The 135,114-nt window shown below is 43.9% G+C and overlaps 2 protein-coding genes across 2 annotated transcripts; both read right to left on the reverse strand.

Moving 5' to 3' along the window:
• Positions 1–6,561: 6,561 nt before the first annotated feature.
• ECHDC1 (ethylmalonyl-CoA decarboxylase 1) lies at positions 6,562–50,737 on the reverse strand. The gene is made up of 6 exons (XM_030196864.1): positions 50,644–50,737; positions 45,036–45,260; positions 31,139–31,281; positions 20,590–20,642; positions 11,581–11,661; positions 6,562–7,101 (listed from the first exon to the last, which is right to left on the reverse strand). Exons 2-6 carry the CDS (start codon positions 45,256–45,258, stop codon positions 6,699–6,701), a joined length of 903 nt encoding a protein of 300 aa, XP_030052724.1. The 5' UTR covers positions 45,259–45,260; positions 50,644–50,737; the 3' UTR covers positions 6,562–6,698.
• A 15,950-nt stretch (positions 50,738–66,687) lies between these two features.
• LOC115465961 (ethylmalonyl-CoA decarboxylase-like) lies at positions 66,688–97,196 on the reverse strand. The gene is made up of 6 exons (XM_030196865.1): positions 97,120–97,196; positions 92,751–92,976; positions 92,025–92,167; positions 89,080–89,132; positions 73,480–73,560; positions 66,688–67,764 (listed from the first exon to the last, which is right to left on the reverse strand). The coding sequence occupies exons 2-6, from the start codon at positions 92,932–92,934 to the stop codon at positions 67,362–67,364; spliced, it is 864 nt and encodes a 287-aa protein (XP_030052725.1). The 5' UTR covers positions 92,935–92,976; positions 97,120–97,196; the 3' UTR covers positions 66,688–67,361.
• Between the last annotated feature and the right edge of the window lie 37,918 nt (positions 97,197–135,114).

A 135,114-nucleotide genomic window follows, 5' to 3' on the forward strand; every position in this document is an offset into this window, starting at 1 on the left:
GCCACCAATCTCTTGGCCCTGGCTTCGCAGACCAGAGCGTCTCAGCAGATCACGGCTCGGCAGATGTTGAGACTTCTGGGTCATATGGCCTCCACAGTTCATGTGACTCCCATGGCTCGTCTTCACATGAGATCTGCTCAATGGACCCTAGCTTCCCAGTGGTTCCAAGCCACCGGGAATCTAGAGGATGTCATCCGCCTCTCCACCAGTTGCCGCACTTCACTGCTCTGGTGGACCATACGGACCAATTTGACCCTGGGACGTCCATTCCAAATTCCGCAGCCCACGAAAGTGCTGACAACGGATGCATCTCGCCTGGGGTGGGGAGCCCATGTCGATGGGCTTCACACCCAGGGTATGTGGTCCCTCCAGGAAAAGGATCTGCAGATCAACCTCCTGGAGCTCCGAGCGATCTGGAACGCACTGAAGGCTTTCAGAGATCGGCTGTCCTGCCAAATTATCCAAATTCGGACAGACAATCAGGTTGCAATGTATTACGTCAACAAGCAGGGGGGCACCGGATCTCGCCCCCTGTGTCAGGAAGCCGTCGGGATGTGGCGCTGGGCATGCCGGCACAGCATGCTTCTCCAAGCCACGTACCTGGCAGGCGTAAACAACAGTCTGGCCGACAGACTGAGCAGAGTCATGCAACCGCACGAGTGGTCGCTCCATTCCAGAGTGGTACGCAAGATCTTCCGAGAGTGGGGCACCCCCTCGGTGGATCTTTTTGCCTCTCAGACCAACCACAAGCTGCCTCTGTTCTGTTCCAGACTTCAGACACACGGCAGGCTAGCGTCAGATGCCTTTCTCCTTCATTGGGGGACCGGCCTCCTGTATGCTTATCCTCCCATACCTTTGGTGGGGAAGACCTTACTGAAGCTCAAGCAAGACCGAGGCACCATGATTCTGATAGCGCCCTTTTGGCCCCGTCAGATCTGGTTCCCTCTTCTTCTGGAGTTGTCCTCCGAAGAACCGTGGAGATTGGAGTGTTTTCCGACTCTCATTTCGCAGAACGACGGAGCGTTGCTGCACCCCAACCTTCAGTCTCTGGCTCTCACGGCCTGGATGTTGAGGGCGTAGACTTCGCTGCGTTGGGTCTGTCTGAGGGTGTCTCCCGGGTCTTGCTTGCCTCTAGGAAGGATTCCACTAAAAAGAGTTACTTTTTCAAGTGGAGGAGGTTTGTCGTCTGGTGTGAGAGCAAGGCCCTAGAACCTCGTTCTTGCCCTGCACAGAACCTGCTTGAATACCTTCTGCACTTATCGGAGTCTGGCCTCAAGACCAACTCAGTAAGGAATCACCTTAGTGCGATTAGTGCTTACCATTATCGTGTGGAAGGTAAAGCCATCTCTGGAGAGCCTTTAGTCGTTCGATTCATGAGAGGTTTGCTTTTGTCAAAGCCCCCTATCAAGCCTCCTACTGTGTCATGGGATCTCAACGTCGTCCTCACCCAGCTGATGAAACCTCCTTTTGAGCCACTGAATACCTGCCATCTGAAGTACTTGACCTGGAAGGTCATTTTCTTGGTGGCAGTTACTTCAGCTCGTAGGGTCAGTGAGCTTCAAGCCCTGGTAGCTCATGCTCCATATACCAAATTTCATCACAACAGAGTAGTGCTCCGCACCCACCCAAAGTTCCTGCCGAAGGTGGTGTCGGAGTTCCATCTTAACCAGTCAATTGTCTTGCCAACTTTCTTCCCCAGGCCGCATACCCGCCCTGCTGAACGTCAGTTGCACACATTGGACTGCAAGAGAGCATTGGCCTTCTACTTGGAGCGGACACAGCCCAACAGACAGTCCGCCCAATTGTTTATTTCCTTCGACCCTAACAGGCTAGGGGTCGCTGTCGGGAAACGCACCATCTCTAATTGGCTAGCAGATTGCATTTCCTTCACTTACGCCCAGGCTGGGCTGACTCTTGAGGGTCATGTCATGGCTCATAGTGTCAGAGCCATGGCAGCGTCGGTGGCCCACTTGAAGTCAGCCACTATTGAAGAGATCTGCAAGGCTGCGACGTGGTCATCTGTCCACACATTCACATCTCATTACTGCCTCCAGCAGGATACCCGACGCGACAGTCGGTTCGGGCAGTCGGTGCTGCAGAATCTGTTTGGGGTGTAAATCCAACTCCACCCTCCAGGACCCGAATTTATTCTGGTCAGGCTGCACTCTCAGTTAGTTGTTCTTCGTAGGTCAATTTCTGTTGTACCCTCGCCGTTGCGAGGTTCAATTGACCTGGGTTATTGTTTTGAGTGAGCCTGAGAGCTAGGGATACCCCAGTCGTGAGAACAAGCAGCCTGCTTGTCCTCGGAGAAAGGGTATGATACATACCTGTAGCAGTTGTTCTCCGAGGACAGCAGGCTGATTGTTCTCACCTACCCTCCCTCCTCCCCTTTGGAGTTGTGTTTCATACTTTATTGCTTGTCATTCAACTGGCGGGAGCGGTCGCGCACGGGCGGGAAGACGGCCGCGCATGCGCGGTGGGCGTGCCCTGCGTGCCGACCGTCCCGCGAAGCTTCTTCCGGTTGGTGGGGGCTGCCGCGGACGTCACCCAGTCGTGAGAACAATCAGCCTGCTGTCCTCGGAGAACAACTGCTACAGGTATGTATCATACCCTTTACTGCAGCATTTTTATTTTTTTTTTCCTTACACAATGAAGTGTTGGGCATTACAATTATCAACTTAGATGACTTACAAATTTTGGTTGTTATCTATTGTCGTCATGTGAACATTAAGGCAACATACAAAAAAAAATTACATAAATTAACGCAGATGTATACATTTACATGTGTAACTGCAACTTTTTTTGCAACTGGGTAGTCTAACCCCTATTTTTAATCTTACACCCCTCAGGGTGGTTTTCTAAAATTTGTTTTTTTAATTTTTCATTTTCGATGCTTTGTTTCTTACCATACCCCCTTCCTGGCCCCCATTTATACCCACGACCTGCCTTGTAACCCCTTGTCTGAAATAGGCTCGTTTTCTAATTCTTGTATTTACACAATGGTTCTTCATGACGCCTCCTAACATTATGACTTCTTTCAATACATTTACTACATAAATTACACTACTGGTCTGTTTAAGTTTTACCTTTCCCCAGATGAATACAGGAATCCCGTTGACGTCCCTCCCCGAGGAGACGACTGCTAGCAAAGAAGAGCTACCCGATAATATATCTGATCTGAAAGCTATGTTGCAGCAAAGAATCGCTAGATTAAAAGGCAGATGCACAGACCCCAACATTACCTGGTTTGAGATACGAGACATTATTGAGCGTGAGTTTCAACAGATGCATCAATTGGTCCATCAGCAAAAGAGACAGGCTCTCCACTTACTGCAGTTACAAGAAGCTTTGGCCTCTACCCTTGTTCCTGAATCATCTAGCTCATAAGTCCTGCTGGCCTCCTGCAGCTGAGGGCCCAACCCTTGGTGAATGGTAGTCATTGCAGGTGAAGAATCCATACCTACTGGCCATAGATTGCAACGCATTATCCGTGCCTTTTGCCTATTTTTGTTCACCATATTTTGACCCTCCGTACATCAATAACTCGAACAATCAATTTTTATTGTTAGTTTTTGTACTCTTTTCTTTTGTTCCATATACTTAACCACTGTTATTTGATCATGTCTTCGTAATAATTACCAATCTGTCTTGCACATTATGCAAGCCAGAAGTGGGGATATATTATGCAGATCCCAATTCCTAGTATTAAGAGGGTTGCAGTTGAAGCTCTGACCCCTACCAATCAGGAGATATAATTTCATATATACTATTGCTATTTATGTAAATTGGTTTTTCATTATTGAACCCTTATGGTTTAGCTTTTGCTTTTGCACTTAATTAGCACTGTTTTCTCCATGTTTACATTGTCTTTCACGTCTCTTGACATCTACATATAGCAATGTATCATTCAGGTAATGCCCATGACCATGGCCTTCTGTCTATGAGGATCTAGGTGAATCCTTGGCCATTTGTGTTCCTACATATATTATGAGTCCTTAAATTACTGCAAAGAGTGTGTATTATTTGTATGTGGCTTAGTTTGTAGTATAAATGACAGGTGGAGAGTACTTGAAAATAGAGACAGAGATAGATTTCAGAAAGAAGGCTTTAATCTTACCAAGTTTTCAATCAAGTACAGACATCAAACAGATTCTGGGTTCAATTGCACAGCGCTCTGCCGTCCGAGAAGTGTTGGGGAAGGACTCCAACTCTCTCTCAGAATCTTATCTCTTTTATAGCCCCTGGTCCCTATTCAAGTCAATTGTGAGGTACCTTTTTTCTAATATTTCTCAATTTCTGAGATCATACTTTCCTATCCGGCCAGGTGCTTCCGTTCTAGCTATTGCAAGTTATTGTGCAATTTCCTCTTTTGTCAACATGTTTTTCTCTTCTGCCAGAACATCTTATTTTTAGCATATCAGTTTCACTTCCTCTTTTTTTATCATCTTATGATCTCAGTTTCATCTTATAGAAAGACAAACTCCATTTTAATAAGTGCTACATTCAATTTGTACCTGATTTTGTTAAGACTCATCTATAAGGCCATTAGTAGGTTATCAGGCCCAGTCAGTGCTTTTCAGCTGTACAAAGCTATGTAGCTTGGCCCACCACTATTCCAGTGGATAGATCTTAAACTAGAACGCATATTAACTTGCAGGAAAAGCAAGTCCTTGCTCAGCCAGTCATAGATTTTTAAACCTAGCTGGTATTTTTACAGCCTGAGTCCTAAAATCTGGCCTTCCACCCTTCCGGTGGGCATCCAGTGAGGGCCTCTTGCTGTACTATAATTATACAGCCCGATTTTATAAAGCTGTCTAAAATGGCAGTATGTCCCTATGGTAAAGGGGCATGGTCTGGACATCAAACTTAAATTTCAGAAGGAAAAGGGACGTCTATGTCCAAAAGATGGAAGTTGGCGTGGTACCCAGCCTACATAGGTTACAGAAAGGTGTTCCGATTGAGAAGTTCTCCACAGGAGGGACTAAGGGAAATAACAGTAGGTATATTTCTGTCCTTGGAAAGCTCACAATTTTACGAAAAAAAAAAAGTCACATTGGGATATGAATCAGGGTCCTCTAGTTCTCAACTTGCTACTATTATGCTACTTCTCCCACATGGACATCTATGTGGCTATTTTATAAGATAGATGTCATTGTGGAAGCATAGAAACGTCCAAGTCCTTTGTTCTGCCATATTCATAGTTTGGATGTTTCAGTTTGTAAAATGGATTTAACCAGCAAACAGACATCCACTATACAGCCTGTCCTGAAATATATGAGAAATGGACATCCATATGTGACACACTGACTTAGACATCCTTATACGGAGTTGGATGTCCTTTCTAAAAAGCTGTTCCACATGTATATTCAGTGCTGATGATTATGTGTATTTAACTGCCGCCACCAATGTCCAAATTAATAAGTTCACCGCACTGACTGAATACTGAACCCTATAATTCCTAAGACAGCAATTCGTTGTTGCATTTTTCATTTTACTTATGCTGGTTAAAAAAAAAGGCAGAGTCAAACAGTATATGCCTACTTGTCTTTATAAAATAACATGCCTACTTAATCTCTTAATCCATAGACACTGGGGGCCTGCCCCCAAATTTGGATTTAGGACCACAAAGTCTGTTGGTATAACTGGCAAGGGTCCCCAAGCCCCACCAGAAGCATTTCCCCAGCGATGTTTGCCACCACGTTGCCTGCCTTACATCCCTCTCTCGCACATGGATATGGGGGGAGGGCACAGGGCAGGCAGCATGGCAGTGAACAACGCTGGAGGAAGGCTTCTGCTGGTGGGGTTTGGGGACCCCCACTAGCCCAAGTATGTGGGGATTGTGTTGGGGGTAGAGCAAAATGTGCTCCTCCATTACAGGCTCAGCCCCCCGAAACAAACAAACAAACAAAAATTAGGTCTGGCTATGCATCTGCTTAGTAATGACATCTATCAAACTGCTCCCATCCTTTCATCTAATAAAAAGAATTGGAAAAGGTACAGCGAAGGGCGACGAAAATGATAGTGGGGATGGGACGACTTTCCTATGAAGAGAGGCTGAGAAGGCTAGGGCTTTTCAGCTTGGAGAAGAGACGGCTGAGGGGAGATATGATAGAAGTGTATAAAATAATGAGTGGAATGGATCGGGTGGATGTGAAGCGACTGTTCACGCTATCCAAAAATACTAGGACTAGAGGGCATGAGTTGAAGCTACAGTGTGGTAAATTTAAAACGAATCGGAGAAAATGTTTCTTCACCCAACGTGTAATTAGACTCTGGAATTCGTTGCCGGAGAACGTGGTACGGGCGGTTAGCTTGACGGAGTTTAAAAAGGGGTTAGATAGATTCCTAAAGGACAAGTCCATAGACCGCTATTAAATGGACTTGGAAAAATTCCGCATTTTTAGGTATAACTTGTCTGGAATGTTTTTACGTTTGGGGAGCGTGCCAGGTGCCCTTGACCTGGATTGGCCACTGTCGGTGACAGGATGCTGGGCTAGATGGACCTTTGGTCTTTCCCAGTATGGCACTACTTATGTACTTATGTAAATCCATCTGTGCCTCATCTGTGCCTCACATCCAGTACTACAACTTCTCTTTGGAATTTCAAGTGAACATTCTCAGTACAATACATTAATGGCTTTTGGAGGTTTTGCTTCCAAAAAGTCAATATCATCATTCCTGCTGGTACTGATGGTCAATTATTTGTGTTTAGCTCCTCGAGCCAATGCCTGTAAATTGGCAGGCCCACCCCAGAGTGTTCCAAAAATGTCCTTTTCACTCTTCAAGGCCTCCTCCAGTGGTAATTCCCTTCCTGCTATGACTACCTTTTTCAGACTTCGGATTACTTCAGCTGGGGCCTTTGTATATTGGGATAACCAATGTTGTGCCTCTTCTAAAGCTCTGTCTTCATCTGGCGGTAAAATGTCATCTATAAGTCCTGCATTTAATGCTTTCACAGGATCCATTCTGAGAGCACCACTCAGCAGTTTAAGGGATTGCTGGCCACCAACGATTTGAACTAGTCTTGCACCTCCTCCCCAGCCAGGGACTAAGCCCATGTGCTTTTGGACAAAACAGATCTCGCTTCCTGGAGTCATTAACCTGTGGGATAAAAGCAATAACAGTGCTGAACAAATATATTAGCACTGACAACTGAGATAGTTTCAACATAAAATACATCTTCTTATATGCTTTCACTGCCATGAAAGGGTTGCTAACTGTCAAGATAGCTACTGACAGTAGGGGGGGGGGGGGAGGGGAGAAGACTGAAAAAGACTTGAGGACTCTGACCCCTAGTCCAAAATTGCCTTGTAATGTTATTTATCATTTTTGTAACACTGTTCAGTGGTGATAAAATTTCAGGTACAATATGTTCTTGTCCCAAACAGCATACAATGGAAGGTAAAGTGACTTGCCCAATGTTACAAGAATGTCAAAGGCAGAATCTGAATCCTGTAGTAAGCAGGTATATATTTCCCTGTTTTCAGCTCATTGCTACAATCACTAGGCCACTTCCTCTCTGGGTGCAGTTTCCCTTGGAGGCTCGTTCCAATTAAACTGGACCTCCGCAGATATAGAAAGAACTGCTGGGCATCAACAACAAAAATCCCTCTGGTAGATCATTCTTATTTCACCTGTGTCTCTGGACAGTGCAACTTTTATGCTGCTGGAAGAAAAGGAACTAGCTGTCGCCTTAAGGGTGAAAAAGACCAAGATTTCAGCAGGGGCTCCACTCCACTGCAAAGGCCCATCAGCCTTCAAATAAAGAATTAACAGAAACTGCAAAGGACCAGCAAAGACAAAGGATCAGTAAGGGCAATGAGGATTCCTCAGAACTTTGATGCTAAAGTTACCTTGGACTATGGAAGACACGAATGCCAACCTAATGTAAAGCTCTTCTTTATGTGAGAATCCCCTTTCTGGAAATCATGGCTGCTGGAGGTTTGTTGCTCTAGCTCTGGGATTTATCTCATTAAGAGTGTGACCCCAGCCTCTGTTGATGCTGTGGTGAGTGCTGGCTCTCACGGAGATGCTACTAAATGACACTTGCTATTAGTGGTGAAGACAGCTCTAACTCAGGGGCTGATGCAGAAAGGCTTGCAGTAGAGCTATGCATGGATGAGTGCATGGCTTCTACCATTAGCATAATACCATGCCACGCAGAAAGTTAAATATATACAGACATTGTGCGTGGAAAACTTGCAGCTAATGGGTGTATGTGTATGTGCAAGACACATGCACTCAGACGTTTAGCAGTAAGTGTGGCTTTCGTACACATGTATGAACAAAATAGAAGTGCGAGCAGCAGTACTGGCATCTGTTTTCTGCATGTAAATATGAGCCTTGCAAAAATTTATGGGCAGGAAATTTTTGTGAGGCTCATATTTAGGTGCAGAAGTACACGTGCACGTCTGTTACCTCCCATCTGGCTTTGAAACTTGCAGACACTTTCTTCTGGTTACAAAAGAGACAAAACTGGCAGTTACAGGGCCAGTCAGGCAGGGGCGGTTGCACACGGCCTCGTGCTCTCAGGGGCCCCGCGGCAGCCTTGGCATGTCCCTCCCGCTCCCTGCTTCAGCTGTCATTGCCGTCTCCTGTTTAGAGAGCTGCACGGAAGCGGGGATGGCGGCATCCACGTTGTCTTTCTTTATTGTTGGTGGAATTTTTATTTAATCTCACTTAGATTTTCAAACATGCCAGCTTGTGCATAGAGATTGTACACAGAGGAAGTATAACAACAGAATAAGGTTTTATAGGTAGAGTAGTAATTTGTTATAAATCGTAATCTGTATGTCATTTGGAAGGGCTGGTTAAAGGGACATCCTAGAACTGTTATATTCGTGCAGATGTTTTTCTCCTGCTAAAGGGCCACTAAGCACATATGTTATGAGAATCACGTGCTCAACATTCAGAGTTTCTATCTATCTAGTTACTTATTTATGGCATTTATATTCCACAATATACATGAATTAGGTTGAAACCTGGCAGCATTTAAAAAATTTTTTTTCCTATGCCTTCATCAAAAAAAAAAAAAAAAAAAGATGGCATATGGGAGCTTGCTCCTTTTGCTTTATGGGCAGTGGTATACTATAAGAATGCACTTGCCTTTTATTTATTACTACTGTTTCACATAGAAGATATTGAATAATGAGGGAAGGGTTTCCTTTGTGCAGAATGGTAGAGGCGGTAGAACTAGAGGACATGAATTGAGGTTGGTGGGGGCAGACTCAGGAATAATGTCAGAAAGTATTTTTTCACGGAAAGAGTGGTAGATACATGGAATGCCCTCCTGTGGGAGGTGGTGGAGATGAAAACGGTAATGGAATTCAAACATACGTGGGATAAACACAAAGGAATCCTGTTTAGAAGGAATGGATCCATGGAATCTTAGCAGAGATTGGGTGGCAACATCGGTAATTGGGAAGCAAAACCAGTGCTGGGCAGACTTCTACGGTCTATGCCCTGATCGTGACTGAATAGATATGAAATTTTAAGGGGCTTCAACATTAATTAGCTTCAGAAGTTTTAGTACAAGAACAGTGCTGGGCAGACGGTCTGTGCCCTGAAAATGGCAAGGACAAATCAAACTCGGGTATACACATAAAGTATTGCATACCATGTAAAATGAGTTTATCTTGTTGGGCAGACTGGTTGGACTGTACAGGTCTTTATACATAGTAGATGACGGCAGAAAAAGACCTGCACGGTCCATCCAGTCTGCCCAACAAGATAAACTCATATGTGCTACTTTTTGTGTATACCCTACTTTGATTTGTACCTGTCCTCTTTAGGGCACAGACCGTATAAGTCTGCCCAGCAGTATCCCCGCCTCCCAACACTGGCTCTGGCACAGACCGTATAAGTCTGCCCAGCACTATCCCCGCCTCCCAACCACCATCCCGCCTCCCACCACTGGCTCTGGCACCCAATCTCGGCTAAGCTCCTGAGGATCCATTCCTTCTGAACAGGATTCCTTTATGTTTATCCCACGCATGTTTGAATTCCGTTACCGTTTTCATTTCCACCACCTCCTGCAGGAGGGCATTCCAAGCATCCACTACTCTCTCCGTGAAAAAATACTTCCTGACATTTTTCTTGAGTCTGCCCCCCTTCAATCTCATTTCATGTCCTCTCGTTCTACCGCCTTCATTATCTGCCGTCATTTACTATGCTACTATGTTAGAACTGTCCAGAGTCAGTCTAAATGTGCCAACACTGTCCAGTTCAGCACACTATTAGCTGCCAAGTTCATACAACATTAATTATGCACAGTGAAAAATAAATCTGTTGGCCTTGGCTGCATGCTATGTGAATATTCAATCACTGTTTCATTATTGCTACCAAGTACTACATATTAAGGGCATTTGTTTTAATTCATTTATCCAGTCCTTACATGCACATGGTTTTGTTTTTAAACCCAAAGGTTTCCTATGACAGTATTGTGCTTATTTCAATTAGCTTTTCTGTACAAGTTTTGCTTGATTTGTCTTTATTTGAAATAAAAAATAAAAATAGGGTCTCCCTGCAGCAGACTCCAAGAGCTCGGCCAAAGAGAGACCCAGAGCATCCAAAACTGAATTAAGGCGGGAAAGATCTTCCTGCTGAAAAAGCTCTATAACTCGGGAATGTTCCTGCTCTGAATCTGAGAGGCCTGTACAGAAAGCCCTGCAGTACAGCCAACATTCTACTGTGAAATTACCACAAAAAAATACTGCTATATTCAATGAGCATGCACATTATTGCTGTGTTAAAATCATGGCAGTAATCCACAGCTCATTGCGGAATGTCATCTTTCCTGTCAGTGCCTGAGCAGCGATTAGCTCAGGCACTGCAAGAAAGGTTGAGGAGAAAAAAAAAAAAAACTAAAAAAAAACCCCAAAAACTGATGGCACCCCAACCCAGCTTTCTGCATGGCTCCTATTCCCTGGTAGTCTAGCAGCCTCCCTCCCTTCACCCTCCCATCCCCCAACAGTAAAAAATAAAATATCTGTTGGTCCAGAAGGTGCCCAATCCACACTCCCAGCCCCTGCCCCTAACATTAACAAAATTCCCTGGTAGCCTAGTGGGCCCTCACCCAGGACTGTAAAATAAATAAACCTCCCTGATGTCTAGTGGTTTCCCATAATCCCTGATCTTCTTTTTCAAGACTTCACCTGTTTCCACCCCTCCCCCCAGTACCTGAAGGTAGAAGCTATTCCCACTCACTCCTGCCTCCGATGCCATCACTTTCAAAATGGAGGTGCATTCTGGGATACACCAGGTTGGGCCAGTTTACCATGTAAGGGAGAAATTCCAAGCCAAGAGCCTCACCAAAGTTATTGCCCATGGGCAATGACTTGTGGTTGCAGAGCCACATTTGGCCTGCACAGCTGGGAATTAGGCCAGGGACCAGGAGCACCAACCTGAACAATCTGCCATCTGCTGAAGGTATAGAAAATACTGGAGTTTTCCCACAGAGCATTAATTATCTAGTGATGTCACTGGGAAAAGTCAGGTTCTCTACTTCCTCTGCTGATAGGTGGAGAATACACCCCACTAATCAGGATGATGCAGCTTGGACGCTAAGGAACACACTCTTACCTGAAATCACAGGCAGTGGTGAGTTCTGCTGCTCCACCCAGTGCCTTTCCTTGCACAAGCGCCACACTGATCAAAGGTAACCTACACAAGAGAGCAACAAATAAGACCCTGTTCTGAAAGCTTTTGGGTTTACAAACAGAGCAAGTCAGTGCTGCATAAATATTAGAAAAGTGTCTTGCAGCTGGTGTGTCACATCATCCTTATCCCACTCCCTCTGAATGGCAGGCACGTGTGTCACATAATGTTACATCTGCTTCCTCCATCGGCTGAGTTCACTCTGAAATCCAAACTCACAGGGCTTTGTAATTTTCTGGGTTCTGCTGGCACCACATAGTAAAATCTCACAGATATGTTTGCTGATAGAGAAGGCAGATGCAGGTAGGGAGTGCTCCTCTCCTCCTAGAGGTAGAGGGAGGGAGGGAGGGAGGGAGGGAGGGAGGGGGAGAGGATCCTGCAGATGATAGTGAAAAGGAAAGAGAAAAGTACACATGGAGGGAGGAAGATGTAAAGAAGAGGATCAAACAGTGGGGATAGGGGCAAAGAAGAGATCACAATGAAAACCACAATGAAGTTTTGAAGGGAAGAAGGATAAGGGCTATGAGAGACATGCCCTGTAATTAAAATACATCATTGTAAAATGTAATTTGATGTTTGAGGATGGAGCAAACTCATGTGACATGAACCCTTCTGCCTGCCTTACTGCTAGATCCCAGACCTGCTCCACCTCTTTAAATGTTTGTCCCACCAAATCCTTCCTCTATTTCTACCAGTTCTTCAATCCAGTCACGTACCAAGCTCCAGGAAGCATACTCTCATTACCCCTCTCTTAAAGAAGCCTTCACTTGACCCTTCAGACCCAGTTAACTTTATTTATTTATAGTTAATTTGTATCCCACATTTTCCCACACATGCAGGCACAATGTGGCTTACAGAAGAATTTAGCAAAAAAATTACAAATTGTGAAGATACAGATAACGTGAACAAAGGATATACAAGGGGAGCAATAACTAACAGCAGAAAACTAGGCAAGAGGAGGAATGCATTGGGGAATATTAGACAGCAGAGTAACTAGGCGAGTACGTTTTAACAAAGAGGTATGTTTTCAGCATTTTCTTGAAGAGGGTGTGGTCCATTTGCATTTTGATGTGCTTCGGCAAAGCGTTCCACAATTTTGGGCAACAGCAGCGGAAAGAGGAGGAAAAAAATCATCTTATATTTGACGCCCTTGCAGTTTGGGAAGTGCAGTTGAAGATATGACCGTGCAGCAGGCACAGAATTTCTTAGTGGAAGATCAATCAAGTTGAGCATATAGTCCGGGGCAAGTCCATAGATAATTTTGTGGGTTAAAGCACAGATTTTAAAAGAGATACGTTCCTGTACAGGTAGCCAATGAAGGTGGTAGCGCAGAGGCTGTGCATGTGTGTATCGTTGTTTACCCATAATCAGTCTCACAGCAATGTTCTGGACGGTCTGGAACTTTTTCAATAGTGAGGCTTTGCATCCCGCATAAATCCACTGCAGTAATCAAGATGGGACAGGACTAACCAGTGCACAAGGGTACAGAACAACTCTCTGGGAAGGAAATGTCTAATGCGCCGCAGCCTCCACATAGCATTAAACATTCTTTTGGAGACCATACCTCACTGGGCTATTAATACTCTTTAGTAGGACCACAATTATTTTGCCCTGGTGAATTTTTGACTACTAATATGAGCTGTGTTCCAGTGGATTTTCTTTTATCATCATCTCTTTTTTTTAAAAGTGCTGCCTCATAAGTGGATATCAAAGATTAGTTGCCATCAGAACTGATATCAGGATGAAGCAGTCTCTCTCAACAATACTTGGAGAAGATTAGCTCCCAGATGTCTTGTTATGAAGCAGCAGCCCTTCTCCTATAAATATGTCAAGATTTTCCTGCTGCTTTGGAAAATACCCCTATTATTGTATCGGATATGGACTGATTAGCTCAGACTGTGGTACCATTCAAAAGGGAAAATTAGGTTCTTACCTTGGTAATTTTCTTTCCTTTAGTCATAGCAGATGAAGCCATTACGTATGGGTTATGTCCATCAACCAGCAGGGGAGATAGAGAGAACTGAAACTTTCACAGTGCCCTCTAGGCCAGCTAGCTCCACTGCCTCTTCAGTATTTGAAGCTTCCAACGCAGAATGGCAAACCACAATGGGAATCACAAGAGCTTTCCTCACAGCGAACGATGGCCCATCACAAGGGCATGAACTCATAAAGGAGGGAATGCACATCCTCCTGGAGGGAATAAACTCATCCTCCTTATTGTATAAGTGGAGGGGAACACACGCGCCTCCTGGAGGGAATCACACATCCTCCCAACACACTGGAGGGAATGAACTCATCCTCCTATTTATAGAACTGGAGGGGAACACACGCGCCTCCTGGAGAGAATCAACACATTCTCCAAAAAAAACATGCTGGAGGGAATGAACACATCCTCCTAAATTTAAACTGAACATGAATCCTGAAGATTGTTTTCCAACTTTCTCCAAAGGAAGGAATTTCAGGAAATTAGAACAGAACCTGAAAAACAGATTCACAGCATACAGACAATCATACAGGGAGGGCTCATGGCTTCATCTGCTATGACTAAAGGAAAGAAAATTACCAAGGTAAGAACCTAATTTTCCCTTCCTTGTCATCAAGCAGATGAAGCCATTACGTATGGGATGTAACAAAGCAATCCCTAGATAGGGTGGGAACAAGCCATACCACGCGCTAGCACTTGTGCACCAAAACGCGCATCCCTCCTGGCAGCCACATCCAGCCTGTAATGTCGGGCAAAGGAGAGCTTAGAAGCCCATGTTGCTACACTGCATATCTCTTGAAGAGAGAGTGCTCCAGTTTCAGCCCAAGAGGAAGAAATCGCTCTAGTAGAATGTGCCTTAAAGGCTACAGGCGGAACCCTGCCGGCCAGCAGATAAGCTGAAAAGATAGTTTCTTTGAGCCAGCGGGCAATAGTGGCTTTAGACGCTGGAGACCCTCTGCGAGAACCGGATAGCAAAACAAACAGATGATCAGAAGTCCTGAAAGAGTTAGTAACTCGCAGATACTGCAGCAGAGTCCTGCGCACATCCAAAAGGTGCAGCTGCCCAAAAGATTCTGGAAACTCTTCCTCTGAAAAAGAGGGCAAGAAAATAGGCTGGTTTAAGTGAAAGGCTGAAACCACCTTAGGCATAAAGGAAGGCACGGTCCAAACCGTGACTCCGGACTCTGAAAATTGCAGAAATGGGTCTCTACAGGACAGCGCCTGGAGCTCTGACACCCGTCTCGCCGAGGTAATGGCCACCAGAAAAACGGCCTTCAGTGTCAAGTCTTTCTCCGATGCTCGCCGAAGCGGCTCAAAAGGAGATGCCTGCAGGGTTTTCAAAACTAGCCCCAGGTTCCAAGCTGGACAGGGTGCTCGCACTGGAGGTCGGAGCTGAAGCACCCCTCTAAGAAACCGTGCCACATCTGGGTGAGCAGCCAAAGACACGCCTTCCACCTTACCACGCAGGGAGGCCAACGCTGCCACCTGCACCCGCAGGGAATTATAGGCCAAGACTTTTTGTACACCTTCCTGCAAAAAGTCCAGAATCGGCGAGACAGGAACCCGCATTGGAACAATGGCTCTGGAAGCACACCAAGACTCAAACAGGCACCAAATCCTGGCATAAGCCACGGAAGTGGACCGCTTGCGGGCTTGCAGGAGAGTGGAAATAACTTTATTGGAATAACCTTTATCCCTCAATTGCGCCCTCTCAATAGCCATGCCGTAAGACCAAAGCGGCCGGCATCCTCCATGGCTACCGGTCCCTGAGTCAACAGGTTCGGTACCAGAGGTAACGGCAGAGGAGCCTCCAGGAGCATCTGTCGGAGGTCTGCATACCAAGGTCTCCTTGGCCAATCCGGGGCGATGAGGACCACTTCTCCTGGGTGCAGCCGAATCCGCAAGAGCAGGCGCCCTATCAAGGGCCATGGGGGAAACACATAAAGTAGACCCGGAGGCCAGGGTTGAGCCAAGGCAACCAACCCCGCCGAGCGAGGATCTCTCCATCTGCTGAAGAAGCAAGGGACTTTGGTATTGGCACTTGTCGCCATTAGATCCATCACGGGCTTGCCCCATTTGGCACAGATCTGCAGGAATACTTCGTCTGCCAGATTCCATTCTGCTGGATCGATCTGATGCCTGCTCAGATAATCGGCCTGCACATTGCTCTGACCTGCAATATGAGCTGCCGACAGACACTGAAGATGCAGCTCGGCCCAGTGGCAAATCAGTTCGGCCTGCGCGGCTAGTGCTCTGCACCTTGTTCCGCCTTGTCGATTTATATAGGCCACCGTTGTCGTGTTGTCCGACATCACTCTGACAGCCAATCCTTCCAGGGTCACTTGAAAGGCCAGAAGCGCCTGAAACACCGCTTTCAACTCTAGGCGGTTGATAGACCACTCCGACTCCTCGGGTGTCCACAGACCCTGGGCATGCTTCCCCTTGCAGTGTGCGCCCCAGCCCTTCAGGCTGGCATCTGTTACCACTAGGCACCAAACGGGGAGCGTCAGCGGCATTCCTCGCCGCAGCATGCTGTCCGAGAGCCACCACTCCATGCTGAGACGGGCCGCAGGGAGCCAAGTAAGTCTGCATTGGTAATCCTGAGAAATAGGAGACCATCTCCGGAGTAGGGAATACTGTAGAGGTCTCAGGTGCGCTCTCGCCCAGGGTACCACTTCCATCGTGGCTGTCATCGATCCCAGCAGCTGGACAATGTCCCAAGCTCGCGGGCGGGGCATCCTCAGGAGCAGACGGACCTGATTCTGAAGCTTGCACCGCCTTGGCTCGGGTAGGAACACATAGCCCGAGACTGTGTCGAACCTGGCCCCCAAAAACTCTAGAGATTGTGAAGGGGACAGGTGACTTTTGGCCATATTGACGACCCAGCCTAGAGACTGCAGTACTGAGACCACTCTGGCTGTAGCTTGTAAGCTCTCTGTTGCAGAGTCTGCTCTGATGAGCCAGTCGTCTAGGTACGGGTGAACCCTGATACCTTCTCGCCTGAGAAAAGCAGCTACTACCACCATTACCTTTGAAAAGGTTCGGGGAGCTGTGGCGAGGCCAAAAGGCAAGGCCCTGAACTGGAAATGTTTTCCCAACACCGCAAACCTCAGAAACTTCTGGTGCGGGGGCCAAATCGGTATGTGCAAGTAAGCTTCTTTCAGGTCTAGAGACGTGAGAAACTCTCCTGGCTGAACCGCCGCAATGACGGAGCGCAGGGATTCCATGTGGAAATGCCGCACTCTCAGGGACTTGTTCACTTCTTTTAAGTCCAGAATAGGGCGAAAGGACCCACCTTTCGCGGCACCACAAAGTAGATGGAGTATCGGCCGCAGCCTTGCTCGGCGGGAGGCACCGGGGTCACTGCCCCTAACTGAATCAGACCTTGTAAAGTCTCCTCCACCGCCGCCCGTTTGACGGCAGAACCGCATCGGGACTCCACAAACACGTCTCTTACTGGGGCGTTGAATTCTATTCTGTATCCATTTCTGATCAGGTCCAGAACCCACTGATCTGAGGAAATCTTGGCCCACTCCTCGACAAAGAGGGAAAGCCGTCCTCCGATGACAGGCATCGAGGAGAGGGCTGGCGCACCATCATTGAGAGGGTCGCCCCTGAACTCCTGGTCTTGAGCTACCGGCTGCGGAACGCTTGTCCGAGCGAAAGGAGTTCCTCTGCTGACCACGGGCACGTGAAGTGAACCCAGCAGAACGCCCCGGGCGGTACCTTCTAGCTTCACAGAAGCGAGGTCTGTACGAGGAGTGGACCGCCTGGCCCTTAGAGGAAGGCCTCTGCCTATCTTCGGGCAAGTGCTGGGGTTTTGGATCACCCAGGTCTTTCACAATTTTCTCTAACTCCTCACCAAATAGGAGAAGTCCTTGAAAAGGCAACTTCACCAACCTTTGCTTAGAGGCCATGTCCGCTGCCCAGTGTCGTAGCCACAGACGATGGCGAGCCGCCACTGCTACTGCCATTTGTTTAGCCGAAGCTCTGACAAGGTCATAAAGGGCATCAGCCAGAAAGGACAAGGCCACCTCCATCCGCGGAGCCACATCCAAGAAGGGCTCCGCTCCATCTCCGGCCTGAGCCACTGCCTGTTGCAGCCAAGCTAGGCAGGCTCTCACAGCATAACAGCTGCATGCAGATGCCCGAACAGTGAGACCTGCAATTTCAAAGGACCGTTTCAACGCTGTTTCCAGCCTACGGTCTTGAACATCCTTCAGGGCAACACCTCCTTCAACAGGGAGGGTAGTTCTCTTTGTCACCGCAGTGACTAGGGCATCCACTGTAGGCATTTGAAAACGAGCCATATGTCCCTCACGCAGAGGGTATAACTGCCCCATAGCCCTGGAAACTCTCAAAGGTCCCTCGGGGTCAGCCCACTGAGCCGAAACAAGCTCTAGAATGGAGTCATGCAAAGGGAAGGCCCGAGCAGCTTTCTTGGTACTAGCCATCCTGGGATTACCCAAGGAGGCCATGCCACTGTCAGGATCTTCAATCGAGAGGGCCTGCAGGGTATCTGAAATAAGCGCTGGCAGCTCATCACGGTGGAAAATCCTCACCGCGGAGGGATCATCCAGATCCTGTGGTAAATCCGCACCTGACTCTGGTTCCTCAGACCAAGAACGTCTGTCAGAGTTCTCCGAATCCTCACACCCTGACCACGGGGGGGAAAAAGGTGCACCACAATCTGAAGGGGAATTAACCCTTCTGCGCTTATCTTTAGGCCAAGCATCCGGGGAAAAAAAACCTCACTGGGCAGTCCCAGGCCAGAATCCATCGGGGGGGGGGGGGGGCAATCAGAGGAGCCTCAGGCGACCCTTGAGGAAGGGCTCTTTTCATCATGTATGCTTTATGCAGCAAAAGCACAAAATCCGGGGAGAAAATCTCACCCTGGGCACCCAAATCCTGTCCGGTGCTAGCCACTCCTGAAATAACCTCATCTCGAGGTGCCCCACCCGGCTCAGGTCTCTCCGTGTGCACGGAGGCCGCGCCATGCGGTGTAAGCAAAATGGCGCCCACTGCCAGCTCAGAGCGGGAAGAAACATCGCTCGCCATGCTCGGGCCGGCTCCTACGCCAATACAGCACGATTTACAGAGCCCTGCTGCTGATTTGCGCTTGCCACAAGTGGAACAGCGCTTTACATTGTCCGCAGCCATCGCCGAAAAACGGCGGTAAAATCCAAAATGGCGGTTTCGCGCCAAAATCGCCCCGAACGCGGGCCCACCCCGGAGGAGTTGGAAAACACTCTTACCTCAAAGGATCTAGTGTACAACTACGATCCTGCTGAAAATCAGGTCAAAAACCTCTGTTCCAGCGTCTCTGCGTTTAAAAACGCGACGCGACTTTTTTTTTTTTTTTAAGCTGTGAGGAAAACAGAGGTATTGAAGACTCCGGAGGCTCAGATGAGTGGGAAAGGCAGGGAAAGGGCGAACCTATATGCCTGCATCCACTGTTGGTGGGTAAGGACAGGGAAAGCAAGGCAATATGTCCACATCCACAGAGGTATGGGTAAGGCAGGGAAAGGGCTAACCTATGTGCCTTTAAAGTGAAGCTGCTATAGCCTCCAACACCCCGGTTAACAACTGGCAAGCCAGGAACCACCTCCTGGCAGATTTTTCTGGAGCTCGAACAAGCTGCAGCCACCCTGCTAAGGGAGATAGAGAATACTGAAGAGGCAGTGGAGCTAGCTGGCCAAGAGGGCACTGTGAAAGTTTGAGTGCTCTCTATCTCCCCTGCTGGTTGATGGACATAACCCATACGTAATGGCTTCATCTGCTTGATGACAAGGAAAGCATATGTGACATATGCCATTAAAGGGGTAAGGAGAGATTTAAAGTGAAACAAGTAATGATTCTGTCTTCTCAGCCTGTTGCAGTGTGCTTTCTGAAACATCCTGACAGGACATCTCTGGATTATAAACTGGCATTTATGTGCAAGTGCTTCCAGATATGAAATCTACCACCATTCATTCATTCTTTCACAGTTTTCACATGAAAATCTATCCCAACCTCTCTAACAACATAGGTGCCAACATTTCAAAATGACTGCAGGTGAGCGCACGATAAAAATTACCTCTCCCTGGACACAACAAAGGAGCTTGCTCAATATTGGGGGCGTTCAGCACCCCCTGGCACCCAGAGAGCTGGCTCCAAAGACTAGCAAGATTTTAACAAGTGTTATTACCGTTTAGCAAAATTTGATACATCTCTGGGAAGAGAGACAGTAGAAGTGACTCGCTAAACCCTTTTACAAAGTGAGTTAATTACGGGTTCTTCTGGCATGTACTGACTGTCTGCTCCATATAAAATTCAATGAAAAATGCAGACTGGGAGCCATATATTTCAATGTACTGGCTTTTTAAAAGGGATATTTTAAAACACACACATTTGATAAAGCCTACTTTTTTTTGTGTTGCTGATTGACTCATGCATTTTTGTTAAGCAGAAGGGGAAAAAACCTCTTTTAGGTTATAAAAGAAAAAGACTATGAAAGTTAAAAAAAAAAAAAAAGAGACTAAGAAAGCTTTAACAAAACAACAAAAAAAAACGCTAAAATAATAGATAAGACTTGTGTCATGGCCTGGGCAGGGACATGTTATTACTTCACAAACAGAAGTATAATTTAAAAATACACTGAATTAGTATTCAACTGAATAAAATAAACAGAAGATAAAAGTAGTAGCTTAACACAAATCAGCTGAGTAAATAAGGACAAATGGCAAGTTTTGGAGTAGATTGGCAAAGTGGTACAAATTCACTTCATCTCCAACAGCTTATGTTGGGACAAGAGGTGGTAAAACACAAATGTACTGCAAGTTCCCTGCTATAAAGCTAGGGCCTTTTATATTAACATTATGAGCCTGAACATTGACCTGAAATGTCAGTTTCTGTTTACACCACGCACACACATCATGGCTTTCCTAGGAAAGGAGAAAGGTTAACAGTACCTCTTGAGTCTTGTTAAGGTGTTTTGCATGAACATACACATCTTCATCCCCTCCTACACATGCAAAGGAAAGAAAAGACAACCTTTATAATTCTGATTTTGAATAAGGAGGCCACATAGAATAGCTTCTGTGTGGAAAATGTTACTCAATATACCTCAACATGCTTTACTGATTACCAGGAAAGACAAACAGTCTGGGGTCTTAAGTACTAACCTGCAATATCTGTTGATTCTGACATGGAATATCTATATATATAAAACTCACCCTCAACGTTCTATTTGCACTGACGTCACTGAAGCCAGGTTCGTAAGTTCGAAGCTCTGAAGCCACACAAAATCACAGTCTGTGGGCCCCGCCCTCGCGTCAAACGTTATGACTGAGGGCGGAGCACATTCTCAGCTCCAACGTTGTACTGCACTGTAGCTCTGCTCCGCCCTCGCGTCAAAACGCGATGACGTCGAGGGCGGAGCACACGTTACTCTATTGGTTCCTACTGCAGGGGCATTCACATGACGCTGAAATCTTCTGTTTCGGCAGGTCAGTGGGGTGGGGGTCCTTCGGAGAGGGGGGAGCGCCGGCAGCGACGACATCGGTGGGGGTGGAAGGGGGTGCACTGGCAACACACACATCGGGGGGCAACGGAACGGTCACGGACGCTGGGGGGCGTGCCAAAAGGGCCAGGGTCACAGCACATTCACACGGAGGCTGCATGGGGGCCGGCAACACACAGAGACACAAAGGGACGGAGGGGAGCCTTGCTAGCGCCCGTTTCATTGCGATTTGAAACGGGCCTTCATTACTAGTACAACATAAATATGATGTACAGTGCAATGATATTAAAATGGCCAATTTACAGAGAAGTACTCCCACACCCACAGGCCCACTGTGAAAGGACAGATTAGCACCAAGAGCCTCACTACTTCCTCCTCAAGAAGTGGTCTTTAGATCAAAGTATTACTTCTCTAATATTGAGATTAGTGGAAGCCTCTCTACCCACCCTCCTCCTCAAGACACTGTTGGCCTCCTCTCTCTCTGAGGCTGAAAGCAGAGCTGTTTACTTGTTTCTCACTTGGCCTCTCACCTCGGAATGACACTATATGTGGTGCATGCAACGTGAGATTCAAAATCTGACATGCCATTATGCAGTGCCATTTGGAGAGAGGAACCAACAGTCCCTGATGAAAGGGCTTGTCTCTTAGCACTTGAAGCTGAGTGGTGGTGAAATGGTCAGGCCCAGATGACACTTCTTTTTTTGGCAGTGAGGCAGAGGAAAGGTCAGGAACAAGGTGTTTGCAGCCTTAGTGGGCTACATTAAGTCTCTTAGGCATTAATGCATACAAGATCCCTCATTCAGTTTATACTCGGCATGCTTTAAGTACAGAGTTTTGTATTAATTTAAATAGTTATTATTTCAAGTGTGGATATTGCCCATACACGTGGCTTCTTGGGTTACCTGCATAGCCTACTACAGCCAGCTACTTGAATGCCTGCATTTTCACCAACACTTGATTACAACTATACTTGTAGTATGCCCAGCAGACCTCAGTGTCGGTTGATTCTATCATCACACCTTGCTAAACAAACTTAGGGGCTCATTTTCGAAAGAGAAAAACTTCCAAAAACTGTCATAAAGCACCATTTGAACAGATTTCTTCTCAAAACAACCAAAATCAGTATTTTTGAAACCTGTTTTGCAGATGTCTATCTATGCATTTCATCTGCAGTGTATCCAAATTAAAAAAGGGGTATGTCGGGGGCATTTTGGAGGCAGGATTAGGATGGACAAAGGGCATGCCTAATACAGCCATAATGGAACAAAATGAAAATGACTAGGATGAAAACTTCAAAGTTTTGTTCTAAACCTGTTTTTAACAAATAAGACACAAAAAGATGTCCTACGCAACCAGATAATCACTGGAAGGATTCAGGGATGACCCCCCCCCCCCCCCCTTACTCCTCCTGTGGCCACTGATCTCCTCTCATCCCCCTAAAATGTTAATAAGAATAGTACTCACCAGCCTCAGATGTTATAGCATGCAGGTCCCTGGAGCAGTGTAGTGGTGGGTGCAGTGCACTGTAGACAGGTGGACCCAGGCTCATACCGCCCCCTACCTGTTACACGTGGTGGAAACTGTGAGCCTTCCAAAACTCACCAGAAACCCACATATAGGTGCCCCCGTCACCCACAAGGACAGATGGGAGTAGTGGGTTTTGGAAGGCTCAGCAGACAAGACAAGGGCACAACAGGTGCCCCACTGCTCTCCTGGGATGTCTGGGGAACCAGTCTACTAAAAATGCTGGCCCCTTCTACATCCCAATGACTTGATTTTCTACGTTTCTGACTTCTACTTTTTTTTTTCCTTTCCAAAAATGGCCTGAAAAGATAAACTGTATTTTTGAAAAAAAAACAAACACGTTTTGTGATTTCAAGAATGGTCATGTTTTCTATTGAGATTTGGGACATTTAGTGCATAACGTCCACAGTACGACTTAGACCTCATATTGAAAATGCTCCTCCTAGTCATTTATTCTGACAACCTCGATACTCTTGAATTGTCCGAGTGCAGTTTGCTCATGCATCTGCTTTCTTTTCACTTTCTGCCACTAATGATCAAAAATTACAATAATTGGAGGGGGTGGGGCATTATGTAATATATCAGACAGGAAATTATATAACAGGGTGCTTAGAATTAGGCATCTGGAGGATGCACAGTAGGAACTTATTCTATAATGGAACGTAGATGCCTACTTTATAGAATACTTGCCTACTTGGGTATTAACGTGCCTAACATTTAGGTATTCACACTTACACCAGCCATACAGGTAGTATAAATGTAAGCGCCGCAACAGATACCTGTGTAACAAGGACTAGGGAACAAAAAATAAAGCTATTAAGTAGTAAATTTAAAACAAACTGGAGAAAAATACTTCTTTACTCAATGTGTAATTAAACTCTAAGAATTCATTGCCAGAGAATGTGGTTAAAGCGATTAGCTTGAACTAAGATGGCCTCTGAATGAGACGCAGTTAGTACATAAGTACATAAGTAATGCCATACTGGGAAAAGACCAAGGGTCCATCGAGCCCAGCATCCTGTCCACGACAGCGGCCAATCCAGGCCAAGGGCACCTGGCAAGCTTCCCAAAGTTGAGTGAGGTTCCCTTTCTAACAGGCGTTTTTTCTCCTTAATTTTGTTTCCCTATAAATTCTCAATGCCTAAAGAGTATAGTTTAATAGTTTAAAAGAACTTGATATATCACCTTGCAAAATTATCAAACTGATTTACAATAACAATATAAAAGGTAGAAAAGAACGCCATTATAAATAGGAAAGAACCCAATCAGCAAGACCAAACATTCCACACACATCAAGCCTGAGGAGAAAAAATGCACAGATTAACCTTTAGCCTATCACAATTCTTACGCAAATGCCTTTTGAAAAGAATAGGTCTTTAATCTCCCCTTAAATACTGTAAATGATTTCTCCTTTCTCAACTTCAATGGGAGTTGATTCCACAGCACTGGTGCCTTCCAGTAGAAAGCACTTTCCCTAGTGACTGTTAACCTCGTCTGAGCATTCCCCGGGACCACTAATTGATTAGTGGCCTCCGACCTCAAGTTCTTTTCTGGCAAATGTAGTTGCACTAGTGACACCGATAGCCTGGAACCCCCTCATATAAGACTTTATGCACTATATAAAATACCCTGAATTCCAACAGCAACCAATGGAATTGAAAATATAAAAGAGTCACCCATTCTCTGGTTCAAATCCCTCCCAACAAACGAACTGCAACGTTCTTAATCACCTCAACAAATACCGAGGCAACCCATGGTATACCACCTTTCCATAGTCCTGGCGGGAAATAAAGGAATGAATGCATCAGCATATGCAAGGTGTGGTATCAAAATAAGATCTTGCTGCCTGCAACATATGCAAAGCAGCAAAAACACCCCGCACAACCCTCGATATCTGACAGTCAAATCATAATCCACGATCAATAATTACCCCTAAATATCGAAATGAATCACTCAATAAAACCTTCCCTTCCAAAAACTTAGGTACCACTGACAGACATAGAGGATGAGAGTCAACCAACACAGTTTGTCTTTTCCACATTGAGCATTAATTTATTTCTCCTCAATCATGCTGCAATCATTACCAGACATTCATCCAGAATCTCCAACTGTGGTTTATGTGGGGGGAAAAAAAAAACCTACCAACAAAATATCATCTGTATATACATAATCTGATGGAAAACCTTTGTATTAACGCGACAAATGGGGCAAGAAACAAATTAAATAAAAGTGGAGAGAACGTGGAGACTTGCAGAACTCCACAACACATTTCCAACCAGTATGATTACCTTTCTCCATCCAGTACAGTATACATTTTCTCAGTCAAAAAAGACTGAAACCAGCCATAAACCTTGTCTTTCACACCAATAACTTTTAATTGCTCCAAAAGCAATCCAGTATCTAACAAAATCCAAGGCTGAGGCTAAATCCAGTGACATGGCCAATGGCACCCATCCAGAGTTGCTCTCACAACCGAAAGCATTAACACCACAAGTGACTCTGTGGGAAAAGGGAAACAGAGGGCTTATCCTCCAGCCCAGCCTGTTACTTCCTCACTGAGACAGACCATGATTACAGCTTTCACGGTACATGCAGCATTGGGTGTATCCCGGGTTAAGGAAGGAGCCCAGTATGGATGGCGATGAAGTGTTGTAGAGATCTTCTAGCCTGTTAACACTTCCTCCTCCAGCGATATTCCTGCCGACTCAGCCTATAGAGAAACCCAGCAGTACTGCTAGTGAGCTTTAGCAGACACATCAGTTGACCCCAGAAGCATTACCAGCAGCAATGGCCACTCCAAGAGTGCAGACACCGTCATTGAGGTATGTTCTGCAGTCAGAACCCTACAATGGTGAAAGTACGGTACATTTGGAGGAGTCAGCTTTAGCTGAACCCAAAGCCATGAAAGACCAGGCTGTTTTTGTTTTTCTCAAGCTGTTGGTGAGATCGACTATTATTGATATGGAAGCTATGTGGTTTATCACTGAGAGCTTGTAAAGGGTATGCTCCAATTTTGTGTTTATTTCTTTGACTTCTTTGGCTAAGCTTTCCAGTTTATAGAACACTTTGCAACAGCAAGATTCAAAGATTAATCACATGAAAACAAAAACGGTGGTGGATATTAAATCTGCAATTGCTCAACTGGCAGCAGATAAATTATTACTAATGAGGAAGGTTGAAAACTTGAAAAATGTTAACAGGAATTTAAACTTAAGGATCTTGAACTTTCCTGTTTCTAGACTTATGGGTCCAAAATATATATTCTATTCTTTTCTGACTTCTGTATTGAAATACCCAGAGACTAATATACTTCCTCTTCAAAAAAAAAAAAAATAATAATAATTTTGTCTTCATTGAAGACTGGAACTGAGCCTATGGAAGATAAGGGTTTGGATGTCTCTAAGCTGTTAGAGACATCTCACTGAAGTTTTTGATAATTACAATCTTTCTTGTTTTTCTTCAAGAAAAAGAGGCAATTCTAAGATTCTACTACTGGCTTAAGAAAGATTCCTTTAAGGGTGATAGAATATATATATTTCCTGATCGCTAGGTGAATGCAGCTCAGGCATAAGAAATTTTTAAGACTGAGAATAGAGGCTACCTTTCAGTTATGGTTTTGTTTATCATCAGGGTACTATATATTTTATGAACCTTCCCAATTACAGGCTTTTTTTTGGAAGGTAAAACTATTTCTAGGCCATCCCCTGTAGCTTCCTAGTCTTTGGGTCTTATATTTGTTTAGCTGCAGGTATATTTCTCTTCAATTTCCTTGTATATTTGATTAAGTATTCCAGCTTCCTATGGATTTTCTCCTTGGTTCCACCCCCTCCCTTAACCGTGGACTCTTTCCAAACGTTTAATCTCCTACACAACCTATTCTTCCCCAACTTTCTTTGCTGATGTCGATAGGAACCCGCTGTGATGCATTTACCCTGCATAAAAGCCTTGACATATTCCCATAGAATCACTGAACTCTCCTCTCCCATGTCATTAAATGTAAAATATTATGTTATTTTATTTCTCAATGTAGGGAGAATTTGTGGGTCTGCCAATAAGTGATCATTCAATACCCAAAGACAAGGACGTTTCTTAGGCCTTTGAGCATATAGCTTCAACAAGACTGGAGCATGATCAGACCATACCCAAGGTTCTATTCTCACAGAATTCACCATGCTACAATGCATATTTTCCAGAAACCAGAAGTCTGATCTAGAGTATGAGCTATGCAGTGCTAAGAAAAAGGTATAATCCTGGACTCTGGGTTTATGCAGCCTCCAGAGAAAATATTCTTGAGATTTTTGCATCGCCACTGGCTCGCTCTCAAGGAGGAACTGTGCATTTCTTTATGCCATTATCTTCCTGTTACTCATCTAACCATTGAATACTCCTTTGGAAGAAAGGATTATGTATCCCTTTTTTTTCCCCAGTGTGCCAATCACCCCAAAGATTGAAACACTTCCGGAAGACTCCTGAGGAAGGTGCTACGGCGCCGAAACACGGCTGTGTTGAGTCACCTATTCACAATAAAAATCATTGTTTTAACTAATTTATACGTCTGCCCCATTGTTTGAATAGCGCCTATTTTCCCCACCCCCTTTTTTTGTTTTCGCTTTTATGCAGCCTCCAGTCATCCTCCAAGCCACATCTCCATAGAGTACGAAGGAACTGGACTCTATCCTTACTAGTGTATCCAATAGATAAATTTGAATTATCAAGACAGGGGTTACAAGTGAAGTTACAGTCACCTACCAAGAGCAGAACACCCTCTCGAAACTGCAACAGCTGCTGTTCTAAATGCTCAAAAAAGGACCCTTGGTCCATAATAGGGGTATATATATATTAATGGATTTGCAGGGTGGGTGGATTTGCAGGGACGGACCAGAAGGCTTATTTTTCTTGGGTTAAACCTGTTCATTTGTACACATGGCTACATTGACCTTGTTGTGTTATAAAGTGAAGGGCTTGAATTCTCTACAAAAGAGGTCATTGTTTTCTAAGGAGGCAATCCACACCAAAATGGATGTTTGGTTTGTACAAGAAACCCACCTCCTCTTGAAGCATTAGAAATTATTCGTTCATGGGCGGTATCCACATGTTTTTATGGCTTTTAACAGAGTTAGCTAAGAAGACAACGGGGTTGGGATACTGGTGCATAAAAATATTCCCTGCATCCCTTGGGATATTCTTAAGAATCCTGAGGGTTGGTATCTATTTTTAAAAGTGTAGCTTTGGGTTTAATTATGAACATTTGGTGAATATATATATATATATATATATATATATATATTCACCAAATGTTCATAATTAAAAGTGTAGCTTTGGGTTTAATTATGAACATTTGGTGAATATATATATATATATATATATATATATATATATATATATATATATTCACCAAATGTTCATAATTAAACCCAAAGCTACACTTTTAAAAATAGATACCAACCCTCAGCCAATGACTGAAGGCTAAGGGAACATTTTCCTCGTCCACTCAGCAGAATGAAATAAGCTTTAGGAACACCTGGTATTAGACGCCCTACCCTGCCGCTCCCAGTAGGAAATACAGGGAGATCTGAATCTTGAAGACAAAGTACCTTATGCCACAGATAATCTGGGAGCAGTCTCGCTTCAACCAGGGCTTTTCATACCTCTTCCATGGAGCACCCACTGTAGTGCTTGCCCTCCATTGTGCAAACTATGCCAATCAGAGCCAACGATATCTTACGTTTTTCTCCCACAAAATATCAGTCAGGGCTTTATGGTCCCTGCGCCAATGCAGGGTGGAGGGGGCAACGTCTACAAAAATTTCTATTGTAGCAGAGTACTGGGTGATCTGGCCCCCTTGCCTCCATTCCAAGTGCAGAACTTTTTCTTTGACAGCAAATTTTTGGAAACAGGCTATCGCATCACGGGGACGATTATTATCCCTAAGCCCAGCAACTCAGTGCTCTAACTCTACCTCCTGCAGCAAAGTGAAAGATCATTCGGGCTGGAGCAATCTTTACACAGTAGTTGCACTGTCTCCACACATCTGGCATCCACCACCATTTTGGGTATTCCTCTGAAATGAAGATCATTCCTGCATGACCTGTTCTCTAAATCCTCTATTTTCAGCATAAGTTCTTCCTGCTGATCAAGCAGTTGGCCCACATTGTTCTGCACTGTAATAAACTCCTTCCCGCTTTGATCAAGATGCGTCTTGACATCAGATAGTCTCTTACTCACATCTGTAAGATCTTGTTTCGACTCCTCCAAAGTGATTTGCAAATTGGAGCTCACCCCAGCCAGCTCAGTTTTTAAATCTATAACCAGACCCTCATCTCCTCCTTCAGGGAGTTAGGCTCTGTGCCTCGTGTAACATTGGGAGAGACGTGATCCTCTGCCACCAATGCCAACTTGTGATCGGGTCAAGCCACCGGTGTTGTGCTCGCTGTGCTGAAATAAGCTTTAATGTGTGTTTGTAATTTTTTTGCAGCCATCATGGAAAAAAGCTGTTTCATCACATAAGATTGCAGGCTCTCTGCCTAATAAGCTTAAAAATAGGCTTGGTGGCATCAGAGTACTACACCTAAGCAGCCATCTGCCTCGGTGATGTCACTTCCTCCCTTTTTATTTTCTGTTACTCATTTTTCCATTTGCAGTCTCTGCTTTCTAAAAATATCCATGACTTCAGGCTTAATGTCTTCTCATATCACCATTCGCATGTCCCTGTTTATTCTATGGATGTGCCTTTGTTTGAAATGACACAGGAAATGTTGTGCCATATCTTTTCTTTCAATAAAATAACTGGAAAAAAACACAGAAATTATGTTTTTCCCATGCTATTAGCAGCGTACAGTATTGTTCAACAGAACATAGTTGAGAAATAGTTCACAACTGCCCTTGAAATGAAAATTAAGAAAAAAAACAAAAAACTGGAAATGACAAAGGAAACAATTTTTTTTTGCCTGCAAACACCTTAGTGTACACTCTCTCCTTTCTTGATGCACTCACCTTCTTGTTGTGTTTATTTACTAACTTATTAAAAATAGACAGCCTTCCTGATGCTCATGAATTGCCCAAAGTAGTGTGCAATTTAAATAAAAAAAAAAAAGGACACTATAACACAACACAAAAAAAACAATTAAACTATACAAAACTATGCATAAAATAAACATACATAAAAAAAATCAAATATACAATACAGTATATGAAAAAAGTGGTTCATAAAAACACTGATCGGCCTCACACCTCTTGAAGTAACAGATCTCGTGGCCTTCTACTTAAGTGGGGATAAGTTCTTAACCTTCTGGTAAACCACAGGTCTTTTCTTTTTGAAGCCTGGGGAGAAGGTAATATTACAGCTTTTCTGTTTCAGAACATTTGTTTTGTTCATCTCACCTTGTCTTTCCTGATCATTGGTCTGTGCCTGTTATTAATCATATTGTTTGAAACAGTTCATCTTTCTAGCTGCGACTGTTGCCTATTCATACTATCTCCCTAGGTGGGCTTAGTTATTCCAGGATTTTGTGGAACTTGATGTCCAATCTCCTCCTTGTATAAACACAAAGAACAGTGAATCCAGAGTGAATGAACAAGTGTGCATGTGAAAAACATTTTGATTGCCATATTAGTCCAATTAAATATGTAGAAATAAAGGTCAACAAACAAGTTGTAAATGATACTTTGAAGAACCAAATAGAAAGATTTCATCTAGAGCTTATTTATTACTGACCTTTATTCCTAGATTTAGAGGTGTGTGAAACCAGCCAAAAAAAATCTAGCAAATAACTGAGCTGTATTCATTGTACTTCCGTACACCAATTATACACATTCCAGCTAAAATCCTATTTGATGCTTTGAAAAGATGACACAGTTTAACTTTTCTCTGCTAAAATAGTATTGGCTGAAACATAAAATGTAAAATACCATCTTTTCAGATAACATGTGTAGAAGAAAAAAACAAAACAACAAAAAAAAACAAAATATTTCTCACACACTGAAAAAACAAGTGGCTCACCATAGTGCTTAATGAAATAATCAGCTACTTTTTAGTTATTTCAATGTTGGGACAGGATAACGGAGACTATTCTTGTGGCTTATATGCTCACAAACCTCAGGTTTTAGGTGCTTTCTCCTCAATCAGTAGCACTTCTTGAGAATGATCCATCTGCATGCATACGCAAAAAGGCACACACACAAACACACAGTGTGTCTTTGTTCACAGACACTGAGACTTACATATGCCTTAAACATCCCCTGTCATCCTAATGAGACATTCTTTACCATGTCTTTTCACACCCAATCCCTGACATGCATGAGTTTGCAAATGGAAGAAGGGGAAACACACCATTTTGTCACACTATAAGTGGGTGCTTTTCAACTAACATTTTACATGCATACCAGAGTGAAATTAAGGTTGCAGCAATGAGACTCCTATGCTTATGCTGCAGGTTATTTTCTCTGCCTTCTCATTAAAGGAATGTAGCACTTGCCTCTGAGCTGCACATAGCTTTGACGGTATTCAGATCAGAGCCAGAGCAGAAAGTGTTTTTGGCGCCACGAACAACAAGGCCTCTTCCCTCTGTCCAGTCTTCCAGCTCTTTCACCCGGTCCTGAAGCTCTATCATCATTGTACCTGTAATACAGATGCAACAGGTGAAGCATAACACAGCTACAGTTGCCAATCTATGTAAACTATTCAATCTTTCTTTGTTTAGGAAAGCACAACTCTGAAGGGAAGGTCTGAGATGAAATAGTATGTGCTCCCAAGGGTTTTAAAATGGGCTTTCTGAAGGGAGAATGTGTGTATGAGAAGGAGGTGGAAGAAGAATTAAATTTTAAGACCTAATGCATGATTGATATGAGAAATGAGCTTCAAGTCTAAAAGTCTTGCTATAAAAGAGTTTTTTCAATAGCAGAAAAAGTGAATAGTATATACGATTTACTATGAGGGCAGAATTCTATTGTTATAAACACATTTTGCTATAAAGAGAAAATTACTATCCTGTAACTACTTGAAAAGGTAGTTGTTTTAAAGCTAGTTTATTATTTGTTTAGATTTGTTTGTGGGAGACAGGGTTTTTAACATGTATTTGTATAGAGGGTTAATTAATGTTGGTCTCGGTTGTGTGCATGAGGAAATGCTAAAGTTGGGAGTGGGTTTAATTGTTTAACCCTAGAAGGCCCAGTGGGGTCAAAAATAACCCCATACAGTATTTATTGAGGAAATGCTAAAGTTGGGAGTGGGTTTAATTGTTTAACCCTAGAAGGCCCAGTGGGGTCAAAAATAACCCCATACAGTATTTATGTTGGTATATGATGAGTTGTCTATATTTGGAAGATTTGCTTTTTGTGAATTTTGTACCAGCTACTCTGAGCAATTCCATATTTTATAATTATTCACTAGATGGCGCCTGTTGCTTACTTGACCACCAAGTCCCACTGGGGTCAAAAGTGACCCCAATTAAATAAGTAACTATCTACTCCAGGGGGAATTCTTTGCAAAACATTTGAAAATGACAGGTGGGGGGGCTGGGAAAATTATGTTTCTTACTTGATCATTTTCTTTTCTTTAGTTCCAACAGATCAATCCAGAAACTTGTGGGTTATGTCCATCGACCAGCGGATGGAGACAGAGAATTAAAGTAGTCCCTGGTTATTCGCCCCTTAAGGGGTATCATGCAGCTCTGGAATTTTCAGTATTTCAGTTGACAACGCAAGGGTGGTGACACAAATAAAACATGTTACATAAATCTGGAAAAGGGAAAGAACAGAGTGCCAGCTGAACTCTGTGTATAGAGAATGGCACAGTGACAAAGTTTGTCCCTGTCTTGTCGGTTCTGTCTCAGTCCCCACCCCATCCCCGCAGGTTCTGTCCCTGACCCCGTCACATCCCCATGGGCTCTGTTCTCATCTGCAGAAGCCTCAAACACTTATGATTTTATATTTAAATCTTTTTATTAAAGTATAAAAAGGAACAATATGCTGTGCAACTGTTTACAAATTACAAATAGAAAACAATAATAACAATGAACAACTATAATAACCTTCTGCCCCCCCACCACCCTTTACCCTTCCAACTCCAATAGCCAACTTCTACTTCCCAAAGGAATCCTAATCCACCCTGTTAAAATGTCCAGGGGTACAAAATATAAACCGTTCTGTGTGCCCTAGTGGGGGAGAAATATGCCCTATGAAGCACTGGTATTATTTTTTAATCTTTGGATGAATAAGAGGTCATCAACAATCTCAGAATTCAATCTAGCTCTCCTGTCCACAGTCCTTCTTGCAATAGATGTCTTCTTGGAAGATGTGTTGGTAGCAGGAATGTACAGGATCCCCCATGCAAATTTTGCCAGTTGTGGCCAGCATGTTTGCTTGTCTTTAAAAAAAAAAAAAAATCAAAATATCGTCACCTGCATCGTCGCAATGCATAGCATGCAGCTTCAGAAAAAGTTCCAGTCCCTTGTATCATAAACAAGTATCCACACAACCAAGGCCGAGCAGGATATAGTAGGTACTTGAACATAAAAGTGTTAGACACACTACATGCAAGCAGCCAGGATTAAGAAACCCACTAAGTAGGCGAATAATGCAAACATTTCCAAAATGAGACCTAAGAGGGTCAACTGCGAGAAGCCAGTATTATCAGAAACCTAAGCTTCCCCTTTTTTTTTCACAAGAACCCACCATGGTGAGAAAATGTTGAAATCCAGTTTGGAAGGAAAACGCCATAACTATGGGTAAAAACATCCAGAAAATAAGTGAAATAGAAACAGAATTACAATTAGCCTGTTAGAATTACAGGAAAGAAAATGATCAGGTAAGAAACATCTTGTGGGATGTAGAAAAGCAGCTCACAATTAGGGTGGGAAAGGTGCCCTAAGAAGAAATAGATTCCCCATAAACAAGGAAGCATAGCGCCACAGTACAAGCCAGGAGAAAACGACAGCCAAGGGAATCACATGAAGAGCACCTGAGAGGAGGAAGGCTGGAGAAAGGTAAAGTAATTGGGGAATTCTCCTCTGAGCATAATTTTCTGTAAAGAACAGAAAATGTACCATGGAACGCCCACTAAGACGCTGCATGGGCAGAGTACAAAGTAACCTTACAGTGAAGGAACAACTTCAGCTACAAAAGATGAAAACCACTGTAGAAGAAAAATAACATAATCCATAGTGAAAGGGCCAAATGGCTAAACACTAGATAGCCCTCCTAAGCCAAGGAAATGCAAATGTAGAAGAATGAAAGGGTGAAATAAAACCCAAGAAAAAAAAATAGTTGCTGCTGTTCTCCAAAAGAGGCTAAGTAGAAATGCTGGAATAATGGAGCATCATAAGACAAACCAACAAGGGTGAGCAACCACTAAGACATGCCAACCTAGGAGACATATACATAGAAAAAGAGAAGACTGAACGATATAAAAGCACAAAGCTGAAACTTCCACACAAAGGAAAAAAATTATGGAGGTATATTTGACACCAGCTAAAATGCCAGCTCCTGAGACAAAAGAAAAAAATATCCAGAGACTGCAAGAACCATCATCTTGTGAGATCTGAACGCCCAGGCGGAAACCAGAAGAACTGACCAAGACTGAATACTTAATATAGTGTACAAGAATTCAGGGTAGGAAAATTCTGAAGCGCAACCTTCTGTGAAAGGCAGAGATTGACATCACCCACCCATGGCTTACTGGTCCCAAGAGATCCAGAGATCCAAGCAACAGATTAGAATCTATATCAAAGGAAGTATGGAGGAAGTCACAGCATCTAGAAACCTGTAAGGAATGCTATTAACTACAAAAGGCAGGACAAATAAGAAATAGATGAATTCCGAGGAACTGAGAATGCAACCAGCAGAAGTGGAGCATATAAATAAATAACCCATAAAAGGGATAATGTGAGCAAAAGACAGTTAACTCCGGCCAGCTCACTCCGCACCATCTGGGGCACAAACAAACATCAGGTCCACCAACACTCTCTCACTCATGTGCCGATGATCAGAAGCACCGCAGTGTTCCAAAAAGTGCTCTAAAAATAGTGTGGGGCTATAACATCCCTATGATCAGAGCTAACAGCATGCAAACTTAGGCACACTATTAATTCTGATCATAGGAGTGAAGTGTATGCTCAGGCACAATCCTCCTGCACTTGTTTGACAGGTCCAGGCTATCAAAAGCCCAGACCTGTCAAGCGCAGGAGATGGAGGTCTGTGGGACCCTGGGACCTCCCAATCACTGAGGCCCTGGTGCCCTCCCCCCCCAGACAGCGACACGGGATTGGAGGTCCGGCAGATCTCCAGTCCCCCGACCCAAAGGCACAGGAGGCTGGAGGTCCTGTGGATCTTCAGCCTCCCTAACAGCAAAAAGAAATCTCTGGTGGCCCAGTGGCCAACCCTACCTCCATCTGCCACCCGCCCTAGTGGCCTAGAGGACCCCGACTCCCCACTGTACCTTAAATGATGGAAAAGGAAGTAGCACTCCCTCCGCCTTTGAGCGTCGCCTCCAAAATGGCGACGCCCTGCCCAGTATTCACCCCAGGGTACTGAAAGAACTCAAACATGAAATTGCTGATCTGCTGTTAGTGATCTGTAACCTGTCGTTATAATAGTCCATAGTTCCTAAAGATTAGACAGTGGCCAATGTAATGTGATTTTTAAAAAGGGATTCAGTGGTGATCCTAGAAATTACAGACCGGTAAGCCTGACTTCAATGCTGGGCACAATAGTGGAAACTATTATAAAGAATAAAATTATGGAACACGTCGATAAAAATGTTTTAATGGGACAAAGTCAGCATGGGTTCAGCCAAAGGAAGTCTTGCCTCACCAATTTGCTTCATTTCTCTGAAGAGATGAATAAACATGTGGATAAAGGTGAGCCAGTTGATGTACAGTACCTAGATTTTCAGAAAGCTTTTGACAAAGTTCCTCATTAGAGACTCCTGAAAAAATTTAAAAAGTCATGGGATAGGAGGCAAAGTCCTGCTATTGGATAAAAAACAGAGGGTAGAGTTGAATGGCCATTTTTCTCAATGGAGAAGAGTGAATAGTGGGGTGCTGCAAGGATCTGTACTGGGACCGGTACTATAATGATCTGGAAATTGGAACGAGTGAGGTGAATAAATTTGCAGATGACATAAAACTATTCAGAGTCCGTCAAAATACACACGGATTGTGAAAACTTGCAGGAAGATCTTAGGAAACTAAAAGACTGGGCATCCAAACTGGCAGATGAAATTTAATGTGGACAAATACAACGCGATGCTGGGGTCCACCTTGGGAATCAGCACTCAAGAAAAAGGTCTAGGTGTCATTGTAGACAATACGCTGAAATATTCTGCCCATTGTGCGACAGAGGTCAAAAAAGCAATGCAAAATAAGACCAACAATATTATAATGCCTCTGTATTGCTCCATAGTGTGACCTAATCTTGAATATTGGTTCAATTCTGGTTTATCATCATTTGTACACATTTTGTTTTAAAAGAACATTATTGGCCTGGTCGTTTATTTATTTATCAAAGTTGTCTTATTTATTAAGTACTAGTAAAAAAGGCCCGTTTCTGAGACAAATGAAACGGGCGCTAGCAAGGTTTTCCTCGGAGTGTGTATGTTTGGGAGAGTGTATGTGAGAGTGACTGTTTGAGAGTCAGAGTGAAAGTGTGAGTGTGTGAGAGAGAGAGTGAGTCTGGGTGTGAGTGTGTTTGTGAGAGAGTGTGTGTGTGAGAATGAGAGTGTGTGCAAGTGTGTATGTGAGACACAGTGTGATAGAGAGTGTGTGTGTGTGGCCATCCATGCTCCTCTGTCCCCTGCCCCCTCCATTCATCCCTTTCCAGCATTTCCCCTCTTTGCCTGAGGCCTGCCCTGCAATCCATATCCATCCATGCCCATCTGTCCCCTCCATTCATCCCTATCCAGCAATTCCCCTTTCCCTGAGCCCTGCCGTCCCAATCCATGGCCATCCATGTTACTCTGTCCCCTGCCCCCTCCATTCATCCCTTTCCAGCATTTCCCCTCTCTGCCTGAGGCCTGCCCTGCAATCCATGCTCCTCTGTCCCCTGCCCCCTCCATTCATCCCTTTCCAGCATTTCCCCTCTCTGCCTGAGGCCTGCCCTGCAATCCATATCCATCCATGCCCATCTGTCCCCTTCATTCATCCCTATCCAGCAATTCCCCTTTCCCTGAGCCCTGCCCTCCCAATCCATGGCCATCCATGTTACTCTGTCCCCTGCCCCCTCCATTCATCCCTTTCCAGCATTTCCCCTCTCTGCCTGAGGCCTGCCCTGCAATCCATACTCCTCTGTCCCCTGCCGCCTCCATTCATCCTTTTCCAGCAAGTCCCCTCTCTCCCTTCCATGACCCCCCCTCGCATCCATGCTCCTCTCTCTCCCATGTCCCAGCCTGGCCCGCCCTCTTCTCCTCCCCCCCTTCGCATCCATGCCCCCCCCTTCGCATCCATGCATCCGTTTTTTTTTTTTTTCCTTCTTTTCAAATTTACCTCCGTGGCGGTTCCGGCAGCGAAGCGTCAGGGAAGGAGGCGGCGCTCCCGACGTCTAGGTTTCCCTTCGCTGTGTTCCGCCTTCTTTTGACGTCATCCTTAAGAAGGCGGAACACAGCGAAGGGAAGGCTAGACGTCGAGAGCGCCACCTCCTTCCCTGACGCTTCACTGCCGAGCAATGCGATTGGTTGAGTGTCACTGCTCCGCCCTCGACGTCATCACGTTTGACGCGTGGGCGGGGCAGACACAATGCGATCTCACCCCCTTCACTTTTGGCTAAAAGAGGCTTCATAGAACGTTGGAGGTGCGTTTTATATAGAGAGATATTTATATTATTATTTTACCACATTATCAATGTGTTATATATGTTTATTTTTAATTTTTTCTTTTAACATGTATTTTAGTTTTGTTTATTATAGACTCCCAAGGCAGGCACTATAGCTGAAATACAGTGCCATGTCAAGTCTTTTATAGAAAAAAGTTCTTCATTTACATCTACATAATTTTCCTTTTTTTGGAAGTGTCATGTTGACTACACTACTCCTTTTGGTTTCGTTCAATTCTGGTCGCCATATCATGTTGGTTTTTATCTGTGATAGTATGTATTTCCTGAGGTTATGTCTCAGTGCTTTTGATTTGTGATCCGCAATGAACTAAATTTTGGTATTTGTGGACAATAAGCCCTGTATAACATAACATATCTCCAAAGAGATATAGTGGAATTAGAAAAGGTTCAAAGAAGAGCGACCAAAATGGTAAAGGGAATGGAGTTCCTCCCATATGAGGAAAAGCCTCGTCAGCAAGGAAAAGAGAGCTGAGGGGGGATATGATTGAGGTCTACAAAATCCTGAGTGGTGTAGAACGGGTAAAAATGAATCAATGTTTCACTCTTTCAAAAAGTACAAACACCAGGGGACACTCGATGAAATTACATGGAAATACTTTTAAATATTTTTTTCACTCAAACAATAGTTAAGCTGTGGAACTTACTGCGGAGAATAACAGTGGTTAGCATATCCGGGTTTAAAAAAAGGTTTGGACAAGTTCTTGGAGGAAAAGCCCAGTATCTGTTAATGAGATGGACATGGAGGAAGCCACTGCTTGCTCTGGCATTGGTAGCATGGAATGTTAGTACTAATTGGGTTTCTGTCAGGTACTTGTGACCTGGATTGGCCACTGTTGGAAGCATGATACTGGGCTAAAATGGATCACTGGTCTGCCCTAGTATGGTTATTCTTCTTTCAAATGCTTATTTCTTTTCTGGACAGTGTTTTTCTTCTACTATCATCTCACAATTCACTTGTGCTTAAACACTGATTGCAGCATTTTGACCACTTTTCCCTTATTGTTTCCAAATTTGTATGAACACTTGTTTTATATATCATATCATTTAGGTGCCACATTTTTCTTCTACAGCTATTTTTTGGTTTCAGTATTTATTATATGTGATGATATTTTTGTTTGTTTTTTTTTGTTACAGTGGCCTTTTGGCTTTTTGCTATTTTTTTTTAAAGCTTTTGCTCACACCTTTTTTTATCACGATTGTGTTGTACAGACTTTTCATATCAGGTCAGTTTGGATAATATTTGTTTACTGTATATAGCTTTTTCATATCTGTTGGTCCCTTTTACCTTGTAATATGTCAAATTTATTGTATTATAAGTGCACATTATTTTTAGTCTTTTTTTAATCCATGAATGTTTTTTAGTCCATCACATTCTATTATGTCTCTATACAGGACTGTCATATTGCCTCTTACAGTGTTGACATACTGTTTCTTCCAGCCTTGCCACTGAGTCTGTATCCTCATAATGCACAGGAACATTCTAGTCAGCATGTATAAGCAGATGCGCTTTAGAGAGACCAAGAAAATGCTGTGAATATATCAGAGATGCAGTGGTTCTCGCCAATATGCTTCTGGTATCAAAAAGTACGGGAGCAAATATACTTATCCATTTCCATTCATGATCCTTTGCTCAAGAATTCGAGAAATTCACTCCACTCTGTGGGCGCATTCAATTTCATTTGGAGAACCAATTACCCGGTCTAAGGAATTCACACCATCTCAGTAGCATTCTAAGGTTGATCTCTGAATATCCCAGCAGTCAGATAAAGAGCTCTATTTCAAGCAGACCAACATATCCATGCTGGACAAAAAGGAACAAAGTAAAAAAAAAACAAAAAAAAAAAAAACCTGGGTGGGTAAATAGGACATACCAACTCTTCAAAACAGACAAATTTCCACTATAATCCATTGCTAGGAGTAACAATCCTCCTTCACATGGTGAAATCCTAAGAAAAGGATTAGAAGTTTAGACAGATCATTGTCGCCAGACCTCCACTGAGCTCCCAACGTAGACCAAGAGAGAATTACAACCACAAACTCAGTGAAAGTTGAAATCTGTAGTCCGGTCCTACTTTTTACACTTTGATCTGGCAGTTGTTCAGCAAATTGCATAGCTGCTGCAGCTTGTGGAAAACAATATTTACCATCATGCTGGATTTAGAGCTTTCTTATTATGCAACAAAGGACACACAACCACTGCGTAAAGATCCAGAAAATATAGGATTTTGCTGTTTTCATATTCCAGCTGTCCTCGTGGCCCTTAAGATCTCCTGCTTGTGAACATAAATAAGCAAGTGTATTATTACAGTCCTTGGCCGCTTGTTGGTCAATTTGATGGGGCCCAGACTATGTGCCCTCTCTATCCTCAGAGGACCAGCTGTGGATTGCAATGTCAGTTCTTATGGTAACCATTTCACCAGGAATCCTCTAAGTTCCAACTCCTTAATAGATTCGGCAGGCCTACTAGACCTAAGTTATATCGGGGCCCTTTTGTTTTGTTTTTGTTACCTTTGTACCCCGCACTTTCCCACTCATGGCAAAATGCTAAATAGTAGTAGTAGTAGTAGTAGGCTCAATGCGGCTTACATGGGGCAATGGAGGGTTAAGTGACTTGCCCAGAGTCACAAGGAGCTGCCTATGCCTGAGGTGGGAATCAAACTCAGTTCCTCAGTTCCCCAGGACCAAAGTCCACCACCCTAACCAGTAGGCCACTCCTCCACTCCACTTTTACTAAGCCGTGGCAAAAGGTGGCCTGCAGCAGTGCAAGATCATCTTTTGGGAATGCACCAGGCCATTTTTTTTACCAGGTCCTAGAAAAAGAGCCTTTTTTAAGGAGCCAGAAAAACGTTGGCAAAATGAAAACCAGCGTGCGTCCATTTTTGGCCCGAGACGTTACCGCCACCCACTGACTTAGTGGTAAGGTCTCACATGCTACCCCGGCAGTAAGCATGCAGTGCGCATCAACTGCCGTTTACGGCTGGGTAAACGCCTCACGGTAGAAAATATTTTCTAAGTGTGTTTTCTGCATACACCAAATTCTTGAATTATTTTTCCATATCAACCATCTTCTCCTTCAGCTTCTCAATTTTAGGCAGTAAGTGCAGTTCCTGAGTTTCTTGCTGCTGTAACTTTTCTTCCGCACTGAAAAAATGACGTTAGTATAATAAAAAAAATTAGCTTGCATCTTTTCTAATATAGTGTCAACTGAGCCAAGCTCTGCTGAAATCTCCCAGAGGAGTTGTTTAATTGAAGATGCAATCACCACCTTAACTTCTGACCCCACTTAAGCAACCCATGTCGAACTAATAGAGTGCTGCCCCATAACCTCTTCATCCTCCATTCTGTGTTCCCTGGCCTTCTGATGGTCTTTGTTCTTTCTAGGGATTTTACACATCATTGCCATATTAATCACCTAGATCCTCACACCTCTGCACTCTCAATACATTCACAGAATGTAGATGTGATTATTATAAAACTGCAGTTTGTGGTGGCATGCGTTTCCTGCGGGGCCCGGGAGCATTTCTCACCTACGCCTGCACACTAGCTCGGCATCACGTGACCTTTACAGTAATGAATTTTAAATTTACAAATTGTTAGGTATTTCAAATTTTTAATAAGAGTGTTCTAATGTAAGCCCTGCAAAAAGATATTTTCACAATTTTACAGTAATGAATTTTAAACTTACAAATTGTAACTAAGGTATTTCAAAGTTTTTAATAAATAAAAGTGCATAATTGAACATTCTTTTGATTCAGTTAATACAAATAAGCACAACATTAGCTTGGGGTCACTTTTGACCCCACTGGGACTCAGTGTATGGCAAATTTCTTAGGCCTTTGAGGGTTAAATTGTCACTTTCCCCCTGATTCTATATATGGTGCCCAAAATTGGGTGCCAAACCAAGATTTGTGCTCAACTAAATTGGTTAACGAGCCAATTAGTGCCAATAATTGAGTGCTAATTGGCACCAATTTGAATTTGTGCACAAATCTTGCCATGTGCTATGCGCCCAAATCCCATTGTACACAACCCAAAAATCTAGCCCTACCTGTACAGATACTGCTGACATGTGATGTTCATCGCATACCATGTAAAATGAGTTTATCTTGTTGGGCAGACTGGATGGACTGTACAGGTCTTTATCTGCCGTCATTTACTACGTTACTATGGTTTTCTTATGTACATGATCTTTTTAAATTTAGTGACTATGGTGTTGTTGAATGTTTTAATTTATTTCTGATCTATTTTGATGTGTATTTATTCTTTAATGCATTTGTAAACCATTTAGAGCTGGCTTGGGCAAAACAGCATTCAAAATAAAATAAATAAAACTGCGATAGGTAGTTTAGGAATACTGCAAAGGGATTTCTCGATTGCCTTACATTAATTTTGGACATGCCTAATCTCTTTCTAATCATTCTTATGTAACAGACTGATAAAACCAAGAAGCAGATGAAATGCAATGTAAAATGAGGGGGGAAATGTATACCTATTTTGTTTTTACACATGCAGATAAATGCATACTGTAATTTACCCTCCTGTTTACTAAGCTACAGGGCAATGCTGACACAGCCCAAAGTGAATGGGCTGTTGGCATTAGGGCGCAGCTTAGTAAACAGGAGGGGGGGGGGGGGGTAATGAGATCAGAGCTTGGATTGGCAAAAGGAAGAACAGATCACCAAATGTAGAGGAGTAAAAATTAAAAGGCTTTTATTGCACCACAATAACATTGTGCCCGACATGGCCACGTTTTGCCTACAAAGGCTGTGTCAGGGGCAATGACTGTCAACCAAATAATCAAAATTATAAACATATATAAATATATATTTAAAAATATAAAAAGATCTGTCATAAATAGGTTGATAAAAATTAAAAACTAATAAACACGCAAATGAAATATAAATTAAAATATAAAAGTCATACTCACAAACATGCAAATTGGACAATGTCTCATGAGACTTAAGTAAGCATGCTATGTATCATAAAAGCAAATAAATGCACACATTATTCCAAACTAGGTAGTGTAGTGTCAACAACCATTGTGAATAGATAAAAGATGATTGGGAATATAATGATAGACGTACAAAAGTTATCCAGATGTGAACAGAACCAGAACTGACAGGACATAACTAGAGGGAGATGTACAAATGAATACTTCCTCTCTAGAAACAGCACACAATGGCAAATCTAAAATGGCTGCAAAAATATACAATTTAAAAAAATTGTTAGAACAACAAGCAGTAAAAGGCACTTAGACAAAGAAGTAAATTAAAATAAATTATTTACAGCCTCCAAACAGATATGGACTTTCAGTATCCAACAACCAAAGCAGCATCAGGTTTAAATGTCTTAAGGGGAGGTCATAAGTCACAAATGTTAAAATAAATATTAAACCCATCAAACTTATTAAAATATACGATTTCTCAACAAAGGGACTCTAAAATCAGGAGAAGAGTCCTAGGATGAACTTTTAAACAAAGCCCCAATGGACAAAAATCCTTATTACCAAATTGCACTGTGTCTGCTGACTGTTAGCACCAAAAATGCACATATACTTTTATTATTCAATGTTTACAATTTTTATATAGGTAGAGGACAGACTTCAGTAAGGATAGTGCTACTAGTATAATATAGCTACCATATACCAAATCATTAGTCAGAAAACCTCCCCCTTCCCATGTTTAACGGATCTTCACAAGGTACTAATGGCTTTGAACTTTTGGCGTCTTCAATTCGATGCTATATTTTAGAAGTAAAAGATACATAGTTTTAGTGCCTCAATAAAGAAATCATCGTGGTCTTGCATATTGATTAAAGATTCACCCTCACACTTCTATGTTTCAATCGCCAAAGTTTGGCCTTAACCTCCAAAGTGCTGCTTCCCTTATGCACGATCCATTCTGCTCCAAGACGGGTAAGAGGTGGCATATTGGGTTATTAACACCCACTAGTGGCTGCCCAACCTAAGGCACAAGGCTTGGACTCATAAGGGGACTTACATCTCACTATTGTGGAGATATGAATAAGCAAGACAGGGGACTTGCTAGAACTAGCAGGAGCAATATAACTGGAGGGCTGGAAACATGAACAGTCATCACTATAGTGACAGATCAGGTATCCAAGTTTGCTTCCATCTTGCCTCCATGCTCAAAAAAAAAGTGGTGGATTGCTGGACATACTTAGATTAATATGAAGCCAGCTTCTGATAACCCCCCCCCCCTCCCTCAGGAAGCCCTGAGAATGGCAGATGGACCAAATGTTGCCCAACTGCCAGCTAGCCCTTTGTTTTCGCAAGTACCCCTAATTAACATACCTTTGTCCTCTCTGGGCATCTGGGATCAGGGCTCTCTGAGAACAATGAAAGCCAGACAGAGAGGCTCCAAAACTAGGGACTTCAAAGATTAAAACCTGTGAAAATGCTCACCTTCCTTACATCAGGAAATTAAACTGGAGGTTGCAAAGGAAATAGCTGATAACTTCTTTCCTTCCCAACCTTTGTTATTTGATCCCTCTCTGTTCTTGTTAGATATATAAGGCAGAGCACATGGCTCTGCGCTCGCTGCTTCTCTTTTTCTTTCTCTGCACACCCCCATCTTGAGCCCCAGAGCACCTGGCTCTGCTCCCCTCTTCTCCTTTTCCCCTTTTCTCCTTCAGCCCTACCCCAAAGCTCTCTTTCTTTTTTCCTCTGAACACCCCTATCCTTACTTTTCTCTCACTGATTCTCATCTAAACACACACCCAGATACAGCATTGCAATATTTATCTGTACTAAGTGCTGTGAGCCTATATATATGCAAATATAATATACTTTCTATCCAAACCCGTGTGGATTGTGCATTATTGAGAACCCACTGCCTCTACGGACTGGACCCGGAACCATACCTAGACAACGAATGCTGACAGCTAGTGCTGGCCAAATTACTCCAGATATTCAATGCCAATGCCAAGACATGGCCTGGCATTGAATATCTAGGGCTAACACTGATCACCGCAGGCTGAATATCAGCTGAACTGCTTTTTGTAAGGTCACACTATAGTTACAGGACACATGATTAAAATTTATTTCCAATGAGTCAAACAAAACCAGATGATTTAAAAATCATCTCTGTGGCTCTTCCCTTCTTCATGTATTCCTAGTCTTGTGCATCTCTCTCTAGTCTGTCATGATCCCTTCTAAGGATTCTACCCTTACTGTTGCACTCACTGTGCCACACCTCTCTCACACATCTAACATCTCAGCATAATAAAGCGTAACCTCCTGGTTCCTAGTCAAAGACTGTTCATCTAAGGTAAACAGGGCAGCTCAGCTATTATATCTCCCTCAACAACCCGGTATCTCTTCTCTCTTTGAAACTCCCTGTTTGTTAACCGCTTTGTTAAGGTATCATAAAGCAGTACATCATATTTTAATAAACTAAATTAAGCTACCCCTTCTTCTGGCATTAATTATCTGATGTGCTGTCTCATGTTATGATCTTGAAACCACAAAAGAAGTGATCAGACTGTGTAACAGAAAAGTATGGAAGTACAAAGATACATAGGCCATACCTGTAAATGCATTCTTATGAACAGGATTGTTCAAGGTAAGGACTCCAATGCCATCATTTCCTTTGGAAAGGTCAATGGATCCACCAGGAAAGTGTCGAAGCTTCTCCTTAATTTCATTTTCATCAAATCCATGGGTTCCGTTATAAATTGATTTAACGCGTTGGCAGGCTAGTCTGCATTTTACAGGTTGCAACAACAGACGCCTCCAAATACAAGTTGCCATTTCTGGAAAAAAGCAAATGGCATGATAAATCTCTCAGATCTGCCACTGAAAGGTCATGAGCAAGAGTAAGCAGAGAACAAACTCAGAGCCACACATGCTGGACATTTAGCACAAAATAAGAAAACACCTCCTTAGTGAAGCCATATAGGGGGCAACTCTCTACATGTCACCTGAAGTTAGGCACCAGGATAATGCAAGCTAAGCGGGTAACTACACGTGTAACTGCCATTATAGTGTAAGTATGCAGTCATGAGCTGGTGCAAATGCTCACGCCTAACTGTTGTCAGTTAGCCATATAATAGATAGTATTCTATAACTTGTGCCCCCGCCACAGCCATTCCCAGTTAGCCCTGAGGTCCTGGCTTTGGAGGCCCAATGAGTGTTGCTGGAATCAACTGAAGCATGAGGGAAGGCTTCCAGGGCACAGGAGGAAGTGTCTCTACTACTTCTGGGTCAACTCTCCATAGATATGGCGTCGGGAGAAGGTACAGCTGCACCAAGGAAAAAGGCTGCTCTGCTATTTAACAAAGGTACTCTTTTTCCTTTGGCAACGCTATTTGAAATTGAGCTTCAGAGGTCCTCTGTTTTGGCCCTCTGTTTTCACCAGTCTATTTGGATTGCAGACTCTGACTTGAGCAAGGCACTCTCAATGCAATTTGCTTCAATGAACGCTAATGTTCAGACTAATATGAGTAATATATCTACTGCACAGAAACATATAGCACATTTGTCAGACTTTGGAAGAACATGATGATTTAATTAAGAATTCCCAGTGATGAACTCGGTAAAGGAAAATATACTCCTCAGGCGAAAAATAGAGACTTTAGAAAATGCAGTGCAATTCTCGAAATCTGCACATAACTAATTTTCTAAATTGCCCAAAGAAATAAGTACATAAGTATTGCCATACTGGGAAAGACCAAAGGTCCATCGAGCCCAGCATCCTGTTTCCAAAAGTGGCCAATCCAGGTCACAAATACCCGGCAAGATCCCAAAAATGTACAAAACATTTTATACTGCTTATCCCAGAAATAGTGCTGCAGCAATATCTGAAGGTGTACCCAAATGTGCAACACAATAGCACTTTATGTCTGCAGGTGTCACCTATATTTTAGGTACAGTAGATTTTTTTGTGGGTTTTCGAGGGCTCACACGTTCTATCACTAGTGTAAGAGAGTGGGATTTGGATCTGGGTCCCCTTCTCTATAGTGCATTGCACCGACCTCTAGGCTCTTAGAGCAGTAAGCAGATTCCTGGACTAGCCTAGTGGTTGGTGCAGTGCACTGTAGAGAAGGGGACCCAGACCCAAATCCCACTCTATTACACTTGTGATAGAACGTGCGAGTCCTCGAAAACCCACAAAAAATCTACTGTACCTACAATATAGGTGAACCTGCAGACATTAAGACTATTGTAGTGGTGCACAATTGGGTACAGTAGATTTTTGGTGGGTTTTGGAGTGCTCCCCATACAATATAAGGGGTAACTGTGAGATGTGTACTTGGGGGCCTTTCATGTGAAGTCCACTGCAGCACCCCCTAGGGTGCCCCACTGCTTTGCTGGGATGTCTGTGTAGCCAGTCTACTAAGAATGCTGCCCCCCCCCCCCCCCAATACATCTCAATGGCTTGTTTTTGTGCTTTTTTCCCTTGGACTCTTTTTCCCCAGAAAATGGTCCTAAAAGATAGACACACTGAGCACAAAAACAACTAGAAAACGCCTATTTTCGGAAGAAAAAGATAGACGTTTTTCTGGTTTGAAAATTGCTGTGTTTGCCACTCGCTTTTTGTATATTTTCAGCAAAACGTCCTAAATCGGACTTAGACATCATTTATTTATTTATTGCATTTGTATCCCACATTTTCCCACCTTTTTGCGGGCTCAAAGTGGCTTACAATAGATTATGAATGATGGAAATTACATTTTGTTACAGTTCGGTTATGGATTACATTGTGAAGAGTTATACGAGACAAATCAAAGTATCGTTAAGGAATATATCAATGGAAAAGAACATTGAAACATTGGAAGGAAAACAACGAGAAACTAGAGGGTCTGAGGACAATATATAGCATATAAAAGCGAATAACCTATATTGAAAATGCCTCTCCAAATCATCTAAATAAAAAGTAAAAATAAAACAAAACTAAGAATATCTGTAGAGGTCCCTGATGCAACCTCACCTTGAGTACTGTGTGTGGTTCTGATCATCTCATCTTAAAAAAATAAATACAAATAAAAAAATAAAATAAAATTGATAGCAGGCTCAGAAAAGGGTGACAAAAATGATAAAGGGTATAGAAAATCTGTCGTATGGAGAAAAGATGACAAAGGAGATATGATAATTTAATAATTTACAATATTTGATACACCAGTCTCCAACAAGTCCAGCATGGTTTACAATCCAAAATAAAAAGAGAAAGGAACACCATGTAATAAATAATATTACATTGGACTCTGAAATGTCTAATTTCTTTCTACTTCTTTCCAGTTATGATTGCTCCTATAATTGTTCCGCCCCCCCATTGTTGAGCACTATGATGTAAGGAAATTATTTAAGTTGCTTTCTTTTTCTCTGTTTTTTTTTTCGTATTCAGTCTTACTTTCTGTATCAAGACTTATTCTTCTGACTATTTTTTTTAATTGCATAAATATAAAATGTTTAAAAAGTGATTACTTCACAATTTACACCCGTTTAAGTAAAAGGTTTTTAAAAACTTGAGATTCAGGAAGAAATCATTAAGCAGCCAAGTGAAAAAACATTTTTTTAATTTTTGAAGAGGTTTTAAACACCACAGAAGTAAGCAAGTTGCCCTTTCATTCAGTAAATAAAAGGTGCAGTTAATTTACATTTTCACCTACCCATGGCTAGTATTGTCACTGCAAAATTTGAAGTATGAATATTTTCCCAGCCTGCCCACAACGCGCCTCTTGGGAACTATGTGGTCCTTTTACTAAGGTGCACTAAATACTGTACAGCCTATTGTATACCTATGGGCTACAAGGCACTTACTCCCAGATTCTATATATTGCGCCTATTTTTCTGCACCGAAATCCAAGCGTATTCTGTAACAACGCGCATACCTTAATTGGCTTAACTAATCAGCATTGATAACAGCACTTAACAAGCAATAATGAGCACTAATTAGCAATAATTAGAATTTATGCATACAACTCACTAAGGGGCCCTTTTACTAAGCCGTGTAAGCGTCTACGCGCACCCAATGCACGCCTAAAAGGAGTTACCACCCAGCTACCGCATGGCTCTTGCGGTAATTTCAATTTTAGCACGCATCCGATACACGTGTCCGAAAAATAATTTTTATTTTGAACGTGCATATCAGACGCGTGCCAACTGGCATTTGACACGCGTAGGTCATTACCACATAGTTACCATGTGAGACTTTACTGCTAGGTCAATAGCTGGCGGTAAGGTCTCAGACACAAAATGGACAAGTGCCAATTTTGATTTTGCCACACATCCATTTTCGGCAAAAAAGAAAAAAGACCTTTTTTACAGGTGTGCTGAAAAATGGACCTGCGTGTATCCAAAACCCACACCTACACTACCGCAGGCCGTTTTTCAGCACACCTTAGTAAAAGGACCCTAAGTGTATTCTATGACACAGATTGCCTAAATTCAAATGCACACAGCCAAAAAGGGATATGGTTAAAGGTGGAGAAATGGGCATTTCATAATTTACACGCACTGTTATAGAATATGGCCCTCTGCACCTAAATCTGGTATTTACACCAAGTAAAATGTGGCCTAAATGGACGTGATTATCTCTTGAAGTTGGTATCTTTCCCTTTAGAACAAGGACTCACAAGATCTAGAGATCCTTATCGATTAATTCTTCCATCATTTGCAGGAATTATCAAGCTGTCCATTTTTGGCTTTCAATACCTCTGGATTTACCTGCCTCTCCAGCCTACTTCACATTTCATAAGGGTCTGACACAATGATATTAATCTGGTAGAATTATCCATCTTGTTCTTTTTCATTTGTTACCCACTTTGAACTTTATTTTAATGGAAGTTGGTGGGATATAAGAACTATATTACATTACTCGCAGTTTGGAAGGCAAATGTTCTCTGGCTGCTGAAAAAAAGCTGCAGCAGCGAAAGTGGTGGTGGGGTGGGGGAAGGAAGATTCTGACACTTTTGAGTATTCCCTTCATGGAAATGTAAAGTTCTTCAGTTTCTGAACAGAGATTAAGACCCTTCCCCCATGCTCAACTGGGCTGTAGGAATTTATCAGACCCAGGCCTCACATTAAATTTATTATTTATTTAGATTTTGCTCACACCTTTTTCAGTAGTAGCTCAAGGTGAGTTACATTCAGGTACTCTGGATATTTCTCTGTCTCAGGAGGGCTCATGATCTAAGTTTGTACCTGAGGCAATGGAGGGTTAAGTGACTTGCCCAAGATCACAAGGTGCACCAGTGGGATTTGAACTGGCCACCTCTGGACTGAAAGACCGGGGCCCCAACCACCAGGCCACCCCTCCACTCCACTCCACTCCACTCCACTAATGCTCCTTGCTCTTCAAAGGCAACTCAACCCCAAGAGATTTCTCTGCTGGGTAACAAGGGGGAGGAAGAGGGAAAGTACTTGGAAATATTTCAGGGAATACTTGAAGGGATCAATCTGTTGGATCCAGGTCTCCAACTAAAAAAAAAAAAAAAAAAATGAAGGGACAGTGAGCTCAACTGAACCAGATTGACTGGGTTACAGGAAAGTAGTTTAACCAGCCCAGAGACTGTACAGTGTGCCATCGCCATCTGCTGGAAACAGAAAAACACTGCACATTATTGGGGGCATTCACACAGAACTACTTTATTTTTATTTATTTTATTTATTGCATTTGTATCCCACATTTTCCCACCTTTTTGCGGGTTCAGTGTGGCTTACAATATGAGATGAATGATGGAAATACAGTTTGCTACAAATGTCCAGGTTGATGGAGGCAACACCCACTTGTTCTGGATTGGTCTGGTAGGATACTAAGGGAATAGCAATTTTCTAAAATTGCTTACTAAATTGACCTCCTAATTTAGTCTAGGCTGAAGCAATCCCAGCTGCCCTCTGGCTTCCCCTTCAGTCACATCTTTTTTATTGGCAACATGACGTGTGTTAGGGTAAGACAGCCGGAGGTTTATCTGTTCTTAGAGGACTCACAAGCTTAAAGTCTGCTCTGGAGGCAACGGAGGGTGGGATTTTAACCCTTTCTGCTCACTAGGCTTCTCATCACTTGTTCCTGCCTTTCTTCGGGGTTTCCCTTATTATTTTTCCCTCCACCACCTCCCGTGGAAGGCAGGTCTATGCATTCACCACTGTTCGTGAAGAAATAGATTATCTGACACCAGATACGCCGTCGCGCCTTACCTTCTAGTTTAGCTTTGAAATCGCCGGCAAGCGGCAACCGTACAAATTCCTACTATCTAGAGACCCAACACCTTCCTTCTCCAACGTCCCGCCCCCATGGAACTTCCTGTTTCCGGAAGGGCGGGCTCGTCGTACTAGTAGGCAGTGGCTGTGGCAGTAGCAGCAGAGCGAGGCAAAATATGAATGGTTTTGTGGTCTCGGGAGGGGTTGTAACTAGGCATCTTGAAATAGAGTAGGTTTGAGAGACACGCCAGAGGGGGGGGGGGGGGGGTTGTTTTCGGATTTAAGTTTGAGAGTGGGGGGGGGGGGGGGGGGGGGGGGAGTGTTAAGCGTCTGGTTTTGTTTTGTTTTTTTGCCTCTCTTTTCTCACTTTGGCTCTTGTTGAGTTGTCCAGGAGCTACCTGGAGAAAGCGTGCGGGTACCGGCGTTAGAAATGTCTATTTGTCATGGATTGTTGATATTGTTTGATTTTCTGTCTGTTTTATGTTTTGGAAAAAAAAAAAAACCTTTAATAAAAATATGGGGAAAAAAAAGAAATGTCAAATGAGAGAGCTTTGGCCAGACAGTTGCGAGAGGTGTCTGTATGCCTAGGAAAGGCATCACCGGTCTGCAAATCGGTTCTTAGATGCCTGCATTTACACTCAAGCTTAGGCACTAATCACATGTACTGTAGGTTCCTACACTTACTACCTTTGAATATAAATGCAAAACATTTCTGTGCTCTGTAGCTTTATTTTACAGTAGTGATTTAAAAAAATTTTTTTTTGCATGTAATGGAATAATTTTATAAAGCATTTTCTGTGTGAGGCATGCAGTACATATGGAAATGGCTTTTATAAAATTGTGCGGATGTTAGATTTGCCAACTTTTTATTAATGAAAAAACATGCGTGGGATAAACATAAAGGAATCCTGTTCAGAAGGAATGCATCCTCAGGAGCTTAGCTGAGATTGGGTGGCAGAGCTGGTGGTGGGAGGCAGGGATAGTGGTGGGCAGACTTATACGGTCTGTGCCAGAGCCAGTGGTGGGAGGCGGGGATAGTGCTGGGCAGACTTATGCAGTCTGTGCCAGGGCTGGTGGTTCGGAGGCGGGGATAACACTGGGCAGACTTATACGGTCTGTGCCAGAGCTGGTGGTGGGAGGTGGGGCTGGTGGTTGGGAGGCGGGGATAGTGCTGGCCAGACTTATACGGTCTGTGCCCTGAACAGGACAGGTACAAATCAAGGTAGGGTATACACAAAAAGTAGAGGAACTGAGTTCGATTCCCACTTCAGGCACAGGCAGCTCCTTGTGACTCTGGGCAAGTCACTTAACCCTCCATTGCCCCATGTAAGCTGCATTGAGCCTGCCATGAGTGGGAAAGCGCGGGGTACAAATGTAACAAAAAAAATAATAAAATATGAGTTTAGCTTGTTGGGCAGACTGGATGGACCGTGCAGGTCTTTTTCTGCCGTCATCTACTATGTTACTATCCAGCTTATAATCGAAAGTGATTGCCGGCCATCTTCCGACAAATTGGGAGATGGCTGGTGATTTCTTAAAAGCGGCGAAATCGGTATAATCGAAAACAGCATTTTTGACAGCCTCGCCGCTTTCCCGTTGCTTCGCCGGCGAAAGTTCAAGGGGGTGTGTCGGTAGATTAGCGAAGGCAGGCATGGGCGTGGCTACCAGATGGCCGGCTTTTGCCGATAATGGAAAAAAAAGCGGCGTTAAGTAGTATTTTGCCGGCTTGGTCCTTTTATTTTCACGACCAAGCCTCAAAAAGGTGCCCCAACTGACCAGATGACCACTGGAGGGAATGGGGTATGACCTCCCCATACTCCCCCAGTGGTCACCTACCCCCTTCCATACTAAAAAAATAAAACTAAAAACCTTTTTTGCCAGCCTGTATGCCAGCCTCAAATGCCGTACCCACCTCCATGACAGCAGAATGTGTTGTATCCTCCGACAGCCTTTTCCCTGGTTGCGATGTGGCTCTTGGGTGAGTGTGACACCTTTTCTGTTAGGTGCCCTGCAGAGTCACATTAGCAATGCATTGTGGTGGGTGTAGGGTACTGGGCTATACTCCCATGGTGCTTTTCCCCCCTGCTAACTGGGTCAGAGTGTGCCCTGTTTTGCTTCCTGTTGTAGTCCATGCGGTAGTGGCCATTTTTGTAAACCAGTTTTAGTTCCCTTTCCTGTGTTACCCACGTTAGAGAACATAGTTCTTACCTTGAATGGTGCTGAAAGAGGGCATTGTACACCATTGTGCCAGCTCTGACCTACTGCTAATCTTAGTACCAGGGGACTCTTTGCCAGTGGGGCACAACCTCTGATCTGCAGTTAACTGTGAGTAAACGTGCTTATTTCAAGAAAGGACTTTTTCAGAGAGATTAGTCTTCAGGTGTGAACTGGTGTGCCAAAGTTATACAGCAGCAATAAGTCCTAGAGGCTGTATGCAGGTCCCTGGAGCAATTTTAGTTGGTGCAGTACATTTGTGGGTAGTGGGTTTGGGGGGCTCAGCTCCCAAAGTAAGGGAGCTATGCACGTGGGAGCTTTTCTGAAGTCCACTGCAGTGACCCCTAGGGAGCCCAGTTGGTGTCCTGGCATGTCAGGGGGGCCAGTGCACTAAAAATGCTGGCTCCTCCCACGGCCAAATGCCTTGAATTTGGCCGGGGTTTGAGATGGTTGACATAACTTTCCATTATCGCTGAAAAACAAACCCGGCCATCTCAAACCCGGCGAACTCCACGGCATTTGGCCGGGCTAAACCGTATTATCGAAAAAAAAAGATGGCCGGCCATCTTTTTCGATAATACGGTTCCGGCCAGCTGTAGCGCCGTTGCCAACATAGATCGCCGGCGACGTTCAATTATGCCCCTCCACGTTACCTTTCCTGCCCCACTCCCAGTCCCTTCCCACCCCACTCCTTTACAACTAGAGAGTTGCATGGGGACAGAAATTTCACCGTCCAAGCAATCTCCTCCATCCCTACCCAAACCCATTAAAAAAAATGTAACTACTGTACTTCTGAAGGTTTATTTAGTTATATTGAGTTTTAATGAAAATACAAACATCCGCCTAAACAGGTGTAAAACCAATACCCCTTCCTCCCATTCCCCAATCTTAAATTAAGAGGCTGACAACCAAGGAAGAGGAGAATAACCACTCAGGGATATCGGGTAGTTATTTCTTAAGTCCATGCAGAACCAGAAGTCCATCTATGGTGGTGGATAGGCTTCCAGCAGAACACACTCTAGATGGCTTGTCTGTCGTGCAGCAACACAATAAGAAAATGAAACTAGAGGAAAATTTCTTGGGAGACCTCTACTGTTCTTCATCTTTTTCAAATATATCAGAGATATGAATTTATTTTCTTTCTTTAGTTATTTCAATATTTTATCTTTATTTGTAATGACAATATTACTTGCTAAATTGGTCATACCTGTGGTCATCTATTCTCAAGAATGTGCCCAGTCGATGAAAAAGACCATTCAGATGATGTGCTGGCAGCAGGCACTTCAAGGACTCATTGGGCAACTTCAGAAAGATTTTTCCAGTTTGTTGATTTTGATTTCCAGTAAGACAAGTTCTCCGAGGACAAGCAGGCCATATTCTCACATGAGGGTGACGTCATTCATATTGCCTGGTGCAAAGCTTAAACAAGCTACTAGAACTTTAAGAGCACACACAGCATCCCCATCGCGCATCAGTCTCTTCTCATCCGCACTGAAAAGAGAACGGGATTGTCCTGCACTCCTCACAGCATCTGGTGCATGAGTGTATTGTTTGGGGGAGGGAGGTGCCCTTTTGTTTTTCTTCAACTGGTCCCTCTCTCTTCCCTGATAGTCTCAGTTTATTTTTCCCCATTACTAGGTTTCTTTTATTTCTGGGGTGCTTAGTGGGCCTTCTTAGGCCTGAGCTCCGTTCAGGTATTTCTCCTTTGATTTTTCTGGTGTCTAAAATAATTTTTTTTACTAAAGACACAAAAAGGGGGAGAAGAGTATGAACTGTTCTATTGTGAATACAAAAAAAAGCATATATTAATGTCTAGATCCTAAAGGTAGCAAAGTCAATGTAAATAATAGTGCGTACTGAGACTACAAATCTTATGCAAATGAACAGTAATTAAGAATGATAACTAATACTAAAAACAAACCAAATGTATTCCAACAAAGAAAAATATCTAAATTATACAGACCAAAATAATGAGTAACAAATATTGAACTGAAAAACAATGAGGAGTCAAAATAAAATAGAACTCAAACTGACCTCAGCTGCGTAAATGAGTAAATCTTCAAAGGATAATAATCCTTAAGTACTGTAATACAGAGCTGGTTTATAAAAACCTACATGGCCTAGTGGTTAGCGTGGTGGACTTTGGTCCTGGGGAACTGGGTTCAATTCCCACTACAGGCACAGACAGCTCCCTGTAACTCTGGGCAAGTCACTTAACCCTCTATTGCCCCAGGTATAAACAAGTACCTGTATATAATATATAAGCCACATTGAACCTGCTATGAGTGGGAAAGCGTGGGGTACAATTGTAACAAAAATAAAGTAAAGTGTGTGGAATTGGTAGCTACCAATTTGCACAGTAAGCTGAGGCTGTGTATATTAATCCTCTACTAAAAATCTGTGCAAAAGGATGTGATACCTAATGGAAAAGAAAAGACATTAAAAAGAAAAGTTAAACCAAAAACGGGTCCAATGAAAAGATTGCTGGCACTTTAGTAACGTGCATCTGGGAACTTAAGTAGAAATATGGTGTTGATGTTTTGGAGAATGGAGAGGAAAAGGTGGATGAAAGCAATGGTGTTTAACATGCATTGCTTACTAAAGAAAAAAGAAGAAAAGACAGTGCATGTGATATCTTAAAATACGATAGTGTGAACAGGCATTCTTCCCAATAGAAGTGTGATTGTGTTGATGCTTTGCAATGTAAAACTGATAATGTCAATAAATAGTGGTCTATAGATTATTGATCTATAAAATAACATCGCAAACAAATGAGCCACTGTCGGAAAAAGAACAAACAGTGGCATGATAGAACTGGCAAAACGCTAAATAAAATGGATTATGGAACTAAACCTAAACATAGAATATAAAGTTTACACAAGTATCGAAAAAAGGCTTACCTTAAAAAAGACCTTTGGTGAATGTCAGCATGAATGCTGAATTAGTGTATTCTTAATGAAATGGCAACACGCAATAAGAGGCTGAATGCGGATGTAGGGTGATTTTAAACAGTTACAAAAAGGTGCGAACATGGAACGAGGTGACGTGGAAAGGTGACCATGAATTACATATTGAAATTACCACAATGATGTATCATGTATCAAATTACCATAATTGACGGCATGTCCGTTATAGATACTGTCTACTGGTATAGCGCGGCCAGTTCTAACATCAGGAGTGACGTAATAAACAGTAAAGGAGATTCAACACGAAAACGCATATATAGAGAAAAAGTCAGGGTTACAAATGGGAAAATGTGGGACACAAATGAACCATAAATAAATAAATAAGATCTCTTCGTGCTAGTGGTGTTGGTAATGTTTGCTGGTAAATGGTATTAAATATCTGTTAAAGGAAGTAATTCTGAGCTGCAGGAATCATAGCTAACAATTTATACAGTGAGCTAAGGCTGTGTATATTAATCCCCTTGAAAATCTGAGCAAAAAGATGTGATACCTAATGGAAAAGAAAAAAACATTAAAATGAAAACTAAAACCAAAAAACAGGTTCAGTGAAAGGGTCGCTGGCACTATAGTAATGTGCATCTGGGAATTGAAATAGCAATATGGTGTTAACGTATTACAGAATGGAGAGGAAAATATGAAAGCAATGGTGATTAACATGCCTTACTACCTAAATAAAAAAGAAGAGACAGTGCAGGTGATATCTGAAGAGGAGAAATGCAGTGGTGTAAACAGACATAGAAGTGTAGTTGTGTGGATGCCTTCTAACTTAAAGCTGATAATGTCAAATAGTAAATCTAAAGGCTTTCAGATAGTGGCTGTCCAGCGAAATTGTACTTATTCAAACAGACAATCAGGTTGCAATGTAGTACACCAACAAGCAGGGGGCTACCGGATCACGCCCACTATGTCAGGAGGCTACTGGATGTGGCTGTTGGCACTTGAGCATGGGGTGATTCTCAAGGCCACTTACCTGGTGGGCAAATCAGGCTTACCTGGTTGTCAGACTGAGCAGGGTCATGCAAATGCACGAGACCAGAGGAGGGAATTATAGAAAGTAATTGTTAACAGTTTAAAATGTAACAGTTGGAGGTCTTGGATGTAAATTGTACCCCCAGTCTTTAGTAAGGTAATGGTAAATAGAAGACACTGTAACAATTGTTACTTGCCCCTCTGGTTTTTGGTATCATAAATCAATCTTACTTCCAAGCAGAAAAAGGCTGATAGCCTTGAACAGAAAAACAAAAATGAGAAGCAGAAGAAATGGATAGATAACTACCTCCCTTAATCCCTTATCAAGGTGCGGTAAAAGTGGTCTTCTACCGCACCACAGGTTGCTGGCTCCTGTATAAAAAGAATAACACTGTGAACCACCTTGCAAGTGGCATTATTCCATTGGTCCAGAGATATTGGGCCATCAAAGTGCGGCAGCTTGGAACCAAATGCTTCCAGGTGCATCTTAAAGAGCTGGCAACCCTACAAAATAGATATAGCCCGAGGACCCCCCCAGTAGAAATCCCCTCTGGCATGGGGGGGGGGCGCCTGGAGAGGCGTTCTGGCCACACCTATTTAGTACTTTGGTGGTGGTGGGGGGGGGGTTGGGTGCTCTGGCCTCACCTATTTAGTATGATATGGTTGCCAGCTGCTTTAATATATGCCTGGGAGCATCAGGCCACAGCTTGCTCCTGGGCAGTAAAACAACCCCATCTTTTGAAGAATATTTTACTGGCTATAACGTGGCTTGTGGTGGGCACCCAGTGTTCAGCTCAAGCTGCCTTATGGTATTTACATAGTGATGAGCTGCTTTACATATATTTGCATCCTTTGTGTGTATGTAAAGGGTGATCTTCTGTTTTAGTTTTGAGAACATTGTCACCTGGCTCTCCTCACAGAAGTGTGGCAAAAATAAAATGATATTGCAGCTGAACACATCTGTTAATTTATTTTGACAAAAGGAATCACGAGAAATATAAGCTGTGCTTCTCCTCCCCTCCACCTGCAGGAAAGTAGTAATTCTACAAGCTGTGTTATGAAACCACAGTTCCATTTTAAATGACCTTTTCATGTCCCCTCAACTAGTGGCTTCTGGCTTTAACTGAGCTCCTTACATTTCTTATTTCCACATACGGTTTTGGTCAACAACTGCTTTATCCCTTTTGAATTGCTGTCTTTAAGCTGTGTGAGAGAGAGAAGCACTATTCACTGAAGAAAGCTTTCCTGTGTGCCACAGCAGCACCCGAAAGTACACAGCCTGCTCTTTGGAATACCAACATCTGCTACTAGCTAGCATTGTCATGTCTAAAATTATTATCTGTGTCCCACCTCTTCCAACTAGTAATACTTAATTTGAGAATTACTGTTGCTGTTTATGGACATTATAGATTCATATTATGTTTTATTTTCAATTTAGCAGTAATCCTGTCTAGATAGTGAAAAGGTTTTATTTCCTTTATTGTTCTAAATGTTTTTCCAAGAGTTTCCCCGTTATTTCTGTTTATGTAATTTAAATTGAAGTCGATATTGCTCAGATACAAGGGTAACATCAAACCCTAATACTGGCTCTGATATCATAATGTAGGTGTAAACTCTGTTAGTATCAACCTGTTATGCAATTGTTTGACTTTGGTGTAGGCTTACTTAAGCTGCATGTCTTTCTGTAGGTTTGACTAAGCTCCAAGAGGGGTAACGGATATATACAATGCTTCCCATACTTCCAGGTCATTATGCATATGTCAAGATCCATGCATGACCTTGGTTAATATAAATTTTCCTAGGACTGACCATTTTTGCTGTATGAGGCAACCTCATACTTGCTATCCACTTATTAGTGCTCATGATTGGATGCCAATGATGAGTACTAGTAAGGTCCAGGAATCCCGACCTGTTTAAGGATTCTGAATACCTACAACCTTAAACAGCCTATTAGTATGATCCACCTGAAATTGCTATTACCCGCATACCTATATTTCATGGGATTTTGTAAATGAGCTCATGGATTAGTCCCATTCATAAAAACATTTCTCGCTACAGGTTTGAGTAAGTCTCAACCGAAAACTAAACAAATTGTACCAGTTGATCTTAAGACTCAGATAATTTGATGGCCTCATAGAATACCTTCTGGAACGGATGGTACCAAGGTACGTTAACCCTGGTGTCACCCTATGGGATAGGGTGAAGAGGGGAATGTTAATATATGGCCTGGCTTTAAGGCTACCACTGGAATAGTGATGGCCAAAGCTATGCAGCCTAAAACAACTGAAAAAGTACTGACTAGGCCAAACAACAAGTAAATGATTTAATATTTGAGAATCTGCAAAAAGCAGGTCTGAACAATGAGTCCTGACACAAACTGGTACAACTTTTTAAATCAAATACAGCACCTGTAATGAAAGAATGATGGATGAGATGAATAAAATGGGGCTTATTAATTTTGTATAAAATGATACAGAGGTCATACAGAGTTCTTAAGATGGTGTGAAAAGTATTGCAACAGGGAGATGTGAAACTGTTATCTCAACGCTTCCCAAAACATGCTGATAAGACCGCGTGGGAAAGTATCATCTCAGAAAGTGAGAAAGATTAGGAGCAAGGTTTCTCACCATTCACTTCTATGGAGAGGTTTGTGTATAAAAGAGGGGAGATTTTGCCTTAGTTTTGGTCTCCTCCCCAACGCTTCTCTCAGACGGCAGGGCGCTGTGCAGATAAACCCAGAATCTGATGTCTGTATTTGTATCAACTGGAAGACTTGTGTTTGGGTAAGAAATAAAATGTACCTATCTATCTAAACCTATCTCTGTCTCTATTTTTATTGATTCTATCTTCTCTTTACCTAACATTTAGCCTACAAGGTAGATCACATACAAGTGACACTCAGTGTTGGACAGAAAGCAGTAGTTATGGGAATTAGTTTTCAATTACGGCTCCTAATGCCTTGTGATTGGGTGACAATGGAGGTTAGAGAAACTATACAGAACCTGATGTATGAAATAAGTACCTTTAGTCCCCCGTGTGACGGAGTCAGAAAGAGGTCTAGAAGAGGGGAAACTAAACATAATCAAACAAAACCTATCCCTGCAACATATCCAGTACTGGTGAAGGCTCTCTCTAAACCACACCTGGACAATTTTAATTTGGATCTAAGCCCCAACTCAAAAAGTTAGGAGCCAGTGGGTGAGAGCTCTCTCAACCTCCTTGTTGTCCTCACAAAGGTTAAAGCATATGTTGGTAAGGGAGTCATTGTAAAGTTTGGAGAGGTTTTTCAGCAGCTGGCTTCTAAATGTTTGGGAGTTTCCTCTCCAGCAGTTTTTTTTTGGTGGGGGGGAGATGGGGGGAAAGTTTACTAAATCAGTCCTTTAATGTGGTGTTCCCTATTTCTCAATCTCCTCATCCAGTGTTTTTCACCCTTTCAACTTAGAAAAATCTCCTATCCAGTCTTCAAGTCTCAACCTCCTGCCCACCAGTTTCAACCACCCCATTGCTCCCCCTTGCTAATCCTCCTCTCATGCAATCACTCACCAATCATCCCCTATTGGCCTTCCTCTTTCTCTTGTATTAGGCTGCGTTTAAATGCCGTTCACATTTTACCAAATATCATAAAAATACCATAGAAAAAGTTTACAGGAATCAGAGAATTAAAAGTCTTTTTTATTCTTACCAGCACAGCTTCAGATATCAGTTTGGAAGTTATGGAAAAATAATATCACACTTACAGAATCTAATATCAGTAGCTTTGGTAATGATAAGCAATCAGACTAATTAGATAAAGAACAGCTGTGAGGAGAAGAAAGAAAATGAGAGAGAAACCACTAACAGGAAATATCATGGATCCTGAAGGGAACTAAAATAGAAAGAGAATAGTACATAGTTATCTGTTATAAAGAAGTAGTTCTTACCCGAAACAAGCCAAAACAAAGAAAGGAAAATAATATATTTCCTGGAGAATAGCCAATTAGCAACGATAATGCCCTGAATCAGGACAGAAAACCCCCTTGCAAAAAGGCTTATTCTAAGGATTTCTTTGTTTGCAGGTATTTTTATAGTAATAATGATGTTGTCACCTCTCCCCTCCCCTACACCAATCAAAGGTTGCATAGGTGTCCTGGAAATACACTATTCCATATCTTCATGCTGATCAATCCATAGACTGGTGGGTTGTGTCCATCTACCAGCAGGTGGAGGTAGAGAGCAATCCTTTTGCCTCCCTATATGTGGTCATGTGCTGCCGGAAACTCCCCAGTACGTTCTTTATCTCAGCAGGTGGTGGTTACACACAGCAGCAGCTCTGGCTAGGTCTCCAAGCCTAATTTTTAGGTTTTGTTGAGTACCTGGGGTTGAGGGCTCTTCTTGAGCAAGTGCAAACCTGGTGGTGCCAGGTCCCTCCTTTTCTCCCCCCTCCCGCTGGCTCCATTAAAAAAAAAAAAAAAAAAATTTTAACGTTTATTGCAGCTGCTCACTGGGACACCAGTTCGTTACAGCTCGGAGCGAGAAGCAGGTAATTTAACCTTTTTATAGCGGGCAGGGGGTTCCCCGTTCGGTCTCCACGTGGCTTATGGCGTCGGAGGGCGAGGGCGCGAGGATTCGCTCCCCGGACCGCGTGGGTGCATCTAGCGGGGATTTCAAAACCTGAATCGCCTTTGTTAAGCATCAGTTTGGAGGCCGGTCAGTGTCCTGGTTCTTCCTCCGGTGCGGCGGTTTTTCCCGCCATAAGCGCCCATCCCCCGCTGCTCGCCCACTCCATGTTGGCTGGCCACTCTGCTTGGACGGCTTCTTCTTGGGCCGCCCTCGAGCTGGGAGACGTTAATACTATGGTCGCCCTTGATTCGGGCGACGGTAAGAAAGCGGCCAAAGTTAAGCGCCGTTCTTCCCGCGCGGCTCCTTCTCGGAGTTTTGCACCGGACGCCATTTTTGATGCGCAGCACGTTTCTCCCCTGCTCTTGCGAGCGCCGGTTGAGGGTGCGGCTAGGGCCGTGGCCCAAGCTGCAGAAGTGCTTTGTCCGGGGGGATTCTCCCCTGAGTTCATTTTGCTGCTGCATCAGGCTTTTCTTATGCAAAACGCTGCCCCTGCCCCCCTGTCTGATAAAGGGGTTGAGGCCTCCGGAAGCAAACGCCCTCGGGTGGATTTCCAGGCCCTAGAGGACTCTGTCTCCTCTGATGTAGATGAGGGCAGCGTATCTGAGTTCTCCCAACGGTCCTTTGGGGATTCCTTGGAGGAGACGGATTCCCGCTCGGATGGAGCAGATGACCCCTCTGCAGCGCGGATCTTTCGCTCAGATGATTTGCCCAACCTGTTAGTGCAGGCCATGAGCATTTTGAAGATTTCCTCTCTGGAGGACGTCTCTCCCTCAGCCTCTGTTGGCTCCGCCATTATGCTGGGGACGAAGCGCCCGCCTAGAACCTTCCACGTGCATGAGGCCATGCGCACCTTGATTTCGGCTCAATGGGATGTCCCAGAAGCGAGCCTCAAAGTGGCTAGGGCTATGTCCCGCCTCTATCCTCTGCCTGAAGGTGAACGGGAGGCCTTTCTTTGGCCTACCGTGGATTCTTTAATCACTGCGGTGACTAAGAAAACGGCATTGCCGGTGGAAGGTGGCACGGCCCTAAAGGACGCCCAAGACAGGAGATTGGAGGCGGCCTTAAGGTCGTCCTTCGAGGCGGCCACTTTAAGTTTGCAGGCCTCAGTTTGCGGCTCCTATGTGGCCAGGGCGTGCCTGACGATTGTGCAGCGGGCTTCCCCCTCGGATCCTTCCTTGAGGGCTGATTGGCCGGCCCTGGAATCGGGCTTGGCTTATTTGGCAGACTTGCTGTATGATGTCTTGAGAGCCTCAGCTAAAGGTATGGCTCAGACAGTCTCTGCGCGGCGTTGGCTTTGGCTGAAGCATTGGTCTGCGGACCACGCCTCTAAGTCTCGCCTGGCTAAGTTGCCTTTTAAAGGCAAGCTGCTTTTTGGGGTCGAGCTGGACAAAATTGTGACCGATCTCGGCACGTCTAAGGGCAAGAGGTTACCAGAGGTCAGGGCTCGGGCCAGTGCTCGCCCCGGTAACTCCAAAGGACGGTTTCAGGAAGCCCTTCGGTATCGCCCGGGCAAGTCAGGCTCCTCTGCCCCCTCTTCCTTCAAGAGGAACTTCTCCCCCAAGCACCATTCCTTTCGCAGAGACCGCCGTCCCGGAGGTGCTTCCTCCGGTCCTCCCCCAGGGTCTCGTACCCAATGACGGGGCCCTGGTCCATGGCCCAGTGCAGATTGGAGGACGCCTGTCCTCGTTTCTGGGCGAGTGGACCAGGGTAACTTCAGATGCTTGGGTGCTGGAAGTCATCAGAGACGGCTATAAGCTAGAGTTCTGCCGACCCTTAAGAGACAGGTTTGTACACTCTCCCTGCAAATCTCCGGTCAAAGCTGTGGCAATGCAGCAGACTTTGGACAATCTGATCCGCCTGGGTGCGGTCGTTCCGGTGCCAGAAGATCAGCTTGGCAAGGGACGTTACTCCATTTACTTTGTGGTACCAAAGAAAGGAGGTTCTCTACGGCCTATCCTCGACCTCAAAGGGGTCAATCGGGCCTTGAAAGTTTGGCACTTCCGAATGGAGACTCTCCGCTCTGTTAGCGGCAGTGAAGGCAGGGGAGTTCCTGGCATCCTTGGACATCAAGGAAACTTACCTGCATATTCCCATCTGGCCTCCTCATCAACGCTTTCTGCGTTTTGCAGTCCTGGGTCGACACTTCCAGTTCAGAGCCCTCCCGTTCGGGTTGGCTACTGCTCCGCGGGCCTTCTCCAAAGTAATGGTGGTCATCGCAGCCTTCCTACGAAAGGAAGGAGTACAAGTCCATCCTTATCTGGACGACTGGTTGATCCGAGCCCCCTCTTATGCAGAGTGCGGCAGAGCTGTAGACCGGGTGATTGCTCTTCTGAGCTCCCTGGGGTGGATCATCAACTGGGAGAAAAGCCAGCTGCGCCCGACTCAGTCCCTGGAATATCTGGGAGTTCGTTTCGACACCCAAGTGGGCAGAGTGTTCCTGCCGGACAATCGAATTGTCAAGCTTCAGGCTCAGGCGGACCAGTTCCTAGTAGCCTCTCCTCTTCGGGCTTGGGACTATGTGCAGCTGTTGGGCTCTATGACGGCCACGATGGAAGTAGTGCCCTGGGCCAGGGCTCATATGAGACCACTACAACTCTCTCTGCTGCAGCGCTGGACTCCAGTGTCGGAGGATTACGCTGTGCGCCTTCCCTTGGACCTAGCGGTGCGCAAGGCACTGAGCTGGTGGCTGCAGACAGACAAGTTGTCCGCAGGGATGCCTCTTTTGACCCCGGAGTGGGTTGTCATCACGACGGACGCCTCTTTGTCGGGCTGCGGAGCCCATTGCTTGGGAAGGACAGCGCAGGGGCTCTGGTCTCCTGCAGAGGCAAAGTGGTCTATCAACCTCCTGGAACTCAGAGCCATTCGGTTGGCGCTTTTGGAGTTTCTACCGGTACTGGCGTTGAAGCCAGTACGGGTCCTGTCGGACAATGCCACGGCTGTGGCCTATGTCAATCGCCAGGGAGATACCAAGAGCGCCCCTCTAGCCAAGGAGGCCATGAATCTATGCCAGTGGGCGGAAGCGAACCTGGAACAGCTGTCGGCGGCCCACATTGCTGGAGTCATGAATGTCAAGGCGGACTTTCTCAGTCGCTATACCTTGGATCCCGGAGAGTGGCAGCTATCTGCTCAGGCGTTCTTGGACATCACGAAGCGCTGGGGCCAGCCAAGCCTAGACCTGATGGCGTCATCGGCCAATTGCCAAGTGCCGCGCTTTTTCAGCAGAGGACGGGACCCTCGATCTCTGGGAATAGATGCTCTTCTCCAACAGTGGCCGACACAGGAGCTTCTCTATGTGTTCCCGCCCTGGCCCATGTTGGGCAGGGTACTAGACCGGGTGGCAAAGCATCCGGGCCGGGTAATCCTGGTGGGTCCGGACTGGCCCAGACGTCCCTGGTATGCGGACTTGATCAGGCTCTCAGTGGACGGACCTCTGCGACTGCCAGCGGAGCAGGGCCTGTTGCATCAGGGCCCCGTGGTGATGGAGGATCCCTCCCCCTTTGGTCTTACGGCCTGACTATTGAGCGGCAGCGTCTGAGGAAGAAAGGCTTCTCAGACAAGGTCATCACCACTATGCTGAGAGCGAGGAAGCGCTCTACTTCTACTGCTTACGCCAGGGTTTGGCCTACCTTTGCATCGTGGTGTGAGGCAGGCTCCCTTTCTCCCTTCACTGCTCCAATTTCTTCAGTGTTGGCGTTCCTGCAAGAAGGTCTGGAGAAAGGCCTGTCGCTCAGTTCCCTTAAAGTCCAGGTAGCGGCTCTGGCTTGCTTCAGGGGCCGCCTGAAGGGTGCTTCCCTGGGTTCGTAGCCAGATGTGGTGCGCTTTCTCAAGGGAGTTAATCACCTGTGCCCGCCTCTGCACTCAGTGGTACCTGCGTGGAATCTCAATCTAGTGCTAAGAGCCTTGCAGAAGCCGCCTTTTGAACCCTTGTCGAGGGCATCTCTGAAAGACCTGATGTTGAAAGCAGTCTTTTTGGTGGCTATCACTTCAGCCAGAAGAGTTTCCGAGCTCCAGGTGCTATCATGTCGAGAGCCCTTTCTGCAGTTCACTGAGGCAGGAGTGTCTATTCGCACAGTGCCTTCCTTCCTGCCCAAGATTGTTTCTCGCTTCCATGTGAATCAGCAGCTCTGTCTCCCATCCTTTCGTAGGGAGGACTACCCAGAGGAGTACTCTGCTCTCAAATATCTAGATGTGAGACGAGTCACCATCAGATACTTGGAAGTGACCAATGATTTCCGGAAGTCGGATCATCTGTTTGTCCTGTTTGCAGGTCCTTGTAAGGGTCTGCAGGCTGCTAAGCCTACAGTGGCAAGATGGGTCAAGGAAGCCATTGCAGCGGTTTATGTGGCCGCGGGGAAGGTGCCGCCTATCCGGCTGAAGGCTCACTCCACTAGAGCTCAGGCGGCCTCGATGGCGGAGGCCGGGTCCGTCTCCTTGGAAGAGATTTGCAAGGCGGCAACTTGGGCATCGGCTCATACCTTCTCCAGGCATTACCGCTTGACTGTGGCTGCTCGGGCGGAGGCCCGGTTTGGAGCTTCAGTGTTGCGGTCAGGGATTTCTATGTCCCGCCCTGGGTGAGTACTGCTTCGGTACATCCCACCAGTCTATGGATTGATCAGCATGATGATATGGAAGGTAAAATTATGTATCATACCTGATAATTTTCCTTCCATTAATCATAGCTGATCAATCCATAGCCCCTCCCAGATATCTGTACTGTTTTTATTCTGGTTGCATTTCAGGTTCAAGTTTAGTCTTCAGTTCCTGTTCAGGAGGACTTCGTGTTCAAGTTTTTTCAATTGGATTCTTCAGGAGTTGAGACGATTTTGTGTTACAGTGAGCTGCTGCATTCCTCTCCCCTCCGTTTTACGGGGCTGGATTGAGACCTAAATTCTGCCGGCGCTCCCTCCCGCTTTGTGCGGCTTTAGGGCAGCTTTGTACCCCTCCCGCTTCGGCGATGTTAGGGTCAGTCAGCTCCTCCCGCGGTTGCGGTTGCAGGATAAGCCAGATCCCCCCGCATCGGCGGGGTGGTGTCCCTCCCCCGCTCTGCGGGGATGAGCTAGACGGATTCCCCTCCCCCTTGTGTGAGGATGAGCTGGGTTAATTCCCCTCCCCCGTTTCAGCGGTGGTGAGCTGGGCAGAGTGTCCCTTTGTGGGTGTAATTCTCTAAGTGCTGAGTCCTGCGGATGGAGCTTTGATATCGACATACTGAGGAGTTTCCGGCAGCACATGACCACATATAGGGAGGCAAAAGGATTGCTCTCTATCTCCACCTGCTGGTAGATGGACACAACCCACCAGTCTATGGATTGATCAGCTATGATTAATGGAAAGAAAATTATCAGGTATGATACATAATTTTACCTTAGTTCTTTTGTCCTTTCCATCTTGTAACTGAAAAAAGTTATGTGTAACAAGACACTGGGCTGCCATAGTAACGAAAGCTTATCAGAGCTTGTGATGAGCCAGAAATTCTGCAATCCTGAATATGGCTAACAGCAATGACCAACATCCAGATACAGAAAAGAAAGATGGGGGATGGGAAATAGTGCAGCACACCTAAAGTAGGACACTCTTAACCCCCATTACTTTCTGCATGGCGGTTGCTATTACCTATTTTTCTTTCTACACGACTCAAGTTTGAGCTGCATGGTGCCTGAAATCCCATGATGGTCTTGTGAGACTAGCACAAGAATTCAAGCACTGCACAGCTCAGGATGAACCTTAGAACCATGCGGGTGCAGCAGCAGAGGTAGGACATTTGGGCAGGCAAATACCAGGTGCCATGGCCAAATTTCAGGCACCATGGTGTCCTGGCACCTGAGATTTCTGGGTCTTTGCTCTAAGCAATTCTCTTTGGAACTGCAGTGGTGTTTCAAGTAAATATGCTCAGCACAATATATTCATGCCTTTCAGAGGTTTTATATGTAAAAGGTGATCATCATCATCTCTGCTAGAAATCATAGTTGCTTATTTGCGTTTTATTGCTTGAGCCAATGCCTGTAAACTGACAGGACTGCTCCACATAGTTCCAAAAATGTTTCTCTCAATCTTCAAGGCCTCTTCTATTGACAATTCTCTTCCTGCACTGATTACCTTTTTCAAACCTTGGATTATTTCCGCTGGAGCATTGGTATACTGGGATAACCAGTGATGTGCCTCTTCTAAAGCTCTGTCTTCATCTGGCGGTAAAATGTCATCTATAAGTCCTGCATTTAATGCTTTCACAGGATCCATTCTGAGAGCACCACTCAGCAGTTTAAGGGATTGCTGGCCACCAACGATTTGAACTAGCCTTGCACCTCCTCCCCAGCCAGGGACTATGCCCACTTGCTTGTGCAGAAAACAGATCTCACTTCCTGGTGTCATTAACCTGTGAGATAAAAACAGTAATGGAGCTGAAGATTGTACAGTAAGTAGAGTCTTGCTTATCTGACATTCTGAATTATCTGACATACCTAGGTGATGTCACAGCATTGTTAAGAGAAAGAAACCTGCACACATCTCATTTCCTGGCAATCATGTTTAGTTAAAAGGCAGCAGTGCTATATAAAAACTCTTGGGCATATTAAGTTTATAAACTCTTGTTGCAGCTTCCTCTTTTGAAACATGCATTCATACATAGTAACATAGTAGATGATGGCAGATAAAGACCTGTATGGCCCATCCAGTCTGCCCAACAAGATAAACTCATAGCATAAGGTATGATGTGATGCTTCATATGGATACTTGATCTTGATTTTTTGTCTTTGCCATTTTCAGGGTACAGACCGTAGAAGTCTGTCCGGCACTGTCCTTGTTCAAAAAATTCTGAAGTTGTCATTGAAGCCCCACTCCAGCCCATCCAAATCTGTCCAGCCACTTTTTCTGTATTATCTGACTTTTCGATTGTCCAGCCACCTGTTAGTCCCATTTACATTGAATAATCGAGACTCTACTGTATTAGCATTTAAGAAGGTAGTAGTTTCAACAGAAAAATATATCTACTAGTATGTATTTATGTCTGCCACAGAAGCAAGAGGTGTAGCTACCAGTGAGTGAGCATATCAAAAACTCGGGGACCTCTAGATGGTATTAGGTATCAATAAAGGTGATCATTGTATTTGTTATAGTAGCCTGAGTCCAGGTGCTGATATTAGCACAATATGAGTCTAATGGTGCCCAAGTTTTTAATGAAGATTGAAGTGTATGATGCTTAAGAGCCAGAGCATCTATATACTTCCTTATTACACACAGGTGGCTCCACCATTCCATAAAGTTTAGTTGTGAGTTGTCCTTCAAGTTGCATATGATATGATGGAGAGCAACTGTTATCATAGTGTTGAACAGGTTTTGTTGATCATCTGGTATTGTAATGTCTGGGTTGGAGGCGCGTAAAATTATGGTTTTGTATGAAATATCCAGATCTCTGAGTAGGTCAAATATTACAACCATTCTGTTCCATATATAATTCCATTAAGCTTTAACATTTTTGCAGAAATATATCATATGGGATAAAGAACCAGTTTCCTCTGAACAAGATCAGCATAGATCCAATTTAGATAAACTTCTAATTTTGGCTATTCGATGTGGGGTCCAGTATGCTTTATGAAAAGCAAAATAAGATGATTGAGATATTGCCGCTGATTTTGTGGGTCTTAGAGGTTTAGACCAGAATTTAGGCCAATCAAGTTTAGATGAGCAAAAGCCTAGTTCTTTCTCCCAGTATGATCCCAAAATATTTATGCAATTGTTAGGTAAATCATGTATTTTATTATACAAAGTAGAAGCTCTTTTCCCCCCTATAATTATTTGTTGACATAGGGATGTGAATTGTGATGTAGAAGCCTTAAGGTTTGATAGGAACCAAAAAGAGGATATATAAGAGACAATCTGTTTCCATAAATTGGAGTGCATTAGTGGCAATTTAAAAATAATAATGATAGAGCATCTTGGGAGAGTAAATTACCATTAATAAATACTGTGATAACCACTATATCCCTTTATTCTTCCATTGTGACTCTGAGTGCAATATGCAAGTGGAATCAAACTTTGTATTATTCCAAAGTGGTGCATCATCCAGTGAATATATTTGCATATTAATATTCTTATGAAATTCATGGATTATATATGCAGAAGCTTTTAATATACAGAGGGATTTAGAATAATGGAATTTGTCCATCAATGGAAGAAGGTGTGACTTGAGGATCCAAGATGGCGATTTGAACAGTTGTGGCTTGGTGGAGCTCCCGATCACCAATGAGTGGAATTGTTTTGGGGAATTTTCCCCATGCTGGAAATGGGGAAAAGGAAGGGGAAACCCAAAATACCCACCTCCTCGGGCTTGGTGGAAGACCCAACCGCCTGACAAATCACCCTGGAGTATTGTGTTCAGTTTTGGAGGCTGTATCTTGCTAAGGATGTAAAAAGAATTGAAGCGGTGCAAAGAAAAGCAACAAAAATGGTATGGGATTTGCGTTACAAGACGTATGAGGAGAGACTTGCTGACCTGAACATATATACCCTGGAGGAAAGGAGACACAGGGGTGATATGATACAGATGTTCAAATATTTGAAAGGTATTAATCCGCAAATGAACCTTTTCCGGAGATAGGAAGATTGAGATTGAAGAGGGGCAGACTCAAGAAAAATGTCAGGAAGTATTTTTTCATGGAGACAGTGGTGGATACTTGGAATGCCCTCCCCCGGGAGGTGGTGGAGATGAAAACGGTAATGGAATTCAAAAATGTGTGGGATAAACATAAAGGAATCCTGTTCAGAAGGAATGGATCTGCAGAAGCTTAGCAGAGATTGGGTGGCAGAGCCGGTGGTGGGAGGAGGGGCTAGTGCTGGGCAGACTTCTACTGTCTGTGCCCTGAAAATGGCAGATACAAATCAAAGTCAGGTATACACATAAAGTAGCACATATGAGTTTATCTTGTTGGGCAGACTGGATGGACTGTACAGGTTTTTCTCTGCCATCATCTACTATGCTACTATCCTGCTTATTTTCAAAGGAGAAGGGCGCCCATCTTCCGACACAAATCGGGAGATGGGCATCCTTCTCCTAAGGGCGCCCAAATCGGCATAATCAAAAGCTGATTTTGGGCATCCTCAACTGCTTTCCGTTGTGGGGACGACCAAAGTTCAAGGGGGTGTGTTGGCAATGTACCGAAGGCGGGACGGGTTGTGGTTAACAGATGGGCGTCCTCGGCCGATAATGGAAAAAAGAAGGACGTCCCTCACGAGCATTTGGATGACTTGGCCCATTTTTTTCACGACCAAGCATCAAAAAGGTGCCTGAACTGACCAGATGACCACTGGAGGGAATTGGGGATGACCTCCCCTGACTTCCCCAGTGGTCACTAACCACCTCCCACCCTGAAAAAAACAACTTCAAAAACTTTTGTCTTTTTTAGAGTATGTCCTTTGCTATGCCTCCGTCCCTGTGACGGCTGTCCAAAATGTGGATGTTTCTGTGAGAAGGACTTCAATGCCTTTGCTATGCCTCAAACACCCTCTTTATTTATTTATTTGGATTTTGGATCACAAGGAGCAGTAGTGGGATTTAAACTGCCACCTCTGGATTGCAGGACCAGTGCTCTAACCACTAGGCCACTCCACCACTCCACTCTACCCTACTCCCTTGAAATTTGGCCATCCTTGGGGGGGGGGGGGCAGTATGCAGGCGGAGGATGTGTGTGTCAGTGGAGGCATAACAAAGGCGTGGATGTCCTTTCAAACATTTTGGACGTCCTCAACTGCCCCCCACAGGGATGGCCAAATTTCAAGGGAGTGGAGGAGTGGCAGAGTGGCCTAGTAGTTAGAGCACTGGTCTTGTAATCTAGAGGTGGCCAGCTCAAATCTCACTGCTGCTACTTGTGATTCAAAATCCAAATAAATAAATAAAGAGGGTGCTGGATGTATAGCAAAGGCATGGGCATCCTTCTCACAGAAACATCCACATTTTGGACATCCTCAACTGCCATCTCAGGGAAGGACGTCCTCAACTGCCGTCGCTTCCCTTCCTTAGGAAGGAAATCGTGTGCAAATGAGCTAACATCGAACAGCTTATTTGCACGCGGTTTCCTTCATGCATGCCCGTTCCTTTCCGGATCGGGAAGGGCTTTTTCCATTCAGTTAGTGAGACCAGTGCACTACGAATGCTGGCTCCTCCCACAACCAAATGGCTTGGATTTGGTCATTTCTGAGATGGGCGTCCTCGCTTTCCATTATTGCCAAAAACCAGCAGTGGCGTTCCGACCCTAGCTGACACCCGGGCGGATCGCCGATGCACCCCCCCCCTGGGTGCAGCGCGACCCCCCCCCCCGGCGAAAAGACATCTCTTCCCCTCCCCCGGTGAAATGAAACCCCCCCGGGTTCACGCCGCTGGGGGGGGTGCCGCGGTGCGCGCCTGTTGCCCTGTCTCCGAGTTCGCAATTCGCATGTGTTCACTGCTCCCTCTGAGTCTGCTCCAGAACAGGAAGTAACCTGTTCCGGGGCAGACTCAGAGGGAGCAGTGAACACATGTGAATTGCGAACTAGGAGACAGGGCAACAGGCGCGCGCCGCAGCAGCCCCCCAGCGGCGTGCCCCCTGGGCGGACCGCCCCCACCGCCCCCCCCCTTGGTACGCCACTGAAAACCGGGGACAACCATCTCTAAGGTTGACCTAAATTTCATGATTTGGGCGTCCCCAACTGTATTATCGAAATGAAAGATGGACATCCATCTTGTTTCGATAATATGGGTTGCCACGCCCTTTTACAGGGCCATCCTCAGAGATGGGCACCCTTAGAGATAGGCACCCCCGTTCGATTATCCCCCTCCACGTTACTATGAATGTAGGGACCAGTGATGTAATGATTGTTTATCGGTAATTATTGTTTCTTTTCAGTTCTCTTCAGTTATATAGCTTAATCATTGTGGGCTTCATCATTGTGTATATATCTTAATCATTGCATATCTCAGACAATAATGACTTATACACTCTCCAGTTTGAGGTGAATCCATTCTAATAAAAAGTCTCATTTACCCAATATGAATCCAAAAGAATCTGCAGTAATTTATTCTCTGAGCAATCTGTAGTGATAATGTAAGCAGGCTGTACTTTTAGAGCAATACGATGTTTCTTTCAGTATTTTAGAACATACGCATCATTTTTTCTTTTCTATCTTTTTTTGCGTTATCTACTTTTATTTTGCAGCACTTTTTTCATCAGCCTTGTGCTGTCTTTCCATTGTGTTTTTCTTTCATGGGACTTAATGATTATTCTGTACTCTTTTTTCATTACCCCTTTTGTTTTGTTGAGTGTTCCTTGACTACTGCTCGGTTTCTCCCATATTTCTTTTGGGCTTCATGTGAATATTTGCACTTTTGTGTTGCAGTTTTTCTCCTTATAGGCTGTGTTTGCCTCACTTCCTTATGTCTTGGCACCACTGCTTTATATTTACATTTTCTCACACATTTCTTTTATACATCGCTAGGTGCACATTTACCCATATTCTGATTTATTCTATATAGTGCACTTCAGGGGCGTAGCCAGACACCCAATTTTGGGTGGGCCTGGGTCCAAGATGGGTGGGCAGAACTCCGCCCTGTCCCACAAGTGATTTGGTCTCTCCCTCTCTCGCCTGCATGCCATATGGTCTCTCAAACACCCCCCACACCTTTTAAATAGCAGATTTTCATTGGCAGCAAGCAGCAAATAATACACACTGCTCATGTTGGCTCCACAGCCTTCCCTCTGATGCAACTTCCTGTTTCCACATAGGCGGGAATACATCAGAGGGAAGGCTGGTATGCAGGAAGGACAGGAATTTTCGGTTGGTAGGGCTTGGGAATCCCTGCCAGACACTTCATAGGTGTGCTGCTACTGGGTGGGCCTGAGCCCAAAGTAGGTGGGCCTGGGCCCACCCAGGCCCACCCTTGGCTACGCCACTGGTGCACTTCTTGCTATGGCATGTCCTACACACATACATATGCAACTTTTCCCACACTCTGGTCTGAAAAGCACTGCATGAGTTCATAACCCCACAAAACCCTGTAAATTGTGGTGGGCACGCAGTTAAAGCAGATTCTAGACACCCAACAGCACCTAGGCAATCTTACCTGAAATCACAGGCAGTGATGAGCTCTGCTCCTGCACCCAGCGCCTTTCCTTGCACGAGTGCCACACTGATGAAAGGCAGCCTACATAGGAGAGCAACAAATAAGAACCTGTTCTGAAAGCTTTTGGGTGTACAAACACAGCAATAGTCAGTGCTGCATAAATATTAGAAAAGTGTCTTGCAGCTGGTGTGTCACATCATCCTTATCCCATTCCCTCTGAATGGCAGGCACGTGTGTCTCATTGGGCTTCTTTTACAAAGCTGCGCTACCAATGGAAGAAGTAACTAACATGTTAGTTTCACTCGCACACATAAGGAGTGACACGGGCTGCCTGCACATACTGCAGCAGGACACGTTTATCCACTCCTACTCTGGCTGAGATAATATTTAATAACCAATCAAATACGAGGTATCTACATGTATTCTACAAGCTTCACTACGATGTTGAGATAATATTTAACCATCTCTCTGACCTCATGTGCACCTTTCTTTAAATTAGTCACCTTATTTTCTAACTCCTCTTACTCTCTTACCTATCTACATGTTCCATATTTGCTTATACCCTACACTGTCAATTAAAATGTTCTATTATGTATTGTGTTGACATTGTAAGTAGTATACTATTCCATACTTTGTATTATTATTTGAATATTTTTACTGCTGTAATTGTCTGTTGCTCATGTTTGATTTATTCTTACTATACACCACCTTGATGAATTCCTTCAAAAAGGCGGTAAATAAATCCTAATAAATAAATAAATTCTCGGGGCAGCAAATGAGAGGAAGCCCATTCAATTCCTATGGGCTTCCTCTCATTTGCCATGTGGGAATCGGTAGCGAGGCTTTGTAAAAGAGGCCCTTAATGTTACATCTGCCTCCACTGGCTGAGTTCACTCTGAACTTCAACCTAGAGGGCCCTGTAATTTTGTGGGTTCTGCTGGTATCTCACAGTAAAATCTCAAAGAGAGGTTTGTCAGAGGGGAGGCAGACACAGGTAGGGAGTGTGATTCTCTCCTCCTGTAGCTAGAGGGAGGAAAGAGGAAATAATCCTGCAGATGGAGGTGAAAGGGAGGGATGGAAGTACTCAAAAGTGCATAAGCATTCCATACTGGGTCAGATCGAAGGTCCATCCAAGCCAATATCTTGTTTCGAAAAGTTGCCAATCCAGGTCATAAGTATCTGGCAGGATCTCAAAAGAGTGTTATGATTGGGGTCTGAACCCCTCTCAAACTTACCTCTTTCCTGGGGGTCAGCTTCTTAGCTGGCTTCTGTTTCTTTTCTCTGTCCTTTCTGAGCTGGCTCTGTCTCTCTGTGCTGGCAGCTTCCAGCAGCAGGGCTCTAATTGTTTCACTATACTGCACCTGTGTGGGTAGTCTGAGTTGTTCTAACTCTCTTTGGGTGTACTGGGTTCAAGTGTTTCCCGGTTTTGCATTGGTGTGGGTTGGGCCTCTCTGGGTCAGTGTGCTTTTGCCTAGGTCTAGGGAGTGTGACATCATCAGGGAGGGCCTTGATAAGGAAGTGGTGTTGTTTCCTTCAGGGCCTTTGCAACGGTGGTGTTTGCTTTAGGTAGGGTGGTGCAGTGTGCACTTCTGACTTTGTGTCTAGTTTCCCTGCTTGCTTTTGCTAAGGTCCAGGTTAGTGTTAGTGCAGTGTGCACTGGTGACTGTGTGTTTAGCTTTCCTGCTTTTCCCTCTTGGTTTTGGAAGCATTGCTGTGTGTAGGGCTTTGGAAGCTCTGTTGCTGATAGAAGTACTTCAGGGTTTGGTGTTGTTAGGAACACTGCAGAGTTTGCTGTTAGAAGTACTTCTGGTGTTTGTGCTATTGGGAGCATTGCAGTCTTTGCTGTTGGTGTTTGGTGATTTAGAATCACTTTTGGCTTATGTGTTAGCTTCCCTTCTTTTTCCTTGTGGCTCCCCTGTCTTCCCTTTTAGTGCTAGGAGCTCTTCTGGTTACTTGCCAGAGTAGTGCTTGGGAAGCACCTTGTTAGTTGTATCTAGCTTGCTAGAGCAGTGCTTAGGTAGCTTGTTAGTTTTGTGTTTAGCTTATTAGTGTAGAGCTCTGCTTGTAGCTTGGTGCTTAGTAGCACCTGTGTTAGCTTTGTGTTTAGTTCCCTGCTCTGTTAGTTTAGGGCTTAGGAAGTCCCTTTCTTGAGCAGGGCTTAGGAGCTCCTGTTTAGTATAGGGCTTAGGAAGTCCTTTTGTCAGTTTACTGGTAGGAACACTCCTGCTGGTTTAGGGCTTGGGAGCACGTAGATCAGTTTAGGTTTAGGAGCACTTCTGTTTCCAGTCCTGGTCCCTATGTCATCCGGTATCCAGTAAGTCCTGTCGGCTACTCGAACCCAGGAGCTCAACTTCTGGGGGGCTTAGTAGCTAAGTGCAGGTGAAGCTGTATGGACCAGTCCAGTGTGCTCCAGTCCCGTGTCTTCCAGTCCGGGGGACCAGTCCAGTGTGCTCCAGTCCAGTGTGTTCCGGTCCGGTGTGTGTTCCAGTCTGGTGTGCTCCAGTCCAGTGTGTTCCGGTCCGGTGTGTGTTCCAGTCCGGGGGATTGCAGTCCAGTGTTCCAGTCCTGTGTCCTCCAGTCCGGGGGATTCCAGTCCATGTGTTCCGGTTCGCTGGGCAGTGCCTGCAGTCCCTGCCAGTGTGCTTGCCCAGTGTTGGTTGGTGGGTTTTGCCTGCTGCTGTCGCTCCTCGTCAGCAGCCCAAGGGCTCACGTTTGCTCCAGAGCCCGAACCTGAGAACCTGACAATGAGCAATAGATTCTAAGATACTTATCCCAGGAGCAGGGGTGGCCCAAGGCAATCTGCTGCCTGAGGTGACGTTTGAGATGGCGCCCCCTCCTACCACCCCCAGCTCCTCCTCAAAACTACAATCAAGGAGTAAGGAGGTTGGGAGTCATAGAAAACAATTAAGCAATTAAGTTTATTATTCTATATAATAATTTGCACCTCCAACATTCTATGTCTGGATACCTGGGTTCATAACAGCCATTCCCACTCATTGCCCCGCCCTCGCATCAAAACGTAATGACGTCAGAGGGCGGAACAATGAGGGGGAAGGGAACACTGGAGGCGAGATAATGTCAGGAGGAGAGAATCGCGGGACATCGAGGGGAGGGAGGGAGGTAGGGAAGGGGAGGGCAGGGCAGAGGAGAATTGCTGGACATGGATGGGATGGGAGGACAGTCATAGGCATCCTATATAAGAGGCTTGGGGAGGCTAAGCCTCCCCAGCCCAACCGTGACCTTCCCCTGGCTGCTGCCCCCCAAATGCAGGGCTGCCTGGTGCAGCAGCACTGCAGCCAGGCGGCTCTTGGACGGTCCCTCCGCTCCTTCATCGACAGCCCTCCTCTCCATTCCTCCCTCCCTTGCGCGTGTTTAACCCTTTTACTTTCAGACGCAGCGACAGCAGTGAAGAGGACAAGACAGCGGGCTCACCTCCTGCTTCTCCGTTCCCTCACACAGTGTCCCGCCTTCTGCGATGATGCATTTCCTGTTTCCATGAGGGCAGGACACTGTGTGAGGGAAGGGAGAAGCTGTGTTGTCCTCTTCACTGCTGTCGCTGCGCCTGAAAGTAAAAGGGTTAAACGTGTGGGGGGGGGGGGAAGGAGAGGAGGGCTGTCAGGGAACTGAGGGAGGGCAGGGAGAATCGCTGGACATGGATGGGAGGGCAGGGGGAGAGACGAGATGGCTGGAATTGGAGAGGAGGAAAGGGGGAGAAGAGATCGCTGGACAGGAGAGGGGGGAGGGCAGGGGGAGAGAGATCGCTGGACAGGACAGGAGGGGAGGGCAGGGGAGAGAGGAGAATTGCTGGACATGGATAGATGTAGGGGGCAGGGGAGAGAGCAAATTTGCTGGATATGGGTGGATGGAGGAGAGGGCAGGGGAGAATGGAGAGTTGCTGGACATGGATGGATGGAGGGGAGGGAAGTCAGGAAGGAGATGCACATGGATGGAGGGGAGGGAAGAGAGGAGAAATGCTGGACATGGATGGAGTCTGCGTACTCTTTATCTTTTAAAAAATACTATAAATAAAAATCACAAAAAAAGAAAGATTAAAACAAAAAAAAAAAACCATAGATAAAACAATCTATATCTCATACCCCTGGAGCATATTACTCATTATACACCCTTCCCAATTATTACTTATCATGACAGAACATTTCTCCTAACGGTTCCCTTAAAAACATAATCACCATTACATGATAACCTTGCTAGCGCCTGTTTCATTTGTGTGAGAAACGGGCCTTTTTTACTAGTAAAATCAAAAAAATACATACGAGTCACATATTTATATATTATATGCATACAAAGCCAAAGTCAAACAACCTGATACATCAAACCACATACAAAAGAAAAATGTCCAGTCCATTCTATCTGGGTTCAGCCCTCTGCTGCTGGCGGTTGCCACAGCCTAGCTGGGGGATCAGGGGTGCGGGGGGGGGGGGGGGGGGGGGGGGGGGGGGGGGGTGAGGAAGAGGAGGTTCAGGGGTTCTTTTCCAGCTGGAAAAGATAGACTGTTTCACATTCCTATATGGAACCTATATATCGATAGAATCCCTCATCTCTTTATACAATGAAAACAAAGGCCATCACTTAGTGAAAATGAATAATAATAATAATACAATGCAAACTAGAAATAAATACGTAGACATAAAATGAAATAGAAAATAAAACAAAACAAAAACAGAGTGGATGCAGCAGAACCCCAAAGAAGTAGAAATGGAGATGCATTTGCTGCTGGGCGAGGGCCCATGTCCCCCTCCCACCCATCCACCCACTGTGAATGAATACAAAACCTGAAGAAAATTCAAACTCAATATACATTTACCCCTCTGTTTGCTAAGCCACACTAGTGGCTGCCGTGCGCTAATGCCGACATAGTCCATTCACTTTGAATGGACTGTGCTGCTATTGACGCACCGCTAGCACGGCTTAGTAAACAGGGGGGTTAGCAACCAAGTCGCACCAAATAGCAAGAACTGTACTTATTTTCCTGGGGGAATTCAGCGCAAAATGAAAATTTCTGCACAAAACATTTTGTGAAATTCTCTCCTCCTCCCCCCCCACCCCACCCCCCGTTTACTAAGCCACACGGCAATGCCAACACAGTCCATTTAAGTGAATGGGCTATGTCAGCATTAGGTCACCGCCAGCCCTAGCAATATGTGTGCAATATATTAAAATTCTGCATTATTTGTAATTTTTTGTACAGAATTTCCCCAGTCATAAGACCTGACCACTTCCCCCCCCCCCCCCCCAGCTTCTTCCTTCCCCAGTAATAATCATTCTCTAGGCTCTAACATCTCCGTTTCTTTCTCACCCCGACATAGCTAGAACCCCTTCCCTTCCCCCAACGTCCTAGTTCTCTCTCTCCTCTTAGCCCCTAATGCCTACCTTTCTCTGGAGGTCTTTTACTAAAGCTTAGCTCAAGTTATCTGCAGCAGGGCCCATTTTATTCCTATGGGCCCTGTTGCAGATAGCTCGAGCTAAGTTTTTAGTAAAAGACCCCCTCTATTCCTTCTCTCCTTGCCCCCCCTCACCTTACCATGTCTTTCTCCCGGATCATGTGGCATAAGAAACAAGCAGGTACACATCAGACCATTTCCTCTTCCTCTACCAGCCTAGGCTCACTGCTTATTTGAATCATCACGCAGGCTCCATACAGCCACACAGTTTAAATAAGCAGTTGAGCTCAGGCCAGCGGAGGAGGAGGATGCAGGTACTTGTTTCTTCCTTATGCCACATAATCCAGGAGGGCAGCACTACAAATATTACACTGGACTCTAAAACACCAAAACATCTATTCAAAGTCAAACAGAACAACACTGAAGAAACAAATACATTTCCTTTTGTAGTGAATACAATACATAAACTTCTGCGATGCACATTTTCCAAAGCTAACATATTCCAGTTAATAAATTCAAAATAAAACATATTTTTCTACCTTTGTGTGTCTGGGCCTTATTTTTGTATCACATTGATCCCAGTTTCCTTTTTCTGCTTTCCTGTCTTCTGCTACATCTGTTTCCAGCGGCCACTGTCCATTTGTTATTTCCTCCTCCCCTCACTACACCTCTCTCTGACACATCAATCTTTCTCTTTAAGGTCTCTCTTCTGTTTTTTATTTTCTGTCTCTGTCCACGCAAATTTCAGCCTCTTGCTCTATTCCTTTCCACTTTCATCTACTTATCAACTTTCTATCTCATTCTCTCTTCCCATAGCACTCACATTTCCCATCGTCTTATAAGTACATAAGTATTGCCATACTGGGAAAGACCAAAGGTCCATCAAGCCCAGCATCCTGTTTCCAACAGTGGCCAATCCAGGTCACAAATACCTGCCAAGATCCCTGGCTTTTATCCTTCGTCTGCTCTCCATGACCACATTCCACCCTCTGTACTCACTATCATCTTCTCACTCATCTCCTTTACATCCCTCCCATGGCCTCTCCCTTATGGATCCAACATTCCTATCATCCCCCCTTCTTATCCCTCTCCCCACCCTTGTAACCCTTCCACCCCCTGACATCTCTCCTTCCTTCTCTTTTACCCCCATCTGATAACTCTCTCCCCCTTCTGCTCGCCAAGTCCATTTCCCCTCTGTCTTCCCTGTCCATCTCCCACCCACCCTCCCTGCGTCCATCTCCTTCTCCCCATTTTACACCGCCACCCTCCCCATCCATCTCCCCTTCTCCCCATTTCCCCCACCACCCTCCCCAAGTCTATCTCCCACCTCCACCCTCCCTCGAGTCCATCTCCACTTCTCCCCATTTCTCCCTTCCATTCTGTACCGTCCATTTCTCCCTTCCCCTCACCATCTATCCCTGCTCCTCCATCCTCCCTTTCCCTCTTCTATCCTCTCTGCACTCTCTCCAGTCCATGTCTCGCCATCCATCTCTCCCCTCTCCCAATCCGTCCCTGAGTCCAACATCTCTCCCTCTCTCCATTCCACCTCTCCCTCCGACATTTCTCCCTCCCTTCCTTCTTTCTAGTACCTGGAGCCAACATCTCTGACACTCTCCCTCCCCACCAACCAGCAGGCCAGCATCTCCCCTCTTCCTCCCTCAACCCTCTTCCCCCGAGTCTACCTTTCATTTGTTTCAAAACTCACTGGGTGGCGGCAGCAATTCACACGTGCTGCCCTGCCGCTGGCCCGACATTCTCTTTCTACTGCGGCGGCCCACCCCAGTGGAAACAGGAAGTATATGGGGCCCTGCGGCAGGGCAGCTCATTTGAATCACTGCCGCCTGGCTACCTTTGAAATTAAAGGTAGTCTTGGGGGAAGAAGGAGTGAGGAAGGAAATGGGGAGATACCGGTCCAGGGGGTGTGTGCATGTGTGTAGCGTGGTGGCAGTGAAGGTAAGGGAAGAAAAAGGAAGGAAAGGAAAGATGCTGGAAGAGGAGTGCAGTAGAGTACTGGCTGGCAGCAAGATGCCACTCCCTTGTAGTGCCGCTTGAGGCTAATGATCCAGTGGGCTTCAATATAGGGCCGCCCCTCCCCAGGAGTATGCAGTTGATTTTCTCCAAATCCACCTTATTAATGATTTATGGACTTTTTTCCCAGGAACTTTTCCAAAACTTTTTAAAACCCTGCTATGCTAACAGCTTTTACTGCATTCTCTGGCAATGACTTCCAGAGTTTAATTATATGCTGAGTGAATAAATATTTTTTCTGATTTGTTATAAATGTACTATTTAGTAACTTCATTGCATGCCCCCCTAGTCCTTGTACTTTTGGAAAGAATAAACAAGTGATTCACATCTACCAGTTCCATTCTACTCATTATTTTATAGACCTCTATCATGTCTCCCCTCATCTGTCCCTTCTCTAAGCTGAAGATCCCTAACTTCTCTAGCTTTTCCCTAAAGGGAAGTCATTCCATCCCCTTTATCATTTTGGCCGCCCTTCTCTGTACCGTTTCTAATTCAGATATATCTTTTTATGAGATGCAGTGACTAGAATTGTACACAATATTCATGGTGTGGTTGCACCATGGAGTGATGTAGAGGCACTGTGATATTCTCTATTTCTTTTCTAATAATTCCTAACATTCTATTTGCTTTCTTGGCCACCGCTGCACACTGAGCAGACTATTTCAATATATCATCAATAATGACATCTAAATCCTTTTCCTGGTGGTGAGTCCTAATGTAGTTACAGTTTGAGTTGCTCTCCCTATATGCATTACCTTGCACCTGCTCCCATTAAATTTTATCTGCTATTTGGAAGTCTCGTAAGGTCTTTTTGCAGTTCCTCAGAATCCTCATGGAGAGAGTGTGTGTATAGGAGAAGATCACACATAGGGATGACATAAAGAAGAGATCACAATTAGGTTGTATTGGGAGGGAGGATGGAGGCATTGAGAGACATGCCCTGCTTTGCTAGTTAGGATTCATAATGAAAATATACCATTGCAACATTTAATTTGGTGTGTAAGGATGGAGTAAACTCAGATGTTATGAAATACAAAAAGTAATAAAAAGTAGAGAAGCAAGTTAGGTATTAAACATTGTACGGGGGTGGGGAGAATTAAATTACTGTCATTGCTGATGTGTATTTGTTTCATTATATGGCTTGTATTTCTAAGTAGAATTGCATTTGTATAATACTTTTTGTGACAATAGATTTATACATAGACAATAGGCTATTAATACTCTTTCATAGGACCACTTTTTTAATTTTTATTTTTTTCTCTGGTGAATTTTTGACTGCTATCGTGAGCTGTGCTCCAATGGATTTTCTTTTTTTTTAATTATCATCTCTTTCTTAAAAGTGCTGCCTCATAAGTTGATATCGAAGATCAGTTGCAATCAGAGCTGATTTCAGGATGAAGCGCTTTCTCAACAGTATTTGATCAGCTCCCAGATGTCTTGCTATGAAGCAGCAGCCCTTCTCCAATAAATATCTCATAATTTTCCCGCTGCTTTGGAAAATAACCCTGTTATCACATCATCCAGCAACGAGTTCCAGAGCTTAACTATTCTTTGAGTGAAAAAATATTTCCTCCTATTTGTTTTAAAAGCATTCCCATGTAACTTCATTGAGTGTCCCCTAATCTTTTTACTTTTTGAAAGAGCGAAAAATCGATTCACTTTTACCCATTCTACACCACTCAGGATTTTGTAGACCTCAATCATATTCCTCCTCAGCTGTCTCTTTTCCAAGCTGAAAAGCCCTAATTTCTTTAGCCTTTCCTCATATGGGAGGAGTTCCATCCTCTTTGTCATTTTGGTCGCTCTTCTTTGAATCTTTTCTAATTCCACTATATTTTGAGATACAGAGACCAGAATTGAACTCAAGGTGAAGCATTATAATATTATTGGTTTTATTTTACATCCCTTTCCTAATACTTCCTAGCATCCTGTTTGCTTTTTTGACAGCAGAACTCTTCAGCGTACTGTCTACAATGACACCTAGATCTTGAGTGTTGACTCCTAAGGTGGACCCTAGCATCAGGAGAACAGATTAATTATGAGACTTCTAGGGTTTTAAGATTCATATTGGACTCTCAATTGTCAATGTAGTGCCAGGTAAACTTCTGAGTAAGAAATTTTTAAAACATTACATCAGTTAAGGGCGATCAGATACCTTTTTTTCCCCAGAACATTTTCGTTTGTTGGTTCAGGCCATAATTTTATCTCAAATAGATTATTGTAGCTCTCTATATGTGAGTATGCATTTAAAACTGTATAACGTTTGCAAAACGCTGTGGCAAAACTAATGTACACAAATAGGAAATTTGGTCATGTAACCCTTTTGCTAAGAGATCTGCATTGGCTACCAGCTGAAGCACAAGTGGAGTTTAAGATAGCATGTCTAGTATTTTAAACCATTGATGGCTGTTGTCTTCTTGCTCATTTTCAGCTAACTTTCCCTGTGGCCCTTTCTGCTTTCCATTTCAGATCTTTATTAAGACTAGGTTTTCCTACTGTTAAAGGTGTTCATTTTAAATGCTTTCATGGAAGTTCCTTTAATTATAAATCAAGTAAAATCTAGAACTCTGTTCCAGTTCAAATTCAACGTGTATCCAATTATTGCAATTTTGGAAAACACTAAATACCTATCTTTTTAGAAAATATTTGAGTTTGTTTAGCAAGTGTTTTGTTGTGGCCAACTTTGTAACCCACTTTGATTCTATGTTGATATAAACGGGATATACATACCAGGAATAGAATACAATCCTGAAAATTTGGCCTGTTTGCTGCACTTGAGGTCTGAACTCTTGCATTCCTGTTTTAATCAGCACTTAACCAGAGGTGGCTAACGCCTCATGGTACTATGTAAGCCACATTGAGCCTGCAAATAGGTAGGAAAATGTGGGGTACAAATGTATCAAATAAATAAAAAAAATAATCCACAATCTCCTTCTCTTTATCTCTCATCTACCTACCAGCTTTCCCCATCGGCCTCTCATCCCCTTTTAGCACTCCCATTACCCCCTATCTTTCTCCTTCCCTAGTCTACTATACTCCCTCCATCTTTCACCCACTTCCTAGTGTTTCATTTCCATCTACTAAACTCACCATCTTACCCCTCATCCACTAACTAGCCCCAGCTCCAGCCCTATCTTTTCTTTCCTTGCCTCCAGACCACTCTTCTCTCTTTTACCCTTTACCCAGCCTCCTACTGTCCCTCTTTCACCATCTTTTCAGCCCCATTTCCACCCTCACTCACACCTTCACAGACCTCTTCTTTTCCTCTCTCGTACCCCTCCACAGCACCCTCATCTTTTCACTGCTTCTCATCTTTTCTCCAGTTCTCTAAGTTATTCACACCATGTCTCATCCTCTCCCTACCATTCATCCCTTCTCTCTTACCTCATCTCACACCCTCACTCATACTCCCAACCCATCTAACCCCCCATAACTACTAATTATCAAGTCCTCACCAATGGAGGGGGCTCCAAATTCCAACTCAAAGTTCTTCCATCCATTATTCACTGCTCTGTCACCCCCACCACCATTTTCCAACTCAATCACCAAGTCCATATTCTTCTGATTCTTCTTCCTCTATTGCTTCCTCATACATCTTGTGCTCTGCCCCACTCCCTCAGTTCAATCCAGCTCATTCCAAAATCTCTTATTTCCTGAAGAGGGCAAAATGTGTTTCTGTTATCCAAAATAAATGTGCCTAATGCCTCAGGTCTGTAGTCCTTCCTGCTATCTCCTCTGCCCCCACTACTCCAACTGCAGTCCATCTTTCTCCCAGGGTGCCTACCAGCCTTCACATTTCTCTGATTTCTATTCTGCTCTTAAGTTTTTCCTTCTCACCCAATCTCCTTTCCTTGGCTCAGCACAGTGGTGTAGACAGAACTGATTTTTTGGAGGAGCCCAAAGTTAACATGGGGAGGAGGCACTAGGCACACAGGTTTGAGTCATATTAGTTATTTTCTTATTAACAAATAATGCCTTGGTGTGCACATAAAAATGGATTCATAAGTAAACAGTCTGCAACTGTGTGGACACTGCAAATTATAAACTAATTTTTTTCAAGCTCTTATCAACACTAAACTACGTATATACCTATGGAAACAATTCAATTCCTACAATGCCAATAATATAAAACCCTGCAAAAAGACACTCAGAACCTTACCAGACCACAACATCACTAATTCCCACAACTCAAACAGTAACAAACTTACCTATGAAAAGATAACACTGCAAGTACTATTCTGGTCCCTAAAATAGTGGAGGAGTGGCCTAGTGGTTAGGGTGGTAGACTTTGGTCCTGGGAAACTGAGGAACTAAGTTCAATTCCCACTTCAGGCACAGGCAGCTCCTTGTGACTCTGGGCAAGTCACTTAACCCTCCATTGACCCATGTAAGCCGCATTGAGCCTGCCATGTGTGGGAAAGCGTGGGGTACAAATGTAACAAAACAAAAAACCTGCTACAGATTTCTACACAGAAATTACATGCTAGCAGAATACCACACTTGAGTCACGGAAACTAAAAACAGACAAACCCTCTTCAAATATGGAAAACAGAACCACAAATTAGTAATAGACATATGAAAGCAGAAACTGAAACCTCAAGAAGTCAAACTCTGAACGTACAGCAAAACTGGAGAAATAGAAAAGCATTTCCACTTGTACTGGGCACAATACAAAGATATCAAAGATGCACATCTATATAATAATTTGTACCTCAACGTTCTATGGCTGGCTGGCTGTCTGGGTTCATAACATCCTGATGTCAGCAAGCCTCCAGCATTCCCTTCCCTCTCACTGTTCCGCCCTACTCTGACGTCATTTTGTCTTTACGCGAGGGCGGGACAGTGAGAGGGAAGGGAATGCTGGAGGCTTGCTGACATCAGGATGTTATGAAAGATAGGAGGGCAGGGCACAGGACATTCGCTGGACATGAAGGGAAGGGCAGAATTGCTGGACATGGAGAGGAGGCCAGAATCATGGGACACGAAGGGGAGGCCAAGGCAGAGGACAATTGCTGGACATGGAGGGAGGCCAGAATCCTGGGATACGGAGAAGAGGGCAGGGTAGAGGAGAATCGCTGGACATGGAGGGGATGAGAGGCGAGGGGAGAATCATGGCACACGGAGGGGACGGCAGGGCAGAGGAAAATTGTTGCACATGGAAGGGAAGTCAGAATCGCGGGACATGGAGGGGAGGGCAGGGGAGAGAGGAGAAATCGCTTAGACGAGAGCCTTCCTAGGGCCTGTTTCATTTTTGACGAAACGGGCTTGGTTGCACTAGTTTCTCATAAATGATATATGCTAATTAATACAATCAACACCACCACCAAAGACTGAAATGGACACCACACAACGCTTCCGCTGAACACATTTTTTATGTGGTCCTACCACATGAACCTATCCTACCACAACATCTCCTTGTATTTGTTTACCCAGAGCCTGAAAACACCTCTCCTGCACTATGTAAGCCACATTGAACCTGCAAATAGATGGGAAAATGTGGGATACAAATGTAACAAATAAATAAAAATAAATTCAAAATAAAATACTTTTTCTACCTTTGTTGTCTGGGCATTTAATTTTTCTATTTGTGTTGGCCTCAGTTTCTCTTTTCTGCTTTCTCTTTTGTCTGTTCTCCTAAATCTCATTCCAGGGTTCATTGTCCATTGGCCATTTTTCCTCTCTTCTCCTGTCTTCTTCCATTCCTCCCCCACATCTGTGTCGGACACTGGTCTTTTTCTTTCAGCTTTTCCTTCTGTTTCTTTGTTTTCAGCCTCTCTATCCACTCCAAATTCACCCTCCTTTTTACCCTCTAGTCCTAAATCCCCCTCTTTTTAGTTTTCAGCTATTTGCTTTCTATTTCCTTCTCTCACCTCCCTTCTAACCTATGACCCCCATTCTTATTCTTCCCCTAGCCTTCACGTTCCCCCTCCTCAGCCTCATTCTTTCCTTTCATGCTTTCTGAATTACCACATTTCCACCCTCTGTATGCATCCACTCTTAAACCCTCATCTCCTAGATCTCTCACCTCCTCACCATCCACAGCTTTATCCATGTTGGCCATCCCCTCTAGTCACTTTTTCCTGTCTCTTTGACTACCCCCATTTATCACTTTTCAGCTCTATTTCTGTCCTTTTCTCATTCATCTCCTTGCTAAACCTACTGTAGCATGGCCTCTCCTTCATAGTTCCCTCCTCTCCTATTGCAGCATATTCCCTCTCTTTCTCTGCCTTCACAGTCTAAAATTGCCCCATCTCTTCTGCCTTCTTCACCATCACCTTAATCCAGAACCTCCTGTTACCTCTCTTCTCCTTCAGGATACCATCTTCCCACCCTCTCTTCCCTCACAGTCCAGCGTCTTTTTATCCATCATGGTCTAGCATCTCCATTCCCTCTTCTGCTTCCCTCCAATCCCCCCTGAAGGTCAGAATCTCTATGTCCCCTCTCTTCTCCCATAGTTCGGAATCCTCTGCCTGTAGTCCAGAATTATCCTATTCATTCTCCTCATGATCTATCATCTTCCAACTATCTTTCCCCCCTTCCCATACAGCAACTCCCCATTCCCTTTTTTCCATGGCAGTCTAGCATCTTTCATATGATCTCCTCCCCCCCCCCCCCCCACACACACACACATTGGTTCAACATTTTTATTTTAACTCAAGGTGGCAGCAAGGGACAGGTCAGGTGAAAAAGAAACAGCTACAACTCAGCAGGAAGGCTGGCACTTAGAACATGAACACAGCACAGGAACTGAGCACCTGCATATATGGAAGGCAGGTTGCATCCCTGCCCGCTCTAATACAGACTTCTTATTACACAGTAGGTGGGGATATGGACTGTCTTCAGCTCACGAAGGCACTGAAGTCTCATGCTGTCTTCTTGTTTTAACTGCCAACCTTCCTGATACCATTGTATGGTCTTGCAGGCTGTGGTGGGGGTGGGGGCCCTGAGGCTACTCCATGGGTTGCATGGGCCCCTCATTCCTTCAACTGTCAGCCATGCGATTGAAACCTGAACCACAGGATTCTGTGTTTGTGGCACCCTATGTGGGTCAGACATCTGTTTCAACCAGTTCAAACTGTTAATATTTGAACTGTATAGCACTGTATAGACACAGAACACAACATTCCCAAACACAGGTTTCAGTCATGTAGTCCAGTAGTTGGAGAAAGGAGAGGACCATGCGGCCAGTGACCAGCAACAGGGCTGCAGCCCCAACCAGACTGGTATTAGTTGGGGTGGCAAGCCAGCTGTTGGGGGTGGATCTTGCCACTCCATAATGATGCCTATTGCGGGATCCTCCAAGGAGATAGATGTTTTGGTCTGCTCTTTTGTGGCTGGACTCAGTCACTGCAAGGGTAGGCAGATGACACCTCCACCAAGGAGGGTGCTCTCAAATGAACAAACTGAGCTGACCGCTGCCCAGAGGAGGCCCTCTTTTTTTCTTTTTGGACAAACAAGAGCCTCTTCTCCACTTCATAGTGGTTTCAAAGCCAGTTGAGTCAATCCTGTCAGGCTCACAGAGATATGACCACAATGCTTACATTCAGCTTGGTTATGGTTAGAGTGCAAGCAGATTATTTATAATTTAATTTATAAACATCTGGTACACGGTTGGTTCTTGACTGCATCATCTACAGAGACTTCCAAAGACTTGGAATGTATATCAATGTTCTGGATCTTTCTCCCACACTGCAGGGAGGGGCGGAACCTTGACTTTAGTTGAGACATGACACAAGAACCAAAAGCAAGTACTAAATAAAAATGAAATAAAATAAGTAAAATGTTCTCCCTTTTTTTTGTTAGTAAAAATGACAATGAAGAACAATGTTGGGTAATATCCAGAGGTAACAACTCTTATACAATGGGAGAGTTATGTTTCATGGCCCTTCAGCAGGGTGGGATTAAGTAAAAATGAAGAGCTGAGGAGATTTTGGCATGTGGAAAGGGCTGTGTGTGCTCACAGCTCTGGGAGAGTTGGTCTATCACCCACTTATGTGCCTGATTCAATTCTGCTTGTTCACAGAAAACACAAAAGCACTACATGTTTTCCACTATAAAGCTGATGCTTTTTATGTCATATTATGATCCTGAATATTCCAGAAATATCAGCTTTTGTTTACATCTCGCACACACGGAGGGGGGGGGGGGGGGGATAGAAATGTAACAGTACCTCTTGAGTCTTGTTGTCATTCTCTGCGTATGTGTGACAAACTCCAGACCATCCTATACACTCCAGAGAAAGAAACAACAACTTTTATCATTCAGATAGAACAAGGAGGCAACGGGGAAAAGGTTCTTTACTAGACATCTGTTACCAAATACACTTCAACATTCTTTACTGCTTACTATGAAAAATAAAGCACTTTGGACCTTTAAGTATTAACATGCATTGTCTGTCAATTTTGACAAGGAATGTATTACATTAATGTAATGCAGAATGCAATGGCATCAAGTTGAACAGTAGGAACAACAGCATGCCCCCGGTTGAACACACTGCGGTGATGATATAGAAAACTAAGGCGCAAGTAAAATCGCAACGCTCGACAAGATCACATTTCACCTACTGGGCTGTGTCAGGGGCAATGGTTGACCAGACATAAAACATTAAGGGCTCCTTTTACAAAGCTGCACTAATGATCTCTGTGTGGCAAATGCAACAAAGTCCATAGGAACTGAATGGGCTTCATTGCATTTGCTGCGCCAGAATTGCTAGCGTGGTTTTGTGAAAGGGGCCCTAAATAAATAAATAAGATCAATATTATAAACGCAGAAATAAAGGTAAAAACTAAAAGCCTTCCAATATATATAGACGAGCATGAATAAAAACATGCATAATGTCTTAACAAAAATAAATATGTGTTTGGTTTTATTTTTGTTAAGATATTATGCGTGTTTTTATTCGTGCTGACCGACATATATTGGAACGATTTTATTTATCCTTGTTCTGTGCTTACAATATTGATTTTATTTATTTAATGCTTTATGTCTGTTCAACAGTTACTGTTGATGAAGCCTTGTAGGTGTAATGTGGTCACGTCGGGCATTGTGATTTTACTTGTGCCTTAAAGTTTTCTATAATCATCACATATCATCACTGCTGTGTGGAGTGGAAGAGTGGCCTAGTGGTGAGAGCACCAGTTTTGATATTCAGTTCAAATCCCACTGCTGCTTCTTGTGATCTTGGGCAAGTCACTTAACCCTCCATTTCCTCAGGTGCAAACTTAGATTGTGAGCCCTCCAGGGACAGGGAAATATCCAACGTACCTGAATGTAACTCAACTTGAACTACTACTAAAAAAAGGTGTGAGCAAAATCCAAATAAATAAATAAACCAGTGGCTTACTGCTGTTCATAGTGGCATCAAGTTGGCCAGAGTTAGACAAGTAACCTCTTGCTGACTGCTCATAATGAAAGGACTGATAAGCATGGGAAGCCTCCACACCCCCTCAAAAAGTAATCTTTGGACCCAAATACTCCTCCCCTAAACCTAAGAGTGATAGCCTTCAGGTCCCTACCCACCTGTCTCTTTCTAAAGGCAACCCTGGCCCTCTCTCCAGACATAGCTGGCAAGAGGAGAGCCACTTACCTCTTTCTGACTTAATATCTTGCTTCTGAATGACCCCACACAAAATGCCCTGTAAGGTGAGTTTCAAAGTTTAACGTACTATTATACAGCACCATTTCGAAGCAAGAGGCCAAACCAGTTCAAAGTAAGGGGCTTGTCTCCTATTATTTGGGCATGGGAAGAGGGATGCAGTGTTCAGAACTGGATGCTACTTCTTTTTAAGGGGCAGGAGGCAAGGGCAAGGTATAATTTGCAGCCTTAGTGAGCTACATTAAGGCCCTTATTTTAGAAGCATCTAGAAGCTGTTATTTTCGCCCGCAAACCCCCTTGGATGCAGAGATTTCAAAGGGATATGGTTGGGGTGTGATTTGGGCATTCCTAACAAATAGACATGGACTTCCCATTTTAAAATGAGAAGCCATGTCTATAGGGAAAAAAGTGGTGTTGGATTTTGCACCTGCCTCAAGGCGCACATGAGTGCCAGATTTAAGGGGCAGCTGCAAAGGTCAACTGAATCCTCTCCCCTCCACCAAGACATCAGCAGAGCACTCTCTCACTCGAATCCTTCAACGTTATGAATACCTCCCCCCTCCCCCGCCAATCCTCCTGGCTCTTACTGGGGTCTCTCTCCTTGGAAGGCTACCGGGGAGCAAAAGTGACGCCCAGTTGCTCCTGTTCCATTGAGTATCCGAGTTCAAAATGGTGCCTCTGATCTCTATGTACATCACTGTAACCTCTATGAGCCAAGCGATATATCAAGTTTTTAGTAAACATAGACAGGAAAAGCAAGTGGTGAGAAGAAGAGGTGCTGTGCCTGGAACTAAGGATGTATTAAGGAGAGAGCAGAAAAAGAAAGAAAGAAGAAAGAAAGAAAGAAAGAAAGAAAAGAGAAAGAAAGAAAGAGAAGAAAGAAAGAAAGAAAGAAAGAAAGAAGAAAGAAAGGAAATTGCCAAAAAAAAGTGTGCAAAAGTGAGTAGTGCGCCCACCACCAGAGAAGAGTAAAGGGTGTTACAGGAAATAAGAGCCTGAGGGGTAATAGAGAGATCACAAATGAGTATACAGACTAGAGATGGGACAGTTGTTAGTTGTAAGGATTGTCTCAGAAGTTGGTTGTGTTTTTTAAAGGGATGGTTTTTAACTTTGCTTTGGGAGTCTTAAAATACAATCACAGATCACAATCCAAAAAACAGGCTCACTCTCTTGTGCACATGTTTAGACTGCAAAGACCCAGGTTTGATAGCGTCTTTGAAGACACTATAGCATGTCCAGCACTTTTGGCATTCCATTGCTTCTGTCTTGCACCGACTCATTATCAATTCATCTCATATCAAGTGTGTGAACCCTGAGGCAGACGGGTGTGTCCCTTGAAATACGGCCCCATGTCGGGTCCAATACATGAGTGATACCTAATAAAGTTTGATATACTACCCATCCGGCTGCAAGAGTCTTCTTGGTTCACCCCTACTTCTGGATGTGGCTGTTCTGTGCGTAGGGGTTCCTTTACCTTTTTGGTTCTTGTTTTGTGCTCCTTGAAGCAATGCAGTACTTGCCTCTGAGCTGCGCATAACTGTGATGGAATTCAAATCAGTGCCGGAGCAGAAAGTATTGTTGGCGCCACGAACAATAAGGCCTTTTCCCGCTGTCCACTCTTCTAGCTCATTCAGCCGGTCATCAAGCTCCAACCCCATTGTACCTATCATGAAGAGGCAACAGGTAAAGCCCAACAGGGCTGGTCAAGCCCATGCAGACTGTCCAATCTTACTTTGTTTATGAAAGCAGAGAAACAACTTAATAGGAAGGTCTGTAATGAAATATCTGCATTTGATCCTAACAGTATTATTTATAATCAGGAGTACAACATATACGTTCCTCTCCAAGGATTATACCCTTATTCTAACATTTGCGTGTCACACCTATCTCACACATCCAGCACCTCAGGACAAGAAAGTGTAAACTGTTCCTAACCAGGGACTGTTTTTCTGTGTTAAAAGGAGAGCTTTACTATTGTGTCTCCTTCAACTGCCTCACTTTCCCTACCTGTGACTACCACTTCATACTTCTAGCTTTACTTGTTCAAATCTGATTTACTCTTACATGCCACAAAATGGAAACTATAAAGTATGCAACTAGACTGTGTTTATGATGGATTTTATGATGTAGACTGTATACATGTATGTTTATCTGTTATCCACTTTGATCCTTGGGAACAGTGGGCTATAAATTTTTTAAATAAAACAGAAAAATGGTGTGAAAGTACTGAGGTAGGAGGGTCATACCTGTTAAGGCATTCATACGAGCAGGATTGTTCAAAGTAAGGACTGCAATGCCATCCTCTCCTTTGGAAAGGTCAACGGATCCACCAGAATAGCGTTGATATCTCTCCTTAATTCCATTTTCCTGAAACCTTTGAATTGCACTATGAATTGGTGCAGTACATTGGTGGGGCAGTTTGGTTTTCATCAGTTGTAACAACAGACGCCTCCAAATGCAAGCTGTCCATTTCTGGAAAGAAACAAAGAACATGACAAACCTCTTAGATATTGAAAAAAAGTGAGGATAAACCAAGGAGGAATACCAAAACTTTATTAAGGATTTTCAAGAAACGACCCGACACGGCCATGTTTCGGCCCAAAGGCCTGCCTCAGGGGTCTTAATCAATCTCAGGTGTAGCAGTGTAAAGAAATACACCGATGAGAATTTATGCTCAATTCTTAAGCAATACAATGCCTCCTTCAATCAAAGTATAAACTGAAACCCAGACTACTATTTACCAAACTGCATCCACCACTCACTGAATTATAAGCTGAAATCCAGAACTCCAAAGAAACCAGGGTCGTTTTTTGAAATCCTTAATAAGTTTTGGTATTCCTCCTTGATTTATCCTCACTTTTTTTCTATATCTCACGGTGCGTGAGGTCTTTTACCTCCTTTTTTGTTGATTTTAAACCTCTTAGATATACCACCAATAGGTCATGAGCAAGCTCTCCAGAATGTAGGTAAAGAAAATTCATGAATGTATGCAGAAACCAACAGCAGATCTCTAGGAAATTGCAGTGAGACTCTGGCATAGCCCTGGTAAAAACTTTTAAGAGACATAACGCAAACACAGGATGAATCCTCTATCCACCTGATGCACACTTCACAAGTGAGACTACTGTGCTAGGGACAGGCACATAAACCCTTATCCGTGTGACGCACACTCACAAGTGAGACTACTGTGCTAGGACAGGCACAAAACCCTCTATCCGTGTGACGCACACTTCACAGTGAGACTACTGTGCTAGGACAGGCACATAAACCCTCTATCCGCGTGACGCACACTTCAAAAGTGAGACTACTGTGCTAGGACAGGCACATAAACCCTCTATCCGTGTGACGCACACTTCACAAGTGAGACTACTGTGCTAGGACAGGCACATAAACCCTCTATCTGTGTGACGCACACTTCACAAGTGAGACTACTGTGCTAGGACAGGCACATAAATCCTCTATCTGTGTGGACGCACACTTCACAAGTGAGACTACTGTGCTAGGACAGGCACATAAACCCTCTATCTGTGTGACGCACACTTCACAAGTGAGACTACTGTGCTAGGACAGGCACATAAACCCTCTATCTGTGTGACGCACACTTCAAAAGTGAGACTACTGTGCTAGGACAGGCACATAAACCCTCTATCTGTGTGACGCACACTTCAAAAGTGAGACTACTGTGCTAGGACAGGCACATAAACCTCTATCTGTGTGACGCACACTTCACAAGTGAGACTACTGTGCTAGGACAGGCACATAAACCCTCTATCCGTGTGACGCACACTTCAAAAGTGAGACTACTGTGCTAGGACAGGCACATAAACCCTCTATCCGGTGGACCACACTTCACAAGTGAGACTACTGTGCTAGGACAGGCACATAACCCTCTATCCGTGTGACGCACACTTCAAAAGTGAGACTACTGTGCTAGGACAGGCACATAAACCCTCTATCCGTGTGACGCACACTTCACAAGTGAGACTACTGTGCTAAGACAGGCACATAAACCCTCTATCCGTGTGACGCACACTTCAAAAGTGAGACTACTGTGCTAGGACAGGCACATAAACCCTCTATCTGTGTGACGCACACTTCACAAAGTGAGACTACTGTGCTAGGACAGGCACATAAATCCTCTATCTGTGTGACGCACACTTCACAAGTGAGACTACTGTGCTAGGACAGGCACATAAACCCTCTATCTGTGTGACGCACACTTCACAAGTGAGACTACTGTGCTAGGACAGGCACATAAACCCTCTATCCGTGTGACGCACACTTCAAAAGTGAGACTACTGTGCTAGGACAGGCACATAAACCCTCTATCCGTGTGACGCACACTTCACAAGTGAGACTACTGTGCTAGGACAGGCACATAAACCCTCTATCTGTGTGACGCACACTTCACAAGTGAGACTACTGTGCTAGGACAGGCACATAAATCCTCTATCTGTGTGACGCACACTTCACAAGTGAGACTACTGTGCTAGGACAGGCACATAAACCCTCTATCTGTGTGACGCACACTTCACAAGTGAGACTACTGTGCTAGACAGGCACATAAACCCTCTATCCGTGTGACGCACACTTCAAAAGTGAGACTACTGTGCTAGGACAGGCACATAAACCCTCTATCTGTGTGACGCACACTTCAAAAGTGAGACTACTGTGCTAGGACAGGCACATAAACCCTCTATCTGTGTGACGCACACTTCACAAGTGAGACTACTGTGCTAGGACAGGCACATAAACCCTCTATCCGTGTGACGCACACTTCAAAAGTGAGACTACTGTGCTAGGACAGGCACATAAACCCTCTATCCGTGTGACGCACACTTCACAAGTGAGACTACTGTGCTAGGACAGGCACATAAACCCTCTATCCGTGTGACGCACACTTCAAAAGTGAGACTACTGTGCTAGGACAGGCACATAAACCTCTATCCGGTGACGCACACTTCACAAGTGAGACTACTGTGCTAAGACAGGCACATAACCCTCTATCCGTGTGACGCACACTTCAAAAGTGAAACTACTGTGCTAGGACAGGCACATAAACCCTCTATCTGTGTGACGCACACTTCAAAAGTGAGACTACTGTGCTAGGACAGGCACATAAACCCTCTATCTGTGTGACGCACACTTCAAAGTGAGACTACTGTGCTAGGACAGGCACATAAACCCTCTATCTGTGTGACGCACACTTCACAAGTGAGACTACTGTGCTAGGACAGGCACATAAACCCTCTATCTGTGTGACGCACACTTCAAAAGTGAGACTACTGTGCTAGGACAGGCACATAAACCCTCTATCCGTGTGACGCACACTTCACAAGTGAGACTACTGTGCTAGGACAGGCACATAAACCCTCTATCCGTGTGACGCACACTTCACAAGTGAGACTACTGTGCTAGGACAGGCACATAAACCCTCTATCTGTGTGACGCACACTTCACAAGTGAGACTACTGTGCTAGGACAGGCACATAAACCCTCTATCTGTGTGACGCACACTTCACAAGTGAGACTACTGTGCTAGGACAGGCACATAAACCCTCTATCTGTGTGACGCACACTTCACAAGTGAGACTACTGTGCTAGGACAGGCACATAAACCCTCTGTCTGACGCACACTTCACAAGTGAGACTACTGTGCTAGGACAGGCACATAACCCTCTATCTGTGTGACGCACACTTCACAAGTGAGACTACTGTGCTAGGACAGGCACATAAACCCTCTATCCGTGTGACGCACACTTCACAAGTGAGACTACTGTGCTAGGACAGGCACATAAACCCTCTATCTGTGTGACGCACACTTCACAAGTGAGACTACTGTGCTAGGACAGACCCATGAACCCACTAACTATCCGCCTGATGCACGTAACATCACAAATGTTTATTTCAGTCATGAAAATGTTAGCAAATTACTTATATCTCATCTCTCTCTTTTATTAATCAGTGACTGAGTCAGCAGGGTGTTTCTTAGGACTTAAAGACAGATGCTTCTTTTATTTCTAAAATAGCTGTACTCAAGAACCGCAGTATTCTTTGTTCAGTAATTAAAAAGGAGCAAAGTGTCAAAGTTAGCTGGGTTCTGTCTTGACAATTACCCTTGCCCACAAGCTATGCCTGTACTCCTCTGTCTGCAGCAGTCTTCTGCATGGGAAACTGAAGCAAAGCAATGCAAGTACCATGCCAGGGAGCAGATTATAGGTGCAATGCAATTAAGCATTATATTTCAATTAACATAAGTAATTATTGTCTGTCAGCTACACGTAAAGCAATTAGTACATAAGTAATGCCACACTGGGAAAAGACCAAGGGTCCATCGAGCCCAGCATCCTGTCCACGACAACGGCCAATCCAGGCCAAGGGCACCTGGCAAGCTTCCCAAACGTACAAACATTGGTTATATTGTCTAACCAGGAAGTTAAGAAATCATTTTGCAGTGTGAGAAGTGGAGAACCTGGGATCACATTTGCTTAAATTTATCAGGTAGAGAAATGCATTCTTTCCTAACACTTTGCTATCTAAGCTGTCCATTCTTTTATTTAAATACAAAGTACCCTACAACTGTGTTTTGTTTTGAGCCATTAAATGTGACCTTACCTCTGCTCATCTTGCTGACTTGCTTGATATGCACTTCAGACCTGTCAAAACACCCTGTGTCTCTACTACAGCTAAACCCAATGGATTATAGACTTGTCATATAGAGATCCTCCCTACTTACTGACAGTGGGCTGGCTCCCTCATGCAAATATACTGCTGCAGCAAAGTAATTAGGAGTGGGAATTAGAGCTGTACTGAAGAGCATATTTTACTATTCGACTGAATACAAATAATGGGCATTGAGCTTTAACATAGCAAATAATAAAAGAAGCAATGTGAAATCAGAGATCAAGTGTTTATTTCAGTAGTATTTAGCATAGAAGAGCCCCGGATTATTCATATTCGAATTTAAATCACTATTTGGCCGAATACAAATAATGTATTTGGGACCTAATCAAATTGACTATAAACATTCGGTACAGCCTTAGTGGGAATGGAACAGCAGAAAAACAGGATTATGGGTTTTTTTTTTAATGAGAGTGGAGGAGTGGCCTAGTGGTTAGGGTGGTGGACTTTGGTCCTGGGGAACTGAGGAACTGAGTTCGATTCCCATTTCAGGCACAGGCAGCTCCTTGTGACTCTGGGCAAGTCACTTAACCCTCCACTGCCCCATGTAAGCCGCATTGAGCCTGCCATGAGTGGGAAAGTGCGGGGTACAAATGTAACAACAATAAAATAGATACTATTGGAGATTCTACATGGAATGTTGCTACTATTGGAGATTCTACATGGAATGTTGCTATTCCACTAGCAACATTCCATGTAGAAGGCTGCGCAGGCTTCTGTGAGTCTGACGTCCTGCACGTACGTGCAGGACGTCAGACTCACAGAAGCAGAAGCCTGCGCGGCCACATTGGTGATCTGCAAATAGTAGCAACAGTGGAGGAGTGGTCTAGTGGTTAGGGTGGTGGACTTTGGTCCTGAGGAACTGAGTTCGATTCCCAGTTCAGGCACAGGCAACTCCTTGTGACTCTGGGCAAGTCACTTAACCCTCCATTGCCCCATGTAAGCCACATAGAGTCTGCCATGAGTGGGGAAAGCGCAGGGTACAAATGTAACAAAAATAAATAGATACTATTGGAGATTCTACATGGAATGTTGCTACTATTGGAGATTCTACATGGAATGTTGCTATTCCACTAGCAACATTCTATGTAGAAGGCTGCGCAGGCTTCTGTTTCTGTGAGTCTGACGTCCTGCACGTACGTGCAGGACGTCAGACTCACAGAAGCAGAAGCCTGTGCGGCCACATTGGTGATCTGCAAATAGTAGCAACAGTGGAGGAGTGGCCTAGTGGTTAGGGTGGTGGACTTTGGTCCTGGGGAACTGAGGAACTGAGTTCAATTCCCACCAGGCACAGGCAGCTCCTTGTGACTCTGGGCAAGTCACTTAACCCTCCATTGCCCCATGTAAGCCACATTGAGCCTGCCATGAGTGGGAAAGCGCAGGGTACAAATGTAACAAAAATAAAATTAAAAAAATCCATGAAAAAGCTTATTTCAAATTTTTTATTTCAAAGTTTATTATGTTCCCCCAAATCCAGTGTAATTCTGACCTATCGGGATTATATGAAAATAACACAAATACGATATACAGTCACACATTTTCCTTTTCAATTCAAATATCTGATGCTTGCACGCATTGTGAATTTTAAGGGCATTCCTGACTACTGTACTTATTTTCCCTGTTGATCACATATCAGACAGGTCACCGTCTTCGGTCGTCTAATGAATCTTTACTCTCACTCGCTGCTGTTGCCCAAGCCCAGTTAGATTCCACTTGCAGATCAGCATTCTTTATATGGCTCCAGCTCACTGGAACTCTTTACCTCAGTCTCTATGTGCAGAAATTTCTCAGATTATATTTAAAACTGTCCTTAAAACATATCTGCTTAATCTTGCTTTCCCTTCCTGAGTAACGGGTTAGCAGCTTTTCAGCAATGTATAGTTTGGTACTGAATTGTTAATGTGTGTGTTTGTGGTTTGTGATGCTGTATCTATTTTCATGAGTGTCATCTTTGACTTTTTTGCCAATCTATGCGATTATGGTGTTCCATTTCTATTCCTTCTGTTCTTTTTAATGTTGTGAACTGCTTGGATGTGTCCCATAAAAGCATAAAGAAAGTTTAAAATAAACCATAAACCCTACAACAAAATCTATACCCAACTCAAAACAAATCAGCTAAAAACAACCCCCCCCCCCCCCCCCCCGATACTCAAAAGCATTTAACCGGCCAGATTCAGCACCTGGCCAGTTAAATGACCCTTAACTAGCTAGTGCAGTTGCAACTAGCGGATAGCTGGTTATATCGCACGATATAACCAGCTATCTGCTGATTTCAGTGCAAGTTTGGCGGCCATGTTTGGCCACATGAATATTAGGCCTATCTTTGGCCGGTTCAAACTTAACTGGCCAGTGCTGAATATCAGCTTGGCTGGTTAAGTTTTAACCAGCCAAAAATAAAGCCGATATTCAATGCCGGTCAGCGGAAACTGCCCAGCATTAAATATCCGGGCTCAGCTCTGACCGCGGGAGTTAGCCTGGCTAACTCCCACGGTCTGAATATCGGCCCCCAAAGAATTCATAATGTGCATCCGCCTGCTATAAAAATATTAATACCTACTGATACAACTAAAGGGCAGGAGATAAATTAGTCCAGAAAGCAATTGAAATGCATGGGAAAATAAATAAGTCTTTCTAAAAGCCAAGTTATGAATCTTAGCAATAAGGGCCACTGGGAGGCTATCCCAAAGTCAAAGGCCAGCAATGGAAAAAGCACACTGTCAAGTAACTTCCAGGATGGCACCAAAGGGGTCAAGAGATTGCCCCAGTAGCTTGGCCTCTTCCCTCTGAAGATTCTAATTGGAAGTCACATATCTTAAAAACAACAGGGTATGATACTGGCTGCTAGCGGACAACACCGAGTAATGGAGGGCTTGAATCACAAGGCATACTTCCTCTTAACAAAGAGGCAGCAGCATTCTGACCACCTGTAAAGACTGTAGCATAATTGCAGGAAGACCAAAATAAAGGGCATTGCAATAATTAATTTCATATCAATCCTTAGTTTTATGGACCATCAAAAAAATCAGAAGGGAGCAAAATGTGGCAGGCACTATGGGCCTGAATTCAAAAGGACTTATCTGTATGGCAGCAGTCACTATACGGATAAGTCCCTTATCCATAAATTTCAATGACACTGTACCAATACTGTCACTGAGTATATCCTCTGAACACTCCAGCACTATCATATAATGATGGAGCAGAGCAAGAGAGGAGCAAGGGCTTTTCACCCAGCTAAATGGAGAGCAGCAGCATTACAATGTTCCATGTAAATCTTATTTAAACTCAAACTTTCGCTATTGCAATTCAACTGTCAACTATTAAACTAATTGTGAGGATGAGGAAAAGACTTCAGATGCTCAGCCATATGATTAAAACTATCATGAAACTGAGCTATATCTTTGTTTTCTTTTAGACCATATTTCTTCATCTTTTACACCTATGGTTAATGACCATTTGATTGTTTTATGCAATTTATATAAAGGTCAGTCCTTGATTTCTATTTATTTTAGTTTGGTTGTTTATTATGTTTTCTGTCATTTTTTCTTTAAATGCAAATATTTTTATATACTTAACATTTTCTTATACTTATATATTTGTGTTATTTAATATTTTCATTAATATACTCGTTTATGTATTTTTTTGTCAATGTTTTACGCTTATTTTATCATCTCATTATGTTTTATACTTTATTGTTGTTTCATTAGACTCCTGAAGCAGGCTAACTGCTGAAACATGGTACTGTGTTGAGTCTTCACCAATAAACTGTTTTACCATCAACTGAAGTTTCCTCGTCCATTTCTGGTTAGCCTGGCCTACTCCCACTCCTTTTGTTTTTCTGGTATTTTGTTGTGGGATCTTAGTGTTCCTCCACCTTGGTGGACCTCCACTGAACGTTTGACTTGGAACCAGACCATGGCTTTCCAGAGTTGGGACAATGTTCTTAGTTACAGCGAAGATTAACACACACTGTTACATTCGGAAGACTATGAAGATACCTGTACAACAGAATCACTTATTTTTATTTTATTTTTGTTACATTTGTACCCTGCGCTTTCCCACTCATGGCAGGCTCAATGCGGTAGGCAATGGAGGGTTGAGTGACTTGCCCAGAGTCACAAGGAGCTGCCTGTGCCGGGAATTGAACTCAGTTCCTCAGTTCCCCAGGACCAAAGTCCACCACCCTAACCACTAGGCCACTCCTCCACTTATGGACAAATGGTTGAATATTGTCAATGTTAAAAAGAACATTGTTAGGAACGACCTTCATTTTTATACCATTCTTAATTATTGTAGATCCAAAAGAATTCCTAGGGAGCTTAGGCTTTGAAAAGCCCCTACGATGTTCCTAGATGAGCAGTCATTTCTAGACAAATGGTGCTCAATTTTGAACAAATGCAGTTTAGACCTTTTAATACTTATTGCAGAAACCTCTCACAGTAATAGTAAGACATTACAAGAGACATTAGACACAAAACTTAAAGAGTTGAGAGTCCAAGATGGGAATTATGATATAGGGCGTCTTTTACTAAAGATTAGTTTGAGTTATCTGTAGCAGAGCCCATTTTATTCCTCTGGGTCCTGCTGCAGATAGCTTGAGCTAATCTTTAGTAAAAGACCCCCTTAGTCTTACAAGATATTAACAACAAAATAGATAAATTAAAAAAAAAAGACATAAAAGAAACTAAAACAATTAAGTTTAAAAGAGATAAGGCAGATTACAAAAGAGGCTATATGCACATTCTCTAAAGCTACCCCATATTTCTCACAAAAGAAAGATAAAAACATTGTAATTAACACAGAAACATACACAAAGCATCCAATACTGTGACTACATAGAAAGAAACATATTAGGAGTGAATCTGGTGATCTGAATACTTCAAAAACATCAAAAATGCCCCACTGTAGCTGTCTTATACATTGTCCACTGTCTGCCACCTCATTTCAACTTATATCACCATCCACTCTTCAAATTGACGTCAATATTATAGACATGTCTGCACCCAAGTAGCCTGTGAATGCAGGCACCTTCTCAAGTATAGCAGCTGCAGCGTCCATGTACATTTAGCCCTACCCCCTATCAAGAAAGTAGAGCTGAATATCCATGCATATTTTAATGAACACTTGCTGCGGTGTTTAAAAATTGACCAGTGTATGTCTATGATTTCTCTTCAGACACAGGGCAAAATCAAACAATAGTAGTTAAGAAAAACATAAACCTTCAAATCTTCAAGCTTGTTAATCCAATAGGAGAGAGTTAGTAACTAACGCAGAGAATTTGTTTTCTTAAGGTTTGGTACCAGCTTGTTCCTGAATGCCTAAAATATATTTTGAAAACCTGCTGTCACAGATTCCAGGCTACATCAGCTGAATATCATCCACATGTATCCGGTAAATGATCCTTAATGAGGTAACCAAACACCTTAAAAACTAGACTTTATTTCTCCTTCTCCCTCCTCTAGTCCTCAATTCTCCCTCCACTTCCTATGCTTACCTCTCTAGCCCTCCTGTTTCCACTTGTGCCTCTCATTCCTTTGCCAGCCTCTTGGTCCTATCTTTCAGCTACTTTCCAGTCCACCATTTCCATCCCCTATACTCATCCCTCATCTATTTCTGCCTCTGAAAGGGAATGGGCTGTAAAGCCTCGCACTCAGGCACTCTGCAAGGCTCTGCTGGTCCTGTCATCTTTGATATGCCCTTCCTGCCATGTATAGTGCACGAGCATGAGTCTCCACAGCCCATTCCCTCATTATCTTCAAGAATACAAAATGAGTTTATTTACTTATGGACAAATGCTTCACCTGCTGGAGGTTGGGGACTCCCACCAGCGAAACCAGTGGCCCCAAAGCCTATTGGGGGGGTACACACCCATACGACCCCCCCATACCTACACCACTGGAATTGCTGCAGACATTCTGAGTTGTGATAAAGAACAGGGGACATATTGTGCAGACACACTACTATTGAGAACACCTCTGCTACAGATACGCTAATCTTGAGGACATGTACAGAACAGAGGGGTACCTCCTTCCAAAGGATCTCCAAGAGAAGAAGATGCTGTGAAGGTATTTTTGTGGCAAGTTAATCTGCATTACAAATTGTCCATAACAACGGTTTGCTACACACCTTCTGATATTCCTTTTTATCCTTCATGCAGGGAAATGGAGGCTTGCCTCTACAGATACTAGCTTGGGTTTCAAACCCATGGAGGCAGAATGAGAAAGCAACTGCCTTAAGTGCTAAGCTATCAGTTACTGTACATGTTGGGTGATGCAAACACTTGGCTATGTGTTTAGTTCTGAGTACTGAACTGGAGATTATAGGCAATGTGCTCACAGTTTGATGTCAATGGTTCTGAATTCCAAACCTCTGTGTCCTGGCTGTGATGACAACCTTTTGTGATCCAAACACATGGGACCTCACCTAGTCATACATGCAGGAGGTATGGAGCTGTCCATTTAGACTGAGAAACATGGTAGAATGTGCACACAGCTGTGTGCCTTGCACAGTCCCAACACATGTGCGAGCTGTTCTGTTCTGTCAGATTCATATGACTCCATATGGGTCGGTGCTGGGGCCTATTCTGTTTAATATATTTGTGGGAGATATTGCTGAAGGGTTGGAAGGAAAGGTTTGCTTTTTTGCGGATGACACGAAAATAGCCAATAGAGTGGAAACCCTGGAGGGGGCAGAAACGATGAGAAGGGATCTCCAAACGTTAGAAGAATGGTCGAGGGTCTGGCAGTTAAAATTTAATGCTGCACAGAAGAAAGTTCCTCCACTTAAAACCAGATGTGTAACAGTAATTCAAAAATATATATGTTTAATGCTCTTCAAAATTACTGTTCATAGAATGCTCTGAATTCAAATGGAGCTCAAAAAACACATCCAAGATTTCAAAATTAAATGAATCCTGAAAGCGCCTATTTAGGCCATAATAATGTTGAGCATATCGAGATTGTAATCCAAGCTCAAACTCAGCCTGCTCAGATTCAGCCTGCTCAAATTCAGACAGATTACGCCTGATTAAATTCAGCCAACGGGGCCCGTTTCGCCACTTTAAATGGCTTTGTCAGGGTCAATTATACTACAGGCATCATATCTAAAAGTCAAAAAGATACTCCATTACTACATTGCATATCTTAAAATTAATTACTTCTTTTAAGAAACGTGCACTTACTTGGAAAACCTGAATAAATCAGAGATCACTTCATGTCTCCAAAATGGCGCTACAAACGTCAGACGCCAACTGAGCGCTTTAAGGATCCATCTCACCTTGTCATATCTGCTCTGGAGCGGAACGCAATGTCCGAACTTTTGAGAGTCTAAATAAAAATATCAATCTTATTATAATAATGTAGTTGATTCTAAATCCAAATCTAAGGATGTCCTTGGTATTTTCGAAATGAAAGATGGACGTCCATCTTTTTTCAAAAATACGCTTTTCCCCGCCTCCGGATTTGGATGTTTTACAAAGACATCCAAATCCCAACTTAGACGTTTCTTTCGAAAATGCCCCTCCATATATCTGTACTGAGTGTAGTAAAAGGTTACAATATTTATATATTTAAAGTGGTAAAAATTTGATAGGAGACAATATTCATATGTTTAGTGTACTTAGTAAAGAATTCAGAAGAGATAAATTAACTGTTTTTCAGTTTCTGCTCAAGAAGGGTTTAATTTTTAACTATTTCAGTGTCTGCTAGGATTAGAAATTTGGTTTTATATCAAGTGGGAGTTACTTATTATTACAGAGGGACATTTTAAATCCTAAACTATATTACAAGGGTACTTCAGTGCAAAACTTTTCTCTATATTCTTGTCTTACCAATACCAAAGATCAGCCACCTGGATCCCACTGCAATCTGCAGAGTGAACCCTGCTATGGAGAAGTCCAGTCCAGACTGAACGTATCTCCTCATGTTCCATAGATATATGTCATTGAAGGAAGGGCTAAGAGGATGTTAGTTTCTGTCACAATAGGACACGCAATTATAAGTTCCTGCTTCTCTGGTGGCAGATTTCTCTTTTTATGAGATTTCTGGGTAGCCGTCTGTAAGGCTCTTGCTGTAAGGACATTTGTGGGTTTCTTATTCCGATATGAAAGATTCTCACCATGAGATTTCAAAATGTCACATGCCTGCATGTGAGTTTCTGTGTCTATATACTGGTGTGCTGAATTTTTAATTGAAGGCTCACTTTATGGGAACTTAGATCAGAATGCAAAACAGGTTGTGTACCTATTGTACCGAGGAGCTGAATTTTTAAAAAGGCTCACTTTTATGAGTGCTTAAATCAGAATACAGAACAGGTTGCATTTCTATGTACTGGGGTTTTGGATGCTGTGTTGGGGCCTGTTCCTGGTATGGCATTAAATCAGGGTATATTTTAATACTTAGGTAAAAGTGAAAGTACAGTGAAGAACACATTAAAATTTTAGGGCCTCTTTTATCAAGCCGCCTTAGCGGTTCCTGCGCAGGAGTGCCAACGATGCCCATTCAGAGTGAATGGGCTTTGTCGGCATTTACTGAACTGGAGACCACTAGCGCGGCTTGATAAAAGAGGTCCTTACATAGGCCCAGATGCACTAAAATCCATACTAAAAGCCCTTCCCTTACCAATCCCAGTTGCTGCTTAGCGATTTTGAAAAAGCTAAGCATGCATGAAGGAAATTGCATGCAAATGAGCCAGTCGGTCAGCTGAGCATGAAAAGAGCGGCCAAGGGCTAAGCGTGCCTGATCTGTGCATGCTACAGATGGCCTTCCTACACGCAAACAAGCTAAAGTAGCTCTTTCTCATAATTAATTTACCTTTGATCATCAGTTTTACATTCAGAAGTCAGGGATGGCCACAGGGGCTGCTTTTTCTCCAACCACTGCCAATTTGTTCATGGCATGGTTTGAGGATAAATGGGTGTACACATCTGACTGGTTCAAATATGTCATCTGTTAGTGGTGTTATATAGATGATATTTTTGTATTACAGAAAGGATTAGAGAGTCAACTGCAATTGTTTGTACAATATTTGAATACTTGTCATGCCACTATTAAATTTGATGCCCATTGTAGTACGATGGGTATTTCTTTTTTAGATATTTGGGTTACATTGGACAGTGGTATTTTTGGTAATCGGTCTTTGTGAAACCAACTGACCACAATACTGTATTGCATTATTCTAGTAGGCACCCTAGCCATTGTAAATCCAATACACCATTTTCTCAATTTTTACAATACTGTAAGATTTGTTCGTCCACCCAGGAATTTAAGCAACAGATACCCATATTATCTAATAAATTTAAATTCCATGGCTACCCCTCGAAGTTGGTAAACATAGACATTGCATTCAATCTAGGAAGTTAACTGAACCATTGATGTCTCATTTTATGGAGAAGCAACACAGTCTTTCTGATTTACAATGTGTGGTGTTGTAGCAATTATGAGTGACTGAACGTAGGGGAGATATCGGACGTTCACTGCGACAGCGTGAACAGTGCTGGATATTCTCTCTGGCGTCAGTGATTCCTGGGGACAATACAGCACTGGAACGGAAGGCTTTTTTGTGATTCCAGCTGATGTTGATGTCATCACATATTGTTGTCGTAAGACGCAGGATTGTTAAATCTTGGCACTGTTTTATTCCTGCAGCTATTTTGAGAGAGCCATTTAGAAGATAAAGAGATTTTGAGGATTGCAGTCATATTGGATGTGCTTTTTGTACTTATATTTGAGTGCGGTTCTACAATATTTATCCCCTGAAGCAGCTTGATTGCGAAACATGGAACCCCTGTCGGGATTTTACAGAGTGAACCACCAAGATAAGTATGTTTTTTCTATGAGTAGGAGATCCTTTGGCTGGAGGCGGCCAATCAACGATTTCTGGGGGTTTCGGGGGCTGGAGACCCACCGGATCTCCAGCCCTCCGTGAACATGGGGGGGGGGGGATCGTCGGGGGGACCGGAGGGCCACCGGACCTCCAGCCCCCCATTCGCGTTTGCCTTGGGGGGGGAAGGGGGGCTTGCCAGCATGCAACTGCATGCTGGACAGGGCTCACCATTCCTCCCCAATGATCCGCAAAATCTAACGCCAGCTCGGAGCTGGCGTTGATTTTGCTGCGGCCAGCGACCCAATCTTTGGCGCTGGTCGCTGATCATTGGGGATGAATGCGTTAAGCGCCAATTAGCATGCATTTGCAAGCTAATTGCGCTAGAAGCACTGTTTAGCATGCATTTGCATGCTACTTGGATTGGCTGCAAACTCTGGCGCTAGTATGGCGTTAACAGCCTCTAGCGCCAGAGTTTGCTTTTGATCATGAGGGCCTCTGTGTCCAGGTGCAACGGGTGTGACTAATGTGGGGGTGGGTTCCTCAGTGGTCACCCCACCCCTTAAGGATGGTCCTGTACTGTGAGCACTGGCACTTTTTTTTGCTAGAAAAAAAAGTACTGATCTCTCCTCCAGAAGCATCTTATTCCCAGCTTTTCTCTCTCACTCATTGTCACCCCTAGCCAGTCTCTTTCCGTTTTCTCCACCTGCTGCTTTGTTCCAGTTCATAGCTGACTCACTTCCATACTCTAGTGGCTACTCCTTCCCTTGCTGAAAGTCTACGATCGATTCCACCTTTTTCTTCCAGGCTGAGTAGGCCTGTGCTGCTGCTGCTGCCTTCTGTGTTTCTGCTTTGTCTCTCATTGGCACACTACGTCAGGACTCCAGCATGCAGGCAGATTCTGCACAGAAGCTTCACAATTCAGCTTTAATTAAGCACTGTGTAGTGGTGCAAATTTCCCCCAGGAGTAGATTCATATGACTCATAATTCCTGGAGCTACACATGTACACAAAAACTTTTCTTTTCTTAGCCCAGTAATTTCCTGTTGTTCTTTCCAGATTAATCAGAACCAGCCTCTGTAGAGCTACTGAGCCATGAGCCTCGGTTCATAGATAGAGGAGGGAGGGGGAGGAAACTATTTTATATCCCATCACCTTGCCCGGCCCCTCCTCTGTTTTATAGGCCATCATCTTGACCAGCCATTACAGTGACAGTCCTCAGCTAGGAACACAGACCTTGGCTCTTTCCATAGCCCAGTATATATGCACCCTGAGTTCAGCCAGCAGATGAAGTTGTGGAGAGATGGCACAGATTGTACCTCAGGGTGCTGTGAACACCTAGATTTAGTGCAGGCCAGGCCTGGGAACTAAATCCAGGTGCTCTGTCTGTCAGTATGCTTACAAAACTGGCTCATATCTATTGGTGTGGCAAAGTTAATAAGATGACTGGGATCGGCTGTAGTCTACTACAGTGACACTCTCAAACCAGCCCTCAAGAACTCCCTGGTCAGTATCATTTTCAGGATATATCTAATGCATATTTTTAGTCATATTAGCATATATTGAGGCAGCACATGTAAATATGTCTTGTGTATATGAATACCACTGGTCTGTAGCACTGCCATCTTTTTCAGTATTTCTGTGCTACTCCTTTTTATTTATTTATGTATTAACATATTTATTTATTTACTTAAATTTCAGGCAGATTACAGAATATATACACAATTCAGCAATACATAAAACAATATAACATACAAAACTAATCCACAGATCATAAACACCATCATCAAACAGCTCAAATCTTGCTCAGCTAAATCGTCATGCAGTGCAACCCAGGCCATAACTCACTGATTCATCAATCATCATCCATACAGCAGATATAACCAGTACAACAGTTTAACTTAAAAAGGCCTTCAATGCAACTTTAAATTCTTTTTAATTTTTGCAAGCAGTGTATACTATTGGGCAAAGTATTCCATAAATGTGGTCCTTATAGAAGATTAAATTTCTATATTCTTCCAAACAGATCATGCAAATTGAAGGAACATCTAGAGAGTTGGCTGCAGAAGCATTTAATCATAGTAGTGTTTGCAAAACAATAAACTCTGTAGACGTTTGCTGTTAGCTATTTGTTACAAAACAGACCAGTAACATCATTTTCTTCTGTAAAAGTTATTCAGAATTATTTGGCCTCTATTAGTCTGAAATAAGTAAGATCTATCAGGAACATTGTTCAGCAAACATACCAGACACCAGGGGCTGCCTCTGGGGGATGCAAAGGAATGTGGGGCTATGAGCAGGACCTCATTTGTGTAGGTCAGTAAGGGCTGAAAAGCGGGGCCATGTGCAAAAACCCAGTTGCTCAAGGATAGGGTTGGCTCTGCCCAGGGCAGGATTAAAGCAGAGGCAAGCTAGGCGTATGCCTAGGGCCCAAATGTTTAGGAGGGACCCTCCCAGATTTGCTAATTCAACCGCTCACAAGGCATATTTTGCCCTGGTAAGTCAGCTGCTGGCAGATACTGTACGAGAGAGAGAGAGAGAGAGAGAGAGAGAGAGAGAGAGAGAGAGAGAGAGAGAGAAGTCCTTCCTGAGCCCTTACGCCAAGCCCCCTCCCTGCTCATCTTCAAGTCTTTGCTTAAAACCCACCTCTTCAATGCTGCATTCGGCACCTAACTCTTCCGTTCACTAAACCCAGACTGCCCTAATTTGACCGCCCCTATCGGACTGTCCGTTCACTTGTCTCTTAGATTGTAAGCTCCTTGAGCAGGGACCGTCCCTCTATGTTAAATTGTACAGTGCTGCGTAACCTTAGTAGCGCTTTAGAAATGTTAAGTAGTAAGTAGTAGTAGTAGTATTGTTTTCCACTCAGCAGGAGTTAGTAAACAAGGCTTCTTACCTGCTGCTTTCTCTGCAGTCAGTAGCATATAGACCCCTATGCTCAAAACTCCAGCGCTATTCTGAATAGTGCTTTAAAAGTATCACCAGAACAGTGAAGAACAAGGTCCGAATGCTCAATGCTAATAAGATGCAAATATAGACACGCTGATAACATTGATCATTCGGGAGTTCGTAGGGAGGATTGTGTTTGGCGCACGCACAGAGTTCTGCGGTAAGCTCGGCTCCTGTGCGCAGAGGTAAAACCCGAACATGAAGCACACATTGGCATCTGTTTTCTGCGGCCTCAATATAAGCATTTAAACATTTTTTTTTAATATCTTGGATGCTTATTTAGATGCGGGAAACAGACACCAATGTGTGCTTTCGTGTGGGGCTGCTGTTTCTCATGACCAGTGCTTAAGTGCTTCCTTCTGCATTCAAAAGCAATCAAACCCGGCAGATTTTGCAGAAAGAATCAAGAGAGAAACATGAGAATCATGAGAAAACCTCTCTTCCAACAGCCTAACGCCTGCTCCGACCTGGCGATATGTTTTGCAGCGGTAAGGCAGTTTCGTTTCTGAGCATTGGGGAGGAATACAAAATGACCTGGCACGCTCTTTCTTTCCCACGCCAGACCCCTCTGAAATTTCTGCACAGGTAAATGCGGGCACTAGTAACGCACTAATGGCCTCTAGCGCCCGCGTTTACTTTTGAGCATCAGGGTCCCATTTGTGGAAGTTTTAAAATGTATTTATATTATTATTGGGGGAGGGGGCATCATGCTTGTTTGCCTAGGGCCCACCAAAGGATTATTCTTGTCCTGGCCCTGCCAAAAACATCCATTTCAAGAATCCAAGTGGATAATATTGCCTTATTAAACTTGATACACTTTTGAATTAACTAGAAGGTGGTGAGGTATAATTATTTTCAATATTCAAATGCCATGTTCAGCATTTTTAAAAAATGTTGGCTGCAGTATTTAAATCTATTCCATCGATTCAGCACCACTATCTAGATAGCAAGCAGTGCCAAACAGATGTGAAGAGCTGTGACTACTGCTGGCTCTAAACTGGTGATATTCAGCCACAATCTGTAGGATTGTTGTAACCCATGCGCCTGGTTTTATGTATAAAAATGGGATGTTCATCTATGCGTTTTTACAGAATCGTTCTGTGATCAGTGATGTTGGTGTAACCACATTTATGCAGCTATGGACGTAGAGTAAGTAGGTGCACCTAAATGCTGGTGCATATTAGGGGCGTATCTGTGTGGGGCCACAGGGGCCTGGGCCCCCGCAGATTTCGCCCTGGACCCCCCCTACCGCCGTTAACCCTCCCCCGCCTACCGCCAACCCTTTCCCCGTCTACCGCGGTCACCTACCCCCGAGGTCCGCTCCTGCCGGTTTTTTAAAATATTGCTTCAGCTGGCGGGGGACCCCAACCCCCGCCAGCCCAGCCGAGGTCTTTAACTTCTTCATCCTCGTGCTGTTCCTGCAATGCATCCTTCCAGTTGGACGGAGTTTGACGTCGCAGCACGTTGTACATGCAGGACGTCAACGTGCTGCGAAGTCAAACTCCGTCCAACTGGAAGGATGCATTGCAGGTTTAACAGCACGAGGATGAAGAAGTTAAAGACCTCGGCTGGGCTGGCGGGGGTTGGGGTCCCCCGCCAGCTGAAGTAATATTTTAAAAAACCAGCAGGAGCGGACCTCGGGGGGTAGGTGACCGCGGTAGGCGGGGAAAGGGTTGGCGGTAGGCAGGGGAGGGTTATAATGTGCCCCCTCACTCTAGCCCCTGCCCCCCCTACCGCCGAACCTCAGATACGCCCCTGGTGCATACTGTAAACGGGCCCGCTGCTCCAGTATGGGGGAGGAAGCTGTCTCCCTTGAATAGCCAGAACTTCACAAAACTGCCACCAGGAAATACTTCAAAAACATCCCTTTATTTTCCAGATTCATAAACAAAACTTCACTCCAGAGTAGAGACTTGCTTCTCAGGCAGGGCTGTTCTGCCTTGCTTAGTACATCAGCCAATTACACAAAGACTTTGCCCCCTTCCCTGAGGGGAATGCAATAGTCCTTTGGAAATCCCTGCTTTTTTTGGTCCCAGTCAGTAGCAAACAAATAGTACTTGTCCCACAAGCAGGATTTCCCCTCAAGACAGTGTTAATCACCAAGCAGCCTTTACTTTCAGGAGGTTCAATACTTTTGGGACTTCCTTCCACCCAAGGTATTTCAGCCTGCTTCAGTTCTTTAGGGACCTGTCTTGCCCAAGGATTTTCAGCCTGCACTGCTCCTCTCCTCCTGAACTGAACCCCTCTTCCCACCAGGGAGCCCTCCTTCATAAACAAGCCTTCCAAGTTCAGAGGTTCTCACAATAATCAGGTTTCAAAACAGGGTAGTAATTCCCCCACCACTCAGGGTTTCCCCAAAAGAAACCCAGGTTTCTCTACTTAAGCAGGGTTTAAACAAAAATAAATTCCCAAAACCATGTAGGTTCCAAACCTTCAGGGGCTGCCTTCCTCAGCTCTCAAGCTCCCATTCCATTCTGCTTTCTTCCCCTGCTCAGGCTGATTAATTCCCTCTTCCATCCAATCCTCCTCCTGCTTCTCAGCCCATCCCTCCCTATTACAGGTGGGCAGCATGATATACAGATTGCTGGTCCTGGGAACTGGCTCCTTCATTCACCCTCCCTCTTGTGGTCAGAGACGGTATATGGCCAACTTGCCTATCCCTTAGGATCTCACTGCTAGGACTGGAAATGCATTCTGGGATATGTAGTTCATGGTTCTGCTGCTTCACTCTATACATCGGGGATGTAGCCTTGTCACAATACGTTCCAACTTCAATAACAGAATCCGGGCATCCAGATGCCATTATAGGATTAGCACTTAGGGCTAGATTCTAGATATGGCACCAAAAAAATTGGTGCTGAAAAAAAGCGCTATTCTTTTTTAATTTTATTTATTTATTCAATTTATCATTACATTTATGTCTCAAACATAATATGGAATTAAAGAAATATACAAGATAGAACTAAACAATCAGGCAAAATATAAATTTTGTTAGTCCACGTTTAAATGATCCAAGAACTAGGGACTCAAACAAAAATGGTATAGCTTCAGTCCTACTCAAATACAGAAAACATTTTGCGAACAGGAAGGGCAAGAAATCAAGTAGGGGCAACCGATAAAGCATACAATCCAAATAAACAGTACATTACTCTTTACTGACAATAAATTCTGCAAAAAAAAGCGCTATTCTACAAGCTGCACTTAAAGTTAGGCGCAGTTTATAGACTAGCGCTCATGTCTAGGGTTCGCGCCTAACTTTAGGCATGGTCATTTGCACCAACTGAACATGGTACAAATATAGGCACCTCAGTAAGCACATATCCCCATTATTCCATAACAACATGCGTTAATTTTAGGAACTTCTCCGTTCTGCCATTGACCCTCCCATTTCTACACCCCATTTTCAGATCATGCATAAATTTTAGGTGCAGATTCCATGCCTAAATTTACATGTGTAAAGTTCAGTTAAATTTAATTAGTGCCAATAATTGCTTCTTAAAAAGCCAATTAACAGTGCTAATTAGCTTATTTAATTTGTGTGCACAATTTTTGGTGACTTCTATAGATTAGGGGTTTAGCATGGTACATCCAGGTGCCTAACTTTTGGTGCCCTGTATCGAATTGTCCCCATTCTGTGCTAACTCTCTCTTCCCAAGGGAGCAGTCAGGACAGTGACGTCCCTAACTTGCTCACCACCCGGGCGGGTCACCGCTGCACCCCCGACATGTCACCCCCAAGGCGTGCCACCACTGAAGAGCATCACCTGACCTTTCCTCCCAGCAAGATGGTGCGTGGAGCAGGCGTGCAGCTGTCGGCTCTGCCGGTTCGCTGTCCTGGAACAGGAAGTAATGTTAGAGGGGGAAAGGGACCGGCAGAGTGGACAGCTGCACATCTACTCCACGGCACCCCATTGCTGCCTGCGCCCAGGGTGGACTGCCTCCACCACCTCGCCCTTGGTACACAACTGGGTCAGGATACACAGGGAAGACTGCCTTGAAGCTGTTTGGACATACATGTGGTGTGGCTCTCTGCAGATAGCAGATTTCCAAACAGCTAAGCAAATTCTGGCTTGTTTTATTTATTTCACTGTCTAACTTTGGTTTTGCTTTGAGATATTCTGCTACCTGTATGCTGAATTATTGTGATTTTACTGCACATATTCTTAAAAACAAAAACACACAAAAGAATATCAGCTTTTGCCTTGCATTTTCATCAGAAACAGAGAACTAGCTCTAATTTTGTCTTTTGCCCTTCTCTACTTCGATCTATTGCTAACTGCTATGTTTTAGATACTAAATTCTAAAAATTAGCTCTGACTTCTTAATTTTCTCTACTGGCTTTTAATAAATAAGGAGTTAAGAATTGCTTCCAGTCCAGATCTGGTCTACAGGCCCTGGACACTATAACCTGTTCAGCTGGCAAAAAGGGGGAGAAGTAGCTTAGAGAATGACACAGGGACGGGGACAGAGCCCATGAGGATGGGGACAACTTTGTCCCCATGTCACTTTCTACTTTGAAGCCTGTTAATGAACCGGACTGTTATTTATGTTTGATTGATGCAGACGACAATATTTTTATTTTTTGGAAAATCAAACAGACATGCTTGGCCATAGCTACATCCTGCTACCAGCACATCTTCTAAGAAGACATCTATTGCAAGAAGGACTGTGGACAGGAGAGCTAGATTGAATTCTGAGATTGTTGATGACCTCTTATTCATCCAAAGATTAAAAAATAATACCAGTGCTTCATAGGACATATTTCTCCCCCACTAGGGCATACAGAATGGTTTATATTTTGTACCCCTGGACATTTTAACAGGGTGGATTAGGATTCCTTGGGGAAGTAGAAGTTGGCTATTGAAGTTGTAAGGGTAAAGGGTGGTGGGGGGGGGGGGGGCAGAAGGTTATTATAGTTGCTCATTGTTATTATTGTTTTCTATTTGTAATTTGTAAACAGTTGCACAGCATATTGTTCCTTTTTATACTTTAATAAAAAGATTTAAATATAAAATCATAAGTGTTCGAGGCTTCTGCAGATGAGCCCATGGGGATGGGACGGGGACAGAACCTGCAGGGACAGAGACAGGGCCAGGGCCTAAGGGGACAGGACGGGGATGGAGATGGGGCCGGTGGGGACGGAGACAGGGACAAATTTAGTTCCTGTGTCATTCTCTAAAGTAACTCTCTCTATAAAAGACTGTATCAAAGCAGTTTAAATATAGGGGGTGTGGGGAAAAGAGGAAGACCTCTGGTTGGGAAGAGGAGATTGTATTCTTATCCACAATGGCACAGTCTACAGACTTCCAACTCAAACTCAAGAGACTTGATCAATGATAATGCAAAGGCAGGCATGACAGGAGAGAGTGAATGATACTGGTTGACTTTAATCTGTATGTGGATAGGAGTATCCCATCGCCAAATCTGGAAAGTAGAAGAAAGATTACGGATGCTCTACAAGGGCTTTGCTTAGACAAATGGTAAGGGACTTCAACAGGGAAGGGTCAATGCTGGATTTAATATTAATGAATAGAGAGCTTGGGGTAAATATTCAATGCCAGCACTTAACCACCTAAGTGAAACCAAAGAAAGATAGGAATGAGTTTTATGTGGTTTGATTTGTCCAGATAACTTAGGGGCCCTTTCACTAAGTGGCGGTAGGTACTACTGTGTTCTTACTGCACACTGAAAAGGCACAACCATGGGACGCAGTCAGGCATCCCACGGGAGTTCTTGGATCATCACATGCCAATCCTGCACTAAAAAATATCAAATATTTTTAAAGAGGGGGCATGTATGGAGGCAGAGAATAGGCATGCCCTGCATTAATTGGGTAGTACAGGCAAATTGGTACACGCTGCCTGATTAGCGTGGGGTTAGCACGGAAGTCCTTAACGCCTACAAAAGATTCTTCAGGCATGGGAGGCTGCTGAACCTTAGAGGTCTTCTGAAACAGGTGAAGGGGACGACAGAATCCCTATAGATAGAAATTCCATGTGTAATGGGGAAAAAGGATAGTGATAGGAGTGTACTACCGTCTACCTGGCCAGGATGAACAGACAAATGCAGAAATCTTATCAGAAATCAGGGAGGCTAACAAACTGGGGAACACAATGAGAGATTTCAATTACCCCAGAACTGACCACGTAAATGTAACATCATGGCATGCAAGGGAAGTAAAATTTCTTGATGAAATTAAGGACTACTTTATGGAACAGCTGGTTCAGGAACCAACAGGAGGAACAATTCTAGACCTTAGTGGAGTACATGATCTGGTGCAGGAGGCAATGGTGCTGGAGAATTTGAATCATAACATGATCAGATTTGATATAATCTCTGAAGTACACACAGGAAATGCAATACGTTAGCATTTAATTTTCAAAAAGGAGACTATGATAAAATGAGGAGAATGGTAGGGCCCGATGCACAAAACTACCAGGCCAGCAACGAGCTAGCAGTTTAGTGAGCACGGTATTCAGTGAGAAATGCACAAAGGGGCTCTGCATGCTTTCCTACTGTTCGCGGTAGCAGACAACAGTAATCGTGTGTAAATATATTGAAATGAGCTGATTACTATTTAGATGTGCATTCCAAGTGCACAGCTGTTTTCGAGCAATGCACAGAATGCAGCCCTATCTTTTATGAGGAAATTTTTACGGGAGATCAGGAGCTGTCATAGTATGATGCTGGCTCCTCTGCTGTATTTCTATTGGTATTTCGAAAGGCAGAGAATTGTGACCTTCATGAACTCATCTAACACGTGATTTCTTTTTAATTGAAGAGTGCACACGTTATTCATTGATATGGACAACATTCTTGAAAATGAAAAAGTGAAACTAACTTGTAATAGCTAGAGCAAAAACTGAAGCCAGGGTAAATCAGCCATGATCAACATTCTCTCCTAAACAAAAAAAACTACACACGGCTTTCGTACGCGCACATTATTGCTTGTATACATGTATGAAAGCCGTGTGTATCAATGAAATGCTGTGGAGGCACGTCCATAGCACACGCTACTGTTCTATGATTGAATCTCCTACGCATGCGCTGCTTAGTGTGTGGACATTCTATGCATGCGCTGGCTTTTTCCCTATCGAGCTGCTTGCTGTAATTATAAGCAGCTCATTTGCATGCAGTTTCCTTTCAGCATTGTTTGGTATTTCAGAATTGTTAACTTTTACTGAGGGTCTACAAGCAGCAGGCTTTTGTGGGGACTTCTGTGTATCTAGCCCTTAGAGGAGCAGCTGCAAAGGTTGAGGGGGGGGGGGTTGATGCGCTGAGGGGGAGGGCTTGGGTGATGCACCGAGGGGGGGGTGTAATGCACTGAGGGGGGTGTCATGCTGCACCCGGGGGGGGGGGGTGCGCAGCGGCTAACCACCCCAGGTGGCAGCCGCCCTCGCAACACCACTGATTTAATAGAGCCTTGAAGACAAGAGAAATGTCACAGGATTGGAGAAAGAGAAGGGAAGGGGAAATGGGACTTGATATACCGCCTTTCTGAGTTTTTTGCAACTACATTCAAAGTGGTTTACATATATTCTGGTACTTATTTTGGCTGATGTGGTCCTTCTTCATAAACACAGTAACAGAGAAGTGTGAAACTACAGACTGATTAGCCTTACTTCAGTGGTGGGAAAAGTCATGGAGACACTGCTGAAGAACAGGATAGTCAGCTTTCTATGAGTTGCAACATCCAAGGCAACATGGCTTTACCAAAGGAAAGTCATGTCAAACAAATCTGATTGATTTATTTGACTGGGTGACAAAAGAAATGGATCAAGGGCATGCAATGGATGTTGTCTAGAGTTCAGCAAAGCCTCTGCTACTGTTCCTCATAGGAGACTCATAAAAAAACTGATCATCTTGAGGATGAATCAAAAATTGGTTGATTGATTGGCAACACAGGGTAGTGGTAAACAGAATTTGCTCAAAAGAAAGGTGAATAGTGGAGTGCCTCAGGGAATACAAGACGCTACACGCGTCATCCTTTTCTCACGTGAGCACGCAGTTCTGGAACTCACTGCCGCGCAACCTGAGAACGATCCACGAGCAAACCTCCTTCCGTAAACTATTGAAGACCCATCCTTTTGAAAATATCTACGGAAAGAAGCAAAACACATAAAGTCCACACTCACTGTTCACTAATGCATCAATACATCCACTTCCGAACTCTTATCCCCCGTAGTCTCACCTCACTCATACCTTTACTCACAGAAATATGTATACCATACATAATGCCCTTTTAACCTCCCGCTGTCTCCTTCCAGTGTTTCAAGGTTTGGTTCCAGTGTTTATATTCCTTAACAACACTTTGATTGTCTTGTATAACTCTTCAAAATGTAAACCATAACCAAGTTGTAACAAATTGTATTTCCATCATTCTTATCGTATTGTAAGCCACACTGAGCCCGCAAAAAGGTGGGAAAATGTGAGATACAAATGCAATAAATAAATAAATAAAAAAATCCATCCTGAGGCAGATTCTGTTCAATATATTTGAGTGATATTGATGTAGGGTTAGAAGAAATAGTATAACTTTTTGTGCATAACATGGATTTGATATACTGCCTTTCTATGACGGAACCAAAGCAATTTACAAATATTATATACAAATACTTTCTCTGTCCTCAGTTGATTCACAATCTAAGTTTTGTACTTGGGGAAATGGAGGGTTTAGTGACTTGCCCAGCGCCTCAAGGAGTTGCAGTGAGAATCAAACCCAGTTCCCTAAGTTCTCAGCCCACTGCATTAGACTACTTTTCTACTCCATGAAAATTGGCCAAAGAGCACACATCCCAGAGAGAGTAGAATACATGAAAAATGATCTACAAAAATTAGAAGTGTGGGTTAATTCTTGGCAGTTAAGCTTTAATGTGAAGAAATAAAGGGTGATGCGTTTGGGATGCAGAAATCCAAAGGAACTATATGCGATAGGAAGTGAGAGATTGATGTATATGGACCATGAAACAGACCTCAGGCTGATAGTGTCTAAGGATCTCATGGTGACAAAGCAATGTGGCAAGGCGGTGATAACAGAAGGGAATGATCGACAAGATCGAAGGCTGTACACAGATCAAGTGATACTACAAGTGCCATATTCCCGGATTCTAGAATAGGATGAAACTCACTAGTGAAAGCAGTAATTATGGTTTCTGTGCTATGATGTGCATGAAATCCTGATTGGCATGGATGCAAAATAGACCTACTTTCTATATGAGCAAGGGGTTGATGCTTCCTCCTTATCTTTACATTTTGGTAATATATTGTTTTTAGAGAGACTTTTCTTTTAAGTAGGTAATATTTTGCATTTTGCTGAACCAGATATTTTCTGTGTTTGGCCCTTTGGAGGCCAAAATTATTTGTGTGACTCATTCATTGAGATATCGATTACTAACTTTTTTTTCATAAGATATGACATTTTCTGGTAAAATTGATTTCTGGTCTATAAGCCCCCACACATTAGCTCACAGGTTAGATAAATACTTTAGTTAACTGCAAAAGCACTGTTTTGAAAAACATTTGTGTGTTAAATACTCAGAACATAGTATTACAGGCAGAGAATGCAAAAGTCACATAAGGAGGAACAGTTGGATAGCCTGGCAGCTTGTAGCGACAGCTGGTATTATAATTGTGATTTTATATTCAATGATTCCATTTATGAAATGCTAGTGAGATGTATGTTATACTGTACAAAGCTACTTGTATGAAAATTGACAGCCACTCTGATGAAAGGAGATGGTCAGATCATAAATCAGACGTTATGCACTAGTTGAACCTATAAGGTAAAATACTAGTACCAGCTTCACTTGCCCTTGATGAAGCAGATGTGGTGTTGCCATATAAATCATGGTGGCAAACCATGTAACTTTGCAAGTCTAAGTGCTTTGAAAATGCACCTCCATGGAGTTCATTTTCAAAAGAGAAAAATGTTCAAAAAGCGCATTCGGACGTTTTTCTCACAAAAACGTCCAAATTGGTATTTTCGAAACCAATTTTTAGATGTTTTTTTTCTATGAAGTCTGTGAGAAGTGCGTTCAAATCACAAGGGGGCATGTGAGGGGTTTCTTAAGGGCGGGATCTGGGCGTTCCTAACACTGGGATGTTTTTCAGCCATAATGGAACAAAACAAAAGTGTCTAGTTGTAAAACTAAGACATTTGAGCTAGATCTGTTTTTATAAAGAATAAGGCACAAAAGGGTGCCCTAAATGACCAGATGACCACTGGAGGGACTCAGGGGTAACCCCCCAATAATCCCCTAATGATCACTGACTCCCTCCCACCCCCCACAAATGTGAATACAAATATGATTTAGCAGCCTCAGATGTTAGAGAGCCAGGTCTATTAGAGCAGGATGCATGTCCCTGGAGTAGTGTAGTAGTCAGTGCCGTGCAGTGCACCATGGAATGGGGAACTCGGGTCCCTATCTCCCTCTACCTGTCACATTTGTGGGGGAAACTATGAGCCCTCCAAAACTCACCAGAAACCCACTGTACCCACATATAGGTGCCCCTTTCACCCATAAGGGCTATTGTAGTGGTGTACAGTTGTGGGCAGTGGTTTTGGGTGGGGCTCAGCAGACAAGATAAGGAAGCAACGGTCAGCTGTGTACCTGGGACCATATTTTTGAAGCCCACTGCAGTGCCTCCTAGGGTGCCCCATTCATCTCCTGGGAAGTCTAGGAGACCAGTCTACTAAAAGTGCTAGCCCCCTCCTACAGCCAATAGCTTGAGTTTCTATTTTTTCATTTGAACTTTTTTTTTTTTTAATGGACCAAAAAAAACAAAACATCCAAAGCACAAAACCTTGTTAGAAACAGTATTTTTGAAAACAAAGATAGAAGTTTTTCTTTTTTGAAAATGAACGTCTTTCCTATTCAGATTTTGGACATTTTTTGCAAAACGTCTAAAGTCAGACTTAGATATCATATTGCAAATGCCCGAGGAGTAGCCTAGTGGTTAGTGCAGTGGACTTTGATCCTTGAGAACTGAGTTCAATTCCCACTGCAGCTCCTTGTGACTCTGGGCAAGTCACTTAACCCTCTATTGCCCCTGGTACAAAATAAGTACCTGAATATATGTAAACCGCTTTGAATGTGGTTGCAAAAAACCTCAGAAAGGCAGTATATCAAGCTCCGTTTCCCTTCCACGTCTCTTAAGTGCTTTTTTTTTTTTAAATTTCTTAGCTGCCTCCCACATACATCAAGACAGGGCACAATAAAAATAGTAGAAAAAAAAGTAATCCCCAAAAAGATGTATAACAAAAAAATATCTTACAAAATCAGAAAACATAATACATCGAATAATAGTATAAAAAGATATAACTAGTTTATCTCTTCTATCCAGCTAAAGACACTACTTTTTATTGTATATGTTTTACTGTAAACTACCTAGTCAATAGGTGGGTTATAAATGAAAAGAATAAATAAATATACATCATATGGTAACGTGAAGTAGCATCTGGCTTCAGGGTCTCACAAACTATGGCATACACATGTTGAAGTTAAAAGTCAAAAACACTTTATTTATGTACACAAAGGAAAATAGCCAGTCCTGTTTCCTTCACAGGGTTGGTTCTTATAGTAAGAGTCTGTTGATGCACAATCATAGTTTTTAGCAGCCTGTCTGACATGTTTCCACATTTCACAATGTAACAACTTTCCAAAGCGTAATCACAGTACCAACAGCCACGGCCGCTGAGAGACTGAGGGAGCTGAGGGTAGGTAGATGGAGACTGGGGACTGCGGCCTGGGAGCAAGAGAGGGCAAGAGACCCTGGCGCAGGGCCCTCCATGGAGTCCCGGGCCCAGGGAATTTTGCCCCCCCTGCTCCCCCCTCTCGGCGGCCCTGCCAACAGTTTGTCCCTGACATGACTCCACAGTTCCAACAGCCCATGGATAATTGGCCAACCTTGGCTGGTTTCAGTTACCTCATGTACAATTCCTGGAGGCATACTTAAGGGATTCTTCAAAATACAGGGTGCAGAGCTAAGGACATTCTGAGCTAAGGACACACCTCTTCTCTGGAACTCCCCTCAGGTACTGCAGCCAAGCCAGAACACATGGGAAGGATTTTCACTCGGGGCCTCCCCGTTCTGTTCTACCAGAAGGCTTTTAACTTTCTGCTGTCTGCTAGAGCCCTGCTTTCTTGGTGACACTGGCTAATATACCTATTCTTAAGGTGGTACTGCTTCAGTGAGAGAGAGAGTTCCTAAGGAAATCCAGTCTTACACCACACAACACTTGAACACTTGAATTTGTGCCCTATTTCAGCATGTTTATATGCTCACCTGATAATGGAAAAGGAATACCCTTTCTCCAAATACCTCTATGTAAGAATTGCTACTTGCACTTAAAACTCCTCTCTGCTGATCTCACAAGGCATGTACTGTCCTGAATTTCAACTCTTTATTGCAAAATATGCACAATGTATTTACTATAAGTATAAGATAAAAACAGAAGTCACATGCAGAGGCTGACCTATGAGAGTACAGATTGTAAGGACCCTCAGGTAGTGACAGCCATCCTAGGAAGCAAGTTGGAATAACAGATAGGAAAAATGAATGCAGAATATGCAGATATAACTGTGGGGGCAGAAAATTCACCAAATCAGAACATAAGTGATGTATTCTCAAAAATTATCCAGTGGGCAAAGGCTTTTCATCCTGTTGAACAACCATTATTAAATAACACCAAATTATTTTTATCCATAGGCTGCAATGTAGTGTTGTTGCCAGTTGCCAACCTTACTTCATGGTTATTATAATTTAGATTGGTGAAAAGAACAAATTGCAAAAGGCTATACAATTCATTAAGTTAAATCACTAAAGCTTGGAGATCAGATAAGATGGAAGTCCATAAAAAGAATATATCATATCAATATATCTGTGCTAAAAACAAAAATGTGTAAACCAAGGTGGACCATACAAATGGGCTTCCTCAAAATCCATCAGATACAAATTAGCCACTGATGGTGCCAAAGCTGCCCCCATAGCAACCACCTGAATATAAAGAAAACAATCGTGATTAAAATTCTCAGTAAATACAATATCAGAAAGATAAAATCAAAGACAATGGCCGTGGTCAGAAGGATGCTAGGCTTCATAGAGAGGAGTATAACCAGCAGAAGAAAGGTGTTGATGCCCCTCTACAAGTCATTGATGAGGCCCCACTTGGAGTATTGTGTTCAGTTTTGGAGGCCGTATCTTGCTAAAAATGTAAAAATACTGGAAGCAGTGCAAAGAAAAGCTACAAAAATGGTATTGGATTTTGTACGAGGAGAGACTTGCTGACCTGAACATGTAAACTTTGGAGGAAAGGAGAAACAGGGGTGACATGATACAGACGTTCAAATATTTGAAAGGTATTAATCTGCAAATGAACCTTTTCCAGAGACAGGAAGGCAGTAGAACTAGAGGACATGAATTGAGGTTGAAGGGGAGCAAACTCAGGAGTAATGTCAGGAAGCATTTTTTCACAGAGAGGGTGGTGGAGATGAAAACAGTAATGGAATTCAAACATGCGTGGGATAAACACAAAGGAATCCTGTTTAGAAGGAATGGATCCACTGAATCTTAGCAGAGATTAGGTGGCAATGCCGGAAATTGGGAAGCAAAACCAGTGCTGGGCAGACTTCTACGGTCTGCGCCCTGATTGTGACTGAATAGATATGGATGGGCTGCAGTGTAAATATTAAGGGCAGTGGTGTGCTGGGGCCGGCTCGTACCGGCTCGCAAGAGCCGGTTGTTAAATTTTCTTCCGACTTGTGAGCCAGTTGTTAAAACGCGCGAGCCAGCTCTGGCTCTCCTCCCTCCCTCCGGTCCCTCACCAACTCCTTGTCCTTTGAATTCTTCGGGGCAGGCAGTCTTGCCTGCCCGCTGCCAGCACTGACTCTCCCCCGCTGCCGGTTCGCACTTTAAAAATGGCTGCCGAGACTTCCAGAGGCAGCCTCGCGAGACATCTGCTGAAGTCTCGGTGGCCATTTTGAAGCATGATCCGGCAGCGGGGGAGAGTCAGCGCTGGCAGCGGGCAGGCAAGACTGCCTGCCCCGAAGAATTCGAAGGACAAGGAGTCGGTGAGGGACCGGATCTAGGGGGGGAGGGAGGGAGGAGAATTCGCTGAACAACTCGGGAGGGGGTGGCAGGGGAGAGAAGGGAGTCGCTGGGCATGGGTGGATGGAGGGGAGAGAAGGGTCACTGGGTATGGGTGCATGCAGGGCAGGGGAGAGGAGGGTCGCTGGGTATGTGTGCATGGAGGGCAGGGCAGGGGAGAGGAGGATCACTGGGTATGGGTGGATGGAGGGCAGGGGAAAGGAGGGTCACTGGGTATGGGTGCATGCAGGGCAGGGGAGAGGAGGGTCGCTGGGTATGGGTGCAAGCAGGGCAGGGGGAGAGAAGGGTGGCTGGACATGGGTGGATGGAGGGCAGGGGAGAGGAGTGGAGAGAGAAATGCTGGACATGGATGGAGGGGAGGGAAGAGTGAGGAAGGAGATGAGATGAGGGAAAAGGAAGAGAGGAGAAAATAGGCAGAAGCTGAGAACCAGAAATGAAAAAGAAAGGAGGAAAGGAAAGAAATAAATGGAAAGGAAGCCCTGAAAACGGAGTTAAGAGGACAGATAGCAGCAGAATCAGATATTGGGCCAGCATGATCAGAAAAACAGTCACCAGACAACAAAGGTAGAAAAAAATCATTTTATTTTCATTATAGTGTTTGGAATATGTTCACTTTGAGAATGCTCAACATTAAAAGTTTATATTTATTTAGTTATTTATGGCATTTTATCGCACATTAAACATGAATTAGATTGGAACCTGGGATCATTTAATTTTTTTTTTTCCTGGAGTGATGCATTGCTCCCCCCCCCCAGGTTTGGGGGGGGGCGCAGAGGGGGATGGGGGGGCGTAGAGGGGAACCGGGGAGAGAGCCTGTTGTTAAACATTTACCAGCACACCACTGATTAAGGGGCTTCAACGTTAACTTCAGAACTTAGTACAAGAACAGTGCTGGGCAGACTTCTACTGTCTATGCCCTGAGAATGGCAAGGACAAATCAAATTCGGGAATACATATAAAGTATCACATACCATGTAAAATGAGATTATCTTGTTGAGCAGACTGGATGGACCATATAGGTCTTCATCTGCCATCATTTACTATATGTTACTAAATAGGAATTCAAGAAGGTCTAGGCCACTTTTCTAATGACTTTTGAATAACATGCACATTATGGAATGTTTATATACAATAATACACATCTGTGGACTTTGATCTTGGGGAATTGGATTTGATTCCCACTGCAGCTTCTTGTTACCCTGAGTAAGTCACTTTACCCTCCATTGCTCCAGGTACAAAATAAGTACCTGTATATAAAATGTAAAACCACTTTGACTGTAACCACAGAAAGGCGGTATATCAAATCCTATCCCCTTTCCTAATGAAACCAAAGGTAGCTAAAATAAGTGAATGTACACAGCTTCAATAGCTTTCATGTTTGCAGTGTATAAGAAATTAAAATAGACAGATTGATGTGTCTTGTAACAGTAGTCAACTCCTTCAATAAACTGGATGAATCTAAATATAATCTTGTATAACATACAAAAGGCTGTACAAATACATTACAATAATGAACCATTCCCGGCTACTCTTGGTCAACCTGAAGGTTGAGCTGCTGACTTTAGAGTGTATATGACAGGTATATGAGCATACTCAACACACAAAAAAGAAGCCCCCTTTGAAGTAAAAAACAAACAACAAAAAAACCCTTGTTGAGCCATCAAAATCAAAATGGATTTCCATATTAATCAATTAATCACTAAGGAGATTCGTGTCAGAATTTGGAGAGTGGTGGCATGGCTCTAGCATATGAAAGAGCCTGCCTCTGCTTCTTTTCCTACCCTCCAGGCCTGCTGCAGCCGCCATCCCCTTACCTCCTTTGGTTTGGCCCAAAGATTTAAGACAGCACTACGCAGTCCCTGTAAGTGAAGGCCCATGCCCAAGAGCTGCCATGTTCCAGCTCCCACTTCCTGTTTGAGGGTGGGGGGAAGAGGACATGGCAGCACACTCGAGGATGGGCTTCAATTTACAGGGTTTACACAGTGCTCAGTCTTGTTTAAGCTTTAGGCTGGACCCAGAGAAGGTAGAATGGTGTTGGCAGCAGCCCAGAAGTAGGGAGGGTGGAGATGCTGGATGTTGGGAGAGGGGTGGGAGGACATGAAAGAGCACTTGACGCTGATAGAACCTAATTCCAGAAATAAGCCTTCAACTGCAAGATATGAGTATCTTTGCAGAATCCACTGATAGGATACCCAGCCTGGGACCCTGAGAAGAAAGAAGAGGGGGCATCCTACCAGGAGCTCCAGGATAGAAGGTTGAGTACTGACATCATGGAGAAACCTGCTTCAGAGTCTAAGAACCTGAATTAAGGACTGACTGTGGGACTATGGATTAGATTTGCTAAAATGTGTTACAATACTTTGTTAGCACATGCTAGTGCTGTTAATACACGGTATCAGGAAATAGATTCTATTGTTTAAAATGGGATATGCTGTAAATAGCATGCATTAATGCAGTAGCACCTTTTAGCTACTTGTATTTTGAGAGTTCTACATCAAAGGAAAGGAAACATTTTCAAGGAAGATAGGATATCACCTTCTTATCAATAGGTCATAGTTTAATTAAGCTCCAATATAATTTCTGAATACACATTTGTGAGCCAACCTTCATATAATGATCATACTTTAGTTCAAAAGTATAAGATAGGCCATGGCTGAAAATAGTCTTCATCAGAAATTTAAACATTTTGATTTTACTCTACTTTGTGATGCATTTTAAGGGGGGTCTGGGCAATTCTTGCAGGAGAAAACCAGCACAGGTTTTTTAATTTAAGAATTGCCAATTACAATACAGGGTTAGACCATAGGTCCATCTAGCCTAGTATCAACAGTGCAGTGGTGTACCAGATGGCAAAGTTTGGGTGGGTACAAAACATTTCAACTTCGCCTCCTCTACACCCCCGCTCAACTGAAAATGTAAATGCCTTAGCTGGTGAGGTCGTGAGGATCCTCAAGTCCCACCAGCTGAAGACATCCAAAGCCCCCTCCCCCATTACTCCCCTCAGTCAACCATGGCAATTAGCATCAGCTCTCCTAGTTGGTACCTTGCACATGCTCTGTTTCACACATGAACTGAGCATGCGTAGAGTGCCAGCGCTGGCAGCTCAGGAACACTACCACTGACTGCAGAGGTTGCCTGAGGGGAGTTATAGTGAGCTTCGGATGTCTTCAACTGCTAGGCCTTAGGGATCTCTGCCAGCTACACCAAGGATGTAGCACTACTGGGTGGGCCTGAGCTGAAAGCTGACAGACCCAGGCCCTCCCAGGTCTACCCAGGCTACGCCCCTGTAACTGTAGCCAATCGAGGTCATAAGTACATGGTAGGATCCCCCCAAATAGCAAGATTCCATGCTACTTACTCCCAAGGGTTACCAATGTCTTTTCCCCGGTCTATCTTAATAACGGTTTATGGACTTTTCTTACATGAATTTGTACAAACCTTTTTTAAAGACTCAGCTACACTAATTGTTTTTATTAATCCTCTGAACTGAGTGAAAATATTTTCTTTGTTTTGTTTTAAATGCATTACTTAGTAACTTTGTGGTGTGGTCAATAGTCTTTGTACTTTTTGAAAGAGTAAACAATCAATTTGTGTTTACTTGTTCCACTCCACTCAGGATTTTATTGACCTCTATCCTATCTCCCCTCAGCCATCCAGGGGCGTCCAGGCCCACCCACTTTCCCTCCAGGCCCACCCAACATCCATCGCATGTGTCGCGCGCTGCAACGAAAATGCTTGTCCTCCACGCCGTCGTTGCCTCGGCCCCTGCACGCTACCCTGCCTGCATTCTTTTCTTCGATCGTCGCGTCGCCGGCAGCGCTGCCATTCACTCAGGAAGCTCCGCTCCCCTCTGCCGCATCCATCTGGCCCTACGTAAACAGAAAGTGCGTCAGAAAGAGCCGGATGGATGCGGCAGAGAGGAGCGGAGCTTCCTGAGTGAATGGCAGCGCTGCCAGCGACGCGACGATCAAAGAAAAGAATGCAGGCAGGGACAGAGGCAGGGTAGCGTGCAGGGACCGAGGCAGTGCCGGCGGGGAGGACAAGCATTTCCGTTGCAGGCGCGGTGGGATGCAGGGGTGGAGAGAGAGGCAAAGAAGGGCATGAAAGCTGCCTTGCAGCAATTCCTCAAGGCCGCCACACTACAGCAGTGGCCAGGAGGAGAAACTAGTGGTTGGGCATCAGTGTCCTTGCCCTGGGCCTGCCCCGTGAGAGGGGGTGGGGTGGAGAGAGTGAGTGAGTGAGACGGTGGGGTGGAGAGATAATTGTTTGACATGGGGGAAGGGAGAGATGCAGGAGGAAAAGAGAGGGAGAATTGTTTGACATGGCTATGGTGGGGAGAGGAAGGGAAAGGCTGCAGAGGAGTGGCAAAGGACGATAGAGGAAAAAAGTGTTGGACATGACAGTGGAGGGAAGGGAGTGAGAGATGAGAGAGGGAAATATTGAACATGGCTGGAGGGGAGAGAAAAAGATATTAGACCAGGGGCTCAAGGCAGGGAGAGAGAGAGAGAGAAAGAAAGAGATAGTGGACAATATGGGAGAGATGTTGGACATAGAGGTGGAGCAAAGGGAAGGAGAGGTGCTGCACAAGAGAGGGGAAAGAGGGAGATATTGGATCCAGGGGCAGAAGGGAGATATGCTGGACAATGGGTAAGAGAGAGAAATGCAGGACAATGGAGGGAGGGGGAGGGGGTAAAAGGGAGATGTCAGGCTATGAGAGTGAAGAGAGGATAAAGAGAGAGGGGAGATGGTAATAAAATGAATGAGAGGATGGTGATTACAGGTGGTAGAAATATGGTAATGGTGCGTAGATTGAGGATGGAAGGGAATGGAAGGCTGGGAAGGAATGAGTTTGGATATGGGTAAGCTAGTGGGTGAAAGGAGATGGAAATTTGATAGATATCTGAAAAGTAAAAAGGAGGAAAAAGTTTAGAAAGAGGGTTAAATTTGAGTAGACAGAGGCAGAAAAGAACAAAATACAGAAAGGCAAGAGCTAAAATGGAAAGATCAATATTTCAGAAGCAGTTGTAGTGAGGAAATGGAACGAGAGGAGAGAAAAGACAAATGGACAACAGTTGCTTGAAGAATTAGCAGAAGACGACGGGAAAGTGGGAAGGAGAAACTGAAACCAACATGATAGAAAAATAAAATGTCCAGACAACAAAAGGTAGAAAAATAATTTTATTTTGAATGTTTTAAATGGAATATGTTCAGTTTTATTGTGTTCAGTAGAAAAGGAAATGCATTTTTGTTTTTATTTCTCCAGTGTTGCACTAAATGTTGAGGTTCTCAGTTCAATTTTTGTCTACATATTTTTATTTCTAATTTGTAATCCCTTGTTCTGTATTTGGTGATGGTCTGTCAGTGTGAGACTGTAAGGGCAGATGGGGAGATTAAAGAGGAGAGGGCTTCTTTATTTTCTGCCCTGGGCACCAGCATGGCTAACAGCAGCCCTGACCCTTGCTGTAGCTGGTGGGGATCCCCAAGCCCTGCTAGCTGAGGACCTCCACTGAAGGTGGCCAGAAATCCCTTCTGCTGAGCTTGGGGCAGATGGGGGCAGCATCCTTGAGCCACTGACAACTAAGCATGCATGGGGTGCCGCTATCGGTGGCTCAAGGAGTTGTTGCTTCCGACCAAGCTTGGTAAAAGTAAATTCTGGCCATCTTTGTTGGAAGTTTTCAGGTGACAGGGCTTGGGGATCTTCATCAGCTAAAGTATTTATCTTTTGAGTTGGGAAATGCTGGGGGAGGGGGTTAGAGAGAAAATTTTGTGCCCGCCCACTTTGGGTTCAGGCCCACCCAAAATTGGCTGTCTGGCTACGCCACTGCAGCCATCTCTTCTCCAAGCTGAAGATCCTTAACCTCTTTAGTTTTAACTCATATAAGAGCTGTTCCATCTCCTTAAACATGTAGCGCAGGTCCAGTTAGGGTATTCACCTAGGTGGTTGCCTAGTCAGTACTTGAGCATGGCCTGGTATACATGGGCTTGGACTGGAGGTATTCTTCAAACTCTCCAGAAATTATGCAGACCACACTTCAGTTGCTCTGAACCACTTCTCTTTCCTTGGAACTTCAGATAGTCAAAATGCAGGTGGGACAGTTTTCAGCAGAGGCAGCACTAATTATTTACAACATTTACAAAGTCCACATTTCCTCTTTAATTATTTTACTCTTCAAGAGAACTGAGTGTTCTCTAAACCTCCTCTTTTCTCAGTACACCACATAACGTGCTGAGATAATGGAACACAGTGTTTGATGATCTCTCTTTCTGGTACAGGGACTCTAGGTACTTGAGCTTCCCTCTCTTAGGAGGTGTCAAGGATCTCTTTTCTGAGATGGAAAGAAAACCCCCAGGGCATTGCAGTAGTATCATTGTCCCCCTTCTCAGCCTCAGGTTGTTTTATCGGACCAGTGATATACTGGATGAGGTTCAAGGGTTCTTTTTACCCAGCTGGCACTGCCAGTGGGAAGACACCTTACTTCTCACTTCTCCTTACTCTTGCAGAAAGGTGGAGGGGCTCCCCAATTCCTCAAATCACCAAAATGCAGGGCAGAGGTCTCTGCTGATTCTGACAGTCGTCTAATTTATGCAACTGATTAGCTTTCATATGCCTACTGGACTAGCAGAGCACAGCTAAACAAAAATGCTGCTTCTAGTTGGCTAGGGCATAAAGCATGACAGTCCTCTCCCACAACAAGGGTCCTGGTGAGAGGTAAAAACCAAATGACAAAGGTTTGAATGTTGCTTCTGGCTTTACAATAGAGACCTGCATGGGAATGGGGTTTGTGGGAATCCCGCGGAACCCATGGGATTCCCGCGGGGATGGAAGCAGTTCTACGGGGTTCCCACGGGGATGGAAGCAGTTATCCGGGGTTCTCACGGGGACGGACGCAGTTCCTATGGGATTCTCGTGGGGATGGAAACAATTTATGTGGGGTTCCCGTGAAGGTGTAAGCTGCACCTGCGCAAGCCTCTCATCTACCGAGTACCAAGTTCTTTGAGTGCTGTCTCCTCCTCCTCTTCCTCCTTGCTTTAACAGCACAAATGCGGAAAGTCTTCCATTAAGGAGGTGGTAGAGACACAAACGATGACGGAATTCAAAAAGGCATGGAATGAACACAGAGAATCTCTAATTAGAAAATGGAAGTTATAAAAAGAAAACCTAACCTTAAATGGCTGTATGGGTGTGAATGTGTCAAGTGACGCTTAGATGGCAACTCTGGCTGTGATGAACTTTGGCCAATACCAGGCAGACTTGTATATTCTGTGTCTCATATATGTTAATTTGGTTTAAGATGGTCTGGAAAGGGCTTAGGCAGCAACTTCAGTGGCTGGAACATGAGGACAGTGCTGGACAGACTTTTACGGTCGGTGTCTCACAAATGAGAAGATGAATAGACTGGAGTGGGCTTCGACGGCAACTCTAGCAGTTGGAACATAAGGATAGGGCCGGATAGACTTCTATGGTCTATGTCCCAGAAACACCAATGAAAGACCATAATCAAGTATATAATATCACACTTGTTGATTTAATCATGAATTGATAATGAGTGTGACTATTGGGCAGACTGGATGAACCCGTTCAGGTCTTTATTTGCTTACTATGTTACTATTAATCTTCTTTGCTCCCGAGCTGATGCACAGACCTTAGCTCTGACACAGGCACGAGCATCAGATATCACCTGACCTACTGGCACGTGCATATAATGACCTCTCAGTACACAGTGCCAATGAATTAGAGACAAATCTTACATGTGTGCACCAGAGTGTTCCAAGTTCCAACTTCCATTCCTTCTTTGCCTGCAGTGCTGTGGCTCAAATCCAGAGAGAGACAGAGAGCTGACCAGAATTTTCTTTTATGTACCATTAAATTCTTGCAGTGATGGGTGGGCACGGGTTAAATTCTTGCGGGGATGGGTGGGTAAGATTCCAGCAGGGACGAGCGGGGATGGGTAAGATTTCTGTCCCCAGGCAACTCTCTACAGTTTCGCAAAATTCCTTCTAAGCAATAACTCCGCTCTTAATCTGAATCAGTGGTGTAGCCAGAAGGAAATATTTGGTTGGGCATGGGCCAACAGGTTGGATGGGTGGGCAATAGTGTTGCCAACTTTTTGAAAGAGAAAACCCCGTCACCTGATGTACCCATGCCCTGCCCCACTCCCAATAACTTCAATAAGGGTAGCAATGTAGGCTTCAATGGCTGCAAGCCACATTGAGGGCCAGGGGAAGTACAAGAGACTGCACTCTTCAGCCCCAATTGAGCCATGGTCCCCCAACACATATATGCTTTCCTTATATGGTATTGAAACCAAATACATTCTTCATCCACAAAATCTTCTGGCCATCCCCCAACAATGGATGCACAGTAGAGTAAGGTCATTTCCACCATTCAAAGACATTTTTGTTTCTAGTGTAATCTCAATAACAGGGATATTGTAAAGAAATACAAAAACCTATCAAACAAAAAGTCACTTAGAACCTAGAGCAAACCTACCATGCCAGCACTAACTTCCAAAACTAACACCAAACTTCCTAAGAAAAGGCAGTGCCCTAAATATTACAGTGGAGTGGAGGAGTGGCCAAGTGGTTAGGGTGGTGGACTTTGGTCCTGGGGAACTGAGGAACTGAGTTTGATTCCCACTTCAGGCACAGGCAGCTCCTTGTGACTCTGGGCAAGTCACTTAACCCTCCATTGCCCCAGGTACAAATAAGTACCTGTATACAATATATCTAAGCCGCATTGAGTTTGCCATGAGTGGGAAAGCACGGGGTACAAATAAAACAAAAATAAAAATAAAATATCAGAAAAAACTGAACAAACTAAATTACTACATAATGCTACATAGAAAATTTAAGCTCAATCACATAGAGAACAAAGATACTAAATACAGAATAAGTGTCCACAAACTATAAACATAAATTAAACTGAAACCCCAAGAAGCTAGGCCTTGCATGTAGTACAACACTAGAGAAATAGAAAGATGCATTTTCTCCTATAATGTGCAAAATTTAAAGGTGGCACATGCTAGGGATGGTGTTAGGGGTTGCCTGTTGAAAGCTTAAGAAGGTACAGCCTGGTAGTGGGCTTTGGGGTCCCATCTCAAGTTTCTGCCCTAGGCCCCAATCATGTCTAACATTAGCTCTGTCAAGATGTACAATCCAAATATGACATATTGTAATCATAACATAGAAAACAAAATTATTTTTCTACGTTTTGTTTGGTCATTTTATTTTTCAAACCATGTTGATTCTAGTCTCTGGTTTCTGCTACCCTCTGTCTTCTCTTAACTCTTATGCAGGGTTTTCAGTCCCAGGGTCTTCTGTCCATTTGAAATTTATTCTCCCTCTGTGTCCCTATCCCTTCTCCTTGTGTCCAACATCATCCCTCTGTGTCCCTATGCCTCTCCCATGTCCAGCATCTCCCCTTTGTGTCCATATACCTCCCATCCCCATCTCCAGCATTATCTCTCTGTTCCAATATTCTCCACCCCCCCCCCACACACCCCCCCCCCCACTGTGTCTGGCATTGCTCCTCTGTATCTCTATTCCATCCCCATCTAGTATCTTTGTATCCATGCCCCTATGCTCCCCCAGCGCATTATCTTCCCTTTGTTCCTGTTTACCTCTCTTCCTCTCGTATACCAATGTGTCTCTCTCCTCTCTGACCCCACCCCATCCAGCTTCTCTACCTCTTTCTTCCCTCCTCCCACTCCAGCAAGTTCAGCATGTGACTCCTTCTTTCTTCATCCCTTTGGTCCAGGGGCCCTAGCTCCATTCCCTCCCCTCTCTCATAGGGCTGGCATCTCTACATCTTTCTCCCTCCTTGCTGCATTGATTCCACCTTACATTATTGGAACTGCCTGACAGCAATTCACAAAGGCTGACTCCAGGGCCTTCCCTCTGCTGCATCCCACTCTCTTGTGGTCCTGCCCTCTCTGATACAGGATGTGGCAGAAGGAAGACCTTGGAGTTGGCCTGTGTTAAACACTTAATGAAAAAATAGGAGCTGAATGTAAACTATACAAAACAACCCAAAAAACATTCAGATAAATCAGAATAAGCCTCTAGGAGGTAGGAAAGTAATAATAATTGGAGAAAAGACCTCAATATACCTTGAAAGTAAGATCTGTAACACTGTCATAGCTTACCCAAGGGAAACATCAACGGTAAGAAAAACACCAATATCATTGTAAGACCCCGAGAGAGGGTTGGGCATGGCCGGTACAATAATACAGCCGGTGAAAAGGTGCAACCTTAAAGTATTTATTTTTCTAGTTTCTTAGCTTGTTACTTCACAGAACCGAGTTTTTAATATCAAGCAGTTTCTCTCTTTTAATTTCAATTGCCTAGGCCTCTGCCTAGCAGGCTAAACTCCAACACTGCTTTTCTCTTCTGCAGCCTTCGTTGTACAACTGGCATCTCTCTCTCTCTCTCTCTTCTTTAATATGGAGCCTCTGTATTGGGGTCTCCTGTACTATATTTCTACTTAACTTTCCAGTACTCTTATACAGTTCAACAACAAATATTCCAATACTCTTCGTCACACTTGTACACTTTACTTCTTTAACCTCATGGTTTAACTCAGTCAGCTCACAGCATTTCTCCTGGCTTACCTCAGCCAGCTCTCAGCATTCAGGTTCACTCACTCCAATCTTGCACTAGAGCCCCTGCTCTTCCTTTCCTGGACCTCTGTGCCAGGGCCTCCTCTCAGAAATCCAGACCCATGGGATGTGGAATGGAAGGGAGTGAGAGATGCTGGTTTGTGGATGGCTGGGGTGCACTACTTCTGGATGGGCCTTGAATGAAAGTGGGTGGGCCCAAGGCCCACCTGTGGCTGTCCCTGATCAGAATACTAGTTAAACTGGACACTCCCCTGCATAGTGACAGAATAGGCCAGTGGTCTTTACTACACTTTATTTTGGGGCCATTTTGGATCCAAATGAGCTGAAGGAGAACCACTAGATATCTTCCCATGCAGGGCCATGACACTACTCTCTAGCATGTGTCAGTGAAATCCATCCCTTCCAGCCTGCCTTCAAATTTTTAATTGAGAATATTCTCA

Source organism: Microcaecilia unicolor, chromosome 3 (genome assembly GCF_901765095.1).
Source record: "Microcaecilia unicolor chromosome 3, aMicUni1.1, whole genome shotgun sequence".
In the NCBI taxonomy this organism is placed as follows: domain Eukaryota; kingdom Metazoa; phylum Chordata; class Amphibia; order Gymnophiona; family Siphonopidae; genus Microcaecilia; species Microcaecilia unicolor.

Bases quoted from the DNA above. Each gene is read 5' to 3' on its own strand.
- ECHDC1 (XM_030196864.1), bottom strand. From the start codon at position 45,258: ATGGCAACTTGTATTTGGAGGCGTCTGTTGTTGCAACCTGTAAAATGC. The intron at 31,282-45,035 runs GTATGGCCTATG...TCTGTATTACAG, and splicing joins TCATAAGAATGCATTTACAG to GTACAATGATGATAGAGCTT. The intron at 7,102-11,580 runs GTAAGAGTGTGT...TTTATCCCACAG, and splicing joins ACCACTGCCTGTGATTTCAG to GTTAATGACTCCAGGAAGCG.
- LOC115465961 (XM_030196865.1), bottom strand. From the start codon at position 92,934: ATGAAAACCAAACTGCCCCACCAATGTACTGCACCAATTCATAGTGCA. The intron at 89,133-92,024 runs GCAAGTACTGCA...TGGAGTGTATAG, and splicing joins CAGTTATGCGCAGCTCAGAG to GATGGTCTGGAGTTTGTCAC. The intron at 67,765-73,479 runs GTAAGATTGCCT...TTTATCTCACAG, and splicing joins ATCACTGCCTGTGATTTCAG to GTTAATGACACCAGGAAGTG.